Source organism: Schistocerca serialis, unplaced genomic scaffold (genome assembly GCF_023864345.2).
Source record: "Schistocerca serialis cubense isolate TAMUIC-IGC-003099 unplaced genomic scaffold, iqSchSeri2.2 HiC_scaffold_1351, whole genome shotgun sequence".
Lineage (NCBI taxonomy): Eukaryota > Metazoa > Arthropoda > Insecta > Orthoptera > Acrididae > Schistocerca > Schistocerca serialis.
Genome location: NW_026047571.1, coordinates 5,654,316 through 5,798,494, shown reverse-complemented (window position 1 = coordinate 5,798,494; position 144,179 = coordinate 5,654,316).

Below are 144,179 nucleotides of genomic sequence, written 5' to 3'. Positions count from 1 at the left end.
AAACGTTTCCGAGAGAAATGCGTCCGTTGTGAAGATGTTCAGTTACGTCATTTCGAAAACAAATGTAGAAAACGTTAGGTTTTCTGCGGTTTTTACTACACATTTCCACTTCTAGCCTTTTCTATTGAAATGTGGCTGAAAGATTTCGGTTCATGTAAAATCTTATGGTCCTAGGTCAAATACAAGGCAGCAAAAGCGGCCAAAAACTGAATTTTCAAAAACTAAAACATGAATTGCTGTGCTCCTTTCTTGTTGACTGCAACAACTTAGAAGCTTCTACTTCGTACATAGTGGTGCTACCGCAAACCTCATCACGCGGCATTAGTTGCCAAACGATAAATGTCAACGTTTCCGAGAGAAATGCGTCCACTGAGAAGATTTTCAGTTACGTCATTTCGATAACAAATGTAGAAACTATTAGGTTTTCTGTGGTTTTTACAACGCATTACCCTTTCTCGCTTTCTCTCGTGTAATGTGGCTGCCAGGGTTCGGTTCATGTAAAATCTTAAAAGCCTAGGTCAAGTACAAGGCCGCAAAAGCGGCCAGAAACTGAATTTCCAAATACTAAAACTTTAATTTCTGTGGCCCTTCCTATGTGACTGCAACAACTTAGAAGCTTCTACTTTGTACAGAGTGGTGCGACCGCAAACCTCATCACGCGGCATTAGTTGCCAGACGATAAATGTAAACGTTTCTGAGAGAAATGCGGCCATTGTGAAGCTTTTCAGTTACGTCATTTCGAAAACTAATGTAGAAAACGTTAGGTTTACTGCGGATTTATTAAGCATTACCAATTCTCGCTTTTTCTCGTGCAACGTGGCTGCCAGAGTTTGGTTCATGCAAAATCTTAATGTCCTTGGTCAACTACAAGGCTGCAAAAGTGACCAAAAATTGAATTTTCAAAAACTAAAACTTGAATTTCTGTGCTCCTTTCTTGGTCACTGCAACAACTTAGAAGCTTCTACTTCGTACGGAGTTGTGCGACCGCCGACCTCGTCACGCGGCATTTGTTGCCAGACCTCAAATGTAAACGTTTCTGAGAGCAATGCGTCCAATGTGACGATTTTCAGTTACGTCATATCGAAAACTAATGTAGAAAACGTTAGGTTTTCTGCGGTTATTACTACGCTTTACCACTTCTCGCTTTTTCTCGTGTAATGTGGCTGCCAGGGTTTGGTTCATGCAAAATCTTAAGGTCCTAGGTCAACTACATGGCAGCAATACCGACCAAAAATTGAAATTTCAAAAACTAAAACTTGAATTTCTGTGCCCCTTTCTTGGTGACTGCAACAACTTAGAAGCTTCTACTTCATACAGAGGGGTGCGACCGCAAATCTCATCACTCGGCTTTAGTTGCCAGACGAAAAATGTAAACGTTTCCGAGATAAATGCGGCCATTGTGAAGCTTTTCAGTTACGACATTTCGAAAACAAATGTAGTAAACGTTAGGTTTTCTGCGTATTTTACTACGCATTACCACTTCTCGCTTTTTCTCGTGTAATGTGGCTGCCAGGGTTTCGTTCATGCAAAATCTTAGGGTCCTAGCTCAAGTACAAAGCAGCAAAACCGGCCAAAAATTGAATTTTCAACAACTAAAACTTGAATTTCTGTGCCCCTTTCGTGGTGACTGTAACAACTTAGAAGCTTCTACTTCGTACAGAGTGGTGCGACAGCAAACCTCGTCACGCGGCATTAGTTGCCAGACAATAAATGTAAACGTTTCCGAGAGAAATGCGTATACTGAGAAGATTTTCAGTTACGTCATTTCGAAAACAAATGTAGGAAATGTTAGGTTTTCTGCGGTTTTTACTACACATTTACACTTATCGCTTTTTCTCGTGTAATGTGGCTGCCAGGGTTCCGTTCATGAAAATCTTAAGGTCCTAGGTCAACCACAAGGCAGCAAAACCGGCCAAAAATTAAATTTTCAAAAACAAAAACTTGAATATCTGTACTCCTTTCTTGGTAACTGCAACAACTTAGAAGCTTCTACTTTCTAGACAGTGGTGCGACCGCAAACCTCAATACGCGGCATTAGTTGCCAAACGATAAATGTAAACGTTTTCGATAGAAATGCGTCCAATGTGAAGATTTCCAGTTACGTCATTTCGAAAAGAAATGTAGAAAACGTTAGGTTGTCTGCGGTTTCTACTACGCATTACCACTTCGCGCTTTTTCTCGTGTGATGTGGCTGTCAGGGTTCGGTTCATGCAAAATCTTAAGGTCCTAGGTCAACTACAAGGCAGCAAAGGCGGCCAAAAACTGAATTTTCAAAATCTAAAGCTTGAATTTCTGTGCCCTTTTTCTCGGTGACTGCAACAACTTCGAAGTTTCTACTTGGTACAGAGTGTTGTGACCGCAAACCTCGTCACGCGGCATTAGTTGCCAGACGATAAATGTAAACGTTTCCGAGAGAAAGGCGTCCAATGTGACGATTTTTAGTTACGTCATTTCGAAAACAAATGTAGAAAACGTTAGGTTTTCTGCGGTTTTTACTACACATTAACACTTCTCGCTTTTTCTCGTGTAATGTGGCTGCCAGGGTTCCGTTCATGAAAATCTTAAGGTCCTAGGTCAACCACAAGGCAGCAAAACCGGCCAAAAATTGAATTTTCAAAAACTAAAACTTGAATATCTGTACTCCTTTCTTGGTAACTCCATCAACTTAGAAGCTTCTACTTCGTACAGAGTTGTGCGACCGCAAACCTCATCAAGCGGCATTAGTTTCCGGACGCTAAATGTAAATGTTTCCAAGAGAAATGCGTCCATTGTGAAGATATTCAGTTACGTCATTTTGAAAACAAATGTAGAAAACGCTAGGTTTTCTGCGGTTTTTACTAAGCACTACAACTTCTTGTTTTTTCTCGTGTAACGTGGCTGCCAGGGTTCAGTTCATGCAAAATCGTAAGGTCCGAAGTCAACTACAAGGCAGCAGAAGCGGCCAAAAACCAAATTTTCAAAACGTAATACTTGAATTTCTGTGCCCCTTTCTTGGTGACTGCAACAACTTAGAAGCTTCTACTTCGTACAGAGGGGTGCGACCGCAAACCTCATCACTCGGCTTTAGTTGCCAGACGATAAATGTAAACGTTTCCGAGAGAAATGCGTCCATTGTGAAGATTTTGAGTTGCGTCATTTCGAAAACAAATGTAGAAAACGTTAGGTTTTCTGCGGTATTTACTACCCATTACCACTTCTCGTTTTTCTCGTGTAATGTGGCTGCCAGGGTTCGGTTCATGCAAAATCTTAAGGTACTAGGTCAACTACAAGGCAGCAAAAACAGCCAAAAACTGAATTTTCAAAAACTAAAAGTTGAATTTCTGTGCCCCTATCTTGGTGACTGCAACAACTTAGAGGCTTCTACTTCGTACAGAGAGGTGCGACCGCAAACTTCTTCGCACGGCATTAGTTGCCAGACATAAATGTAAACGTTTCCGAGAGAAATGCGCTAAACTTGACGATTTTCTGTTAAGTCATTTCGAAAACAAATGTAGAAAACATTAGATTTTCTGCGGTTTCTACTACGCATTACCAGTTCTTGCTTTTTCTTGTGTAATGTGGCTGCCAGGGTTCGGTTCATGCAAAATCTTAAGGTCCTAGGTCAACTACAAGGCTGCAAAACCGGCCAAAAATTGAATTTTCAAAAACTAAAACTTAAATTTCTGTGCTCTTTCTTGGTGACTGCAACAACTTAGAAGCTTCTACTTCGTACAGAGTGGTGCTACCGCAAACCACGTCAAACGGCATAAGTTGCCAGACGATAAATGTAAACGTTTCCGTGAGAATTGCGTCCAATGTGACGATTTTCAGTTACGTCATTTCGAAAACAAATGTAGGAAACGTTAGGTTTTCTGCTGTTTTTACTACACATTACCACTTCTCGCTTTTTCTCGTGTACAGTGGCTGTCAGAGTTCGTTTCATGCAAAATCTTATGGTTCTAGGTCAACTACAAAGCAGCAATCCCGGCAAAAAACTGAATTTTCAAAAACAAAAACTTGAATTTATGTGCCCCTACCTTGGTGACTGCAACAACTTAGAAGCTTCTACTTCGTACAGAGTGGTGCGATCGCAAACCCCATCACGCGGCATTAGTTGCCAGACGATAAATGTAAACGTTTCCGAGAGAAATGCTGCCATTGTGAAGATTTTCAGTTACGTCATTTCGAAAACAAATTTAGAAAACGTTAGGTTTTCTGCGGTTTTTACTACGCATTACCACTTCTCACTTTTTCTCGTGTAATGTGGCGGCCAGAGTTCGGTTCATGCAAAATCTTAGGGTCCTAGGTCAATTACAAGGCAGCAAAAGCTGCCAAAAACTGAATTTTCAAAAACTAAAACTTGAATTTCTGTGCTCGTTTCTTGGTGACTGCAACTACTTAGAAGCTTCTGTTTCGTACAGAGTGGTGCGACCGCAATCCTCATCACGCGGCATTAGTTGCCAGACGATAAATGTAAACGTTTCTGAGAGAAATGCGTGAATTGTGAAGATTTTCAGTTACGTCATCTCGAAAACAAATGTAGAAAACGTTAGGTTTTCTGCCGTATTGACTACGCATTACCACTTCTCGCTTTTTCTCGTTTAATGTGGCTGCCTGAGTTCGATTCATGCAAAATCTTAAGGTCCTAGGTCAACTACAAGGCAGATTAAGCGGACAATATCGAATTTTCAAAAAATAAACTTGAATTTGTGTGCTCCTTCCTTCGTGACTGCAACAACTTAGAAGCTTCTACTTAGTACAAAGCGGTGCGATCGCAAAAGCCATCACGCAGCATTAGTTGCCAGACGATAAATGTAAACGTTTCCGAGAGAAATGCTTCCATTGCGAAGATTTTCAGTTACGTCATTTCGAAAACAAATTTAGAAAACGTTAGGTATTCTGCGGTTTTTCTACGCATTACCACTTCTCACTTTTTCTCGTGAAATGTGGCTACCAGAGATCGGTTCATGCAAAATCTTAAGGTCCTAGGTCAACTACAAAGCAGCAATACCGGCCAAAAACTGAATTATCAAAAACTAAAACGTGAATTTCTGTGCCCCTTTCTTGGTGACTGCAACAACTTAGAAGCTTCTACTTGGTACAGAGTGGTGCGACCGCAAACCTCGTCACGCGGCATTAGTTGCCAGACGATAAATGTAAACGTTTCCGAGAGAAATGCGTAAATTGTGAAGACTTTCAGTTATGTCATTTCGGAAACAAATGTAGAAAACGTTGGGCTGTCTGCGGTTTTTACTACGCATTACCACTTCGCGCATTTTCTCGTGTTATGTGGCTGCCAGGGCGTGGTTCATACAAAACCTTAAGATCCTAGGTCAAATACAAGGCTGTAAAAGTGGCCAAAAATTGTATTTTCAAAAACTAAAACTTGAATTTCTGTGCTACGGTCTTGGTAACTGCAACAACTTAGAAGCCTCTACTTTGTACAGAGTGGTGCGACCGCAAACCTCGTCATGCGGCATTAGTTGCCAGACGATAAATATAAACGTTTCCGAGAGAAAAGCGTCAAATGTGACGATTTTCAGTTACGTCATTTCGAAAACAAATGTAGAAAACGTTAGGTTTTCTGCGGTTTTTACTACGCATTACCACTTCTCGCTTTTTCTCGTTTAATGTGGGTGCCAGGGTTCGGTTCATGCATAATCTTATGGTCCTAGGTCAACTACAAAGCTGCAATCCCGGCTAAAAACTGAATTTTCAAAAACTAAAACGTTAATTTCTGTGCCCCTTTCTTGGTGACTGCAACAACTTAGAAGCTTCTACTTCGTACAGAGTGGTGCGACCGCCGACCTCGTCACGCGGCATTTGTTGCCAGACGATAAATGTAAACGTTTCTGAGAGCAATGCGTCCAATGTGACGATTTTCAGTTACGTCATTTCGAAAACAAATGTAGAAAACGTTAGGTTTTCTGCGGTATTTACTACCCGTTACCACTATTCGTTTTTCTCGTGTAATGTGGCTGCCAGGGTTCGATTCATGCAAAATCGTAATGTCCTAGGTCAACTACAAGGCAGCAAAAGCGGCCAGAAACTGAATTTTCAAAAACTAAAACTTTAATTTCTGTGCCCCTTCCCATGTGACTGCAACAACTTAGAAGCTTCTACTTTCTACAGAGTGGTGCGACCGCAAACCTCATCACGCGGCATTAGTTGCCAGACGATAAATGTAAACGTCTCCGATAGAAATGCGACCATTGTGAAGATTTTCAGTTATGTCATGTCGAAAACAAATGTAGAAAACTTTAGGTTTTCTGCGGTTTTTACTACGCATTACCACTTCTCGCTTTTTCTCGTGGAATGTGGCTGCTAGGGTTCGGTTAATGCTAAATCTTAAGGTCCTAGGACAACTACAAGGCAGCAAAAACAGCCAAAAACTGAATTTTCAAAAACTAAAAGTTGAATTTCTGTGCCCCTATCTTGGGGACTGCAACAACTTGGAAGCTTCTACTGCGTACAGAGTGGTGCGATCGCAAACGCCATCACGCAGCATTAGTTGCCAGACGATAAATGTAAACGTTTCCGAGAGAAATGCGTCCATTGTGAAGATTTTCAGATACGTCATTTCGAAAACAAATTTAGAAAACGTTAGGTTTTCTGCGGTTTTTACTACGCATTACCACTTCTAACTTTTTCTTCTTTATTGTGGCTGCCTTAGTTCGATTCATGCAAAATCTTAAGGTCCTAGGTCAACTACAAGGCAGAATAAGCGGACAAAATCGAATTTTCAAAAAATAAACTTGAATTTCTGTGCTCCTTTCTTCGTGACTGCAACAACTTAGAGGTTTCTACTGCGTACAGAGTGGTGCGATCGCAAACGCCATCACGCAGCATTAGTTGCCAGACGATAAAGGTAAACGTTTCCGAGAGAAATGCGTCCATTGTGACGAATTTCAGTTACGTCATTTCGAAAACAAATTAGAAAACGTTAGGTTTTCTGCGGTGTTTACTACGCATTACGACTTCTCGCTTTTTCTCGTGTAATGTGGCTGCCATAGTTCGGTACATGCAAAATCCTAGGGTCTAGGTCAACCACAAGGAAGGAAAACCGGCCAATAATTGAATTTCCAAAAAAAAAAAAAACTTGAACTTCTGTGCCCCTTATTTGGGGACAGCAACAACATAGAAGCTTCAGCTTCGTACAGAGTGGTGCGACCTCAAAACCTCATCACGCGGCATTAATTGCCAGACGATAAATGTAAACGTTTCCAAGAGAAATGCGTCCAATGTGACGATTTCCAGATACGTCATTTCGAAAACAAATGTAGAAAACACTAGGTTTTCTGCGGTTTTTACCACGCATTACCACTTCTCGCTTTCCTCGTGTAATGTGGCTGCCATAGTTCGGTACATGCAAAATCCTAGGGTCTAGGTCAACCACAAGGAAGCAAAACCGGCCAATAATTGAATTTCCAAAAAAAAAAAAAACTTGAACTTCTGTGCCCCTTTCTTGGGGACTGCAACAACATAGAAGCTTCAGCTTCGTACAGAGTGGTGCGACCTCAAAACCTCATCACGCGGCTTTAGTTGCCAGACGATAAATGTAAACGTTTCCGAGAGAAATGCGTCCATTGTGAAGATTTTCAGTTACGTAATTTCGAAAACAAATGTAGAAAATGTTACGTTTTCTGCGGTTTTTAATACGCATTACCACTTCTCGCTTATTCTCGTGTATTGCGGCTGCCAGTGTTCGGTTCATGCAAAATATTAAGGTCCTAGGTCAACCACAAGGCAGCAAATGCAGTCAAAAATTGAATTTTCAAAAACCAAAACTTGAATTTCTGTGCTCCATTCTTGGTGACTGCAACAACTTAGAAGCTTCTACTTCGTACAGAGTGGTGCGACCGCAAACCTCATCACGCGGCATTAGTTGCCAGACGATAAATGTAAAGGTTTTTAAGAGAAATGCGTCCAATGTGACGATTTCCAGTTACGTCATTTCGAGAACAAATGTAGAAAATGTTAGTTTTTCTGCGGTTTTTACTACGCATTACCACTTATCCCTTTTTCTCGAGTAATGTTTCTGCCAGAGTTCGGTTAATGCAAAATCTTAAGGTCCTAGGTCAACTACAAGGCAGCATAAGCGACCAAAAACTGAATTTTCAAACACTAAATCTTCAATTTCGGTGCTCCTTACTTGGTGACTGCAACAACTTAGAAGCTTCTACTTCGTACAGAGTGGTGCGACCGCAAACCTCGTCACGCGGAATTAGTTTCCAGACGATGAATGTAAACGTTTCCGAGAGAAATGCGGCCAATGTGACCATTTCCAGTTACGTCATTTCGAAAACAAATGTAGAAAACCTTAGGTTTTCTGCGGTTTTTATTACGCATTACAGCTTCTCGCTTTTTCTCGTGTAATGTGGCTGCCTGAGTTCGGTTCATGCAAAATGTTAAGGTCCTAGGTCAACTACAAGGCAGCAAAAGCGGCCAAAACTGAGTATTCAAAATCTAAAACTTGAATTTCTGTGCCCCTTTCTTGTTGACTGCAACAACTTAGAAGCTTCTACTTCGTACAGTGTGGTGCGACCTCAAACCACACCACGCGACATTACTTGCCAGACGATAAATGTAAACGTTTCCGAGAGAAATGCGTCCATTGTGAAGATTTTCAGTTACGTCAATTCGAAAACAACTGTAGGAATTGTTAGGTTTTCTGCGGTTTTTACTATGCATTACCACTTCTCGCTTCTTCTGGTGTAATGTGGCTGCCAGGGTTCGGTTCATGCAAAATCTTAAGGACCTAGGGCAACAAGAAGGCAGCAAAACCAGCCAAAAATGGAATTTTCAAAAACTAAAACTTGAATTTCTGTGCTCCTTTCTTGGTGACTGCAACAAGTTTGAAGCTTCTACTACGTACAGAGTGGTGCTACCGCAAACCTCGTCAGGCGGCATTTGTGGCCAGATGATAAATGTAAACGTTTCCGAGAGAAATGCGTCCAATGTGACGATTTCCAGTTACGTCATTTCGAAAACAAAAGTAGAAAACGTTAGGTTTTCTGCTGTTTTTACTATGCGTTACAGCTTCTCGCTTTTTCTCGAGTAATGTTTCTGCCAGAGTTCGGTGCATGCAAAATCTTAAGGTCCTAGGTCAACTACAAGGCAGCATAAGCGGCAAAATTCGAAATTTCAAAGATTAAAACTTAAATTTCTGTGCTCCTTTCTTGGTTACTGCAACAACTTAGAAGCTTCTGCTTCGTACAGAGTTGTGCGACCGCAAACCTCATCACGCGGCATTAGTTGCCAGACGATAAATATCATCGTTTCCGAGAGAAATGCTTCCATTGTGAAGATTTTCAGTTACGTCATTTCGAAAACAAATGTAGAAAATGTTAGGTTTTCTGCGGTTTTTTCTACGCATTACCGCCTCTCGCTTTTTCACGTGTAATGTGTCTGCCAGAGTTCAGTTTATGCAAAATCGTAATGTCCTAGGTCAACTACAAGGCAACAAAAGCGACCAATAACTGAATTTTCAAAAACTAAAACTTGAATTTCGTTTCTCCTTACTTGGTGACTGCTACAACTTAGAAGCTTCTACTTCGTACAGAGTGGTGCGACCGCAAACCTCGTCACGCGGCATTAGTTGCCAGACGATAAATGTATGTTTCCTAGAGAAATGCGTCCATTGTGCAGATTCTCAGTTACGTCATTTCGAAAACAAACGTAGAAAACGTTAGGTTCTCTGCGGTTTTTACTACGCATTACCTCTTCTCGCTTTTTCTCGTGTAATGTGGCTGCCAGGGTTTGTTCATACAAAATCTTAAGGTCCTAGGTTAACTACAAGGTAGCAAAGCCGGCCAAAAATTGAATTTTCAACAACTAAAACTTGAATTTCTGAGCTCCTTTCTTGGTGACTGCAACAACTCAGAAGCTTCTACTTCGTACAGTGTGGTGCGACTGCAAACCTCATCACGCGGCATTAGTTGCCATACGATAAATGTAAACGTTTCCGAGAGAGATGCGTCCTTTGTGAAGATTTTCAGTTACGTCATTTCGAAAACAAATGTTGAAACCGGCAGGTGTTTTGCGGTTTTTAATACGCATTACCACTTCTCGCTTTTTCTCGTGAAATGTGGCTGCCTGAGTTCGGTTCATGCAAAATCTTAAGGTCCTAGGTCAAATACAAGGCAACAAATCCGGCCAAAAATTGAATTTTGAAAAACTAAAACTTGAATCTCTGTGCCGCTTTCTTGGTGACTGCAACAACTTAGAAGCTTCTACTTCGTACAGACTGGTGCGACTGCAAACCTCATCGCGCGGCATTAGTTGTCAGACGACAAATGTAAACGTTTCCGAGAGAAATGCGTTCATTGTGAAGATTTTCAGTTACGTAATTTCGAAAACAAATGTAGAAAACGTTAGGTTCTCTGCAGTTTTTACTACGCATTACAACTTCTCGCTTTTTCTCGTGTAATGTGGCTGCCAGAGTTCAGTTCATGCAAAATGTTAAGGTCCTAGGTCAACTACAAGGCAGCAAAAGCGGCCAAAAACTGAATTTTCAAAATCTAAAACTTGAAATTCTGTGCCCCTTTCTTGTTGACTGCAACAACATAGAAGCTTCTACTTCGTACATATTGGTGCGACCGCAAACCTCATCAAGCGGCGTTAGTTGCCAGAAGATAAATGTAAACGTTTCCGAGAGAAATGCGACCATTGTGAAGATTTTCAGTTACGTCATTTCGAAAACAAATGTAGAAAACACTAGGTTTTCTGCGTTTTTTATTACGCATTACCACTTCTCGCTTTTCTCGTGTAATGTGGCTGCCAGAGTTCGGTTCGTGCAAAATCTTAAGGTCCTAGGTCAACCATAAAGAAGCAAAACCAGCCAAAAATTGAATTTCAAAAAAAAAAAACTTGAACTTCTGTGCCCCTTTCTTGGGGATTGCAACAACTTAGAAGCTTCTACTTCGTACAGAGTGGTGCGACCGCAAAGCTCATCACGCGGCATTAGTTGCCAGACGATAAATGTAAACGTTTCCGAGAGAAATGCGTCCAATGTGAAGATTTTCAGTTACGTCATTTCGAAAACAGATGTTGAAAACGTTATGTTTTCTGCGGTTTTTACTACGAATTACCACTTCTCGCTTTTTCTCGTGTAATGTGGCTGCCAGAGGTCGGTTCATGCAAAATCTTAAGGTTCTAGGTCAACGACGAGGCAGCAAAAGCAGCCAAAAACTGAATTTTCAAAAACTAAAACTTGAATTTCTGTGCCTCTTTCTTAATGACTGCACAACTTAGAAGCTTCTACTTCGTACAGAGTGGTGCGACCGCAAACGTCATCACGCTGCATTAGTTGCCAGACGATAAATGTAAACGTTTCCGAGAGAAATGCGTCCAATGTGAAGATATTCAGTTACGTCATTTCGAAAACAAATGTTGAAAACGTTATGTTTTCTGCGGTTTTTACTACGAATTACCACTTCTCGCTTTTTCTCGTGTAATGTGGCTGCCAGAGTTCGGTTCATGCAAAATCTTAAGGTTCTAGGTCAACTACGAGGCAGCAAAAGCAGCCAAAAACTGAACTTTCAAAAACTAAAACTTGAATTTCTGTGCCTCTTTCTTGGTGACTGCACAACTTAGAAGCTTCTACTTCGTACAGAGTGGTGCGACCGCAAACGTCATCACGCTGCATTAGTTGCCAGACGATAAATGTAAACGTTTCTGAGAGTAATGCCTCCAATGTGATGATTTTCAGTTACGTCGATACGAAAACAATGAAGAAAACATTAGGTTTTCTGCGGTTTTTACTATGTATTACCACTTCTCGCTTTTTCTCGTGTAATGTGGCTGCCAGAGTTCGGTTCATGCAAAATCTTAAGGGTCTAGGTCATCTACAAGGTAGCAAAAGCGGCAAAAAACTGAATTTTCTAAAACTAAAACTTGAATTTCTCTGCCCCTTTCTTGGTGACAGCAACAACTTAGAAGCTTCTACTTCGTACAGTGTGGTGCGACCGCAAAGCTCATCACGCGGCATTAGTTGCCAGACGATAAATGTAAACGTTTCCGAGAGAAATGCGTCCATTGTGAAGATTTTCAGTTACGTCATTTCGAAAACAAATGTAGAAAATGTTAGGTTTTCTGCGGTTTTTACTACGCATTACCACTTCTCGCTTTTTTCGTGTATTGCGGCTGCCAGTGTTCGGTTCATGCGAAATATTAAGGTCCTAGGTCAACCACAAGGCAGCAAAAGCAGTCAAAAATTGAATTTTCAAAAACCAAAACTTGAATTTCTGAGCTCCTTTCTTGGTGACTGCAACAACTTAGAAGCTTCTACTTCGTACAGAGTGGTGCGTCCGCAAACCTCATCACGCGCCATTAGTTGCCAGACGATAAATGTAAACGTTTCTGAGAGAAATGCGTCCAATGTGACGATTTTCAGTAACGTCATTTCGAAAACAAATGAAGAAAACGTTAGGTTTACTGCGGTTTTTACTACACATTACCACTTCTCGCTTTTTCTCGTGTAATGTGTCTGCCAGAGTTTGGTTCATGTAAAATCTTAAGGTCCTAGGTCAAATACAAGGCAGCAAAAGCGGCCAAAAACTGAATTTTCAGAAACTAAAACTTGAATTTCGGTGCTCCTTTCTTGGTGACTGCAACAACTTAGAAGCTTCTACTTCGTACAGAGTGGTGCGACCGCAAACCTCGTCACGCGGAATTAGTTGCCAGACGATGAATGTAAACGTTTCCGAGAGAAATGCGTCCAATGTGACGATTTCCAGTTACGTCATTTCGAACACAAATGTAGAAAACGTTAGGTTTTCTGCGGTTTTTACTACGCATTACAGCTTCTCGCTTTTTCTCGTGTAATGTGGCTGCCTGAGTTCGGTTCATGCAAAAACTTAAGTTCCTAGATCAACTACAAGGCAGCATAAGCGTCAAAAATCGAATTTTCAAAGATTAAAACTTGAATTTCTGTGATCCTTTCTTGGTGACTGCAACAACTAAGAAGCTTCTGCTTCGTACAGAGTTGTGCGACCGCAAACCTCATCACGCGGCATTAGTTGCCAGACGATAAATGTAAACGTTTCCGAGAGAAATGCGTCCAATGTGACGATTTCCAGTTACGTCATTTCGAAAACAAATGTAGAAAACACTAGGTTTTCTGCGGTTTTTACCACGCATTACCACTTCTCGCTTTTTCTCGTGTAATGTGGCTGCCAGAGTTTGGTTCATGCAAAATCTTAAGGTCCTAGGTCAGCCACAAAGAAGCAAAACCGGCAAAAAATTGAATTTCCAAAAAAAGAAATAAATTTGAACTTCTGTGCCCCTTTCTTGGGGACTGCAACAACTTAGAAGCTTCTACTTCGTACGGAGTGGTGCGACCGCAATGCTCATCACGCGGCATTAGTTGCCAGACGATAAATGTAAGTTTCCGAGAGAAATGCGTCCATTGTGCAGATTCTCAGTTACGTCATTTCGAAAACAAATGTAGAAAACGTTAGGTTCTCTGCGGTTTTTACTACGCATTACCTCTTCTCGCTTTTTCTCGTGTAATGTGGCTGCCAGGGTTTGTTCATGCAAAATCTTAAGGTCCTAGGTTAACTACAAGGTAGCAAAACCGGCCAAAAATTGAATTTTCAGCATCTAAAACTTGAATTTCTGTGCTCCTTTCTTGGTGACTGCAACAACTCAGAAGCTTCTACTTCGTACAGTGTGGTGCGACCGCAAACCTCATCACGCGGCATTAGTTGCCATACGATAAATGTAAACGTTTCCGAGAGAGATGCGTCCATTGCGAAGATTTTCAGTTACGTCATTTCGAAAACAAATGTAGAAACCGGCAGGTGTTTTGCGGTTTTTAATACGCATTACCACTTCTCGTTTTTTCTCGTGTAATGTGGCTGTCTGAGTTCGGTTCATGCAAAATCTTAAGGTCCTAGGTCAAATACAAGGCAACAAATCCGGCCAAAAATTGAATTTTGAAAAACTAAAACTTGAATCTCTGTGCCGCTTTCTTGGTGACTGCAACAACTTAGAAGCTTCTACTTCGTACAGATTGGTGCGACCACAAACCTCATCGCGCGGCATTAGTTTTCAGACGACAAATGTAAACGTTTCCGAGAGAAATGCGTTCATTGTGAAGATTTTCAGTTACGTAATTTCGAAAACAAATGTAGAAAACGTTAGGTTCTCTGCAGTTTTTACTACGCATTACCACTTATCGCTTTTTCTCGTGTAATGTGGCTGCCAGAGTTCGGTTCATGCAAAATGTTAAGGTCCTAGGTCAACTACAAGGCAGCAAAAGCGGCCAAAAACTGAATTTTCAAAATCTAAAACTTGAAATTCTGTGCCCCTTTCTTGTTGACTGCAACAACTTAGAAGCTTCTACTTCGTACATATTGGTGCGACCGCAAACCTCATCACGCGGCATTAGTTGCCAGAAGATAAATGTAAACGTTTCCGAGAGAAACGAGACCATTGTGAAGATTTTCAGTTACGTCATTTCGAAAATAAATGAAGAAAACATTAGGTTTTCTGCGGTTTTTACTATGCATTACCACTTCTCGCTTTTTCTCGTGTAATGTGGCTGCCAGAGTTCGGTTCATGCAAAATCTTAAGGGTCGAGGTCATCTACAAGGTAGCAAAAGCGGCAAAAAACTGAATTTTCAAAAACTAAAACTTGAATTTCTCTGCCCCTTTCTTGGTGACAGCAACAACTTAGAAGCTTCTACTTCGTACAGAGTGTTGCGACCGCAAACTTCGTCACGCGGCATTAGTTGCCAGATGATAAGTGTAAACGTTTCCGAGACAAATGCGTCGAATGTGACGATTTCCAGTTACGTCATTTCGAAAACAAATGTAGAAAACGTTAGGTTTTCAGCGGTTTTTACTACGCATTACGACTTCTCGCTTTTTCTCGTGTAATGTGGCTGCCAGAGTTCTGTTCATGCAAAATCTTAAGGTCCTAGGTAACTACAAGACTGCAAAAGCGGCCAAAAACTGAATTTTCAAAAACTAAAACTTGAACTTCTGTGCCCCTTGCTTGGTGACTGCAACAATGTATAAGCTTCTACTTCGTACAGAGTGGTGCGACCGCAAACCTCGTCACGCGGCATTAGTTGCCAGACGATAAATGTAAACGTTTCCGAGAGAAATGCGTCCAATGTGACGATTTTCGGTTAGGTCATTTCGAAAACAAATGTAGAAAACGTTAGGTTTTCTGCGGTGTTTACTACGCATTACCACTTCTCGCTATTTCTCGAGTAATGTGGCTGCCAGAGTTCGGTTCATGCAAAATGATAGGGTCTAGGTCAACCACAAGGAAGCAAAACCGGCCAAAAATTGAATTTAAAAAAAAAAAAAGACGTGGACATCTGTGCCCCTTTCTTGGTGACTGCAACAACATAGAAGCTTCAGCTTCGTACAGAGTGGTGCGACCTCAAAACATCATCACGCGGCATTAGTTGCCAGACGATATATGTCAACGTTTCCGAGAGAAATGCGTCCAATGTGACGATTTTCGGTTAGGTCATTTCGAAAACAAATGTAGAAAACGTTAGGTATTCTGCGGTGTTTCCTACGCATCACCACTTCTCGCTTTTCTCGTGTAATGTGGCTGTCAGAGTTCGGTTCATGCAAAATCTTAAGGGTCTAGGTCAACCACAAGGAAGCAAAACCGGCCAAAAATTGAATTTTCAGAAACAAAAACTTGAATTTCTGTGCTCCTTTCTTGGTGACTGCAACAACTTAGAAGCTTCTACTTCGTACAGAGTGGTGCGACCGCAAACCTGGTCATGCGGCATTAGTTGCCAGACGATAAATGTAAACGTTTCCGAGAGAAATGCGTCCAAACGTGACGATTTGCTGTTACTTCATTTCGAAAACAAATGTAGAAAACTTTAGGTTTCCTGCGGTGTTTACTACGCATTACCACTTCTCGCTTTTTCTCGTGTAATGTGGCTGCCAGGGTTTGTTCATGCAAAATCTTAAGGTCCTAGGTTAACTACAAGGTAGCAAAACCGGCCAAAAATTGAATCTTCAACAACTATAACTTGAATTTCTGTGCTCCTTTCTTGGTGACTGCAACAACTCAGAAGCTTCTACTTCGTACAGAGTAGTGCGACTGCAAACCTCATCACGCGGCATTAGTTGCCATACGATAAATGTAAACGTTTCCGAGCGAAATGCGTCCATTGTGAAGATTTTCAGCTACGTCATTTCGAAAACAAATGTAGAAACCGGCAGGTGTTTTGAGGTTTTTAATACGCATTACCACTTCTCGCTTTTTCTCGTGTAATGTGGCTGCCTGAGTTCGGTTCATGCAAAATCTTAAGGTTCTAGGTAAAATACAAGGCAATAAATCCGGCCAAAAATTGAATTTTGAAAAGCTAAAACTTGAATATCTGTTCCGCTTTCTTGGTGACTGCAACAACTTAGAAGCTTCTACTTCGTACAGATTGGTGCGACCGCAAACCTCATCGCGCGGCATTAGTTGTCAGACGATAAATGTAAATGTTTCCGAGAGAAATGCGTTCATTGTGAGGATTTTCAGTTACGTCATTTCGAAAACAAATGAAGAAACCGTTTGGTTTTATTCGGTTTTTACTACGCATTACCTCTTCTCGCTTTCTCTCGTGTAATGTGGCTGCCAGGGTTCGGTTCATGCAAAATGTTAAGGTCCTAGGTCAACTACAAGGCAGCAAAAGCGGCCAAAAACTGAATTTTCAAAATCTAAAACTTGAAATTCTGTGCCCCTTTCTTGTTGACTGCAACAACTTAGAAGCTTCTACTTCGTACATGTTGGCGCGACCGCAAACCTCATCACGCGGCATTAGTTGCCAGAAGATAAATGTAAACGTTTCCGAGAGAAATGCGTCCATTGTGAAGATTTTCAGTTACGCCAATTCGAAAACAAATGTAGGAAATGTTAGGTTTTCTGCGGTTTTTACTATGCATTACCACTTCTCGCTTCTTCTCGAGTAATGTGGCTGCCAGGGTTCGGTTCACGAAAAATCTTAAGGACCTTGGGCAACAAGAAGGCAGCAAAACCAGCCAAAAATGGAATTTTCAAAAACTAAATCTTGAATTTCTGTGCACCTTTCTTGGTGACTGCAACAACTTTGAAGCTTCTACTTCGTACAGAGTGGTGCTACCGCAGACCTCGTCAGGCGGCATTAGTGGCCAGATGATAAATGTAAACGTTTCCGAGGAAATGCGTCCAATGTGACGATTTTCGGTTGGGTCATTTCGAAATCAAATGTAGAAAACGTTAGGTTTTCTGCGGTGTTTATTACGCATTACCACTTCTCGCTTTTTCTCGTGTAATGTGGCTGCCAGAGTTCGGTACATGCAAAATCCTAGGGTCTAGGTCAACCACAAGGAAGCAAAATCGGCCAATAACTGAATTTTCAAAAAAAAAAACTTGAACATCTGTGCCCCTTTCTTGGTGACTGCACCAACATAGAAGCTTCAGCTTCGTACAGAGTGGTGCGACCTCAAAACCTCATCACGCGGCATTAGTTGCCAGACGATAAATGTAAACGTTTCCAAGAGAAATGCGTCCAATGTGACGATTTCCAGTTACGTCATTTCGAGAACAAATGTGGAAAACGTTAGTTTATCTGCGGTTTTTACTACGCATTACCACTTATCGCTTTTTCTCGAGTAATGTTTCTGCCAGAGTTCGGTTCATGCAAAATCTTAAGGTTCTAGGTCAACTACAAGGCAGCAAAAGCGGCCAAAAACTGAATTTTCCAAAACTAAAAATTAAATTTCTGTGACCCTTTCTTGGCGACTGCAACAACTTAGAAGCTTCTATGTCGTACAGAGTGATGCGACTGCAAACCTCGTCACGCGGCATTAGTTGCCAGACGATAAATGTAAACGTTTCCTTAAGAAATGCGTCCAATGTGACGAATTTCAGTAATGACATTTCGAATAGAAATGTAGGAAACGTTAGGTTTTCTGCAGTTTTTACTACACATGACCACTCGCTTTTTCCCGTGTAATGTGGCTGCCAGGGTTCAGATTATGAAAATGTTAAGGTCCTAGGACAACTACAAGGCAGCAAAAGCGGCCAAAAACTGAATTTTCTAAAACTAAATCTTGAATTTCTGTGCCCCATTCTTGGTGACTGCAACAACTTAGAAGCCTCTACTTCGTACAGAGTCGTGCGACAGCAAACCTCGTCACGCGGCATTAGCTGCTAGACGATAAATGTAAACGTTTCCGAGAGCAATGCGTCCAATGTGACGATTTTCAGTTACGTCATTTCGAAAACGATGTAGATAACGATCGGTTTCCTGCGGTTTTTACTTCGCATTACATTTTCTCGAATTTTCTCGTGTGATATGGCTGCAAGAGTTCGGTTCATTAACAATCTTAAGGTCCGAGGTCAACTAAAATGCTGCAAAATCGGCCGCAAATTGAATTTTCAAAAACCAAAACTTGAATTTCTGTGCCCGTTTCTTGGTGACTGCAACAACTTAGAAGCTACTACTTCCGACATGGTGGTGCGACCGCAAACCTCGTCACGCGGCATTAGTTGCCAGACGATAAATGTAAACGTTTCCGAGAGAAATGCGTCCAATGTGACGATTTTCAGTTTCGTCATTTCGAAAAGAAATGTAGAAAACGTTAGATTTTCTGTTGTTTTTACTACACATTACCACTTCTCGCTTTTTCTAGTGTAATGTGGCTGCCAGAGTTCGGTTCATGCAAAATCTTAAGGTCCTAGTTCAACTACAAAGCAGCAAAAGCGGCCAAAAACTGAATTTTGAAAGACTAAATCTTGAATTTCTGTGCCCCTTTCTTGGTGACTGCAAAAACTTAGAAGCTTCTACTTCGTACAGAGTGGTGCGACCGCAAACCTCGTCACGCGGCATTAGTTGCCAGACGATAAATTTAAACATTCCAAGTGAAAGGCGTCCATTGTGAGGATTCTCAGTTACGTCATTTCGAAAACAAATGTAGAAAAAGTTAGGTTTTCTGCGGTTTTTACTACGCATTACCACTTCTAACTTTTTCTTGTGTAATGTGGCTGCCACAGTTAGGTTCATGCAAAATCTTAAGGTCCTAGGTCAACTACAAGGCAGAAAAACCGGACAAAATTGAATTTTCAAAAACTAAAATTTGAATTTCTGTGCTCCTTTCTTGGTGACTGCAACAACTTACAAGCTTTTACTTCGTACAGAGTGGTGCGACCGCAATCCTCATCACGCGGCATTAGTTGCCAGACGATAAATGTAAGGGTTTCTGAGAGTAATGCGTCCAATGTGACGATTTTCAGTTACGTCATTTTGAAAAAAAATGTAGAAAATGTTAGGTTTTCTGCGGTTTTTCTACGCATTACCACTTCTCGCTTTTTCTCGTGTAATATGGCTGCCAGGGTTCGGTTCATGTAAAATCTTAAGGTCCTAGGTCATCTACAAGACAGCAAAAGCGACCAAAAATTGAAATTTCAAAAACTAAAAGTTGAATTTCTGTGCCCCTTTCTTGCTGACTGCAACAACTTAGAAGCTTCTACTTCGTACAGAGTGCTGCGACCGTAAACCTCATCATGCGGCATTAGTTGCCAGACGACAAATGTAAACGTTTCAGAGAGAAATGCGACCATTGTGAAGATTTTTAGTTACGTCATTTCGAAAACAAATGTAGAAAACGTTAGGTTTTCTGCAGTTTTTCCTACGCATTACCACTTCTTGCTTTTTTTCGTGTAATGCGGCTGCCAGAGTTCGGATCATGCAAAATCTTAAGGTCCTAGGTCAAGTACAATGCAGCAAAACCGGCCAAAAATTGAATTTTCATAAACTAATACTTGAAATTCTGTGCCCCTTTCTTGGTGACTGCAACGACTTAGATGCTTCTACTTCGTACAGAGTGGTGCGACCGCAAACCTCATCACGCGGCATTAGTTGCCTGACGATAAATGTAAACGTTTCCGAGAGAAATGCGTCCATTGTGAAGAGTTTCAGGTACGTCATTTCAAAAACAAATGTAGATAACGTTAGGTTTTCTGCGGTTTTTACTGCGCATGACCACTTCTCGCTCTTTCTCGTGTAATGTGGCTGCCAGAGTTCAGTTCATGAGAAATCTTAAGGTCCGTGGTCACGACAAGACTGTAAAATCGACCAAAAACTGTATTTTCAAAAACTAAAACTTGAATTTCTGTGCCCCTTTCTTGGTGACTTCAACAACTTATAAGGTTCTACTTCGTACAGAGTGGTGCGTCCGCAAACCTCATCACGCGGGATTAGTTGCCAGACGATAAATGTAAACGTTTCAGAGGGTAATACGTCCAATGTGACGATTTTCAGTTACGTCATTTCGAAAACAAATGTAGAAAACCTTTGGTTTTCTGCGGTTTTTGCTTCGCATTACCACTTCTCGCGTTTTCTCGTGTAATGTGGCTGCCAGAGTTCGGTTCATGCAAAATCTCAAGATCCTAGGTCAACTACAAGGCAGCAAAAGCGGCCAAAAACTGAATTTTCAAAAACTAAAACTTTTACTTCTGTGTTCCTTTCTTGGTGACTGCAACGACTTAGAAGCTACTACTTCGTACAGAGTGGTGCGACCGCAAACCTCGTCACGCGGCATTAGTTGCCAGACGATAAATGCAAACATTTCCGACAGAAATGCGTCCATTGGGAAGTTTTCTGTTACGTCATTTCGAAAACCAATGTAGAAAACTTTAGGTTTTCTGCGTTTTCTACTACGCATTACCACTTCTCGCTTTTTCTCGTGAAATGTGGCTGTCAGGGTTCGGTTCATGCAAAATCTTAAGATCCTAGGTCATTTACAAGGCAGCAAAAGCGGCCAAAAACTGAATTTTCAAAAACTAAAACTTTTACTTCTGTGTTCCTTTCTTGGTGACTGCAACGACTTAGAAGCTACTACTTCGTACAGAGTGGTGCGACCGCAAACCTTATCTCGTGGCATTAGTTGCCAGACTATAAATGTAAACGTTTCCGAGAGAAATGCGTCCAATGTGACGATTTTCAGTTACGTCATTTTGAAAACAATTGTAGAAAACGTTAGGTTTTCTGCAGTTTTCCCTACGCATTACCACTTGTTGCTTTTTCTCGTGTAATGTGGCTGCCAGAGTTCAGTTCATGCAAAATCTTAAGGTCTAGGTCAACTACAAGGCAGCAAAAGCGGCCAAAAACTGAATTCTCAAAAACTAAAACTTGAACTTGAATATCTGTGCCACTTTCTTGGTGACTGCAACAACTTAGAAGCTTCTACTTCGTACAGAGTGGTGCCACCGCAAACCTCATCATGCGGCATTAGTTGCCAGACGACAAATGTAAACGTTTCCGAGAGAAATGCGACCATTGTGAAGATTTTTAGTTACGTCATTTCGAAAACAAATGTAGGAAACGTTAGGTTTTCTGCAGTTTTCCCTACGCATTACCACTTCTTGCTTTGTCTCGTGTAATGTGGCTGCCAGAGTTCGGTTCATGCAAAATCTTAAGGTCCTAGGTCAACTACATGGCAGCAATACCGGCCAAAAATTGAATTTTCAAAAACTAAAACTTGAATTTCTGCGCTACTTTCTTGGTGACGGCAACAACTTAGAAGCTTCAACTTCGTACAGAGTGGTGTGCCCGCAAATCTCGTCACGCGGCATTAGTTGCCAAACGATAAATGTAAACGTTTACGAGATAAATGCCGCCATTCTGAAGATTTTCAGTTTCGTCATTTCGAAAAGAAATGTAGAAAATCTTAGGTTTCCTACGGTTTTTATTACACATTACCACTTCTCGCTTTTTCTCGTGTAATGCGGCTGCCAGGGTTCGGTTCATGGAAAATCTTATGGTCCTAGGTCAACTACAAGACAGCAAAACCGGCCAAAAATTGAATTTTCAAAAACTAAAACTTGAATTTCTGTGCCCCTTTCTTGGTGACTGCAACAACTTAGATGCTTCTCCTTCGTACAGAGTGGTGCGACCGCAAACCTCATCACGCGGCATTAGTTGCCAGACGATAAATGTAAACGTTTCCGAGAGAAATGGGTCCATTGTGAAGAGTTTCAGTTACGTCATTTCGAAAACAAATGTAGAAAACTTTAGGTTTTCTGCGGTTTTTACTACGCATGACAACTTCTCGCTTTTTCTCGTGTAATGTGGCTGATAGAGTTCAGTTCATGAGAAATATTAAGGTCCGAGGTCAACTACAAGGCTGTAAAATCGACCAAAAACTGAATTTTCAAAAATTAAACTTGAATTTCTGTGCCCCTTTCTTGGTGACTTCAATACTTAGAAGGTTCTACTGCGTAAAGAGTGGAGCGTCCGCAAACCTCATCACGCGGCATTAGTTGCCAGACGATAAATGTAAAAGTTTCAGAGAGTAATACGTCCAATGTGACGATTTTCAATTACGTCATTTCGAAAACAAATGTAGAAAACCTTTGGTTTTCAGCGGATTTTTGCTACGCATTACCACTTCTCGCGTTTTCTCGTGTAATGTGGCTGCCAGAGTTCGGTTCATGCAAAATGTTAAGATCCTAGGTCAACTACAAGGCAGCAAAAGTTGCCAAAAACTGAATTTTCAAAAACTAGAACTTGAACTTCTGTGATCCTTTCTTGGTGACTGCAACAACTTAGAAGCTTCTACCTCGTACAGAGTGGTGCGACAGCAAAACTCATCTCGTGCCATTAGTTGCCAGACGATAAATGTAAACGTTTCCGAGAGAAATACGTCCAATGTGACGATTTTCAGTTACGTCATTTCGAAAACAAATGTAGAAAACCTTTGGTTTTCTGCGGTTTTTGCTACGCATTACCACTTCTCGCGTTTTCTCGTGTAATGTGGCTGCCAGAGTTCGGTTCATGCAAAATCTCAAGATCCTAGGTCAACTACAAGGCAGCAAAAGCGGCCAAAAACTGAATTTTCAAAAACTAAAACTTTTACTTCTGTGTTCCTTTCTTGGTGACTGCAACGACTTAGAAGCTACTACTTCGTACAGAGTGGTGCGACCGCAAACCTCGTCACGCGGCATTAGTTGCCAGACGATAAATGCAAACATTTCCGACAGAAATGCGTCCATTGGGAAGTTTTCTGTTACGTCATTTCGAAAACCAATGTAGAAAACTTTAGGTTTTCTGCGTTTTTTACTACGCATTACCACTTCTCGCTTTTTCTCGTGAAATGTGGCTGTCAGGGTTCGGTTCATGCAAAATCCTAAGATCCTAGGTCATTTACAAGGCAGCAAAAGCGGCCAAAAACTGAATTTTCAAAAACTAAAACTTTTACTTCTGTGTTCCTTTCTTGGTGACTGCAACGACTTAGAAGCTACTACTTCGTACAGAGTGGTGCGACCGCAAACCTCATCACGCGGCATTAGTTGCCAGACGATAAACGTAAACGTTTCCGAGAGAAATGGGTCCATTGTGAAGAGTTTCAGTTACGTCATTTCGAAAACAAATGTAGAAAACTTTAGGTTTTCTGCGGTTTTTACTACGCATGACAACTTCTCGCTTTTTCTCGTGTAATGTGGGTGATAGAGTTCAGTTCTTAAGAAATATTAAGGTCCGAGGTCAACTACAAGGCTGTAAAATCGACCAAAAACTGAATTTTCAAAAACTAAAACTTGAATTGCTGTGCCCCTTTCTTGGTGACTTCAATACTTAGAAGGTTCTACTGCGTAAAGAGTGGAGCGTCCGCAAACCTCATCACGCGGCATTAGTTGCCAGACGATAAATGTAAAAGTTTCAGAGAGTAATACGTCCAATGTGACGATTTTCAATTACGTCATTTAGAAAACAAATGTAGAAAACCTTTGGTTTTCCGCGGATTTTTGCTACGCATTACCACTTCTCGCGTTTTCTCGTGTAATGTGGCTGCCAGAGTTCGGTTCATGCAAAATGTTAAGATCCTAGGTCAACTACAAGGCAGCAAAAGCGGCCAAAAACTGAATTTTCAAAAACTAGAACTTGAACTTCTGTGATCCTTTCTTGGTGACTGCAACAACTTAGAAGCTTCTACCTCGTACAGAGTGGTGCGACAGCAAAACTCATCTCGTGCCATTAGTTGCCAGACGATAAATGTAAACGTTTCCGAGAGAAATGCGTCCAATGTGACGATTTTCAGTTACGTCTTTTCGAAAACAAATGTAGAAAACGTTCGGTTTTCTGCAGTTTTTCCTACGCATTACCACTTCTTGCTTTTTCTCGTATAATGTGGCTGCCAGAGTTCGGTTCATGCAAAATCTTAAGGTCCTAGGTCAACTACATGGCGGCAAAAGCGGCCAAAAACTGAATTTTCAAAATCTAAAACTTGAAATTCTGTGCCCCTTTCTTGTTGACTGCAACAACTTAGAAGCTTCTACTTCGTACATGTAGGTGCGACCGCAAACCCCATCACGCGGCATTAGTTGCCAGAAGATAAATGTAAACGTTTCCGAGAGAAATGCGTCCATTGTGAAGATTTTCAGTTACGCCAATTCGAAAACAAATGTAGGAAATGTTAGGTTTTCTGCGGTTTTTACTACGCATGACAACTTCTCGCTTTTTCTCGTGTAATGTGGCTGATAGAGTTCAGTTCATGAGAAATATTAGGGTCCGAGGTCAACTACAAGGCTGTAAAATCGACCAAAAACTGAATTTTCAAAAACTAAAACTTGAATTTCTGTGCCCCTTTCTTGGTGACTTCAATACTTAGAAGGTTCTACTGCGTAAAGAGTGGAGCGTCCGCAAACCTCATCACGCGGCATTAGTTGCCAGACGATAAATGTAAAAGTTTCAGAGAGTAATACGTCCAATGTGACGATTTTCAATTACGTCATTTCGAAAACAAATGTAGAAAATCTTTGGTTTTCCGCGGATTTTTGCTACGCATTACCACTTCTCGCGTTTTCTCGTGTAATGTGGCTGCCAGAGTTCGGTTCATGCAAAATGTTAAGATCCTAGGTCAACTACAAGGCAGCAAACGCGGCCAAAAACTGAATTTTCAAAAACTAAAACTTGAACTTCTGTGATCCTTTCTTGGTGACTGCAACAACTTAGAAGCTTCTACCTCGTACAGAGTGGTGCGACAGCAAACCTCATCTCGTGCCATTAGTTGCCAGACGATAAATCTAAACGTTTCCGAGAGAAATGCGTCCAATGTGACGATTTTCAGTTACGTCTTTTCGAAAACAAATGTAGAAAACGTTTGGTTTTCTGCAGTTTTTCCTACGCATTACCACTTCTTGCTTTTTCTCGTATAATTTGGCTGCCAGAGTTCGGTTCATGCAAAATCTTAAGGTCCTAGGTCAACTACATGGCGGCAAAAGCGGCCAAAAACTGAATTTTCAAAATCTAAAACTTGAAATTCTGTGCCCCTTTCTTGTTGACTGCAACAACTTAGAAGCTTCTACTTCGTACATGTTGGTGCGACCGCAAACCTCATCACGCGGCATTAGTTGCCAGAAGATAAATGTAAACGTTTCCGAGAGAAATGCGTCCATTGTGAAGATTTTCAGTTACGCCAATTCGAAAACAAATGTAGGAAATGTTAGGTTTTCTGCGGTTTTTACTATGCATTACCACTTCTCGCTTCTTCTCGAGTAATGTGGCTGCCAGGGTTCGGTTCACGAAAAATCTTAAGGACCTAGGGCAACAAGAAGGCAGCAAAACCAGCCAAAAATGGAATTTTCAAAAACTAAATCTTGAATTTCTGTGCACCTTTCTTGGTGACTGCAACAACTTTGAAGCTTCTACTTCGTACAGAGTGGTGCTACCGCAAACCTCGTCAGGCGGCATTAGTGGCCAGATGATAAATGTAAACGTTTCCGAGGAAATGCGTCCAATGTGACGATTTTCGGTTGGGTCATTTCGAAATCAAATGTAGAAAACGTTAGGTTTTCTGCGGTGTTTACTACGCATTACGACTTCTCGCTTTTTCTCGTGTAATGTGGCTGCCAGAGTTCGGTACATGAAAAATCCTAGGGTCTAGGTCAACCACAAGGAAGCAAAATCGGCCAATAATTGAATTTTAAAAAAAAAAAAAACTTGAACATCTGTGCCCCTTTCTTGGTGACTGCACCAACATACAAGCTTCATCTTCGTACAGAGTGGTGCGACCTCAAAACCTCATCACGCGGCATTAGTTGCCAGACGATAAATGTAAACGTTTCCAAGAGAAATGCGTCCAATGTGACGATTTCCAGTTACGTCATTTCGAGAACAAATGTAGAAAACGTTAGTTTATCTGCGGTTTTTATTACGCATTACCACTTATCGCTTTTTCTCGAGTAATGTTTCTGCCAGAGTTCGGTTCATGCAAAATCTTAAGGTCCTAGGTCAACTACAAGGCAGCAAAAGCGGCCAAAAACTGAATTTTCAAAGACTAAAACTTGAATTTCGGTGCTCCTTTCTTGGTGACTGCAACAACTTAGAAGCTTCTACTTCGTACAGAGTGGTGTGACCGCAAACCTCGTCACGCGGAATTAGTTGCCGGACGAGGAATGTAAACGTTTCCGAGAGAAATGCGTCCTATGTGACGATTTCCAGTTACGTCATTTCGAAAACAAATGTAGAAAACGTTAGGTTTTCTGCGGTTTTTACTACGCATTACAGCTTCTCGCTTTTTCTCGAGTAATGTTTCTGCCAGAGTTCGGTGCATGCAAAATCTTAAGGTCCTAGGTCAACTACAAGGCAGCATAAACGGCAAAAATCGAAGTTTCAAAGATTAAAACTTGAATTTCTGTGCTCCTTTCTTGGTGACTGCAACAACTTAGAAGCTTATGCTTCGTACAGAGTTGTGCGACCGCAAACCTCATCACGCGGCATTAGTTGCCAGACGATAAATGTCAACGTTTCCGAGAGAAATGCTTCCATTGTGAAGATTTTCAGTTACGTCATTTTGAAAACAAATGTAGAAAACGTTAGCTTTTCTGCGGTTTTTACTACGCATTACCACTTCTCCATTTTTCTCGTGTAATGTGGCTGACAGGGTTCGGTTCATGCAAAATCGTAAGATCCTAGGTCCACTACAAGGCGACAAATGCGGTCAAAAACTGAATTTTCAAAAACTAAAACTTGAATTTCTGTGCCCCTTACTTGGTGACTGCAACAACTTAGAAGCTTCTACTTCGTACAGAGTGGTGCGACCGCAAACCTCGTCACGCGGCATTAGTTGCCAGACGATAAATGTAAACGTTTCCAAGAGAAATGCGTCCATTGTGAAGATTTTCGGTTTAGTCATTTCGAAAACAAATGTAGAAAAAGTTCGGTTTTCTGCGATTTTTACTACGCATTACCACTTCTCGCTTTTTCTCGTGTAATGTGGCTGCCAGGGTTCGGTTCATGCAAGATCATAAGGCGCTAGGTCAACTACAAGACAGCATAACCGGCCAAAATTTGAATTTTCAAAAACTAAAATTTGAATTTCTGTGCCCCTTTTTGGTGACTGGAACAACTTAGAAGCTTCTACTCCGTACAGAGTGGTGCGACCGCAATCCTCATCACGCGGCATTAGTTGCCAGAGAATAAATGTAAACGTTTCCGAGAGAAATGCGTCCATTGTGAAGATTTTCTTTTACGTCATTTCGAAAACAAATGTAGAAAACGTTAGGTTTTCAGCGGTTATAACTACCCATTACCACTACTCGCTTTTTCTCGTGTAATGTGGCTGCCAGAGTACGGTTCATGCAAAATATTAAAGTCATAGGTCAACTGCAAGGCAGCAAAACCGGCCAAAAACTGAATTTTCAAAAACTAAAACTTGAATTTCTGTGCCACTTTCTTGGTGACTGGAACATCTTAGAAGCTTCTACTTCGTACATGTTGGTGCGACCGCAAACCTCATCACGCGGCATTAGTTGCCAGAAGATAAATGTAAACGTTTCCGAGAGAAATGCGTCCATTGTGAAGATTTTCAGTTACGCCAATTCGAAAACAAATGTAGGAAATGTTAGGTTTTCTGCGGTTTTTACTATGCATTACCACTTCTCGCTTCTTCTCGAGTAATGTGGCTGCCAGGGTTCGGTTCACGAAAAATCTTAAGGACCTAGGGCAACAAGAAGGCAGCAAAACCAGCCAAAAATGGAATTTTCAAAAACTAAATCTTGAATTTCTGTGCACCTTTCTTGGTGACTGCAACAACTTTGAAGCTTCTACTTCGTACAGAGTGGTGCTACCGCAAACCTCGTCAGGCGGCATTAGTGGCCAGATGATAAATGTAAACGTTTCCGAGGAAATGCGTCCAATGTGACGATTTTCGGTTGGGTCATTTCGAAATCAAATGTAGAAAACGTTAGGTTTTCTGCGGTGTTTACTACGCATTACGACTTCTCGCTTTTTCTCGTGTAATGTGGCTGCCAGAGTTCGGTACATGAAAAATCCTAGGGTCTAGGTCAACCACAAGGAAGCAAAATCGGCCAATAATTGAATTTTCAAAAAAAAAAAAACTTGAACATCTGTGCCCCTTTCTTGGTGACTGCACCAACATAGAAGCTTCAGCTTCGTACAGAGTGGTGCGACCTCAAAACCTCATCACGCGGCATTAGTTGCCAGACGATAAATGTAAACGTTTCCAAGAGAAATGCGTCCAATGTGACGATTTCCAGTTACGTCATTTCGAGAACAAATGTAGAAAACGTTAGTTTATCTGCGGTTTTTATTACGCATTACCACTTATCGCTTTTTCTCGAGTAATGTTTCTGCCAGAGTTCGGTTCATGCAAAATCTTAAGGTCCTAGGTCAACTACAAGGCAGCAAAAGCGGCCAAAAACTGAATTTTCAAAGACTAAAACTTGAATTTCGGTGCTCCTTTCTTGGTGACTGCAACAACTTAGAAGCTTCTACTTCGTACAGAGTGGTGTGACCGCAAACCTCGTCACGCGGAATTAGTTGCCGGACGAGGAATGTAAACGTTTCCGAGAGAAATGCGTCCTATGTGACGATTTCCAGTTACGTCATTTCGAAAACAAATGTAGAAAACGTTAGGTTTTCTGCGGTCTTTACTACGCATTACAGCTTCTCGCTTTTTCTCGAGTAATGTTTCTGCCAGAGTTCGGTGCATGCAAAATCTTAAGGTCCTAGGTCAACTACAAGGCAGCATAAACGGCAAAAATCGAATTTTCAAAGATTAAAACTTGAATTTCTGTGCTCCTTTCTTGGTGACTGCAACAACTTAGAAGCTTATGCTTCGTACAGAGTTGTGCGACCGCAAACCTCATCACGCGGCATTAGTTGCCAGACGATAAATGTCAACGTTTCCGAGAGAAATGCTTCCATTGTGAAGATTTTCAGTTACGTCATTTTGAAAACAAATGTAGAAAACGTTAGCTTTTCTGCGGTTTTTACTACGCATTACCACTTCTCCATTTTTCTCGTGTAATGTGGCTGACAGGGTTCGGTTCATGCAAAATCGTAAGGTCCTAGGTCCACTACAAGGCGGCAAATGCGGTCAAAAACTGAATTTTCAAAAACTAAAACTTGAATTTCTGTGCCCCTTACTTGGTGACTGCAACAACTTAGAAGCTTCTACTTCGTACAGAGTGGTGCGACCGCAAACCTCGTCACGCGGCATTAGTTGCCAGACGATAAATGTAAACGCTTCCAAGAGAAATGCGTCCATTGTGAAGATTTTCAGTTTAGTCATTTCGAAAACAAATGTAGAAAAAGTTCGGTTTTCTGCGATTTTTACTAGGCATTACCACTTCTCGCTTTTTCTCGTGTAATGTGGCTGCCAGGGTTCGGTTCATGCAAGATCATAAGGCGCTAGGTCAACTACAAGACAGCATAACCGGCCAAAATTTGAATTTTCAAAAACTAAAACTTGAATTTCTGTGCCCCTTTCTTGGTGACTGGAACAACTTAGAAGCTTCTACTCCGTACAGAGTGGTGCGACCGCAATCCTCATCACGCGGCATTAGTTGCCAGAGAATAAATGTAAACGTTTCCGAGAGAAATGGGTCCATTGTGAAGAGTTTCAGCTACGTCATTTCGAAAACAAATGTAGAAAACGTTAGGTTTTCTGCGGTTTTTACTACGCATGACAACTTCTCGCTTTTTCTCGTCAAATGTGGCTGATAGAGTTCAGTTCATGAGAAATATTAAGGTCCGAGGTCAACTACAAGGCTGTAAAATCGACCAAAAACTGAATTTTCAAAAACTAAAACTTGAATTTCTGTGCCCCTTTCTTGGTGACTTCAATACTTAGAAGGTTCTACTGCGTAAAGAGTGGAGCGTCCGCAAACCTCATCACGCGGCATTAGTTGCCAGACGATAAATGTAAAAGTTTGAGAGAGTAATACGTCCAATGTGACGATTTTCAATTACGTCATTTCGAAAACAAATCTAGAAAACCTTTAGTTTTCCGCGGATTTTTGCTACGCATTACCACTTCTCGCGTTTTCTCGTGTAATGTGGCTGCCATAGTTCGGTACATGCAAAATGTTAAGATCCTAGGTCAACTACAAGGCAGCAAAAGCGGCCAAAAACTGAATTTTCAAAAACTAAAACTTGAACTTCTGTGATCCTTTCTTGGTGACTGCAACAACTTAAAAGCTTCTACCTCGAACAGAGTGGTGCGACAGCAAACCTCATCTCGTGCCATTAGTTGCCAGACGATAAATGTAAACGTTTCCGAGAGAAATGCGTCCAATGTGACGATTTTCAGTTACGTCTTTTCGAAAACAAATGTAGAAAACGTTCGGTTTTCTGCAGTTTTTCCTACGCATTACCACTTCTTGCTTTTTCTCGTATAATGTGGCTGCAAGAGTTCGGTTCATGCAAAATCTTAAGGTCCTACTTCAACTACATGGCGGCAAAAGCGGCCAAAAACTGAATTTTCAAAATCTAAAACTTGAAATTCTGTGCCCCTTTCTTGTTGACTGCAACAACTTAGAAGCTTCTACTTCGTACATGTTGGTGCGACCGCAAACCTCATCACGCGGCATTAGTTGCCAGAAGATAAATGTAAACGTTTCCGAGAGAAATGCGTCCATTGTGAAGATTTTCAGTTACGCCAATTCGAAAACAAATGTAGGAAATGTTAGGTTTTCAGCGGTTTTTACTATGCATTACCACTTCTCGCTTCTTCTCGAGTAATGTGGCTGCCAGGGTTCGGTTCACGAAAAATCTTAAGGACCTAGGGCAACAAGAAGGCAGCAAAACCAGCCAAAAATGGAATTTTCAAAAACTAAATCTTGAATTTCTGTGCACCTTTCTTGGTGACTGCAACAACTTTGAAGCTTCTACTTCGTACAGAGTGGTGCTACCGCAAACCTCGTCAGGCGGCATTAGTGGCCAGATGATAAATGTAAACGTTTCCGAGGAAATGCGTCCAATGTGACGATTTTCGGTTGGGTCATTTCGAAATCAAATGTAGAAAACGTTAGGTTTTCTGCGGTGTTTACTACGCATTACGACTTCTCGCTTTTTCTCGTGTAATGTGGCTGCCAGAGTTCGGTACATGCAAAATCCTAGGGTCTAGGTCAACCACAAGGAAGCAAAATCGGCCAATAATTGAATTTTCAAAAAAAAAAACTTGAACATCTGTGCCCCTTTCTTGGTGACTGCACCAACATAGAAGCTTCAGCTTCGTACAGAGTGGTGCGACCTCAGAACCTCATCACGCGGCATTAGTTGCCAGACGACAAATGTAAACGTTTCCAAGAGAAATGCGTCCAATGTGACGATTTCCAGTTACGTCATTTCGAGAACAAATGTAGAAAACGTTAGTTTATCTGCGGTTTTTATTACGCATTACCACTTATCGCTTTTTCTCGAGTAATGGTTCTGCCAGAGTTCGGTTCATGCAAAATCTTAAGGTCCTAGGTCAACTACAAGGCAGCAAAAGCGGCCAAAAACTGAATTTTCAAAGACTAAAACTTGAATTTCGGTGCTCCTTTCTTGGTGACTGCAACAACTTAGAAGCTTATACTTCGTACAGAGTGGTGTGACCGCAAACCTCGTCACGCGGAATTAGTTGCCAGACGATGAATGTAAACGTTTCCGAGAGAAATGCGTCCAATGTGACGATTTCCAGTTACGTCATTTCGAAAACAAATGTAGAAAACGTTAGGTTTTCTGCGGTTTTTACTACGCATTACAGCTTCTCGCTTTTTCTCGAGTAATGTTTCTGCCAGAGTTCGGTGCATGCAAAATCTTAAGGTCCTAGGTCAACTACAAGGCAGCATAAGCGGCAAAAATCAGATTTCCAAAGTTTAAAACTTGAATTTCTGTGCTCCTTTCTTGGTGACTGCAACAATTTAGAAGCTTATGCTTCGTACAGAGTTGTGCGACCGCAAACCTCATCACGCGGCATTAGTTGCCAGACGATAAATGTCAACGTTTCCGAGAGAAATGCTTCCATTGTGAAGATTTTCAGTTACGTCATTTTGAAAACAAATGTAGAAAACGTTAGCTTTTCTGCGGTTTTTACTACGCATTACCACTTCTCCATTTTTCTCGTGTAATGTGGCTGACAGGGTTCGGTTCATGCAAAATCGTAAGGTCCTAGGTCCACTACAAGGCGGCAAATGCGGTCAAAAACTGAATTTTCAAAAACTAAAACTTGAATTTCTGTGCCCTTACTTGGTGACTGCAACAACTTAGAAGCTTCTACTTCGTACAGAGTGGTGCGACCGCAAACTTCGTCACGCGGCATTAGTTGCCAGACGATAAATGTAAACGTTTCCAAGAGATATGCGTCCACTGTGAAGATTTTCAGTTTCGTCATTTCGAAAACAAGTGTAGAAAAAGTTCGGTTTTCTGCGGTTTTTACTACGCATTTCCACTTCTCGCTTTTTCTCGTGTAATGTGGCTGCCAGGGTTCGGTTCATGCAAGATCATAAGGCGCTAGGTCAACTACAAGACAGCAATACCGGCCAAAATTTGAATTTTCAAAAACTAAAACTTGAATTTCTGTGCCCCTTTCTTGGTGACTGGAACAACGTAGAAGCTTCTACTCCGTACAGAGTGGTGCGACCGCAATCCTCATCACGCGGCATTAGTTGCCAGAGAATAAATGTAAACGTTTCCGAGAGAAATGCGTCCATTGTGAAGATTTTCTTTTACGTCATTTCGAAAACAAATGTAGAAAACGTTAGGTTTTCAGCGGTTATAACTACCCATTACCACTTCTCGCTTTTTCTCGTGTAATGTGGCTGCCAGAGTACGGTTCATGCAAAATATTAAAGTCATAGGTCAACTGCAAGGCAGCAAAACCGGCCAAAAACTGAATTTTCAAAAACTAAAACTTGAATTTCTGTGCCACTTTCTTGGTGACTGGAACATCTTAGAAGCTTCTACTTCGTACAGATTGGTGCGACCGCAAACCTCATCACGCCACATTAGTTGCCAGACGATAGATGTAAACGTTTCCGAGAGAAATGCGTCCATTGTGAAGATTTTCGGTTACGTCATTTCGAAAACAAATGTAGAAAACGTTAGGTTTTCTGCGATTTTTACTAGGCATTACCACTTCTCGCTTTTTCACGTGTAATGTGGCTGCCAGAGTTCGGTTCATGCAAAATCTTAAGGTCCTAGTCAACTACAAAGCAGCAAAAGCGGCCAAAAACTGAATTTTCTAAAACTAAAATTTAAATTTCTGTGACCCTTTCTTGGTGACTGCAACAACTTAGAAGCTACTATGTCGTACAGAGTGATGCGACTGCAAACCTCGTCACGCGGCATTAGTTGCCAGACGATAAATGTAAACGTTTCCTTAAGAAATGCGTCCAATGTGACGAATTTCAGTAATGACATTTCGAATACAAATGTAGGAAACGTTAGGTTTTCTGTAGTTTTTACTACACATGACCACTCGCTTTTTCCCGTGTAATGTGGCTGCCAGGGTTCAGTTTATGAAAATGTTAAGGTCCTAGGACAACTACAAGGCAGCATAAGCGGCCAAAAACTGAATTTTCAAAAACTAAAACTTGAATTTCTGTGCTCCTTTCTTGGTGACTGCAACAACTTAGAAGCTTCTAATGCGTACAGAGTGGTTCGACCGCAAACCTCGTCTCGCGGCATTAGTTGCCAGACGATAAATTTAAACGTTTCCAAGTGAAACGCGTCCATTGTGAGGATTTTCGGTTACGTCATTTCGAAAACAAATGTAGAAAAAGTTTGGTTTTCTGCGGTTTTTACTACGCATTACCACTTCAAGCTGTTTCTCGTGTAATGTGGCTGCCACAGTTCGGTTCATGCAAAATCTTAAGGTCCTAGGTCAACTACAAGGCTGCAAAAGCGGCCAAAAACTGAATTTTCAAAAACTAAATTTGAATTTCTGTGCCCCTTTCTTGGTGACTGCTATAACTTAGAAGCTTCTACTTCGTATAGAGTGGTGCGACCGCAAACCACGTCACGCGGCATTAGTTGCCAGACGATTAATGTAACCGTTTCCGTGACAAATGCGTCCAATGTGACGGTTTCCAGTTACGTCATTTCGAAATCAAATGTTGAAAACGTTAGGTTTTCTGCTGTTTTTGCTACGCATTACCACTTATCGCTTTTTCTAGTATAATGTGGCTGAAAGAGTTCGGATCATGCAAAATCTTAAGGTCCTAGGTCAACTACAAGTCTGCAAAAGCGGCCACAAACTGAATTTTCAAAAACTAAATCTTGAATTTCTGTGCCCCATTCTTGGTGACTGCAACAACTTAGAAGCCTCTACTTCGTACAGAGTCGTGCGACAGCAAACCTTGTCACGCGGCATTAGCTGCTAGACGATAAATGTAAACGTTTCCGAGAGAAATGCGTCCAATGTGACGATTTTCAGTTACGTCATTTCGAAAACGATGTAGATAACGATCGGTTTCCTGCGGTTTTTACTTCGCATTACATTTTCTCGAATTTTCTCGTGTAATATGGCTGCAAGAGTTCGGTTCATTAACAATCTTAAGGTCCGAGGTCAACTAAAATGCTGCAAAATCGGCCGCAAATTGAATTTTCAAAAACCAAAACTTGAATTTCTGTGCCCGTTTCTTGGTGACTGCAACAACTTAGAAGCTACTACTTCCGACATGGTGGTGCGACCGCAAACCTCGTCACGCGGCATTAGTTGCCAGACGATAAATGTAAACGTTTCCGAGAGAAATGCGTCCAATGTGACGATTTTCAGTTTCGTCATTTCGAAAAGAAATGTAGAAAACGTTAGGTTTTCCGTTGTTTTTACTACACATTACCACTTCTCGCTTTTTCTAGTGTAATGTGGCTGAAAGAGTTCGGTTCATGCAAAATCTTAAAGTCTTAGGTCAACTACAAGTCTGCAAAGGCGGCCAAAAACTGAATTTTGAAAAACTAAATCTTGAATTTCTGTGCCCCTTTCTTGGTGACTGCAAAAACTTAGAAGCTTATACTTCGTACAGAGTGGTGCGACCGCAAACCTCGTCACGCGGCATTAGTTGCCAGACGATAAATGTAAACGTTTCCAAGAGAAATGCGTCCATTGTGAAGATTTTCAGTTACGTCATTTCGAAAACAAGTGTAGAAAAAGTTAGGTTTTCTGCGGTTTTTACTACGCATTACTACTTCTCGCTTTTTCTCGTGTAATGTGACTGCCAGGGTTCGGTTCATGCAAGATCATAAGGCCCTAGGTCAACTACAAGACAGCAAAACCGGCCAAAATTTGAATTTTCAAAAACTAAAACTTGAATTTCTGTGCTCCTTTCTTGGTGACTGCAACGACTTAGAAGCCTCTAATTCGTACAGAGTGGTGCGACCGCAAACCTCGTCACGCGGCATTAGTTGCCAGACGATAAATTTAAACGTTCCAAGTGAAAGGCGTCCATTGTGAGGATTCTCAGTTACGTCATTTCGAAAACAAATGTTGAAAAAGTTAGGTTTTCTGCGGTTTTTACTACGCATTACCACTTCTAACTTTTTCTTGTGTAATGTGGCTGCCACAGTTAGGTTCATGCAAAATCTTAAGGTCCTAGGTCAACTACAAGGCTGCAAAAGCGGCCAAAAACTGAATTTTCAAAAACTAAATTTGAATTTCTGTTCCCCTTCCTTGGTGACTGTTATAACTTAGAAGCTTCTACTTCGTATAGAATGGTGCGACCGCAAACCACGTCACGCGGCATTAGCTACCAGACAATAAATGTAACCGTTTCCGTGACAAATGCGTCCAATTTGACGATTTCCAGTTACGTCATTTCGAAATCAAATGTTGAAGACGTTAGCTTTTTTGTTGTTTTTACTACGCATTACCACTTCTCGCTTTTTCTAGTGTAATGTGGCTGAAAGAGTTCGGTTCATGCAAAATCTTAAGGTCCTAGTACAACTACAAGTCTGCAAAAGCTGCCAAAAACTGAATTTTCAAAAACTATATCTTGAATTTCTGTGCACCTTTCGTGGTGACTGCAAAGACTTAGAAGCTTCTACATCGTACAGAGTGGTGCGACCGCAATCCTCATCACGCGGCATTAGTTGCCAGACGAAAAATGAAAACGTTTCAGAGAGAAATGCGTCCATTGTGAAGATTTTCTTTTTCGTCATTTCGAAAACAAATGTAGAAAACGTTAGGTTTTCTTCGGTTTTTACTACGCATTAACACTTCTCGCTTTTTCTCGTGTAATGTGGCTGTCAGGGTTCGGTTCATGCAAGATCATAAGGCCCTAGGTCAACTACAAGACAGCAAAACGGGCCAAAATTTGAATTTTAAGAAACTAAAACTTGAATTTCTGTGCGCCTTTCTTGGTGACTGCAATAGCTTAGAAGCTTCTACTTCGTACTGAGTGGTGCGACCGCAATCCTCATCACGCGGCATTAGTTGCCAGACGATAAATGTAAACGTTTCCGTGAGAAATGCGTCCATTGTGAAGATTTTCTTTTACGTCATTTCGGAAACAAATGTAGAAAACGTTAGGTTTTCAGCGGTTTTTACTACGCATCACAACTTCTCGCTTTTTCTCGTGTAATGTGGCTGCCAGAGTTCGGTTCATGCAAAACCTTAAGGTCCTAGGTCAACTACAAGGCAGCAAAACCGGACAAAATTGAATTTTCAAAAACTAAAATTTGAATTTCTGTGCTCCTTTCTTGGTGACTGCAACAACTTACAAGCTTCTACTTCGTACAGAGTGGTGCGACCGCAATCCTCATCACACGGCATTAGTTGCCAGACGATAAATTAAAGGTTTCTGAGAGTAATGCGTCCAATGTGACGATTTTCAGTTACGTCATTTTGAAAAAAAAATGTAGAAAATGTTGGGTTTTCTGCGGATTTTCTACGCATTACCACTTCTCGCTTTTTCTCGTGTAATATGGCTGCCAGGGTTCAGTTCATGTAAAATCTTAAGGTCCTAGGTCATCTACAAGACAGCAAAAGCGACCAAAAATTGAAATTTCAAAAACTAAAACTTGAATTTCTGTGCCCCTTTCTTGCTGACTGCAACAACTTAGAGGCTTCAACTTCGTACAGAGTGGTGAGCCCGCAAATCTCGTCACGCGGCATTAGTTGCCAGACGATAAATGTAAACGTTTACGAGATAAATGCCACCATTCTGAAGATTTTCAGTTTCGTCATTTCGAAAAGAAATGTAGAAAATCTTTGGTTTCCTACGGTTTTTATTACACATTACAAACTTCTCGCTTTTTCTCGTGTAATGTGGCTGTCTGAGTTCGGTTCATGCAAAATCTTAAGGTCCCAGGTCAACTACAAGGCAGCAAAAGCAGCCAAAAACTGAATTTTCAAAAACAAAACTTGAATTTCCGTGCCTGTTTCTTGGTGTACTGCAACAACTTAGAAGCTTCTGCTTCGTACAGAGTGGTGCGACCGCAAACCTCAGCACGCGGCATTAGTTGCCAGACAATAAATGTAAACGTTTCCGAGAGAAATGCATCCATTGTGAAGATTTTCAGTTACGTCATTTCGAAAACAAATGTTGAAAACGTTATGTTTTCTGCGGTTTTTACTACGAATTACCACTTCTCGCTTTTTCTCGTGTAATTTGGCTGCCAGAGTTCGGTTCATGCAAAATCTTAAGGTCCTAGGTCAACTACAAGGCAGCAAAAGCAGCCAAAAACTGAATTTTCAAAAACAAAACTTGAATTTCTGTGCCTGTTTCTTGGTGTACTGCAACAACTTAGAAGCTTCTGCTTCGTACAGAGTGGTGCGACCGCAAACCTCAGCACGCGGCATTAGTTGCCAGACAATAAATGTAAACGTTTCCGAGAAAAATGCATCCATTGTGAAGATTTTCAGTTACGTCATTTCGAAAACTAATGTTGAAAACGTTATGTTTTCTGCGGTTTTTACTACGAATTACCACTTCTCGCTTTTTCTCGTGTAATGTGGCTGCCAGAGTTCGGTTCATGCAAAATCTTAAGGTCCCAGGTCAACTACAAGGCAGCAAAAGCAGCCAAAAACTGAATTTTCAAAAACAAAACTTGAATTTCTGTGCCTCTTTCTTGGTGACTGCAACAACTTAGAAGGTTCTACTTCGTACAGAGTGGTGCAACCGCAAACCTCAGCACGCGGCATTAGTTGCCAGAGAATAAATGTAAACGTTTCCGAGAGAAATGCATCCATTGTGAAGATTTTCAGTTACGTCATTTCGAAAACAAATGTAGAAAACGTTATGTTTTCTGCGGTTTTTACTACGAATTACCACTTCTAGCTTTTTCTCGTGTAATGTGGCTGCCAGAGTTCGGTTCATGCAAAATCGTAAGGTCCCAGGTCAACTACAAGGCAGCAAAAGCAGCCAAAAACTGAAATTTCAAAAACAAAACTTGAATTTCTGTGCCTCTTTCTTGGTATACTGCAACAACTTAGAAGCTACTACTTCGTACAGAGTGGTGCAACCGCAAACCTCAGCACGCGGCATTAGTTGCCAGATAATAAATGTAAACGTTTCCGAGAGAAATGCATCCATTGTGAAGATTTTCAGTTACGTCATTCCGAAAACAAATGTAGAAAACGTTATGTTTTCTGCGGTTTTTACTACGAATTACCACTTCTAGCTTTTTCTCGTGTAATGTGGCTGCCAGAGTTCGGTTCATGCAAAATCGTAAGGTCCTAGGTCAACTACAAGGCAGCAAAAGCAGCCAAAAACTGAATTTTCAAAAACAAAAACTTGAATTTCTGTGCCTGTTTCTTGGTGACTGCAACAACTTAGAAGGTTCTACTTCGTACAGAGTGGTGCGAATGCAAACCTCAGCACGCGGCATTAGTTGCCAGACAATAAATGTAAACGTTTCCGAGAGAAATGCATCCATTGTGAAGATTTTCAGTTACGTCATTTCGAAAACTAATGTTGAAAACGTTATGTTTTCTGCGGTTTTTACTACGAATTACCACTTCTCGCTTTTTCTCGTGTAATGTGGCTGCCAGAGTTCGGTTCATGCAAAATCTTAAGGTCCCAGGTCAACTACAAGGCAGCAAAAGCAGCCAAAAACTGAATTTTCAAAAACAAAACTTGAATTTCTGTGCCTCTTTCTTGGTATACTGCAACAACTTAGAAGCTACTACTTCGTACAGAGTGGTGCAACCGCAAACCTCAGCACGCGGCATTAGTTGCCAGACAATAAATGTAAACGTTTCCGAGAGAAATGCATCCATTGTGAAGATTTTCAGTTACGTCATTTCGAAAACAAATGTAGAAAACGTTATGTTTTCTGCGGTTTTTACTACGAATTACCACTTCTCGCTTTTTCTCGTGTAATGTGGCTGCCAGAGTTCGGTTCATGCAAAATCTTAAGGTCCCAGGTCAACTACAAGGCAGCAAAAGCAGCCAAAAACTGAATTTTCAAAAACAAAACTTGAATTTCTATGCCTCTTTCTTGGTATACTGCAACAACTTAGAAGCTACTACTTCGTACAGAGTGGTGCAACCGCAAACCTCAGCACGCGGCATTAGTTGCCAGAGAATAAATGTAAACGTTTCCGAGAGAAATGCATCCATTGTGAAGATTTTCAGTTACGTCATTTCGAAAAAAATTTAGAAAACGTTATGTTTTCTGCGGTTTTTACTACGAATTACCACTTCTAGCTTTTTCTCGTGTAATGTGGCTGCCAGAGTTCGGTTCATGCAAAATCGTAAGGTCCTAGGTCAACTACAAGGCAGCAAAAGCAGCCAAAAACTGAATTTTCAAAAACAAAAACTTGAATTTCTGTGCCTGTTTCTTGGTGACTGCAACAACTTAGAAGGTTCTACTTCGTACAGAGTGGTGCGAATGCAAACCTCAGCACGCGGCATTAGTTGCCAGACAATAAATGTAAACGTTTCCGAGAGAAATGCATCCATTGTGAAGATTTTCAGTTACGTCATTTCGAAAACAAATGTAGAAAACGTTATGTTTTCTGCGGTTTTTACTACGAATTACCACTTCTAGCTTTTTCTCGTGTAATGTGGCTGCCAGAGTTCGGTTCATGCAAAATCGTAAGGTCCTAGGTCAACTACAAGGCAGCAAAAGCAGCCAAAAACTGAATTTTCAAAAACAAAAACTTGAATTTCTGTGCCTGTTTCTTGGTGACTGCAACAACTTAGAAGGTTCTACTTCGTACAGAGTGGTGCGAATGCAAACCTCAGCACGCGGCATTAGTTGCCAGACAATAAATGTAAACGTTTCCGAGAGAAATGCATCCATTGTGAAGATTTTCAGTTACGTCATTTCGAAAACTAATGTTGAAAACGTTATGTTTTCTGCGGTTTTTACTACGAATTACCACTTCTCGCTTTTTCTCGTGTAATGTGGCTGCCAGAGTTCGGTTCATGCAAAATCTTAAGGTCCCAGGTCAACTACAAGGCAGCAAAAGCAGCCAAAAAATGAATTTTCAAAAACAAAACTTGAATTTCTGTGCCTCTTTCTTGGTATACTGCAACAACTTAGAAGCTACTACTTCGTACAGAGTGGTGCAACCGCAAACCTCAGCACGCGGCATTAGTTGCCAGAGAATAAATGTAAACGTTTCCGAGAGAAATGCATCCATTGTGAAGATTTTCAGTTACGTCATTTCGAAAACAAATGTTGAAAACGTTATGTTTTCTGCGGTTTTTACTACGAATTACCACTTCTCGCTTTTTCTCGTGTAATGTGGCTGCCAGAGTTCGGTTCATGCAAAATCTTAAGGTCCCAGGTCAACTACAAGGCAGCAAAAGCAGCCAAAAACTGAATTTTCAAAAACAAAACTTGAATTTCTGTGCCTGTTTCTTGGTGTACTGCAACAACTTAGAAGCTTCTGCTTCGTACAGAGTGGTGCAACCGCAAACCTCAGCACGCGGCATTAGTTGCCAGAGAATAAATGTAAACGTTTCCGAGAGAAATGCATCCATTGTGAAGATTTCCAGTTACGTCATTTCGAAAACAAATGTAGAAAACGTTATGTTTTCTGCGGTTTTTACTACGAATTACCACTTCTAGCTTTTTCTCGTGTAATGTGGCTGCCAGAGTTCGGTTCATGCAAAATCTTAAGGTCCCAGGTCAACTACAAGGCAGCAAAAGCAGCCAAAAACTGAATTTTCAAAAACAAAACTTGAATTTCTGTGCCTCTTTCTTGGTATACTGCAACAACTTAGAAGCTACTACTTCGTACAGAGTGGTGCAACCGCAAACCTCAGCACGCGGCATTAGTTGCCAGAGAATAAATGTAAACGTTTCCGAGAGAAATGCATCCATTGTGAAGATTTTCAGTTACGTCATTTCGAAAACAAATGTAGAAAACGTTATGTTTTCTGCGGTTTTTACTACGAATTACCACTTCTAGCTTTTTCTCGTGTAATGTGGCTGCCAGAGTTCGGTTCATGCAAAATCGTAAGGTCCTAGGTCAACTACAAGGCAGCAAAAGCAGCCAAAAACTGAATTTTCAAAAACAAAAACTTGAATTTCTGTGCCTGTTTCTTGGTGACTGCAACAACTTAGAAGGTTCTACTTCGTACAGAGTGGTGCGAATGCAAACCTCAGCACGCGGCATTAGTTGCCAGACAATAAATGTAAACGTTTCCGAGAGAAATGCATCCATTGTGAAGATTTTCAGTTACGTCATTTCGAAAACAAATGTAGAAAACGTTATGTTTTCTGCGGTTTTTACTACGAATTACCACTTCTCGCTTTTTCTCGTGTAATGTGGCTGCCAGAGTTCGGTTCATGCAAAATCTTAAGGTCCCAGGTCAACTACAAGGCAGCAAAAGCAGCCAAAAACTGAATTTTCAAAAACAAAACTTGAATTTCTGTGCCTCTTTCTTGGTATACTGCAACAACTTAGAAGCTACTACTTCGTACAGAGTGGTGCAACCGCAAACCTCAGCACGCGGCATTAGTTGCCAGAGAATAAATGTAAACGTTTCCGAGAGAAATGCATCCATTGTGAAGATTTTCAGTTACGTCATTTCGAAAACTAATGTTGAAAACGTTATGTTTTCTGCGGTTTTTACTACGAATTACCACTTCTCGCTGTTTCTCGTGTAATGTGGCTGCCAGAGTTCGGTTCATGCAAAATCTTAAGGTCCCAGGTCAACTACAAGGCAGCAAAAGCAGCCAAAAACTGAATTTTCAAAAACAAAACTTGAATTTCTGTGCCTCTTTCTTGGTATACTGCAACAACTTAGAAGCTACTACTTCGTACAGAGTGGTGCAACCGCAAAACTCAGCACGCGGCATTAGTTGCCAGAGAATAAATGTAAACGTTTCCGTGAGAAATGCATCCATTGTGAAGATTTTCAGTTACGTCAATTCGAAAAAATTTAGAAAACGTTATGTTTTCTGCGGTTTTTACTACGAATTACCACTTCTAGCTTTTTCTCGTGTAATGTGGCTGCCAGAGTTCGGTTCATGCAAAATCGTAAGGTCCTAGGTCAACTACAAGGCAGCAAAAGCAGCCAAAAACTGAATTTTCAAAAACAAAAACTTGAATTTCTGTGCCTGTTTCTTGGTGACTGCAACAACTTAGAAGGTTCTACTTCGTACAGAGTGGTGCGAATGCAAACCTCAGCACGCGGCATTAGTTGCCAGACAATAAATGTAAACGTTTCCGAGAGAAATGCATCCATTGTGAAGATTTTCAGTTACGTCATTTCGAAAACAAATGTAGAAAACGTTATGTTTTCTGCGGTTTTTACTACGAATTACCACTTCTAGCTTTCTCTCGTGTAATGTGGCTGCCAGAGTTCGGTTCATGCAAAATCGTAAGGTCCTTGGTCAACTACAAGGCAGCAAAAGCAGCCAAAAACTGAATTTTCAAAAACAAAAACTTGAATTTCTGTGCCTGTTTCTTGGTGACTGCAACAACTTAGAAGGTTCTACTTCGTACAGAGTGGTGCGAATGCAAACCTCAGCACGCGGCATTAGTTGCCAGACAATAAATGTAAACGTTTCCGAGAGAAATGCATCCATTGTGAAGATTTTCAGTTACGTCATTTCGAAAACAAATGTAGAAAACGTTATGTTTTCTGCGGTTTTTACTACGAATTACCACTTCTCGCTTTTTCTCGTGTAATGTGGCTGCCAGAGTTCGGTTCATGCAAAATCTTAAGGTCCCAGGTCAACTACAAGGCAGCAAAAGCAGCCAAAAACTGAATTTTCAAAAACAAAACTTGAATTTCTGTGCCTCTTTCTTGGTATACTGCAACAACTTAGAAGCTACTACTTCGTACAGAGTGGTGCAACCGCAAACCTCAGCACGCGGCATTAGTTGCCAGAGAATAAATGTAAACGTTTCCGAGAGAAATGCATCCATTGTGAAGATTTTCAGTTACGTCATTTCGAAAACAAATGTTGAAAACGTTATGTTTTCTGCGGTTTGTACTACGAATTACCACTTCTCGCTTTTTCTCGTGTAATGTGGCAGTCAGAGTTCGGTTCATGCAAAATCTTAAGGTCCCAGGTCAACTACAAGGCAGCAAAAGCAGCCACAAACTGAATTTTCAAAAACAAAACTTGAATTTCTGTGCCTGTTTCTTGGTGTACTGCAACAACTTAGAAGCTTCTGCTTCGTACAGAGTGGTGCGACCGCAAACCTCAGCACGCGGCATTAGTTGCCAGACAATAAATGTAAACGTTTCCGAGAGAAATGCATCCATTGTGAAGATTTTCAGTTACGTCATTTCGAAAACAAATGTTGAAAACGTTATGTTTTCTGCGGTTTTTACTACGAATTACCACTTCTAGCTTTTTCTCGTGTAATGTGGCTGCCAGAGTTCGGTTCATGCAAAATCGTAAGGTCCTAAGTCAACTACAAGGCAGCAAAAGCAGCCTAAAACTGAATTTTCAAAAACAAAAACTTGAATTTCTGTGCCTGTTTCTTGGTGACTGCAACAACTTAGAAGGTTCTACTTCGTACAGAGTGGTGCGAATGCAAACCTCAGCACGCGGCATTAGTTGCCAGACAATAAATGTAAACGTTTCCGAGAGAAATGCATCCATTGTGAAGATTTTCAGTTACGTCATTTCGAAAACAAATGTTGAAAACGTTATGTTTTCTGCGGTTTTTACTACGAATTACCACTTCTCGCTTTTTCTCGTGTAATGTGGCTGCCAGAGTTCGGTTCATGCAAAATCTTAAGGTCCTAGGTCAACTACAAGGCAGCAAAAGCAGCCAGAAACTGAATTTTCAAAAACAAAAACTTGAATTTCTGTGCCTCTTTCTTGGTGTACTGCAACAACTTAGAAGCTTCTGCTTCGTACAGAGTGGTGCGACCGCAAACCTCAGCACGCGGCATTAGTTGCCAGACAATAAATGTAAACGTTTCCGAGAGAAATGCATCCATTGTGAAGATTTTCAGTTGCGTCATTTCGAAAACAAATGTAGAAAACGTTATGTTTTCTGCGGTTTTTACTACGAATTACCACTTCTAGCTTTTTCTCGTGTAATGTGGCTGCCAGAGTTCGGTTCATGCAAAATCGTAAGGTCCTAGGTCAACTACAAGGCAGCAAAAGCAGCCAAAAACTGAATTTTCAAAAACAAAAACTTGAATTTCTGTGCCTGTTTCTTGGTGACTGCAACAACTTAGAAGGTTCTACTTCGTACAGAGTGGTGCGAATGCAAACCTCAGCACGCGGCATTAGTTGCCAGACAATAAATGTAAACGTTTCCGAGAGAAATGCATCCATTGTGAAGATTTTCAGTTACGTCATTTCGAAAACTAATGTTGAAAACGTTATGTTTTCTGCGGTTTTTACTACGAATTACCACTTCTCGCTTTTTCTCGTGTAATGTGGCTGCCAGAGTTCGGTTCATGCAAAATCTTAAGGTCCCAGGTCAACTACAAGGCAGCAAAAGCAGCCAAAAAATGAATTTTCAAAAACAAAACTTGAATTTCTGTGCCTCTTTCTTGGTATACTGCAACAACTTAGAAGCTACTACTTCGTACAGAGTGGTGCAACCGCAAACCTCAGCACGCGGCATTAGTTGCCAGAGAATAAATGTAAACGTTTCCGAGAGAAATGCATCCATTGTGAAGATTTTCAGTTACGTCATTTCGAAAACAAATGTTGAAAACGTTATGTTTTCTGCGGTTTTTACTACGAATTACCACTTCTCGCTTTTTCTCGTGTAATGTGGCTGCCAGAGTTCGGTTCATGCAAAATCTTAAGGTCCCAGGTCAACTACAAGGCAGCAAAAGCAGCCAAAAACTGAATTTTCAAAAACAAAACTTGAATTTCTGTGCCTGTTTCTTGGTGTACTGCAACAACTTAGAAGCTTCTGCTTCGTACAGAGTGGTGCAACCGCAAACCTCAGCACGCGGCATTAGTTGCCAGAGAATAAATGTAAACGTTTCCGAGAGAAATGCATCCATTGTGAAGATTTCCAGTTACGTCATTTCGAAAACAAATGTAGAAAACGTTATGTTTTCTGCGGTTTTTACTACGAATTACCACTTCTAGCTTTTTCTCGTGTAATGTGGCTGCCAGAGTTCGGTTCATGCAAAATCTTAAGGTCCCAGGTCAACTACAAGGCAGCAAAAGCAGCCAAAAACTGAATTTTCAAAAACAAAACTTGAATTTCTGTGCCTCTTTCTTGGTATACTGCAACAACTTAGAAGCTACTACTTCGTACAGAGTGGTGCAACCGCAAACCTCAGCACGCGGCATTAGTTGCCAGAGAATAAATGTAAACGTTTCCGAGAGAAATGCATCCATTGTGAAGATTTTCAGTTACGTCATTTCGAAAACAAATGTAGAAAACGTTATGTTTTCTGCGGTTTTTACTACGAATTACCACTTCTAGCTTTTTCTCGTGTAATGTGGCTGCCAGAGTTCGGTTCATGCAAAATCGTAAGGTCCTAGGTCAACTACAAGGCAGCAAAAGCAGCCAAAAACTGAATTTTCAAAAACAAAAACTTGAATTTCTGTGCCTGTTTCTTGGTGACTGCAACAACTTAGAAGGTTCTACTTCGTACAGAGTGGTGCGAATGCAAACCTCAGCACGCGGCATTAGTTGCCAGACAATAAATGTAAACGTTTCCGAGAGAAATGCATCCATTGTGAAGATTTTCAGTTACGTCATTTCGAAAACAAATGTAGAAAACGTTATGTTTTCTGCGGTTTTTACTACGAATTACCACTTCTCGCTTTTTCTCGTGTAATGTGGCTGCCAGAGTTCGGTTCATGCAAAATCTTAAGGTCCCAGGTCAACTACAAGGCAGCAAAAGCAGCCAAAAACTGAATTTTCAAAAACAAAACTTGAATTTCTGTGCCTCTTTCTTGGTATACTGCAACAACTTAGAAGCTACTACTTCGTACAGAGTGGTGCAACCGCAAACCTCAGCACGCGGCATTAGTTGCCAGAGAATAAATGTAAACGTTTCCGAGAGAAATGCATCCATTGTGAAGATTTTCAGTTACGTCATTTCGAAAACTAATGTTGAAAACGTTATGTTTTCTGCGGTTTTTACTACGAATTACCACTTCTCGCTGTTTCTCGTGTAATGTGGCTGCCAGAGTTCGGTTCATGCAAAATCTTAAGGTCCCAGGTCAACTACAAGGCAGCAAAAGCAGCCAAAAACTGAATTTTCAAAAACAAAACTTGAATTTCTGTGCCTCTTTCTTGGTATACTGCAACAACTTAGAAGCTACTACTTCGTACAGAGTGGTGCAACCGCAAAACTCAGCACGCGGCATTAGTTGCCAGAGAATAAATGTAAACGTTTCCGTGAGAAATGCATCCATTGTGAAGATTTTCAGTTACGTCAATTCGAAAAAATTTAGAAAACGTTATGTTTTCTGCGGTTTTTACTACGAATTACCACTTCTAGCTTTTTCTCGTGTAATGTGGCTGCCAGAGTTCGGTTCATGCAAAATCGTAAGGTCCTAGGTCAACTACAAGGCAGCAAAAGCAACCAAAAACTGAATTTTCAAAAACAAAAACTTGAATTTCTGTGCCTGTTTCTTGGTGACTGCAACAACTTAGAAGGTTCTACTTCGTACAGAGTGGTGCGAATGCAAACCTCAGCACGCGGCATTAGTTGCCAGACAATAAATGTAAACGTTTCCGAGAGAAATGCATCCATTGTGAAGATTTTCAGTTACGTCATTTCGAAAACAAATGTAGAAAACGTTATGTTTTCTGCGGTTTTTACTACGAATTACCACTTCTAGCTTTCTCTCGTGTAATGTGGCTGCCAGAGTTCGGTTCATGCAAAATCGTAAGGTCCTTGGTCAACTACAAGGCAGCAAAAGCAGCCAAAAACTGAATTTTCAAAAACAAAAACTTGAATTTCTGTGCCTGTTTCTTGGTGACTGCAACAACTTAGAAGGTTCTACTTCGTACAGAGTGGTGCGAATGCAAACCTCAGCACGCGGCATTAGTTGCCAGACAATAAATGTAAACGTTTCCGAGAGAAATGCATCCATTGTGAAGATTTTCAGTTACGTCATTTCGAAAACAAATGTAGAAAACGTTATGTTTTCTGCGGTTTTTACTACGAATTACCACTTCTCGCTTTTTCTCGTGTAATGTGGCTGCCAGAGTTCGGTTCATGCAAAATCTTAAGGTCCCAGGTCAACTACAAGGCAGCAAAAGCAGCCAAAAACTGAATTTTCAAAAACAAAACTTGAATTTCTGTGCCTCTTTCTTGGTATACTGCAACAACTTAGAAGCTACTACTTCGTACAGAGTGGTGCAACCGCAAACCTCAGCACGCGGCATTAGTTGCCAGAGAATAAATGTAAACGTTTCCGAGAGAAATGCATCCATTGTGAAGATTTTCAGTTACGTCATTTCGAAAACAAATGTTGAAAACGTTATGTTTTCTGCGGTTTGTACTACGAATTACCACTTCTCGCTTTTTCTCGTGTAATGTGGCAGTCAGAGTTCGGTTCATGCAAAATCTTAAGGTCCCAGGTCAACTACAAGGCAGCAAAAGCAGCCACAAACTGAATTTTCAAAAACAAAACTTGAATTTCTGTGCCTGTTTCTTGGTGTACTGCAACAACTTAGAAGCTTCTGCTTCGTACAGAGTGGTGCGACCGCAAACCTCAGCACGCGGCATTAGTTGCCAGACAATAAATGTAAACGTTTCCGAGAGAAATGCATCCATTGTGAAGATTTTCAGTTACGTCATTTCGAAAACAAATGTTGAAAACGTTATGTTTTCTGCGGTTTTTACTACGAATTACCACTTCTAGCTTTTTCTCGTGTAATGTGGCTGCCAGAGTTCGGTTCATGCAAAATCGTAAGGTCCTAAGTCAACTACAAGGCAGCAAAAGCAGCCTAAAACTGAATTTTCAAAAACAAAAACTTGAATTTCTGTGCCTGTTTCTTGGTGACTGCAACAACTTAGAAGGTTCTACTTCGTACAGAGTGGTGCGAATGCAAACCTCAGCACGCGGCATTAGTTGCCAGACAATAAATGTAAACGTTTCCGAGAGAAATGCATCCATTGTGAAGATTTTCAGTTACGTCATTTCGAAAACAAATGTTGAAAACGTTATGTTTTCTGCGGTTTTTACTACGAATTACCACTTCTCGCTTTTTCTCGTGTAATGTGGCTGCCAGAGTTCGGTTCATGCAAAATCTTAAGGTCCTAGGTCAACTACAAGGCAGCAAAAGCAGCCAGAAACTGAATTTTCAAAAACAAAAACTTGAATTTCTGTGCCTCTTTCTTGGTGTACTGCAACAACTTAGAAGCTTCTGCTTCGTACAGAGTGGTGCGACCGCAAACCTCAGCACGCGGCATTAGTTGCCAGACAATAAATGTAAACGTTTCCGAGAGAAATGCATCCATTGTGAAGATTTTCAGTTGCGTCATTTCGAAAACAAATGTAGAAAACGTTATGTTTTCTGCGGTTTTTACTACGAATTACCACTTCTAGCTTTTTCTCGTGTAATGTGGCTGCCAGAGTTCGGTTCATGCAAAAGCTTAAGGTCCTAGGTCAACTACAAGGCAGCAAAAGCAGCCAAAAACTGCATTCTCAAAAACAAAAACTTGAATTTCTGTGCCTGTTTTTTGGTGACTGCAACAACTTAGAAGGTTCTACTTCGTACAGAGTGGTGCGAATGCAAACCTCAGCACGCGGCATTAGTTGCCAGACAATAAATGTAAACGTTTCCGAGAGAAATGCATCCATTGTGAAGATTTTCAGTTACGTCATTTCGAAAACAAATGTTGAAAACGTTATGTTTTCTGCGGTTTTTACTACGAATTACCACTTCTCGCTTTTTCTCGTGTAATGTGGCTGCCAGAGTTCGGTTCATGCAAAATCTTAAGGTCCCAGGTCAACTACAAGGCAGCAAAAGCAGCCAAAAACTGAATTTTCAAAAACCAAACTTGAATTCCTGTGCCTGTTTCTTGGTGTACTGCAACAACTTAGAAGCTTCTGCTTCGTACAGAGTGGTGCGACCGCAAACCTCAGCACGCGGCATTAGTTGCCAGACAATAAATGTAAACATTTCCGAGAGAAATGCATCCATTGTGAAGATTTTCAGTTACGTCATTTCGAAATCAAATGTAGAAAACGTTATGTTTTCTGCGGTTTTTACTACGAATTACCACTTCTAGCTTTTTCTCGTGTAATGTGGCTGCCAGAGTTCGGTTCATGCAAAATCTTAAGGTCCTAGGTCAACTACAAGGCAGCAAATGCAGCCAAAAACTGAATTTTCAAAAACAAAAACTTGAATTTCTGTGCCTGTTTTTTGGTGACTGCAACAACTTAGAAGGTTCTACTTCGTACAGAGTGGTGCGAATGCAAACCTCAGCACGCGGCATTAGTTGCCAGACAATAAATGTAAACGTTTCCGAGAGAAATGCATCCATTGTGAAGATTTTCAGTTACGTCATTTCGAAAACAAATGTTGAAAACGTTATGTTTTCTGCGGTTTTTACTACGAATTACCACTTCTCGCTTTTTCTCGTGTAATGTGGCTGCCAGAGTTCGGTTCATGCAAAATCTTAAGGTCCCAGGTCAACTACAAGGCAGCAAAAGCAGCCAAAAACTGAATTTTCAAAAACCAAACTTGAATTTCTGTGCCTGTTTCTTGGTGTACTGCAACAACTTAGAAGCTTCTGCTTCGTACAGAGTGGTGCGACCGCAAACCTCAACACGCGGCATTAGTTGCCAGACAATAAATGTAAACATTTCCGAGAGAAATGCATCCATTGTGAAGATTTTCAGTTACGTCATTTCGAAAACAAATGTAGAAAACGTTATGTTTTCTGCGGTTTTTACTACGAATTACCACTTCTAGCTTTTTCTCGTGTAATGTGGCTGCCAGGGTTCGGTTCATGCAAAATCTTAAGGTCCTAGGTCAACTACAAGGCAGCAAAAGCAGCCAAAAACTGAATTTTCAAAAACAAAAACTTGAATTTCTGTGCCTGTTTTTTGGTGACTGCAACAACTTAGAAGGTTCTACTTCGTACAGAGTGGTGCGAATGCAAACCTCAGCACGCGGCATTAGTTGCCAGACAATAAATGTAAACCTTTCCGAGAGAAATGCATCCATTGTGAAGATTTTCAGTTACGTCATTTCGAAAACAAATGTTGAAAACGTTATGTTTTCTGCGGTTTTTACTACGAATTACCACTTCTCGCTTTTTCTCGTGTAATGTGGCTGCCAGAGTTCGGTTCATGAAAATTCTTAAGGTCCCAGGTCAACTACAAGGCAGCAAAAGCAGCCAAAAACTGAATTTTCAAAAACAAAACTTGAATTTCTGTGCCTGTTTCTTGGTGTACTGCAACAACTTAGAAGCTTCTGCTTCGTACAGAGTGGTGCGACCGCAAACCTCAGCACGCGGCATTAGTTGCCAGACAATAAATGTAAACATTTCCGAGAGAAATGCATCCATTGTGAAGATTTTCAGTTACGTCATTTCGAAAACAAATGTAGAAAACGTTATGTTTTCTGCGGTTTTTACTACGAATTACCACTTCTAGCTTTTTCTCGTGTAATGTGGCTGCCAGAGTTCGGTTCATGCAAAATCTTAAGGTCCTAGGTCAACTACAAGGCAGCAAAAGCAGCCAAAAACTGAATTTTCAAAAACAAAAACTTGAATTTCTGTGCCTGTTTCTTGGTGACTGCAACAACTTAGAAGGTTCTACTTCGTACAGAGTGGTGCGAATGCAAACCTCAGCACGCGGCATTAGTTGCCAGACAATAAATGTAAACGTTTCCGAGAGAAATGCATCCATTGTGAAGATTTTCAGTTACGTCATTTCGAAAACAAATGTTGAAAACGTTATGTTTTCTGCGGTTTTTACTACGAATTACCACTTCTCGCTTTTTCTCGTGTAATGTGGCTGCCAGAGTTTGGTTCATGCAAAATCTTAAGGTCCCAGGTCAACTAAAAGGCAGCAAAAGCAGCCAAAAACTGAATTTTCAAAAACAAAACTTGAATTTCTGTGCCTGTTTCTTGGTGTACTGCAACAACTTAGAAGCTTCTGCTTCGTACAGAGTGGTGCGACCGCAAACCTCAGCACGCGGCATTAGTTGCCAGACAATAAATGTAAACGTTTCCGAGAAAAATGCATCCATTGTGAAGATTTTCGGTTACGTCATTTCGAAAACAAATGTTGAAAACGTTATGTTCTCTGCGGTTTTTACTACGAATTACCACTTCTCGCTTTTTCTCGTGTAATGTGGCTGCCAGAGTTCGGTTCATGCAAAATCTTAAGGTCCTAGGTCAACTACAAGGCAGCAAAAGCAGCCAAAAACTCAATTTTCAAAAACAAAAACTTGAATTTCTGTGCCTGTTTCTTGGTGACTGCAACAACTTAGAAGGTTCTACTTCGTACAGAGTGGTGCGAATGCAAACCTCAGCACGCGGCATTAGTTGCCAGACAATAAATGTAAACGTTTCCGAGAGAAATGCATCCATTGTGAAGATTTTCAGTTACGTCATTTCGAAAACAAATGTTGAAAACGTTATGTTTTCTGCGGTTTTTACTACGAATTACCACTTCTAGCTTTTTCTCGTGTAATGTGGCTGCCAGAGTTCGGTTCATGCAAAATCTGAAGGTCCTAGGTCAACTACAAGGCAGCAAAAGCAGCCTAAAACTGAATTTTCAAAAACAAAAACTTGAATTTCTGTGCCTGTTTCTTGGTGACTGCAACAACTTAGAAGGTTCTACTTCGTAAAGAGTGGTGCGAATGCAAACCTCAGCACGCGGCATTAGTTGCCAGACAATAAATGTAAACATTTCCGAGAGAAATGCATCCATTGTGAGAGATTTTCAGTTACGTCATTTCGAAAACAAATGTAGAAAACGTTATGTTTTCTGCGGTTTTTACTACGAATTACCACTTCTAGCTTTTTCTCGTGTAATGTGGCTGCCAGAGTTCGGTTCATGCAAAATCTTAAGGTCCTAGGTCAACTACAAGGCAGCAAAAGCAGCCAAAAACTGAATTTTCAAAAACAAAAACTTGAATTTCTGTGCCTGTTTCTTGGTGACTGCAACAACTTAGAAGGTTCTACTTCGTACAGAGTGGTGCGAATGCAAACCTCAGCACGCGGCATTAGTTGCCAGACAATAAATGTAAACATTTCCGAGAGAAATGCATCCATTGTGAAGATTTTCAGTTACGTCATTTCGAAAACAAATGTTGAAAACGTTATGTTTTCTGCGGTTTTTACTACGAATTACCACTTCTCGCTTTTTCTCGTGTAATGTGGCTGCCAGAGTTCGGTTCATGCAAAATCTTAAGGTCCCAGGTCAACTACAAGGCAGCAAAAGCAGCCAAAAACTGAATTTTCAAAAACAAAACTTGAATTTCTGTGCCTGTTTCTTGGTGTACTGCAACAACTTAGAAGCTTCTGCTTCGTACAGAGTTGTGCGACCGCAAACCTCAGCACGCGGCATTAGTTGCCAGACAATAAATGTAAACGTTTCCGAGAAAAATGCATCCATTGTGAAGATTTTCAGTTACGTCATTTCGAAAACAAATGTTGAAAACGTTATGTTTTCTGCGGTTTTTACTACGAATTACCACTTCTCGCTTTTTCTCGTGTAATGTGGCTGCCAGAGTTCGGTTCATGCAAAATCTTAAGGTCCTAGGTCAACTACAAGGCAGCAAAAGCAGCCAAAAACTGAATTTTCAAAAACAAAAACTTGAATTTCTGTGCCTCTTTCTTGGTGTACTGCAACAACTTAGAAGTTTCTACTTCGTACACAGTGGTGCGAATGAAAACCTCAGCACGCGGCATTAGTTGCCAGACAATAAATGTAAACATTTCCGAGAGAAATGCATCCATTGTGAAGATTTTCAGTTACGTCATTTCGAAAACAAATGTAGAAAACGTTATGTTTTCTGCGGTTTTTACTACGAATTACCACTTCTAGCTTTTTCTCGTGTAATGTGGCTGCCAGAGTTCGGTTCATGCAAAATCTTAAGGTCCTAGGTCAACTACAAGGCAGCAAAAGCAGCCAAAAACTGAATTTTCAAAAACAAAAACTTGAATTTCTGTGCCTGTTTCTTGGTGACTGCAACAACTTAGAAGGTTCTACTTCGTACAGAGTGGTGCGAATGCAAACCTCAGCACGCGGCATTAGTTGCCAGACAATAAATGTAAACGTTTCCGAGAGAAATGCATCCATTGTGAAGATTTTCAGTTACGTCATTTCGAAAACAAATGTTGAAAACGTTATGTTTTCTGCGGTTTTTACTACGAATTACCACTTCTCGCTTTTTCTCGTGTAATGTGGCTGCCAGAGTTTGGTTCATGCAAAATCTTAAGGTCCCAGGTCAACTACAAGGCAGCAAAAGCAGCCAAAAACTGAATTTTCAAAAACAAAACTTGAATTTCTGTGCCTGTTTCTTGGTGTACTGCAACAACTTAGAAGCTTCTGCTTCGTACAGAGTGGTGCGACCGCAAACCTCAGCACGCGGCATTAGTTGCCAGACAATAAATGTAAACGTTTCCGAGAAAAATGCATCCATTGTGAAGATTTTCGGTTACGTCATTTCGAAAACAAATGTTGAAAACGTTATGTTTTCTGCGGTTTTTACTACGAATTACCACTTCTCGCTTTTTCTCGTGTAATGTGGCTGCCAGAGTACGGTTCATGCAAAATCTTAAGGTCCTAGATCAACTACAAGGCAGCAAAAGCAGTCAAAAACTGAATTTTCAAAAACAAAAACTTGAATTTCTGTGCCTGTTTCTTGGTGACTGCAACAACTTAGAATTTTCTACTTCGTACAGAGTGGTGCGAATGCAAACCTCAGCACGCGGCATTAGTTGCCAGACAATAAATGTAAACGTTTCCGAGAGAAATGCATCCATTGTGAAGATTTTCAGTTACGTCATTTCGAAAACAAATGTTGAAAACGTTATGTTTTCTGCGGTTTTTACTACGAATTACCACTTCTAGCTTTTTCTCGTGTAATGTGGCTGCCAGAGTTCGGTTCATGCAAAATCTGAAGGTCCTAGGTCAACTACAAGGCAGCAAAAGCAGCCAAAAACTGAATTTTCAAAAACAAAAACTTGAATTTCTGTGCCTGTTTCTTGGTGACTGCAACAACTTAGAAGGTTCTACTTCGTACAGAGTGGTGCGAATGCAAACCTCAGCACGCGGCATTAGTTGCCAGACAATAAATGTAAACATTTCCGAGAGAAATGCATCCATTGTGAAGATTTTCAGTTACGTCATTTCGAAAACAAATGTAGAAAACGTTATGTTTTCTGCGGTTTTTACTACGAATTACCACTTCTAGCTTTTTCTCGTGTAATGTGGCTGCCAGAGTTCGGTTCATGCAAAATCTTAAGGTCCTAGGTCAACTACAAGGCAGCAAAAGCAGCCAAAAACTGAATTTTCAAAAACAAAAACTTGAATTTCTGTGCCTGTTTCTTGGTGACTGCAACAACTTAGAAGGTTCTACTTCGTACAGAGTGGTGCGAATGCAAACCTCAGCACGCGGCATTAGTTGCCAGACAATAAATGTAAACATTTCCGAGAGAAATGCATCCATTGTGAAGATTTTCAGTTACGTCATTTCGAAAACAAATGTTGAAAACGTTATGTTTTCTGCGGTTTTTACTACGAATTACCACTTCTCGCTTTTTCTCGTGTAATGTGGCTGCCAGAGTTCGGTTCATGCAAAATCTTAAGGTCCCAGGTCAACTACAAGGCAGCAAAAGCAGCCAAAAACTGAATTTTCAAAAACAAAACTTGAATTTCTGTGCCTGTTTCTTGGTGTACTGCAACAACTTAGAAGCTTCTGCTTCGTACAGAGTGGTGCGACCGCAAACCTCAGCACGCGGCATTAGTTGCCAGACAATAAATGTAAACGTTTCCGAGAAAAATGCATCCATTGTGAAGATTTTCAGTTACGTCATTTCGAAAACAAATGTTGAAAACGTTATGTTTTCTGCGGTTTTTACTACGAATTACCACTTCTCGCTTTTTCTCGTGTAATGTGGCTGCCAGAGTTCGGTTCATGCAAAATCTTAAGGTCCTAGGTCAACTACAAGGCAGCAAAAGCAGCCAAAAACTGAATTTTCAAAAACAAAAACTTGAATTTCTGTGCCTCTTTCTTGGTGTACTGCAACAACTTAGAAGCTTCTGCTTCGTACAGAGTGGTGCGACCGCAAATCTCAGCACGCGGCATTAGTTGCCAGAGAATAAATGTAAACGTTTCCGAGAGAAATGCATCCATTGTGAAGATTTTCAGTTACGTCATTTCGAAAACAAATGTAGAAAACGTTATGTTTTCTGCGGTTTTTACTACGAATTACCACTTCTAGCTTTTTCTCGTGTAATGTGGCTGCAAGAGTTCGGTTCATGCAAAATCTTAAGGTCCTAGGTCAACTACAAGGCAGCAAAAGCAGCCAAAAACTGAATTTTCAAAAACAAAAACTTGAATTTCTGTGCCTGTTTCTTGGTGACTGCAACAACTTAGAAGTTTCTACTTCGTACACAGTGGTGCGAATGAAAACCTCAGCACGCGGCATTAGTTGCCAGACAATAAATGTAAACGTTTCCGAGAGAAATGCATCCATTGTGAAGATTTTCAGTTACGTCATTTCGAAAACAAATGTTGAAAACGTTATGTTTTCTGCGGTTTTTACTACGAATTACTACTTCTCGCTTTTTCTCGTGTAATGTGGCTGCCAGAGTTCGGTTCATGCAAAATCTTAAGGTCCCAGGTCAACTACAAGGCAGCAAAAGCAGCCAAAAACTGAATTTTCAAAAACAAAACTTGAATTTCCGTGCCTGTTTCTTGGTGTACTGCAACAACTTAGAAGCTTCTGCTTCGTACAGAGTGGTGCGACCGCAAACCTCAGCACGCGGCATTAGTTGCCAGACAATAAATGTAAACGTTTCCGAGAGAAATGCATCCATTGTGAAGATTTTCAGTTACGTCATTTCGAAAACAAATGTTGAAAACGTTATGTTTTCTGCGGTTTTTACTACGAATTACCACTTCTCGCTTTTTCTCGTGTAATTTGGCTGCCAGAGTTCGGTTCATGCAAAATCTTAAGGTCCTAGGTCAACTACAAGGCAGCAAAAGCAGCCAAAAACTGAATTTTCAAAAACAAAACTTGAATTTCTGTGCCTGTTTCTTGGTGTACTGCAACAACTTAGAAGCTTCTGCTTCGTACAGAGTGGTGCGACCGCAAACCTCAGCACGCGGCATTAGTTGCCAGACAATAAATGTAAACGTTTCCGAGAAAAATGCATCCATTGTGAAGATTTTCAGTTACGTCATTTCGAAAACAAATGTTGAAAACGTTATGTTTTCTGCGGTTTTTACTACGAATTACCACTTCTCGCTTTTTCTCGTGTAATGTGGCTGCCAGAGTTCGGTTCATGCAAAATCTTAAGGTCCTAGGTCAACTACAAGGCAGCAAAAGCAGCCAAAAACTGAATTTTCAAAAACAAAAACTTGAATTTCTGTGCCTCTTTCTTGGTGTACTGCAACAACTTAGAAGCTTCTGCTTCGTACAGAGTGGTGCGACCGCAAATCTCAGCACGCGGCATTAGTTGCCAGAGAATAAATGTAAACGTTTCCGAGAGAAATGCATCCATTGTGAAGATTTTCAGTTACGTCATTTCGAAAACAAATGTAGAAAACGTTATGTTTTCTGCGGTTTTTACTACGAATTACCACTTCTAGCTTTTTCTCGTGTAATGTGGCTGCCAGAGTTCGGTTCATGCAAAATCTTAAGGTCCTAGGTCAACTACAAGGCAGCAAAAGCAGCCAAAAACTGAATTTTCAAAAACAAAAACTTGAATTTCTGTGCCTGTTTCTTGGTGACTGCAACAACTTAGAAGTTTCTACTTCGTACACAGTGGTGCGAATGAAAACCTCAGCACGCGGCATTAGTTGCCAGACAATAAATGTAAACGTTTCCGAGAGAAATGCATCCATTGTGAAGATTTTCAGTTACGTCATTTCGAAAACAAATGTTGAAAACGTTATGTTTTCTGCGGTTTTTACTACGAATTACCACTTCTCGCTTTTTCTCGTGTAATGTGGCTGCCAGAGTTCGGTTCATGCAAAATCTTAAGGTCCCAGGTCAACTACAAGGCAGCAAAAGCAGCCAAAAACTGAATTTTCAAAAACAAAACTTGAATTTCCGTGCCTGTTTCTTGGTGTACTGCAACAACTTAGAAGCTTCTGCTTCGTACAGAGTGGTGCGACCGCAAACCTCAGCACGCGGCATTAGTTGCCAGACAATAAATGTAAACGTTTCCGAGAGAAATGCATCCATTGTGAAGATTTTCAGTTACGTCATTTCGAAAACAAATGTTGAAAACGTTATGTTTTCTGCGGTTTTTACTACGAATTACCACTTCTCGCTTTTTCTCGTGTAATTTGGCTGCCAGAGTTCGGTTCATGCAAAATCTTAAGGTCCTAGGTCAACTACAAGGCAGCAAAAGCAGCCAAAAACTGAATTTTCAAAAACAAGAACTTGAATTTCTGTGCCTGTTTCTTGGTGTACTGCAACAACTTAGAAGCTTCTGCTTCGTACAGAGTGGTGCGACCGCAAACCTCAGCACGCGGCATTAGTTGCCAGACAATAAATGTAAGCGTTTCCGAGAGAAATGCATCCATTGTGAAGATTTTCAGTTACGTCATTTCGAAAACAAATGTTGAAAACGTTATGTTTTCTGCGGTTTTTACTACGAATTACCACTTCTCGCTTTTTCTCGTGTAATGTGGCTGCCAGAGTTCGGTTCATGCAAAATCTTAAGGTCCCAGGTCAACTACAAGGCAGCAAAAGCAGCCAAAAACTGAATTTTCAAAAACAAAAACTTGAATTTCTGTGCCTGTTTCTTGGTGACTGCAACAACTTAGAAGGTTCTACTTCGTACAGAGTGGTGCGAATGCAAACCTCAGCACGCGGCATTAGTTGCCAGACAATAAATGTAAACGTTTCCGAGAGAAATGCATCCATTGTGAAGATTTTCAGTTACGTCATTTCGAAAACAAATGTTGAAAACGTTATGTTTTCTGCGGTTTTTACTACGAATTACCACTTCTCGCTTTTTCTCGTGTAATGTGGCTGCCAGAGTTCGGTTCATGCAAAATCTTAAGGTCCTAGGTCAACTACAAGGCAGCAAAAGCAGCCAAAAACTGAATTTTCAAAAACAAAAACTTGAATTTCTGTGCCTGTTTCTTGGTGACTGCAACAACTTAGAAGGTTCTACTTCGTACAGAGTGGTGCGAATGCAAACCTCAGCACGCGGCATTAGTTGCCAGACAATAAATGTAAACGTTTCCGAGAGAAATGCATCCATTGTGAAGATTTTCAGTTACGTCATTTCGAAAACTAATGTTGAAAACGTTATGTTTTCTGCGGTTTTTACTACGAATTACCACTTCTCGCTTTTTCTCGTGTAGTGTGGCTGCCAGAGTTCGGTTCATGCAAAATCTTAAGTTCCCAGGTCAACTACAAGGCAGCAAAAGCAGCCAAAAACTGAATTTTCAAAAACAAAAACTTGAATTTCTGTGCCAGTTTCTTGGTGTACTGCAACAACTTAGAAGCTTCTGCTTCGTACAGAGTGGTGCGACCGCAAACCTCAGCACGCGGCATTAGTTGCCAGACAATAAATGTAAACGTTTCCGAGAGAAATGCATCCATTGTGAAGATTTTCAGTTACGTCATTTCGAAAACAAATGTTGAAAACGTTATGTTTTCTGCGGTTTTTACTACGAATTACCACTTCTCGCTTTTTCTCGTGTAATGTGGCTGCCAGAGTTCGGTTCATGCAAAATCTTAAGGTCCCAGGTCAACTACAAGGCAGCAAAAGCAGCCAAAAACTGAATTTTCAAAAACAAAACTTGAATTTCTGTGCCTGTTTCTTGGTGTACTGCAACAACTTAGAAGCTTCTGCTTCGTACAGAGTGGTGCGACCGCAAACCTCAGCACGCGGCATTAGTTGCCAGACAATAAATGTAAACGTTTCCGAGAGAAATGCATCCATTGTGAAGATTTTCAGTTACGTCATTTCGAAAACAAATGTTGAAAACGTTATGTTTTCTGCGGTTTTTACTACGAATTACCACTTCTCGCTTTTTCTCGTGTAATGTGGCTGCCAGAGTTCGGTTCATGCAAAATCTTAAGGTCCTAGGTCAACTACAAGGCAGCAAAAGCAGCCAAAAACTGAATTTTCAAAAACAAAAACTTGAATTTCTGTGCCTCTTTCTTGGTGTACTGCAACAACTTAGAAGCTTCTGCTTCGTACAGAGTGGTGCGACCGCAAATCTCAGCACGCGGCATTAGTTGCCAGAGAATAAATGTAAACGTTTCCGAGAGAAATGCATCCATTGTGAAGATTTTCAGTTACGTCATTTCGAAAACAAATGTAGAAAACGTTATGTTTTCTGCGGTTTTTACTACGAATTACCACTTCTAGCTTTTTCTCGTGTAATGTGGCTGCAAGAGTTCGGTTCATGCAAAATCTTAAGGTCCTAGGTCAACTACAAGGCAGCAAAAGCAGCCAAAAACTGAATTTTCAAAAACAAAAACTTGAATTTCTGTGCCTGTTTCTTGGTGACTGCAACAACTTAGAAGTTTCTACTTCGTACACAGTGGTGCGAATGAAAACCTCAGCACGCGGCATTAGTTGCCAGACAATAAATGTAAACGTTTCCGAGAGAAATGCATCCATTGTGAAGATTTTCAGTTACGTCATTTCGAAAACAAATGTTGAAAACGTTATGTTTTCTGCGGTTTTTACTACGAATTACCACTTCTCGCTTTTTCTCGTGTAATGTGGCTGCCAGAGTTCGGTTCATGCAAAATCTTAAGGTCCCAGGTCAACTACAAGGCAGCAAAAGCAGCCAAAAACTGAATTTTCAAAAACAAAACTTGAATTTCCGTGCCTGTTTCTTGGTGTACTGCAACAACTTAGAAGCTTCTGCTTCGTACAGAGTGGTGCGACCGCAAACCTCAGCACGCGGCATTAGTTGCCAGACAATAAATGTAAACGTTTCCGAGAGAAATGCATCCATTGTGAAGATTTTCAGTTACGTCATTTCGAAAACAAATGTTGAAAACGTTATGTTTTCTGCGGTTTTTACTACGAATTACCACTTCTCGCTTTTTCTCGTGTAATTTGGCTGCCAGAGTTCGGTTCATGCAAAATCTTAAGGTCCTAGGTCAACTACAAGGCAGCAAAAGCAGCCAAAAACTGAATTTTCAAAAACAAAACTTGAATTTCTGTGCCTGTTTCTTGGTGTACTGCAACAACTTAGAAGCTTCTGCTTCGTACAGAGTGGTGCGACCGCAAACCTCAGCACGCGGCATTAGTTGCCAGACAATAAATGTAAACGTTTCCGAGAAAAATGCATCCATTGTGAAGATTTTCAGTTACGTCATTTCGAAAACAAATGTTGAAAACGTTATGTTTTCTGCGGTTTTTACTACGAATTACCACTTCTCGATTTTTCTCGTGTAATGTGGCTGCCAGAGTTCGGTTCTTGCAAAATCTTAAGGTCCTAGGTCAACTACAAGGCAGCAAAAGCAGCCAAAAACTGAATTTTCAAAAACAAAAACTTGAATTTCTGTGCCTCTTTCTTGGTGTACTGCAACAACTTAGAAGCTTCTGCTTCGTACAGAGTGGTGCGACCGCAAATCTCAGCACGCGGCATTAGTTGCCAGAGAATAAATGTAAACGTTTCCGAGAGAAATGCATCCATTGTGAAGATTTTCAGTTACGTCATTTCGAAAACAAATGTAGAAAACGTTATGTTTTCTGCGGTTTTTACTACGAATTACCACTTCTAGCTTTTTCTCGTGTAATGTGGCTGCCAGAGTTCGGTTCATGCAAAATCTTAAGGTCCTAGGTCAACTACAAGGCAGCAAAAGCAGCCAAAAACTGAATTTTCAAAAACAAAAACTTGAATTTCTGTGCCTGTTTCTTGGTGACTGCAACAACTTAGAAGTTTCTACTTCGTACACAGTGGTGCGAATGAAAACCTCAGCACGCGGCATTAGTTGCCAGACAATAAATGTAAACGTTTCCGAGAGAAATGCATCCATTGTGAAGATTTTCAGTTACGTCATTTCGAAAACAAATGTTGAAAACGTTATGTTTTCTGCGGTTTTTACTACGAATTACCACTTCTCGCTTTTTCTCGTGTAATGTGGCTGCCAGAGTTCGGTTCATGCAAAATCTTAAGGTCCCAGGTCAACTACAAGGCAGCAAAAGCAGCCAAAAACTGAATTTTCAAAAACAAAACTTGAATTTCCGTGCCTGTTTCTTGGTGTACTGCAACAACTTAGAAGCTTCTGCTTCGTACAGAGTGGTGCGACCGCAAACCTCAGCACGCGGCATTAGTTGCCAGACAATAAATGTAAACGTTTCCGAGAGAAATGCATCCATTGTGAAGATTTTCAGTTACGTCATTTCGAAAACAAATGTTGAAAACGTTATGTTTTCTGCGGTTTTTACTACGAATTACCACTTCTCGCTTTTTCTCGTGTAATTTGGCTGCCAGAGTTCGGTTCATGCAAAATCTTAAGGTCCTAGGTCAACTACAAGGCAGCAAAAGCAGCCAAAAACTGAATTTTCAAAAACAAGAACTTGAATTTCTGTGCCTGTTTCTTGGTGTACTGCAACAACTTAGAAGCTTCTGCTTCGTACAGAGTGGTGCGACCGCAAACCTCAGCACGCGGCATTAGTTGCCAGACAATAAATGTAAGCGTTTCCGAGAGAAATGCATCCATTGTGAAGATTTTCAGTTACGTCATTTCGAAAACAAATGTTGAAAACGTTATGTTTTCTGCGGTTTTTACTACGAATTACCACTTCTCGCTTTTTCTCGTGTAATGTGGCTGCCAGAGTTCGGTTCATGCAAAATCTTAAGGTCCCAGGTCAACTACAAGGCAGCAAAAGCAGCCAAAAACTGAATTTTCAAAAACAAAAACTTGAATTTCTGTGCCTGTTTCTTGGTGACTGCAACAACTTAGAAGGTTCTACTTCGTACAGAGTGGTGCGAATGCAAACCTCAGCACGCGGCATTAGTTGCCAGACAATAAATGTAAACGTTTCCGAGAGAAATGCATCCATTGTGAAGATTTTCAGTTACGTCATTTCGAAAACAAATGTTGAAAACGTTATGTTTTCTGCGGTTTTTACTACGAATTACCACTTCTCGCTTTTTCTCGTGTAATGTGGCTGCCAGAGTTCGGTTCATGCAAAATCTTAAGGTCCTAGGTCAACTACAAGGCAGCAAAAGCAGCCAAAAACTGAATTTTCAAAAACAAAAACTTGAATTTCTGTGCCTGTTTCTTGGTGACTGCAACAACTTAGAAGGTTCTACTTCGTACAGAGTGGTGCGAATGCAAACCTCAGCACGCGGCATTAGTTGCCAGACAATAAATGTAAACGTTTCCGAGAGAAATGCATCCATTGTGAAGATTTTCAGTTACGTCATTTCGAAAACTAATGTTGAAAACGTTATGTTTTCTGCGGTTTTTACTACGAATTACCACTTCTCGCTTTTTCTCGTGTAGTGTGGCTGCCAGAGTTCGGTTCATGCAAAATCTTAAGTTCCCAGGTCAACTACAAGGCAGCAAAAGCAGCCAAAAACTGAATTTTCAAAAACAAAAACTTGAATTTCTGTGCCAGTTTCTTGGTGTACTGCAACAACTTAGAAGCTTCTGCTTCGTACAGAGTGGTGCGACCGCAAACCTCAGCACGCGGCATTAGTTGCCAGACAATAAATGTAAACGTTTCCGAGAGAAATGCATCCATTGTGAAGATTTTCAGTTACGTCATTTCGAAAACAAATGTTGAAAACGTTATGTTTTCTGCGGTTTTTACTACGAATTACCACTTCTCGCTTTTTCTCGTGTAATGTGGCTGCCAGAGTTCGGTTCATGCAAAATCTTAAGGTCCCAGGTCAACTACAAGGCAGCAAAAGCAGCCAAAAACTGAATTTTCAAAAACAAAAACTTGAATTTCTGTGCCTGTTTCTTGGTGTACTGCAACAACTTAGAAGCTTCTGCTTCGTACAGAGTGGTGCGACCGCAAACCTCAGCACGCGGCATTAGTTGCCAGACAATAAAGGTAACCGTTTCCGAGAGAAATGCATCCATTGTGAAGATTTTCAGTTACGTCATTTCGAAAACAAATGTTGAAAACGTTATGTTTTCTGCGGTTTTTACTACGAATTACCACTTCTCGCTTTTTCTCGTGTAATGTGGCTGCCAGAGTTCGGTTCATGCAAAATCTTAAGGTCCCAGGTCAACTACAAGGCAGCAAAAGCAGCCAAAAACTGAATTTTCAAAAACAAAAACTTGAATTTCTGTGCCTGTTTCTTGGTGACTGCAACAACTTAGAAGGTTCTACTTCGTACAGAGTGGTGCGAATGCAAACCTCAGCACGCGGCATTAGTTGCCAGACAATAAATGTAAACGTTTCCGAGAGAAATGCATCCATTGTGAAGATTTTCAGTTACGTCATTTCGAAAACAAATGTTGAAAACGTTATGTTTTCTGCGGTTTTTACTACGAATTACCACTTCTCGCTTTTTCTCGTGTAATGTGGCTGCCAGAGTTCGGTTCATGCAAAATCTTAAGGTCCTAGGTCAACTACAAGGCAGCAAAAGCAGCCAAAAACTGAATTTTCAAAAACAAACACTTGAATTTCTGTGCCTGTTTCTTGGTGTACTGCAACAACTTAGAAGCTTCTGCTTCGTACAGAGTGGTGCGACCGCAAACCTCAGCACGCGGCATTAGTTGCCAGACAATAAATGTAAACGTTTCCGAGAGAAATGCATCCATTGTGAAGATTTTCAGTTACGTCATTTCGAAAACAAATGTTGAAAACGTTATGTTTTCTGCGGTTTTTACTACGAATTACCACTTCTCGCTTTTCGTCGTGTAATGTGGCTGCCAGAGTTCGGTTCATGCAAAATCTTAAGGTCCTAGGTCAACTACAAAGCAGCAAAAGCAGCCAAGAACTGAATTTTAAAAAACAAAAACTTGAATTTCTGTGCCTCTTTCTTGGTGACTGCAACAACTTAGAAGCTTCTACTTCGTACAGAGTGGTGCGACCGCAAACCTCAGCACGCGGCATTAGTTGCCAGACAATAAATGTAAACGTTTCCGAGAGAAATGCATCCATTGTGAAGATTTTCAGTTACGTCATTTCGAAAACAAATGTAGAAAACGTTATGTTTTCTGCAGTTTTTTCTATGCATTACCACTTCTCGCTTTTTCTCGTGTAATGTGGCTGCCAGAGTTCGGTTCATGCAAAATCTTAAGGTCCTAGGTCAACTACAAGGCAGCAAAAGCAGCCAAAAACTGAATTTTCAAAAACTAAAACTTGAATTTCTGTGCCTCTTTCTTGGTGACTGCATCAACTTAGATGCTTCTACTTCGTACAGAGTGGTTCGACCGCAAACCTCAGCACGCGGCATTAGTTGCCAGACAATAAATGTAAACGTTTCCGAGAGAAATGCATCCAATGTGAAGATTTTCAGTTACGTCATTTCGAAAACAAATGTAGAAAACGTTATGTTTTCTGCAGTTTTTTCTACGCATTACCACTTCTCGCTTTTCCTCGTGTAATGTGGCTGCCAGAGTTCGGTTCATGCAAAATCTTAAGGTCCTAGGTCAACTACAAGGCAGCAAAAGCAGCCAAAAACTGAATTTTCAAAAACTAAAACTTGGATTTCTGTGCCTCTTTCTTGGTGACTGCATCAACTTAGAAGCTTCTACTTCGTACAGAGTGGTGCGACCGCAAACCTCAGCACGCGGCATTAGTTGCCAGACAATAAATGTAAACGTTTCCGAGAGAAATGCATCCATTGTGAAGATTTTCAGTTACGTCATTTCGAAAACAAATGTAGAAAACGTTATGTTTTCTGCGGTTTTTACTACGAATTACCACTTCTCGCTTTTTCTCGTGTAATGTGGCTGCCAGAGTTCGGTTCATGCAAAATCTTAAGGTCCTAGGTCAACTACAAGGCAGCAAAAGCAGCCAAAAACTGAATTTTCAAAAACAAAAACTTGAATTTCTGTGCCTCTTTCTTGGTGTACTGCAACAACTTAGAAGCTTCTGCTTCGTACAGAGTGGTGCGACCGCAAACCTCAGCACGCGGCATTAGTTGCCAGACAATAAATGTAAACGTTTCCGAGAGAAATGCATCCATTGTGAAGATTTTCAGTTACGTCATTTCGAAAACAAATGTAGAAAACGTTATGTTTTCTGCAGTTTTTTCTATGCATTACCACTTCTCGCTTTTTGTCGTGTAATGTGGCTGCCAGAGTTCGGTTCATGCAAAATCTTAAGGTCCTAGGTCAACTACAAGGCAGCAAAAGCAGCCAAAAACTGAATTTTCAAAAACAAAAACTTGAATTTCTGTGCCTGTTTCTTGGTGTACTGCAACAACTTAGAAGCTTCTGCTTCGTACAGAGTGGTGCGACCGCAAACCTCAGCACGCGGCATTAGTTGCCAGACAATAAATGTAAACATTTCCGAGAGAAATGCATCCATTGTGAAGATTTTCAGTTACGTCATTTCGAAAACAAATGTTGAAAACGTTATGTTTTCTGCGGTTTTTACTACGAATTACCACTTCTCGCTTTTTCTCGTGTAATGTGGCTGCCAGAGTTCGGTTCATGCAAAATCTTAAGGTCCTAGGTCAACTACAAGGCAGCAAAAGCAGCCAAAAACTGAATTTTCAAAAACAAAAACTTGAATTTCTGTGCCTCTTTCTTGGTGTACTGCAACAACTTAGAAGCTTCTGCTTCGTACAGAGTGGTGCGACCGCAAACCTCAGCACGCGGCATTAGTTGCCAGAGAATAAATGTAAACGTTTCCGAGAGAAATGCATCCATTGTGAAGATTTTCAGTTACGTCATTTCGAAAACAAATGTAGAAAACGTTATGTTTTCTGCGGTTTTTACTACGAATTACCACTTCTAGCTTTTTCTCGTGTAATGTGGCTGCCAGAGCTCGGTTCATGCAAAATCTTAAGGTCCTAGGTCAACTACAAGGCAGCAAAAGCAGCCAAAAACTGAATTTTCAAAAACAAAAACTTTAATTTCTGTGCCTGTTTCTTGGTGACTGCAACAACTTAGAAGCTTCTGCTTCGTACAGAGTGGTGCGACCGCAAACCTCAGCACGCGGCATTAGTTGCCAGACAATAAATGTTAACGTTTCCGAGAAAAATGCATCCATTGTGAAGATTTTCAGTTACGTCATTTCGAAAACAAATGTTGAAAACGTTATGTTTTTTGCGGTTTTTACTACGAATTACCACTTCTCGCTTTTTCTCGTGTAATGTGGCTGCCAGAGTTCGGTTCATGCAAAATCTTAAGGTCCTAGGTCAACTACAAGGCAGCAAAAGCAGCCAAAAACTGAATTTTCAAAAACAAAAACTTGAATTTCTGTGCCTCTTTCTTGGTGTACTGCAACAACTTAGAAGCTTCTACTTCGTACAGAGTGGTGCGACCGCAAACCTCAGCACGCGGCATTAGTTGCCAGACAATAAATGTAAACGTTTCCGAGAGAAATGCATCCATTGCGAAGATTTTCAGTTACGTCATTTCGAAAACAAATGTTGAAAACGTTATGTTTTCTGCGGTTTTTACTACGAATTACCACTTCTCGCTTTTTCTCGTGTAATGTGGCTGCCAGAGTTCGGTTCATGCAAAATCTTAAGGTCCCAGGTCAACTACAAGGCAGCAAAAGCAGCCAAAAACTGAATTTTCAAAAACAAAAACTTGAATTTCTGTGCCTGTTTCTTGGTGACTGCAACAACTTAGAAGGTTCTACTTCGTACAGAGTGGTGCGAATGCAAACCTCAGCACGCGGCATTAGTTGCCAGACAATAAATGTAAACGTTTCCGAGAGAAATGCATCCATTGTGAAGATTTTCAGTTACGTCATTTCGAAAACTAATGTTGAAAACGTTATGTTTTCTGCGGTTTTTACTACGAATTACCACTTCTCGCTTTTTCTCGTGTAGTGTGGCTGCCAGAGTTCGGTTCATGCAAAATCTTAAGGTCCCAGGTCAACTACAAGGCAGCAAAAGCAGCCAAAAACTGAATTTTCAAAAACAAAAACTTGAATTTCTGTGCCTGTTTCTTGGTGTACTGCAACAACTTAGAAGCTTCTGCTTCGTACAGAGTGGTGCGACCGCAAACCTCAGCACGCGGCATTAGTTGCCAGACAATAAATGTAAACGTTTCCGAGAGAAATGCATCCATTGTGAAGATTTTCAGTTACGTCATTTCGAAAACAAATGTTGAAAACGTTATGTTTTCTGCGGTTTTTACTACGAATTACCACTTCTCGCTTTTTCTCGTGTAATGTGGCTGCCAGAGTTCGGTTCATGCAAAATCTTAAGGTCCCAGGTCAACTACAAGGCAGCAAAAGCAGCCAAAAACTGAATTTTCAAAAACAAAAACTTGAATTTCTGTGCCTGTTTCTTGGTGTACTGCAACAACTTAGAAGCTTCTGCTTCGTACAGAGTGGTGCGACCGCAAACCTCAGCACGCGGCATTAGTTGCCAGACAATAAATGTAAACGTTTCCGAGAGAAATGCATCCATTGTGAAGATTTTCAGTTACGTCATTTCGAAAACAAATGTTGAAAACGTTATGTTTTCTGCGGTTTTTACTACGAATTACCACTTCTCGCTTTTTCTCGTGTAATGTGGCTGCCAGAGTTCGGTTCATGCAAAATCTTAAGGTCCCAGGTCAACTACAAGGCAGCAAAAGCAGCCAAAAACTGAATTTTCAAAAACAAAAACTTGAATTTCTGTGCCTGTTTCTTGGTGACTGCAACAACTTAGAAGGTTCTACTTCGTACAGAGTGGTGCGAATGCAAACCTCAGCACGCGGCATTAGTTGCCAGACAATAAATGTAAACGTTTCCGAGAGAAATGCATCCATTGTGAAGATTTTCAGTTACGTCATTTCGAAAACAAATGTTGAAAACGTTATGTTTTCTGCGGTTTTTACTACGAATTACCACTTCTCGCTTTTTCTCGTGTAATGTGGCTGCCAGAGTTCGGTTCATGCAAAATCTTAAGGTCCTAGGTCAACTACAAGGCAGCAAAAGCAGCCAAAAACTGAATTTTCAAAAACAAAAACTTGAATTTCTGTGCCTGTTTCTTGGTGTACTGCAACAACTTAGAAGCTTCTGCTTCGTACAGAGTGGTGCGACCGCAAACCTCAGCACGCGGCATTAGTTGCCAGACAATAAATGTAAACGTTTCCGAGAGAAATGCATCCATTGTGAAGATTTTCAGTTACGTCATTTCGAAAACAAATGTTGAAAACGTTATGTTTTCTGCGGTTTTTACTACGAATTACCACTTCTCGCTTTTCGTCGTGTAATGTGGCTGCCAGAGTTCGGTTCATGCAAAATCTTAAGGTCCTAGGTCAACTACAAAGCAGCAAAAGCAGCCAAGAACTGAATTTTAAAAAACAAAAACTTGAATTTCTGTGCCTCTTTCTTGGTGACTGCAACAACTTAGAAGCTTCTACTTCGTACAGAGTGGTGCGACCGCAAACCTCAGCACGCGGCATTAGTTGCCAGACAATAAATGTAAACGTTTCCGAGAGAAATGCATCCATTGTGAAGATTTTCAGTTACGTCATTTCGAAAACAAATGTAGAAAACGTTATGTTTTCTGCAGTTTTTTCTACGCATTACCACTTCTCGCTTTTTCTCGTGTAATGTGGCTGCCAGAGTTCGGTTCATGCAAAATCTTAAGGTCCTAGGTCAACTACAAGGCAGCAAAAGCAGCCAAAAACTGAATTTTCAAAAACTAAAACTTGAATTTCTGTGCCTCTTTCTTGGTGACTGCATCAACTTAGATGCTTCTACTTCGTACAGAGTGGTTCGACCGCAAACCTCAGCAAGCGGCATTAGTTGCCAGACAATAAATGTAAACGTTTCCGAGAGAAATGCATCCAATGTGAAGATTTTCAGTTACGTCATTTCGAAAATAAATGTAGAAAACGTTATGTTTTCTGCAGTTTTTTCTACGCATTACCACTTCTCGCTTTTCCTCGTGTAATGTGGCTGCCAGAGTTCGGTTCATGCAAAATCTTAAGGTCCTAGGTCAACTACAAGGCAGCAAAAGCAGCCAAAAACTGAATTTTCAAAAACTAAAACTTGAATTTCTGTGCCTCTTTCTTGGTGACTGCATCAACTTAGAAGCTTCTACTTCGTACAGAGTGGTGCGACCGCAAACCTCAGCACGCGGCATTAGTTGCCAGACAATAAATGTAAACGTTTCCGAGAGAAATGCATCCATTGTGAAGATTTTCAGTTACGTCATTTCGAAAACAAATGTAGAAAACGTTATGTTTTCTGCAGTTTTTACTACGCATTACCACTTCTCGCTTTTTGTCGTGTAATGTGGCTGCCAGAGTTCGGTTCATGCAAAATCTTAAGGTCCTAGGTCAACTACAAGGCAGCAAAAGCAGCCAAAAACTGAATTTTCAAAAACAAAAACTTGAATTTCTGTGCCTGTTTCTTGGTGTACTGCAACAACTTAGAAGCTTCTGCTTCGTACAGAGTGGTGCGACCGCAAACCTCAGCACGCGGCATTAGTTGCCAGACAATAAATGTAAACATTTCCGAGAGAAATGCATCCATTGTGAAGATTTTCAGTTACGTCATTTCGAAAACAAATGTTGAAAACGTTATGTTTTCTGCGGTTTTTACTACGAATTACCACTTCTCGCTTTTTCTCGTGTAATGTGGCTGCCAGAGTTCGGTTCATGCAAAATCTTAAGGTCCTAGGTCAACTACAAGGCAGCAAAAGCAGCCAAAAACTGAATTTTCAAAAACAAAAACTTGAATTTCTGTGCCTCTTTCTTGGTGTACTGCAACAACTTAGAAGCTTCTGCTTCGTACAGAGTGGTGCGACCGCAAACCTCAGCACGCGGCATTAGTTGCCAGACAATAAATGTAAACGTTTCCGAGAAAAATGCATCCATTGTGAAGATTTTCAGTTACGTCATTTCGAAAACAAATGTTGAAAACGTTATGTTTTTTGCGGTTTTTACTACGAATTACCACTTCTCGCTTTTTCTCGTGTAATGTGGCTGCCAGAGTTCGGTTCATGCAAAATCTTAAGGTCCTAGGTCAACTACAAGGCAGCAAAAGCAGCCAAAAACTGAATTTTCAAAAACAAAAACTTGAATTTCTGTGCCTCTTTCTTGGTGTACTGCAACAACTTAGAAGCTTCTACTTCGTACAGAGTGGTGCGACAGCAAACCTCAGCACGCGGCATTAGTTGCCAGACAATAAATGTAAACGTTTCCGAGAGAAATGCATCCATTGCGAAGATTTTCAGTTACGTCATTTCGAAAACAAATGTTGAAAACGTTATGTTTTCTGCGGTTTTTACTACGAATTACCACTTCTCGCTTTTTCTCGTGTAATGTGGCTGCCAGAGTTCGGTTCATGCAAAATCTTAAGCTCATAGGTTAACTACAAGGCAGCAAAAGCAGCCAAAAACTGAATTTTCAAAAACAAAAACTTGAATTTCTGTGCCTCTTTCTTGGTGACTGCAACAACTTAGAAGCTTCTACTTCGTACAGAGTGGTGCGACCGCAAACCTCAGCACGCGGCATTAGTTGCCAGACAATAAATGTAAACGTTTCCGAGAGAAATGCATCCATTGTGAAGATTTTCAGTTACGTCATTTCGAAAACAAATGTTGAAAACGTTATGTTTTCTGCGGTTTTTACTACGAATTACCACTTCTCGCTTTTTCTCGTGTAATGTGGCTGCCAGAGTTCGGTTCATGCAAAATCTTAAGGTCCTAGGTCAACTACAAGGCAGCAAATGCAGCCAAAAACTGAATTTTCAAAAACAAAAACTTGAATTTCTGTGCCTCTTTCTTGGTGACTGCATCAACTTAGAAGCCTCTACTGCGTACAGAGTGGTGCGACCGCAAACCTCAGCACGCGGCATTAGTTGCCAGACAATAAATGTAAACGTTTCCGAGAGAAATGCATCCATTGTGAAGATTTTCAGTTACGTCATTTCGAAAACAAATATTGAAAACGTTATGTTTTCTGCTGTTTTTACTACGAATTACCACTTCTCGCTTTTCCTCGTGTAATGTGGCTGCCAGAGTTCGGTTCATGCAAAATCTTAAGGTCCTAGGTCAACTACAAAGCAGCAAAAGCAGCCAAGAACTGAATTTTCAAAAACAAAAACTTGAATTTCTGTGCCTCTTTCTTGGTGACTGCAACAACTTAGAAGCTTCTACTTCGTACAGAGTGGTGCGACCGCAAACCTCAGCACGCGGCATTAGTTGCCAGACAATAAATGTAAACGTTTCCGAGAGAAATGCATCCATTGTGAAGATTTTCAGTTACGTCATTTCGAAAACAAATGTAGAAAACGTTATGTTTTCTGCAGTTTTTTCTACGCATTACCACTTCTCGCTTTTTCTCGTGTAATGTGGCTGCCAGAGTTCGGTTCATGCAAAATCTTAAGGTCCTAGGTCAACTACAAGGCAGCAAAAGCAGCCAAAAACTGAATTTTCAAAAACTAAAACTTGAATTTCTGTGCCTCTTTCTTGGTGACTGCATCAACTTAGATGCTTCTACTTCGTACAGAGTGGTTCGACCGCAAACCTCAGCAAGCGGCATTAGTTGCCAGACAATAAATGTAAACGTTTCCGAGAGAAATGCATCCAATGTGAAGATTTTCAGTTACGTCATTTCGAAAACAAATGTAGAAAACGTTATGTTTTCTGCAGTTTTTTCTACGCATTACCACTTCTCGCTTTTCCTCGTGTAATGTGGCTGCCAGAGTTCGGTTCATGCAAAATCTTAAGGTCCTAGGTCAACTACAAGGCAGCAAAAGCAGCCAAAAACTGAATTTTCAAAAACTAAAACTTGAATTTCTGTGCCTCTTTCTTGGTGACTGCATCAACTTAGAAGCTTCTACTTCGTACAGAGTGGTGCGACCGCAAACCTCAGCACGCGGCATTAGTTGCCAGACAATAAATGTAAACGTTTCCGAGAGAAATGCATCCATTGTGAAGATTTTCAGTTACGTCATTTCGAAAACAAATGTAGAAAACGTTATGTTTTCTGCAGTTTTTACTACGCATTACCACTTCTCGCTTTTTGTCGTGTAATGTGGCTGCCAGAGTTCGGTTCATGCAAAATCTTAAGGTCCTAGGTCAACTACAAGGCAGCAAAAGCAGCCAAAAACTGAATTTTCAAAAACTAAAACTTGAATTTCTGTGCCTCTTTCTTGGTGACTGCATCTACTTAGAAGCTTCTACTTCGTACAGAGTGGTGCGACCGCAAACCTCAGCACGCGGCATTAGTTGCCAGACAATAAATGTAAACGTTTCCGAGAGAAATGCATCCATTGTGAAGATTTTCAGTTACGTCATTTCGAAAACAAATGTAGAAAACGTTATGTTTTCTGCAGTTTTTTCTATGCATTACCACTTCTCGCTTTTTCTCGTGTAATGTGGCTGCCAGAGTTCGGTTCATGCAAAATCTTAAGGTCCTAGGTCAACTACAAGGCAGCAAAAGCGGTCAAAAATTGAATTCTCAAAAACTAAAACTTGAATTTCTGTGCCTCTTTCTTGGTGACTGCATCAACTTAGAAGCTTCTACTTCGTACAGAGTGGTGCGACCGCAAACCTCAGCACGCGGCATTAGTTGCCAGACAATAAATGTAAACGTTTCCGAGAGAAATGCATCCATTGTGAAGATTTTCAGTTACGTCATTTCGAAAACAAATGTAGAAAACGTTATGTTTTCTGCAGTTTTTTCTACGCATTACCACTTCTCGCTTTTCCTCGTGTAATGTGGCTGCCAGAGTTCGGTTCATGCGAAATCTTAAGGTCCTAGGTCAACTACAAGGCAGCAAAAGCAGCCAAAAACTGAATTTTCAAAAACTAAAACTTGAATTTCTGTGCCTCTTTCTTGGTGACTGCATCAACTTAGAAGCTTCTACTTCGTACAGAGTGGTGCGACCGCAAACCTCAGCAAGCGGCATTAGTTGCCAGACAATAAATGTAAACGTTTCCGAGAGAAATGCATCCATTGTGAAGATTTTCAGTTACGTCATTTCGAAAACAAATGTAGAAAACGTTATGTTTTCTGCAGTTTTTTCTACGCATTACCACTTCTCGCTTTTTCTCGTGTAATGTGGCTGCCAGAGTTCGGTTCATGCAAAATCTTAAAGTCCTACGTCAGCCACAAGGCAGCAAAAGCGGTCAAAAACTGAATTCTAAAAAACTAAAACTTGAATTTCTGTGCCTCTTTCTTGGTGACTGCAACAACTTAGAAGCTTCTACTTCGTACAGAGTGGTGCGACCGCAAACCTCAGCACGCGGCATTAGTTGCCAGACAATAAATGTAAACGTTTCCGAGAGAAATGCATCCATTGTGGAGATTTTCAGTTACGTCATTTCGAAAACAAATGTAGAAAACGTTATGTTTTCTGCAGTTTTTTCTATGCATTACCACTTCTCGCTTTTCCTCGTGTAATGTGGCTGCCAGAGTTCGGTTCATGCAAAATCTTAAGGTCCTAGGTCAACTACAAGGCAGCAAAAGCAGCCAAAAACTGAATTTTCAAAAACTAAAACTTGAATTTCTGTGCCTCTTTCTTGGTGACTGCATCAACTTAGATGCTTCTACTTCGTACAGAGTGGTTCGACCGCAAACCTCAGCAAGCGGCATTAGTTGCCAGACAATAAATGTAAACGTTTCCGAGGGAAATGCATCCATTGTGAAGATTTTCAGTTACGTCATTTCGAAAACAAATGTTGAAAACGTTATGTTTTCTGCGGTTTTTACTACGCACTACCACTTCTCGCTTTTTCTCGTGTAATGTGGCTGCCAGAGTTCGGTTCATGCAAAATCTTAAAGTCCTACGTCAGCTACAAGGCAGCAAAAGCGGCCAAAAACTGAATTCTCAAAAACTAAAACTTGAATTTCTGTGCCACTTTCTTGGTGACTACAACAACTTACAAGCTTCTACTTCGTACAGAGTGGTTCGACCGCAAACCTCAGCAAGCGGCATTAGTTGCCAGACAATAAATGTAAACGTTTCCGAGAGAAATGCATCCATTGTGAAGATTTTCAGTTACGTCATTTCGAAAACAAATGTAGAAAACGTTATGTTTTCTGCGGTTTTTACTACGCATTACCACTTCTCGCTTTTTCTCGTGTAATGTGGCTGCCAGAGTTCGGTTCATGCAAAATCTTAAGGTCCTAGGTCAACTACAGGGCAGCAAAAGCAGCCAAAAACTGAATTTTCAAAAACAAAAACTTGAATTTCTGTGCCTGTTTCTTGGTGACTGCAACAACTTAGAAGCTTCTACTTCGTACAGAGTGGTGCGACCGCAAACCTCAGCACGCGGCATTAGTTGCCAGACAATAAATGTAAACGTTTCCGAGAGAAATGCATCCATTGTGAAGATTTTCAGTTACGTCATTTCGAAAACAAATGTAGAAAACGTTATGTTTTCTGCGGTTTTTACTACGCATTACCACTTCTCGCTTTTTCTCGTGTAATGTGGCTGCCAGAGTTCGGTTCATGCAAAATCTTAAAGTCCTACGTCAGCTACAAGGCAGCAAAAGCGGCCAAAAACTGAATGCTCAAAAACTAAAACTTGAATTTCTGTGCCACTTTCTTGGTGACTACAACAACTTACAAGCTTCTACTTCGTACAGAGTGGTTCGACCGCAAACCTCAGCACGCGGCATTAGTTGCCAGACAATAAATGTAAACGTTTCCGAGAGAAATGCATCCATTGTGAAGATTTTCAGTCACGTCATTTCGAAAACAAATGTAGAAAACGTTATGTTTTCTGCGGTTTTTACTACGCATTACCACTTCTCGCTTTTTCTCGTGTAATGTGGCTGCCAGAGTTCGATTCATGCAAAATCTTAAGGTCCTAGGTCAACTACAGGGCAGCAAAAGCAGCCAAAAACTGAATTTTCAAAAACAAAAACTTGAATTTCTGTGCCTGTTTCTTGGTGACTGCAACAACTTAGAAGCTTCTACTTCGTACAGAGTGGTGCGACCGCAAACCTCAGCACGCGGCATTAGTTGCCAGACAATAAATGTAAACATTTCCGAGAGAAATGCATCCATTGTGAAGATTTTCAGTTACGTCATTTCGAAAACAAATGTAGAAAACGTTATGTTTTCTGCGGTTTTTACTACGCATTACCAGTTCTCGCTTTTTCTCGTGTAATGTGGCTGCCAGAGTTCGGTTCATGCAAAATCTTAAGGTCCTAGGTCAACTACAGGGCAGCAAAAGCAGCCAAAAACTGAATTTTCAAAAACAAAAACTTGAATTTCTGTGCCTGTTTCTTGGTGACTGCAACAACTTAGAAGCTTCTACTTCGTACAGAGTGGTGCGACCGCAAACCTCAGCACGCGGCATTAGTTGCCAGACAATAAATGTAAACGTTTCCGAGAGAAATGCGTCCATTGTGAAGATTTTCAGTTACGTCATTTCGAAAACAAATGTAGAAAACGTTATGTTTTCTGCAGTTTTTACTACGAATTACCACTTCTCGCTTTTTCTCGTGTAATGTGGCTGCCAGAATTCGGTTCATGCAAAATCTTAAGGTCCTAGGTCAACTACAAAGCAGCAAAAGCAGCCAAAAACTGAATTTTCAAAAACAAAAACTTGAATTTCTGTGCCTCTTTCTTGGTGACTGCATCAACTTAGAAGCTTCTACTTCGTACAGAGTGGTGCGACCGCAAACCTCAGCACGCGGCATTAGTTGCCAGACAATAAATGTACGTTTCCGAGAGAAATGCATGCATTGTGAAGATTTTCAGTTACGTCATTTCGAAAACAAATGTAGAAAACGTTATGTTTTCTGCGGTTTTTACTACGAATTACCACTTCTCGCTTTTTCTCGTGTAATGTGGCTGCCAGCGTTCGGTTCATGCAAAATCCTAAGGTCCTAGGTCAACTACAAGGCAGCAAAAGCAGCCAAAAACCGAATTTTCAAAAACAAAAACTTGAATTTCTGTGCCTGTTTCTTGGTGACTGCAACAACTTAGAAGCTTCTACTTCGTACAGAGTGGTGCGACCGCAAACCTCAGCACGCGGCATTAGTTGCCAGACAATAAATGTAAACGTTTCCGAGAGAAATGCATCCATTGTGAAGATTTTCAGTTACGTCATTTCGAAAACAAATGTTGAAGACGTTATGTTTTCTGCGGTTTTTACTACGAATTACCACTTCTCGCTTTTTCTCGTGTAATGTGGCTGCCAGAGTTCGGTTCATGCAAAATCTTAAGGTCCTAGGTCAACTACAAGGCAGGAAAAGCAGCCAAAAACTGAATTTTCTAAAACTAAAACTTGAATTTCTGTGCCTCTTTCTTGGTGACTGCAACAACTTAGAAGCTTCTACTTCGTACAGAGTGGTGCGACCGCAAACCACAGCACGCGGCATTAGTTGGCAGACAATAAATGTAAACGTTTCCGAGAGAAATGCATCCATTGTGAAGATTTTCAGTTACGTCATTTCGAAAACAAATGTAGAAAACGTTATGTTTTCTGCGGTTTTTACTACGAATTACCACTTCTCGCTTATTCTCGTGTAATGTGGCTGCCAGAGTTCGGTTCATGCAAAATCTTAAGGTCCTAGGTCAACTACAAGGCAGGAAAAGCAGCCAAAAACTGAATTTTCTAAAACTAAAACTTGAATTTCTGTGCCTCTTTCTTGGTGACTGCAACAACTTAGAAGCTTCTACTTCGTACAGAGTGGTGCGACCGCAAACCTCAGCACGCGTCATTAGTTGCCAGACAATAGATGTAAACGTTTCCGAGAGAAATGCATCCATTGTGAAGATTTTCAGTTACGTCATTTCGAAAACAAATGTAGAAAACGTTATGTTTTCTGCGGTTTTTACTACGAATTACCACTTCTCGCTTTTTCTCGTGTAATGTGGCTGCCAGAGTTCGGTTCATGCAAAATCTTAAGGTCCTAGGTCAACTACAAGGCAGGAAAAGCAGCCAAAAACTGAATTTTCAAAAACAAAAACTTGAATTTCTGTGCCTCTTTCTTGGTGACTGCAACAACTTAGAAGCTTCTACTTCGTACAGAGTGGTGCGACCGCAAACCTCAGCACGCGGCATTAGTTGCCAGACAATAAATGTAAACGTTTCCGAGAGAAATGCATCCATTGTGAAGATTTTCAGTTACGTCATTTCGAAAACAAATGTTGAAAACGTTATGTTTTCTGCGGTTTTTTCTACGCATTACCACTTCTCGCTTTTTCTCGTGTAATGTGGCTGCCAGAGTTCGGTTCATGCAAAATCTTAAGGTCCTAGGTCAACTACAAGGCAGCAAAAGCAGCCAAAAACTGAATTTTCAAAAACAAAAACTTGAATTTCTGTGCCTCTTTCTTGGTGACTGCAACAACTTAGAAGCTTCTACTTCGTACAGAGTGGTGCGACCGCAAACCACAGCACGCGGCATTAGTTGCCAGACGATAAATGTAAACGTTTCCGACAGAAATGCATCCATTGTGAAGATTTTCAGTTACGTCATTTCGAAAACAAATGTAGAAAACGTTATGTTTTCTGCGGTTTTTACTACGAATTACCACTTCTCGCTTTTTCCCGTGTAATGTGGCTGCTAGAGTTCGGTTCATGCAAAATCTTAAGGTCCTAGGTCAACTACAAGGCAGCAAAAGCAGCCAAAAACTGAATTTTCTAAAACTAAAACTTGAATTTCTGTGCCTCTTTCTTGGTGACTGCATCAACTTAGATGCTTCTACTTCGTACAGAGTGGTGCGACAGCAAACCTCAGCACGCGGCATTAGTTGCCAGACAATAAATGTAAACGTTTCCGAGAGAAATGCATCCATTGTGAAGATTTTCAGTTACGTCATTTCGAAAACAAATGTAGAAAACGTTATGTTTTCTGCGGTTTTTACTACGAATTACCACTTCTCGCTTTTTCCCGTGTAATGTGGCTGCCAGAGTTCGGTTCATGCAAAATCTTAAGGTCCTAGGTCAACTAGAAGGCAGCAAAAGCAGCCAAAATCTGAATTTTCTAAAACTAAAACTTGAATTTCTGTGCCTCTTTCTTGGTGACTGCATCAACTTAGATGCTTCTACTTCGTACAGAGTGGTGCGACAGCAAACCTCAGCACGCGGCATTAGTTGCCAGACAATAAATGTAAACGTTTCCGAGAGAAATGCATCCATTGTGAAGATTTTCAGTTACGTCATTTCGAAAACAAATGTTGAAAACGTTATGTTTTCTGCGGTTTTTACTACGAATTACCACTTCTCGCTTTTTCCCGTGTAATGTGGCTGCCAGAGTTCGGTTCATGCAAAATCTTAAGGTCCTAGGTCAACTACAAGGCAGCAAAAGCAGCCAAAAACTGAATTTTCTAAAACTAAAACTTGAATTTCTGTGCCTCTTTCTTGGTGACTGCATCAACTTAGATGCTTCTACTTCGTACAGAGTGGTGAGACAGCAAACCCCAGCACGCGGCATTAGTTGCCAGACAATAAATGTAAACGTTTCCGAGAGAAATGCATCCATTGTGAAGATTTTCAGTTACGTCATTTCGAAAACAAATGTTGAAAACGTTATGTTTTCTGCGGTTTTTACTACGAATTACCACTTCTCGCTTTTTCCCGTGTAATGTGGCTGCCAGAGTTCGGTTCATGCAAAATCTTAAGGTCCTAGGTCAACTACAAGGCAGCAAAAGCGGCCAAAAACTGAATTTTCTAAAACTAAAACTTGAATTTCTGTGCCTCTTTCTTGGTGACTGCATCAACTTAGATGCTTCTACTTCGTACAGAGTGGTGCGACAGCAAACCTCAGCACGCGGCATTAGTTGCCAGACAATAAATGTAAACGTTTCCGAGAGAAATGCATCCATTGTGAAGATTTTCAGTTACGTCATTTCGAAAACAAATGTTGAAAACTTTATGTTTTCTGCGGTTTTTACTACGAATTACCACTTCTCGCTTTTTCCCGTGTAATGTGGCTGCCAGAGTTCGGTTCATGCAAAATCTTAAGGTCCTAGGTCAACTACAAGGCAGCAAAAGCAGCCAAAAACTGAATTTTCAAAAACAAAAACTTGAATTTCTGTGCCTCTTTCTTGGTGACTGCATCAACTTAGATGCTTCTACTTCTTACAGAGTGGTTCGACCGCAAACCTCAGCAAGCGGCATTAGTTGCCAGACAGTAAATGTAAACGTTTCCGAGAGAAATGCATCCATTGTGAAGATTTTCAGTTACGTCATTTCGAAAACAAATGTTGAAAACGTTATGTTTTCTGCGGTTTTTACTACGAATTACCACTTCTCGCTTTTTCCCGTGTAATGTGGCTGCCAGAGTTCGGTTCATGCAAAATCTTAAGGTCCTAGGTCAACTACAAGGCAGCAAAAGCAGCCAAAAACTGAATTTTCTAAAACTAAAACTTGAATTTCTGTGCCTCTTTCTTGGTGACTGCATCAACTTAGATGCTTCTACTTCGTACAGAGTGGTTCGACCGCAAACCTCAGCAAGCGGCATTAGTTGCCAGACAATAAATGTAAACGTTTCCGAGAGAAATGCATCCATTGTGAAGATTTTCAGTTACGTCATTTCGAAAACAAATGTTGAAAACGTTATGTTTTCTGCGGTTTTTACTACGAATTACCACTTCTCGCTTTTTCCCGTGTAATGTGGCTGCCAGAGTTCGGTTCATGCAAAATCTTAAGGTCCTAGGTCAACTACAAGGCAGCAAAAGCAGCCAAAAACTGAATTTTCAAAAACTAAAACTTGAATTTCTGTGCCTCTTTCTTGGTGACTGCATCAACTTAGATGCTTCTACTTCGTACAGAGTGGTGCGACAGCAAACCTCAGCACGCGGCATTAGTTGCCAGACAATAAATGTAAACGTTTCCGAGAGAAATGCATCCATTGTGAAGATTTTCAGTTACGTCATTTCGAAAACAAATGTAGAAAACGTTATGTTTTCTGCGGTTTTTACTACGAATTACCACTTCTCGCTTTTTCCCGTGTAATGTGGCTGCCAGAGTTCGGTTCATGCAAAATCTTAAGGTCCTAGGTCAACTACAAGGCAGCAAAAGCAGCCAAAAACTGAATTTTCTAAAACTAAAACTTGAATTTCTGTGCCTCTTTCTTGGTGACTGCATCAACTTAGATGCTTCTACTTCGTACAGAGTGGTGCGACAGCAAACCTCAGCACGCGGCATTAGTTGCCAGACAATAAATGTAAACGTTTCCGAGAGAAATGCATCCATTGTGAAGATTTTCAGTTACGTCATTTCGAAAACAAATGTTGAAAACGTTATGTTTTCTGCGGTTTTTACTACGAATTACCACTTCTCGCTTTTTCCCGTGTAATGTGGCTGCCAGAGTTCGGTTCATGCAAAATCTTAAGGTCCTAGGTCAACTACAAGGCAGCAAAAGCAGCCAAAAACTGAATTTTCCAAAACTAAAACTTGAATTTCTGTGCCTCTTTCTTGGTGACTGCATCAACTTAGATGCTTCTACTTTGTACAGAGTGGTGCGACAGCAAACCTCAGCACGCGGCATTAGTTGCCAGACAATAAATGTAAACGTTTCCGAGAGAAATGCATCCATTGTGAAGATTTTCAGTTACGTCATTTCGAAAACAAATGTTGAAAACGTTATGTTTTCTGCGGTTTTTACTACGAATTACCACTTCTCGCTTTTTCCCGTGTAATGTGGCTGCCAGAGTTCGGTTCATGCAAAATCTTAAGGTCCTAGGTCAACTACAAGGCAGCAAAAGCAGCCAAAATCTGAATTTTCTAAAACTAAAACTTGAATTTCTGTGCCCCTTTCTTGGTGACTGCATCAACGTAGATGCTTCTACTTCGTACAGAGTGGTGCGACAGCAAACCTCAGCACGCGGCATTAGTTGCCAGACAATAAATGTTAACGTTTCCGAGAGAAATGCATCCATTGTGAAGATTTTCAGTTACGTCATTTCGAAAACAAATGTTGAAAACGTTATGTTTTCTGCGGTTTTTACTACGAATTACCACTTCTCGCTTTTTCCCGTGTAATGTGGCTGCCAGAGGTCGGTTCATGCAAAATCTTAAGGTCCTCGGTCAACTACAAGGCAGCAAAGGCAGCCAAAAACTGAATTTTCTAAAACTAAAACTTGAATTTCTGTGCCTCTTTCTTGGTGACTGCATCAACTTAGATGCTTCTACTTCGTACAGAGTGGTGCGACAGCAAACCTCAGCACGCGGCATTAGTTGCCAGACAATAAATGTAAACGTTTCCGAGAGAAATGCATCCATTGTGAAGATTTTCAGTTACGTCATTTCGAAAACAAATGTTGAAAACGTTATGTTTTCTGCGGTTTTTACTACGAATTACCACTTCTCGCTTTTTCCCGTGTAATGTGGCTGCCAGAGTTCGGTTCATGCAAAATCTTAAGGTCCTAGGTCAACTACAAGGCAGCAAAAGCAGCCAAAAACTGAATTTTCAAAAACAAAAACTTGAATTTCTGTGCCTCTTTCTTGGTGACTGCATCAACTTAGATGCTTCTACTTCTTACAGAGTGGTTCGACCGCAAACCTCAGCAAGCGGCATTAGTTGCCAGACAATAAATGTAAACGTTTCCGAGAGAAATGCATCCATTGTGAAGATTTTCAGTTACGTCATTTCGAAAACAAATGTTGAAAACGTTATGTTTCCTGCGGTTTTTACTACGAATTACCACTTCTCGCTTTTTCCCGTGTAATGTGGCTGCCAGAGTTCGGTTCATGCAAAATCTTAGGGTCCTAGGTCAACTACAAGGCAGCAAAAGCAGCCAAAAACTGAATTTTCTAAAACTAAAACTTGAATTTCTGTGCCTCTTTCTTGGTGACTGCATCAACTTAGATGCTTCTACTTCGTACAGAGTGGTTCGACCGCAAACCTCAGCAAGCGGCATTAGTTGCCAGACAATAAATGTAAACGTTTCCGAGACAAATGCATCCATTGTGAAGATTTTCAGTTACGTCATTTCGAAAACAAATGTTGAAAACGTTATGTTTTCTGCGGTTTTTACTACGAATTACCACTTCTCGCTTTTTCCCGTGTAATGTGGCTGCCAGAGTTCGGTTCATGCAAAATCTTAAGGTCCTAGGTCAACTACAAGGCAGCAAAAGCAGCCAAAAACTGAATTTTCTAAAACTAAAACTTGAATTTCTGTGCCTCTTTCTTGGTGACTGCATCAACTTAGATGCTTCTACTTCGTACAGAGTGGTGCGACCGCAAACCTCAGCAAGCGGCATTAGTTGCCAGACAATAAATGTAAACGTTTCCGAGAGAAATGCATCCATTGTGAAGATTTTCAGTTACGTCATTTCGAAAACAAATGTTGAAAACGTTATGTTTTCTGCGGTTTTTACTACGAATTACCACTTCTCGCTTTTTCCCGTGTAATGTGGCTGCCAGAGTTCGGTTCATGCAAAATCTTAAGGTCCTAGGTCAACTACAAGGCAGCAAAAGCAGCCAAAAACTGAATTTTCTAAAACTAAAACTTGAATTTCTGTGCCTCTTTCTTGGTGACTGCATCAACTTAGATGCTTCTACTTCGTACAGAGTGGTGCGACCGCAAACCTCAGCAAGCGGCATTAGTTGCCAGACAATAAATGTAAACGTTTCCGAGAGAAATGCATCCATTGTGAAGATTTTCAGTTACGTCATTTCGAAAACAAATGTTGAAAACGTTATGTTTTCTGCGGTTTTTACTACGAATTACCACTTCTCGCTTTTTCCCGTGTAATGTGGCTGCCAGAGTTCGGTTCATGCAAAATCTTAAGGTCCTAGGTCAACTACAAGGCAGCAAAAGCAGCCAAAAACTGAATTTTCAAAAACAAAAACTTGAATTTCTGTGCCACTTTCTTGGTGACTACAACAACTTACAAGCTTCTACTTCGTACAGAGTGGTTCGACCGCAAACCTCAGCAAGCGGCATTAGTTGCCAGACAATAAATGTAAACGTTTCCGAGAGAAATGCATCCATTGTGAAGATTTTCAGTTACGTCATTTCGAAAACAAATGTTGAAAACGTTATGTTTTCTGCGGTTTTTACTACGAATTACCACTTCTCGCTTTTTCCCGTGTAATGTGTCTGCCAGAGTTCGGTTCATGCAAAATCTTAAGGTCCTAGGTCAACTACAAGGCAGCAAAAGCAGCCAAAAACTGAATTTTCTAAAACTAAAACTTGAATTTCTGTGCCTCTTTCTTGGTGACTGCATCAACTTAGATGCTTCTACTTCGTACAGAGTGGTGCGACCGCAAACCTCAGCACGCGGCATTAGTTGCCAGACAATAAATGTAAACGTTTCCGACAGAAATGCATCCATTGTGAAGATTTTCAGTTACGTCATTTCGAAAAGAAATGTTGAAAACGTTATGTTTTCTGCGGTTTTTACTACGAATTACCACTTCTCGCTTTTTCCCGTGTAATGTGGCTGCCAGAGTTCGGTTCATGCAAAATCTTAAGGTCCTAGGTCAACTACAAGGCAGCAAAAGCAGCCAAAAACTGAATTTTCAAAAACAAAAACTTGAATTTCTGTGCCACTTTCTTGGTGACTACAACACAAGCTTCTACTTCGTACAGAGTGGTTCGACCGCAAACCTCAGCAAGCGGCATTAGTTGCCAGACAATAAATGTAAACGTTTCCGAGAGAAATGCATCCATTGTGAAGATTTTCAGTTACGTCATTTCGAAAACAAATGTTGAAAACGTTATGTTTTCTGCGGTTTTTACTACGAATTACCACTTCTCGCTTTTTCCCGTGTAATGTGGCTGCCAGAGTTCGGTTCATGCAAAATCTTAAGGTCCTAGGTCAACTACAAGGCAGCAAAAGCAGCCAAAAACTGAATTTTCAAAAACTAAAACTTGAATTTCTGTGCCTCTTTCTTGGTGGCTGCATCAACTTAGATGCTTCTACTTGGTACAGAGTGGTTCGACCGCAAACCTCAGCAAGCGGCATTAGTTGCCAGACAATAAATGTAAACGTTTCCGACAGAAATGCATCCATTGTGAAGATTTTCAGTTACGTCATTTCGAAAACAAATGTTGAAAACGTTATGTTTTCTGCGGTTTTTACTACGAATTACCACTTCTCGCTTTTTTCCGTGTAATGTGGCTGCCAGAGTTCGGTTCATGCAAAATCTTAAGGTCCTAGGTCAACTACAAGGCAGCAAAAGCAGCCAAAAACTGAATTTTCTAAAACTAAAACTTGAATTTCTGTGCCTCTTTCTTGGTGACTGCATCAACTTAGATGCTTCTACTTCGTACAGAGTGGTTCGACCGCAAACCTCAGCAAGCGGCATTAGTTGCCAGACAATAAATGTAAACGTTTCCGAGAGAAATGCATCCATTGTGAAGATTTTCAGTTACGTCATTTCGAAAACAAATGTTGAAAACGTTATGTTTTCTGCGGTTTTTACTACGAATTACCACTTCTCGCTTTTTCCCGTGTAATGTGGCTGCCAGAGTTCGGTTCATGCAAAATCTTAAGGTCCTAGGTCAACTACAAGGCAGCAAAAGCAGCCAAAAACTGAATTTTCAAAAACAAAAACTTGAATTTCTGTGCCACTTTCTTGGTGACTACAACAACTTACAAGCTTCTACTTCGTACAGAGTGGTTCGACCGCAAACCTCAGCAAGCGGCATTAGTTGCCAGACAATAAATGTAAACGTTTCCGAGAGAAATGCATCCATTGTGAAGATTTTCAGTTACGTCATTTCGAAAACAAATGTTGAAAACGTTATGTTTTCTGCGGTTTTTACTACGAATTACCACTTCTCGCTTTTTCCCGTGTAATGTGGCTGCCAGAGTTCGGTTCATGCAAAATCTTAAGGTCCTAGGTCAACTACAAGGCAGCAAAAGCAGCCAAAAACTGAATTTTCTAAAACTAAAACTTGAATTTCTGTGCCTCTTTCTTGGTGACTGCATCAACTTAGATGCTTCTACTTCGTACAGAGTGGTTCGACCGCAAACCTCAGCAAGCGGCATTAGTTGCCAGACAATAAATGTAAACGTTTCCGACAGAAATGCATCCATTGTGAAGATTTTCAGTTACGTCATTTCGAAAACAAATGTTGAAAACGTTATGTTTTCTGCGGTTTTTACTACGAATTACCACTTCTCGCTTTTTCCCGTGTAATGTGGCTGCCAGAGTTCGGTTCATGCAAAATCTTAAGGTCCTAGGTCAACTACAAGGCAGCAAAAGCAGCCAAAAACTGAATTTTCTAAAACTAAAACTTGAATTTCTGTGCCTCTTTCTTGGTGACTGCATCAACTTAGATGCTTCTACTTCGTACAGAGTGGTTCGACCGCAAACCTCAGCAAGCGGCATTAGTTGCCAGACAATAAATGTAAACGTTTCCGACAGAAATGCATCCATTGTGAAGATTTTCAGTTACGTCATTTCGAAAACAAATGTTGAAAACGTTATGTTTTCTGCGGTTTTTACTACGAATTACCACTTCTCGCTTTTTCCCGTGTAATGTGGCTGCCAGAGTTCGGTTCATGCAAAATCTTAAGGTCCTAGGTCAACTACAAGGCAGCAAAAGCAGCCAAAAACTGAATTTTCTAAAACTAAAACTTGAATTTCTGTGCCTCTTTCTTGGTGACTGCATCAACTTAGATGCTTCTACTTCGTACAGAGTGGTTCGACCGCAAACCTCAGCAAGCGGCATTAGTTGCCAGACAATAAATGTAAACGTTTCCGAGAGAAATGCATCCATTGTGAAGATTTTCAGTTACGTCATTTCGAAAACAAATGTTGAAAACGTTATGTTTTCTGCGGTTTTTACTACGAATTACCAATTCTCGCTTTTTCCCGTGTAATGTGGCTGCCAGAGTTCGGTTCATGCAAAATCTTAAGGTCCTAGGTCAACTACAAGGCAGCAAAAGCAGCCAAAAACTGAATTTTCTAAAACTAAAACTTGAATTTCTGTGCCACTTTCTTGGTGACTACAACAACTTACAAGCTTCTACCTCGTACAGAGTGGTTCGACCGCAAACCTCAGCAAGCGGCATTAGTTGCCAGACAATAAATGTAAACGTTTCCTACAGAAATGCATCCATTGTGAAGATTTTCAGTTACGTCATTTCGAAAACAAATGTTGAAAACGTTATGTTTTCTGCGGTTTTTACTACGAATTACCACTTCTCGCTTTTTCCCGTGTAATGTGGCTGCCAGAGTTCGATTCATGCAAAATCTTAAGGTCCTAGGTCAACTACAAGGCAGCAAAAGCAGCCAAAAACTGAATTTTCTAAAACTAAAACTTGAATTTCTGTGCCACTTTCTTGGTGACTACAACAACTTACAAGCTTCTACTTCGTACAGAGTGGTTCGACCGCAAACCTCAGCAAGCGGCATTAGTTGCCAGACAATAAATGTAAACGTTTCCGAGAGAAATGCATCCATTGTGAAGATTTTCAGTTACGTCATTTCGAAAACAAATGTTGAAAACGTTATGTTTTCTGCGGTTTTTACTACGAATTACCACTTCTCGCTTTTTCCCGTGTAATGTGGCTGCCAGAGTTCGGTTCATGCAAAATCTTAAGGTCCTAGGTCAACTACAAGGCAGCAAAAGCAGCCAAAAACTGAATTTTCTAAAACTAAAACTTGAATTTCTGTGCCTCTTTCTTGGTGACTGCATCAACTTAGATGCTTCTACTTCGTACAGAGTGGTTCGACCGCAAACCTCAGCAAGCGGCATTAGTTGCCAGACAATAAATGTAAACGTTTCCGACAGAAATGCATCCATTGTGAAGATTTTCAGTTACGTCATTTCGAAAACAAATGTTGAAAACGTTATGTTTTCTGCGGTTTTTACTACGAATTACCACTTCTCGCTTTTTCCCGTGTAATGTGGCTGCCAGAGTTCGGTTCATGCAAAATCTTAAGGTCCTAGGTCAACTACAAGGCAGCAAAAGCAGCCAAAAACTGAATTTTCTAAAACTAAAACTTGAATTTCTGTGCCACTTTCTTGGTGACTACAACAACTTACAAGCTTCTACTTCGTACAGAGTGGTTCGACCGCAAACCTCAGCAAGCGGCATTAGTTGCCAGACAATAAATGTAAACGTTTCCGAGAGAAATGCATCCATTGTGAAGATTTTCAGTTACGTCATTTCGAAAACAAATGTTGAAAACGTTATGTTTTATGCGGTTTTTACTACGAATTACCACTTCTCGCTTTTTCCCGTGTAATGTGGCTGCCAGAGTTCGGTTCATGCAAAATCTTAAGGTCCTAGGTCAACTACAAGGCAGCAAAAGCAGCCAAAAACTGAATTTTCTAAAACTAAAACTTGAATTTCTGTGCCACTTTCTTGGTGACTACAACAACTTACAAGCTTCTACTTCGTACAGAGTGGTTCGACCGCAAACCTCAGCAAGCGGCATTAGTTGCCAGACAATAAATGTAAACGTTTCCGACAGAAATGCATCCATTGTGAAGATTTTCAGTTACGTCATTTCGAAAACAAATGTTGAAAACGTTATGTTTTCTGCGGTTTTTACTACGAATTACCACTTCTCGCTTTTTCCCGTGTAATGTGGCTGCCAGAGTTCGGTTCATGCAAAATCTTAAGGTCCTAGGTCAACTACAAGGCAGCAAAAGCAGCCAAAAACTGAATTTTCTAAAACTAAAACTTGAATTTCTGTGCCACTTTCTTGGTGACTACAACAACTTACAAGCTTCTACTTCGTACAGAGTGGTTCGACCGCAAACCTCAGCAAGCGGCATTAGTTGCCAGACAATAAATGTAAACGTTTCCGAGAGAAATGCATCCATTGTGAAGATTTTCAGTTACGTCATTTCGAAAACAAATGTTGAAAACGTTATGTTTTATGCGGTTTTTACTACGAATTACCACTTCTCGCTTTTTCCCGTGTAATGTGGCTGCCAGAGTTCGGTTCATGCAAAATCTTAAGGTCCTAGGTCAACTACAAGGCAGCAAAAGCAGCCAAAAACTGAATGTTCTAAAACTAAAACTTGAATTTCTGTGCCTCTTTCTTGGTGACTGCATCAACTTAGATGCTTCTACTTCGTACAGAGTGGTTCGACCGCAAACCTCAGCAAGCGGCATTAGTTGCCAGACAATAAATGTAAACGTTTCCGACAGAAATGCATCCATTGTGAAGATTTTCAGTTACGTCATTTCGAAAACAAATGTTGAAAACGTTATGTTTTCTGCGGTTTTTACTACGAATTACCACTTCTCGCTTTTTCCCGTGTAATGTGGCTGCCAGAGTTCGGTACATGCAAAGTCTTAAGGTCCTAGGTCAACTACAAGGCAGCAAAAGCAGCCAAAAACTGAATTTTCTAAAACTAAAACTTGAATTTCTGTGCCACTTTCTTGGTGACTACAACAACATACAAGCTTCTACTTCGTACAGAGTGGTTCGACCGCAAACCTCAGCAAGCGGCATTAGTTGCCAGACAATACATGTAAACGTTTCCGACAGAAATGCATCCATTGTGAAGATTTTCAGTTACGTCATTTCGAAAACAAATGTTGAAAACGTTATGTTTTCTGCGGTTTTTACTACGAATTACCACTTCTCGCTTTTTCCCGTGTAATGTGGCTGCCAGAGTTCGGTTCATGCAAAATCTTAAGGTCCTAGGTCAACTACAAGGCAGCAAAAGCAGCCAAAAACTGAATTTTCTAAAACTAAAACTTGAATTTCTGTGCCACTTTCTTGGTGACTACAACAACTTACAAGCTTCTACTTCGTACAGAGTGGTTCGACCGCAAACCTCAGCAAGCGGCATTAGTTGCCAGACAATAAATGTAAACGTTTCCGAGAGAAATGCATCCATTGTGAAGATTTTCAGTTACGTCATTTCGAAAACAAATGTTGAAAACGTTATGTTTTCTGCGGTTTTTACTACGAATTACCACTTCTCGCTTTTTCCCGTGTAATGTGGCTGCCAGAGTTCGGTTCATGCAAAATCTTAAGGTCCTAGGTCAACTACAAGGCAGCAAAAGCAGCCAAAAACTGAATTTTCAAAAACAAAAACTTGAATTTCTGTGCCACTTTCTTGGTGACTACAACAACTTACAAGCTTCTACTTCGTACAGAGTGGTTCGACCGCAAACCTCAGCAAGCGGCATTAGTTGCCAGACAATAAATGTAAACGTTTCCGAGAGAAATGCATCCATTGTGAAGATTTTCAGTTACGTCGATACGAAAACAAATGTTGAAAACGTTATGTTTTCTGCGGTTTTTACTACGAATTACCACTTCTCGCTTTTTCCCGTGTAATGTGGCTGCCAGAGTTCGGTTCATGCAATATCTTAAGGTCCTAGGTCAACTACAAGGCAGCAAAAGCAGCCAAAAACTGAATTTTCTAAAACTAAAACTTGAATTTCTGTGCCACTTTCTTGGTGACTACAACAACTTACAAGCTTCTACTTCGTACAGAGTGGTTCGACCGCAAACCTCAGCAAGCGGCATTAGTTGCCAGACAATAAATGTAAACGTTTCCGAGAGAAATGCATCCATTGTGAAGATTTTCAGTTACGTCATTTCGAAAACAAATGTTGAAAACGTTATGTTTTCTGCGGTTTTTACTACGAATTACCACTTCTCGCTTTTTCCCGTGTAATGTGGCTGCCAGAGTTCGGTTCATGCAAAATCTTAAGGTCCTAGGTCAACTACAAGGCAGCAAAAGCAGCCAAAAACTGAATTTTCAAAAACAGAAACTTGAATTTCTGTGCCACTTTCTTGGTGACTACAACAACTTACAAGCTTCTACTTCGTACAGAGTGGTTCGACCGCAAACCTCAGCAAGCGGCATTAGTTGCCAGACAATAAATGTAAACGTTTCCGAGAGAAATGCATCCATTGTGAAGATTTTCAGTTATGTCATTTCGAAAACAAATGTTGAAAACGTTATGTTTTCTGCGGTTTTTACTACGAATTACCACTTCTCGCTTTTTCCCGTGTAATGTGGCTGCCAGAGTTCGGTTCATGCAAAATCTTAAGGTCCTAGGTCAACTACAAGGCAGAAAAAGCAGCCAAAAACTGAATTTTCTAAAACTAAAACTTGAATTTCTGTGCCACTTTCTTGGTGACTACAACAACTTACAAGCTTCTACTTCGTACAGAGTGGTTCGACCGCAAACCTCAGCAAGCGGCATTAGTTGCCAGACAATAAATGTAAACGTTTCCGACAGAAATGCATCCATTGTGAAGATTTTCAGTTACGTCATTTCGAAAACAAATGTTGAAAACGTTATGTTTTCTGCGGTTTTTACTACGAATTACCACTTCTCGCTTTTTCCCGTGTAATGTGGCTGCCAGAGTTCGGTTCATGCAAAATCTTAAGGTCCTAGGTCAACTACAAGGCAGCAAAAGCAGCCAAAAACTGAATTTTCTAAAACTAAAACTTGAATTTCTGTGCCACTTTCTTGGTGACTACAACAACTTACAAGCTTCTACTTCGTACAGAGTGGTTCGACCGCAAACCTCAGCAAGCGGCATTAGTTGCCAGACAATAAATGTAAACGTTTCCGACAGAAATGCATCCATTGTGAAGATTTTCAGTTACGTCATTTCGAAAACAAATGTTGAAAACGTTATGTTTTCTGCGGTTTTTACTACGAATTACCACTTCTCGCTTTTTCCCGTGTAATGTGGCTGCCAGAGTTCGGTTCATGCAAAATCTTAAGGTCCTAGGTCAACTACAAGGCAGCAAAAGCAGCCAAAAACTGAATTTTCTAAAACTAAAACTTGAATTTCTGTACCTCTTTCTTGGTGACTGCATCAACTTAGTTGCTTCTTCTTCGTACAGAGTGGTGCGACCGCAAACCTCAGCACGCGGCCTTAGTTGCCAGACAATAAATGTAAACGTTTCCGACAGAAATGCATCCATTGTGAAGATTTTCAGTTACGTCATTTCGAAAACAAATGTTGAAAACGTTATGTTTTCTGCGGTTTTTACTACGAATTACCACTTCTCGCTTTTTCCCGTGTAATGTGGCTGCCAGAGTTCGGTTCATGCAAAATCTTAAGGTCCTAGGTCAGCTACAAGGCAGCAAAAGCAGCCAAAAACTGAATTTTCTAAAACTAAAACTTGAATTTCTGTGCCACTTTCTTGGTGACTACAACAACTTACAAGCTTCTACTTCGTACAGAGTGGTTCGACCGCAAACCTCAGCAAGCGGCATTAGTTGCCAGACAATAAATGTAAACGTTTCCGAGAGAAATGCATCCATTGTGAAGATTTTCAGTTACGTCATTTCGAAAACAAATGTTGAAAACGTTATGTTTTCTGCGGTTTTTACTACGAATTACCACTTCTCGCTTTTTCCCGTGTAATGTGGCTGCCAGAGTTCGGTTCATGCAAAATCTTAAGGTCCTAGGTCAACTACAAGGCAGCAAAAGCAGCCAAAAACTGAATTTTCAAAAACAAAAACTTGAATTTCTGTGCCACTTTCTTGGTGACTACAACAACTTACAAGCTTCTACTTCGTACAGAGTGGTTCGACCGCAAACCTCAGCAAGCGGCATTAGTTGCCAGACAATAAATGTAAACGTTTCCGAGAGAAATGCATCCATTGTGAAGATTTTCAGTTACGTCATTTCGAAAACAAATGTTGAAAACGTTATGTTTTCTGCGGTTTTTACTACGAATTACCACTTCTCGCTTTTTCCCGTGTAATGTGGCTGCCAGAGTTCGGTTCATGCAAAATCTTAAGGTCCTAGGTCAACTACAAGGCAGCAAAAGCAGCCAAAAACTGAATTTTCTAAAAGTAAAACTTGAATTTCTGTACCTCTTTCTTGGTGACTGCATCAACTTAGATGCTTCTACTTCGTACAGAGTGGTGCGACCGCAAACCTCAGCACGCGGCCTTAGTTGCCAGACAATAAATGTAAACGTTTCCGACAGAAATGCATCCATTGTGAAGATTTTCAGTTACGTCATTTCGAAAACAAATGTTGAAAACGTTATGTTTTCTGCGATTTTTACTACGAATTACCACTTCTCGCTTTTTCTCGTGTAATGTGGCTGCCAGAGTTCGGTTCATGCAAAATCTTAAGGTCCTAGGTCAACTACAAGGCAGCAAAAGCAGCCAAAAACTGAATTTTCAAAAACTAAAACTTGAATTTCTGTGCCTCTTTCTTGGTGACTGCAACAACTTAGAAGCTTCTATTTCGTACAGAGTGGTGCGACCGCAAACGTCATCACGCGGCATTAGTTGCCAGACAATAAATGTAAACGTTTCCGAGAGAAATGCATCCATTGTGAAGATTTTCAGTTACGTCATTTCGAAAAAAATGTTGAAAACGTTATGTTTTCTGCGGTTTTTACTACGAATTACCACTTCTCGCTTTTTCCCGTGTAATGTGGCTGCCAGAGTTCGGTTCATGCAAAATCTTAAGGTCCTAGGTCAACTACAAGGCAGCAAAAGCAGCCAAAAACTGAATTTTCAAAAACAAAAACTTGTAATTCTGTGCCACTTTCTTGGTGACTACAACAACTTACAAGCTTCTACTTCGTACAGAGTGGTTCGACCGCAAACCTCAGCAAGCGGCATTAGTTGCCAGACAATAAATGTAAACGTTTCCGAGAGAAATGCATCCATTGTGAAGATTTTCAGTTACGTCATTTCGAAAACAAATGTTGAAAACGTTATGTTTTCTGCGGTTTTTACTACGAATTACCACTTCTCGCTTTTTCCCATGTAATGTGGCTGCCAGAGTTCGGTTCATGCAAAATCTTAAGGTCCTAGGTCAACTACAAGGCAGCAAAAGCAGCCAAAAACTGAATTTTCTAAAACTAAAACTTGAATTTCTGTACCTCTTTCTTGGTGACTGCATCAACTTAGATGCTTCTACTTCGTACAGAGTGGTGCGACCGCAAACCTCAGCACGCGGCCTTAGTTGCCAGACAATAAATGTAAACGTTTCCGACAGAAATGCATCCATTGTGAAGATTTTCAGTTACGTCATTTCGAAAACAAATGTTGAAAACGTTATGTTTTCTGCGGTTTTTACTACGAATTACCACTTCTCGCTTTTTCTCGTGTAATGTGGCTGCCAGAGTTCGGTTCATGCAAAATCGTAAGGTCCTAGGTCAACTACAAGGCAGCAAAAGCAGCCAAAAACTGAATTTTCAAAAACTAAAACTTGAATTTCTGTGCCTCTTTCTTGGTGACTGCAACAACTTAGATGCTTCTACTTCGTACAGAGTGGTGCGACCGCAAACCTCAGCACGCGGCATTAGTTGCCAGACAATAAATGTAAACGTTTCCGAGAGAAATGCATCCATTGTGAAGATTTTCAGTTACGTCATTTCGAAAACAAATGTTGAAAACGCTATGTTTTCTGCGGTTTTTACTACGAATTACCACTTCTCGCTTTTTCTCGTGTAATGTGGCTGCCAGAGTTCGGTTCATGCAAAATCTTAAGGTCCTAGGTCAACTACAAGGCAGCAAAAGCAGCCAAAAACTGAATTTTCAAAAACTAAAACTTGAATTTCTGTGCCACTTTCTTGGTGACTGCATCAACTTAGATGCTTCTACTTCGTACAGAGTGGTGCGACCGCAAACCTCAGCACGCGGCCTTAGTTGCCAGACAATAAATGTAAACGTTTCCGACAGAAATGCATCCATTGTGAAGATTTTCAGTTACGTCATTTCGAAAACAAATGTTGAAAACGTTATGTTTTCTGCGGTTTTTACTACGAATTACCACTTCTCGCTTTTTCCCGTGTAATGTGGCTGCCAGAGTTCGGTTCATGCAAAATCTTAAGGTCCTAGGTCAACTACAAGGCAGCAAAAGCAGCCAAAAATTGAATTTTCTAAAACTAAAACTTGAATTTCTGTACCTCTTTCTTGGTGACTGCATCAACTTAGATGCTTCTACTTCGTACAGAGTGGTGCGACCGCAAACCTCAGCAAGCGGCATTAGTTGCCAGACAATAAATGTAAACGTTTCCGAGAGAAATGCATCCATTGTGAAGATTTTCAGTTACGTCATTTCGAAAACAAATGTTGAAAACGTTATGTTTTCTGCGGTTTTTACTACGAATTACCACTTCTCGCTTTTTCCCGTGTAATGTGGCTGCCAGAGTTCGGTTCATGCAAAATCTTAAGGTCCTAGGTCAACTACAAGGCAGCAAAAGCAGCCCAAAACTGAATTTTCAAAAACAAAAACTTGAATTTCTGTGCCACTTTCTTGGTGACTACAACAACTTACAAGCTTCTACTTCGTACAGAGTGGTTCGACCGCAAACCTCAGCAAGCGGCATTAGTTGCCAGACAATAGATGTAAACGTTTCCGAGAGAAATGCATCCATTGTGAAGATTTTCAGTTACGTCATTTCGAAAACAAATGTTGAAAACGTTATGTTTTCTGCGGTTTTTACTACGAATTACCACTTCTCGCTTTTTCCCGTGTAATGTGGCTGCCAGAGTTCGGTTCATGCAAAATCTTAAGGTCCAAGGTCAACTACAAGGCAGCAAAAGCAGCCAAAAACTGAATTTTCTAAAACTAAAACTTGAATTTCTGTACCTCTTTCTTGGTGACTGCATCAACTTAGATGCGTCTACTTCGTACAGAGTGGTGCGACCGCAAACCTCAGCAAGCGGCATTAGTTGCCAGACAATAAATGTAAACGTTTCCGAGAGAAATGCATCCATTGTGAAGATTTTCAGTTACGTCATTTCGAAAACAAATGTTGAAAACGTTATGTTTTCTGCGGTTTTTACTACGAATTACCACTTCTCACGTTTTCTCGTGGAATGTGGCTGCCAGAGTTCGCTTCATGCAAAATCTTAAGGTCCTAGGTCAACTACAAGGCAGCAAAAGCAGCCAAAAACTGAATTTTCAAAAACAAAAACTTGAATTTCTGTGCCTCTTTCTTGGTGACTGCAACAACTTAGAAGCTTCAACTTCGTACAGAGTGGTGCGGCCGCAAACCTCTGCACGCGGCATTAGTTGCCAGACAATAAATGTAGACGTTTCCGAGAGAAATGCATCCAATGTGAAGATTTTCAGTTACGTCATTTCGAAAACAAATGTTGAAAACGTTATGTTTTCTGCGGTTTTTACTACGAATTACCACTTCTCGCTTTTTCTCGTGTAATGTGGCTGCCAGAGTTCGGTTCATGCAAAATCTTAAGGTCCTAGGTCAACTACAAGGCAGCAAAAGCAGCCAAAAACTGAATTTTCAAAAACAAAAACTTGAATTTCTGTGCCTCTTTCTTGGTGACTGCAACAACTTAGAAGCTTCTACTTCGTACAGAGTGGTGCGACCGCAAACCTCAGCCCGCGGCATTAGTTGCCAGACAATAAATGTAAACGTTTCCGAGAGAAATGCATCCATTGTGAAGATTTTCAGTTACGTCATTTCGAAAACAAATGTTGAAAACGTTATGTTTTCTGCGGTTTTTACTACGAATTACCACTTCTCGCTTTTTCTCGTGTAATGTGGCTGCCAGAGTTCGGTTCATGCAAAATCATAAGGTCCTAGGTCAACTACAAGGCAGCAAAAGCAGCTAAAAACTGAATTTTCAAAAACAAAAACTTGAATTTCTGTGCCTCTTTCTTGGTGACTGCAACAACTTAGAAGCTTCTACTTCGTACAGAGTGGTGCGACCGCAAACCTCAGCACGCGGCCTTAGTTGCCAGACAATAAATGTAAACGTTTCCGAGAGAAATGCATCCATTGTGAAGATTTTCAGTTACGTCATTTCGAAAACAAATGTTGAAAACGTTATGTTTTCTGCGAATTTTACTACGAATTACCACTTCTCGCTTTTTCTCGTGTAATGTGGCTGCCAGAGTTCGGTTCATGCAAAATCTTAAGGTCCCAGGTCAACTACAAGGCAGCAAAATCACCCAAAAACTGAATTTTCTAAAACTAAAACTTGAATTTCTGTGCCTGTTTCTTGGTGACTGCAACAACTTAGAAGCTTCTACTTCGTACAGAGTGGTGCGACCGTAAACGTCATCACGCGGCATTAGTTGCCAGACGATAAATGTAAACGTTTCTGAGAGTAATGCGTCCAATGTGAAGATTTTCAGTTACGTCGATTCGAAAACAATGTAGAAAACGTTATGTTTTCTGCGGTTTTTTCTACGCATTACCACTTCTCGCTTTTTCTCGTGTAATGTGGCAGCCAGAGTTCGGTTCATGCAAAATCTTAAGGTCCTGAGTCAACTACAAGGCAGCAAAAGCAGCCAAAAACTGAATTTTCAAAAACTAAAACTTGAATTTCTGTGCCTCTTTCTTGGTGACTGCAACAACTTAGAAGCTTCTATTTCGTACAGAGTGGTGCGACCGCAAACCTCAGCACGCGGCATTAGTTGCCAGACAATAAATGTAAACGTTTCCGAGAGAAATGCATCCATTGTGAAGATTTTCAGTTACGTCATTTCGAAAACAAATGTTGAAAACGTTATGTTTTCTGCGGTTTTTACTACGAATTACCACTTCTCGCTTTTTCTCGTGTAATGTGGCTGCCAGAGTTCGGTTCATGCAAAATCTTAAGGTCCTAGGTGCCTCTTTCTTGGTGACTGCAACAACTTAGAAGCTTCTACTTCGTACAGAGTGGTGCGACCGCAAACGTCATCACGCGGCATTAGTTGCCAGACGATAAATGTAAACGTTTCTGAGAGTAATGCGTCCAATGTGAAGATTTTCAGTTACGTCGATACGAAAACAATGTAGAAAACGTTATGTTTTCTGCCGTTTTTACTACGAATTATCACTTCTCGCTTTTTCTCGTGTAATGTGGCTGCCAGAGTTCGGTTCATGCAAAATCGTAAGGCTCTAGGTCAACGACAAGGCAGCAAAAGCAGCCAAAAACTGAATTTTCAAAAACTAAAACTTGAATTTCTGTGCCTCTTTCTTGGTGACTGCAACAAGTTAGAAGCTTCTACTTCGTACAGAGTGGTGCGACCGCAAACGTCATCACGCGGCATTAGTTGCCAGACGATAAATGTAAACGTTTCTGAGAGTAATGCGTCCAATGTGAAGATTTTCAGTTACGTCGATACGAAAACAATGTAGAAAACATCTACATCTACATCTACATTGATGCTCCGCAAGCCACCCAACGGTGTGTGGCGGAGGGCACTTTACGTGCCACTGTCATTACCTCCCTTTCCTGTTCCAGTCGCGTATGGTTCGCGGGAAGAACGACTGTCTGAAAGCCTCCGTGCGCGCTCTAATCTCTCTAATTTTACATTCGTGATCTCCTCGGGAGGTATAAGTAGGGGGAAGCAATATATTCGATACCTTATCCAGAAACGCACCCTCTCGAAACCTGGCGAGCAAGCTACACCGCGATGCAGAGCGCCTCTCTTGCAAAGTCTGCCACTTGAGTTTATTAAACATCTCCGTAACGCTAACACGGTTACCAAATAACGCGGTGACAAAACGCGCCGCTCTTCTTTGGATCTTCTCTATCTCCTCCGTCAACCCGACCTGGTACGGATCCCACACTGATGAGCAATACTCAAGTATAGGTCGAACGAGTGTTTTGTAAGCCACCTACTTTGTTGATGGACTACATTTTCTAAGCACTCTCCCAATGAATCTCAACCTGGTACCCGCCTTACCAACAATTAATTTTATATGATCATTCCACTTCAAATCGTTCCGTACGCACACTCCCAGATATTTTACAGAAGTAACTGCTACCAGTGTTTGTCCCGCTATCATATAATCATACAATAAAGGATTCTTCTTTCTATGTATTCGCAATACATTACATTTGTCTATGTTAAGGGTCAGTTGCCACTTCCTGCACCAAGTGCCTATCCGCTGCAGATCTTCCTGTATTTCGCTACAATTTTCTAATGCAGCAACTTCTCTGTATACTACAGCATCATCCGCGAAAAGCCGCATGGAACTTCCGACACTATCTACTAGGTCATTTATATATATTGTGAAAAGCAATGGTCCCATAACACTCCCCTGTGGCACGCCAGAGGTTACTTTAACGTCTGTAGACGTCTCTCCATTGATAACAACATGCTGTGTTCTGTTTGCTAAAAACTCTTCAATCCAGCCACACAGCTGGTCTGATATTCCGTAGGCTCTTACTTTGTTTATCAGGCGACAGTGCGGAACTGTATCGAACGCCTTCCGGAAGTCAAGAAAAATAGCATCTACCTGGGAGCCTGTATCTAATATTTTCTGGGTCTCATGAACAAATAAGGCGAGTTGGGTCTCACACGATCGCTGTTTCCGGAATCTATGTTGATTCCTACATAGTAGATTCTGGGTTTCCAGAAATGACATGATACGCGAGCAAAAAACATGTTCTAAAATTCTACAAGAGATCGACGTAAGAGATATAGGTCTATAGTTTTGCGCATCTGCTCGACGACCCTTCTTGAAGACTGGGACTATCTGTGCTCTTTTCCAATCATTTGGAACCCTCCGTTCCTCTAGAGACTTGCGGTACACGGCTGTTAGAAGGGGGGCAAGTTCTTTCGCGTACTCAGTGTAGAATCGAATTGGTATCCCGTCAGGTCCAGTGGACTTTCCTCCATTGAGTGATTCCAGTTGCTTTTCTATTCCTTGGACACTTATTTCGATGTCAGCCATTTTTTCGTTTGTGCGAGGATTTAGAGACGGAACTGCAGTGCGGTCTTCCTCTGTGAAACAGCTTTGGAAAAAGGTGTTTAGTATTTCAGCTTTACGCGTGTCATCCTCTGTTTCAATGCCATCATCATCCCGTAGTGTCTGGATATGCTGTTTCGAGCCACTTACTGATTTAACGTAAGACCAGAACTTCCTAGGATTTTCTGTAAAGTCGGTACATAGAATTTTACTTTCGAATTCAATGAACGCTTCACGCATAGCCCTCCTTACGCTAACTGTGACATCGTTTAGCTTCTGTTTGTCTGAGAGGTTTTGGCTGCGTTTAAACTTGGAGTGGAGCTCTCTTTGTTATCGCAGTAGTTTCCTAACTTTGTTGTTGTACCACGGTGGATTTTTCCCGTCCCTCACAGTTTTACTCGGCACGTACCTGTCTAAAACGCATTTTACGATTGCCTTGAACTTTTTCCATAAACACTCAACATTGTCAGTGTCGGAACAGAAATTTTCGTTTTGATCTGTTAGGTAGTCTGAAATCTGCCTTCTATTACTCTTGCTAAACAGATAAACCTTACTCCCTTTTTTTATATTCCTATTAACTTCCATATTCAGGGATGCTGCAACGGCCTTATGATCACTGATTCCCTATTCTGTACATACAGAGTCGAAAAGTTCGGGTCTGTTTGTTATCAGTAGGTCCAAGATGTTATCTCCACGAGTCGGTTCTCTGTTTAATTGCTCGAGGTAATTTTCGGATAGTGCACTCAGTATAATGTCACTCGATGCTCTGTCCCTACCACCCGTCCTAAACATCTGAGTGTCCCAGTCTATATCTGGTAAATTGAAATCTCCACCTAAGACTATAACATGCTGAGAAAATTTATGTGAAATGTATTCCAAATTTTCTCTCAGTTGTTCTGCCACTAATGCTGCTAAGTCGTTATGTTTTCTGCGGTTTTTACTACGAATTACCACTTCTCGCTTTTTCTCGTGTAATGTGGCTGCCAGAGTTCGGTTCATGCCAAATCTTAAGGTCCTAGGTCAACTACAAGGCAGCAAAAGCAGCCAAAAACTGAATTTTCAAAAACTAAAACTTGAATTTCTGTGCCTCTTTCTTGGTGACTGCAGCAACTTAGAAGCTTCTACTTCGTACAGAGTGGTGCGACCGCAAACGTCATCACGCGGCATTAGTTGCCAGACGGTAAATGTAAACGTTTCTGAGAGTAATGCGTCCAATGTGAAGATTTTCAGTTACGCCGATACGAAAACAATGTAGCAAACGTTATGTTTTCTGCGGTTTTTACTACGAATTACCACTTCTCGCTTTTTCTCGTGTAATGTGGCTGCCAGAGTTCGGTTCATGCAAAATCTTAAGGTCCTAGGTCAACTACAAGGCAGCAAAAGCAGCCAAAAACTGAATTTTCAAAAACTAAAACTTGAATTTCTGTGCCTCTTTCTTGGTGACTGCAACAACTTAGAAGCTTCTACTTCGTACAGAGTGGTGCGACCGCAAACGTCATCACGCGGCATTAGTTGCCAGACGATAAATGTAAACGTTTCTGAGAGTAATGCGTCCAATGTGAAGATTTTCAGTTACGTCGACACGAAAACAATGTAGAAAACGTTATGTTTTCTGCGGTTTTTACTACGAATTACCACTTTTCGCTTTTTCTCGTGTAATGTGGCTGCCAGAGTTCGGTTCATGCAAAATCTTAAGGTCCTAGGTCAACTACAAGGCAGCAAAAGCAGCCAAAAACTGAATTTTCAAAAACTAAAACTTGAATTTCTGTGCCACTTTCTTGGTGATCGCAACAACTTAGAAGCTTCTACTTCGTACAGAGTGGTGCGACCGCAAACGTCATCACGCGGCATTAGTTGCCAGACGATAAATGTAAACGTTTCTGAGAGTAATGCGTCCAATGTGAAGATTTTCAGTTACGTCGATACGAAAACAATGTAGAAAACGTTATGTTTTCTGCGGTTTTTACTACGAATTACCACTTCTCGCTTTTTCTCGTGTAATGTGGCTGCCAGAGTTCGGTTCATGCAGAATCTTAAGGTCCTAGGTCAACTACAAGGCAGCAAAAGCAGCCAAAAACTGAATTTTCAAAAACTAATACTTGAATTTCTGTGCCTCTTTCTTGGTAACTGCAACAACTTAGAAGCTTCTACTTCGTACAGAGTGGTGCGACCGCAAACCTCATCACGCGGCATTAGTTGCCAGACGATAAATGTAAACGTTTCTGAGAGTAATGCGTCCAGTGTGAAGATTTTCAGTTACGTCGATACGAAAACAATGTAGAAAACGTTATGTTTTCTGCGGTTTTTACTACGAATTACCACTTCTCGCTTTTTCTCGTGTAATGTGGCTGCTCGAATTCGGTTCATGCAAAATCTTAAGGTCCTAGGTCAACTACAAGGCAGCAAAAGCAGCCAAAAACTGAATTTTCAAAAACTGAAACTTGAATTTCTGTGCCTCTTGCTTGGTGACTGCAACAACTTAGAAGCTTCTACTTCGTACAGAGTGGTGCGACCGCAAACGTCATCACGCGGCATTAGTTGCCAGACGATAAATGTAAACGTTTCTGAGAGTAATGCGTCCAATGTGAAGATTTTCAGTTACGTCGATACGAAAACAATGTAGAAAACGTTATGTTTTCTGCGGTTTTTACTACGAATTACCACTTCTCGCTTTTTCTCGTGTAATGTGGCTGCCAGAGTTCGGTTCATGCAGAATCTTAAGGTCCTAGGTCAACTACAAGGCAGCAAAAGCAGTCAAAAACTGAAACTTGAATTTCTGTGCCTCTTTCTTGGTGACTGCAACAACTTAGAAGCTTCTACTTCGTACGGAGTGGTGCGACCGCAAACGTCATCACGCGGCATTAGTCGCCAGACGATAAATGTAAACGTTTCTGAGAGTAATGCGTCCAATGTGAAGATTTTCAGTTACGTCGATACGAAAACAATGTAGAAAACGTTATGGTTTCTGCGGTTTTTACTACGAATTACCACTTCTCGCTTTTTCTCGTGTAATGTGGCTGCCAGAGTTCGGTTCATGCAAAATCTTAAGGTCCTAGGTCAACTACAAGGCAGCAAAAGCAGCCAAAAACTGAATTTTCAAAAACTAAAACTTGAATTTCTGTGCCTCTTTCTTGCCGACTGCAACAACTTAGAAGCTTCTACTTCGTACAGAGTTGTGCGACCGCAAACCTCATCACGCGGCATTAGTTGCCAGACGATAAAGGTAAACGTTACTGAGAGTAATGCGTCCAATGTGAAGATTTTCAGTTACGTCGATACGAAAACAATGTAGAAAACGTTATGTTTTCTGCGGTTTTTATTACGAATTACCACTTCTCGCTTTTTCTCGTGTAATGTGGCTGCCAGAGTTCGGTTCATGCAAAATCGTAAGGTCCTAGGTCAACTACAAGGCAGCAAAAGCATCCAAAAACTGAATTTCCAAAAACTAAAACTTGAATTTCTGTGCCTCTTTCTTGGTGACTGCAACAACTTAGAAACTTCTACTTCGTACAGAGTGGTGCGACCGCAAACGTCATCACGCGGCATTAGTTGCCAGACGATAAATGTAAACGTTTCTGAGAGTAATGCGTCCAATGTGAAGATTTTCAGTTACGTCGATACCAAAACAATGTAGAAAACGTTATGTTTTCTGCGGTTTTTACTACGAATTACCACTTCTCGCTTTTTCTCGTGTAATGTGGCTGCCAGAGTTCGGTTCATGCAAAATCTTGAGGTCCTAGGTCAACTACAAGGCAGCAAAAGCAGCCAAAAACTGAATTTTCGAAAACTAAAACTTGAATTTCTGTGCTTCTTTCTTGGTGACTGCAACAACTTAGAAGCTTCTACTTCGTACAGAGTGGTGCGACCGCAAACGTCATCACGCGGCATTAGTTGCCAGACGATAAATGTAAACGTTTCTGAGAGTAATGCGTCCAATGTGAAGATTTTCAGTTACGTCGATACGAAAACAATGTAGAAAACGTTATGTTTTCTGCGGTTTTTACTACGAATTACCACTACTCGCTTTTTCTCGTGTAATGTGGCTGCCAGAGTTCGGTTCATGCAAAATCTTAAGGTCCTAGGGCAACTACAATGCAGCAAAAGCAGCCAAAAACTGAATTTTCAAAAACTTAAACTTGAATTTCTGTGCCTCTTTCTTGGTGACTGCAACAACTTAGAAGCTTCTACTTCGTACAGAGTGGTGCGACCGCAAACGTCATCACGCGGCGTTAGTTGCCAGACGATAAATGTAAACGTTTCTGAGAGTAATGCGTCCAATGTGAAGATTTTCAGTCACGTCGATACGAAAACAATGTAGAAAACGTTATGTTTTCTGCGGTTTTTACTACGAATTACCACTTCTCGCTTTTTCTCGTGTAATGTGGCTGCCAGAGTTCGGTTCATGCAAAATCTTAAGGTCCTAGGTCAACTACAAGGCAGCAAAAGCAGCCAAAAACTGAATTTTCAAAAACTAAAACTTGAATTTCTGTGCCTCTTTCTTGGTGACTGCAACAACTTAGAAGCTTCTACTTCGTACAGAGTGGTGCGACCGCAAACGTCATCACGCGGCATTAGTTGCCAGACGATAAATGTAAACGTTTCTGTGAGTAATTCGTCCAATGTGAAGATTTTCAGTTACGTCGATACGAAAACAATGTAGAATACGTTATGTTTTCTGTGGTTTTTACTACGAATTACCACTTCTCGCTTTTTCTCGTGTAATGTGGCTGCCAGAGTTCGGTTCATGCAAAATCTTAAGGTCCTAGGTCAACTACAAGGCAGCAAAAGCAGCCAAAAACTGAATTTTCAAAAACTAAAACTTGAATTTCTGTGCCTTTTTCTTGGTGACTGCAACAACTTAGAAGCTTCTACTTCGTACAGAGTGGTGCGACCGCAAACGTCATCACGCGGCATTAGTTGCCAGACGATAAATGTAAACGTTTCTGAGAGTAATGCGTCCAATGTGAAGATTTTCAGTTACGTCGATACGAAAAAAATGTAGAAAACGTTATGTTTTCTGCGGTTTTTACTACGAATTACCACTTCTCGCTTTTTCTCGTGTAATGTGGCTGCCAGAGTTCAGTTCATGCAGAATCGTAAGGTCCTAGGTCAACTACAAGGCAGCAAAAGCAATCAAAAACTGAATTTTCAAAAACTAAAACTTGAATTTCTGTGCCTCTTTCTTGGTGACTGCAACAACTTAGAAGCTTCTACTTCGTACAGAGTGGTGCGACCGCAAACGTCATCACGCGGCATTAGTTGCCAGACGATAAATGTAAACGTTTCTGAGAGTAATGCGTCCAATGTGAAGATTTTCAGTTACGTCGATACGAAAACAATGTAGAAAACGTTATGTTTTCTGCGGTTTTTACTACGAATTACCACTTCTCGCTTTTTCTCGTGTAATGTGGCTGCCAGAGTTCGGTTCATGCAAAATCTTGAGGTCCTAGGTCAACTACAAGGCAGCAAAAGCAGCCAAAAACTGAATTTTCGAAAACTAAAACTTGAATTTCTGTGCTTCTTTTTTGTTGACTGCAACAACTTAGAAGCTTCTACTTCGTACAGAGTGGTGCGACCGCAAACGTCATCACGCGGCATTAGTTGCCAGACGATAAATGTAAACGTTTCTGAGAGTAATGCGTCCAATGTGAAGATTTTCAGTTACGTCGATACGAAAACAATGAAGAAAACGTTATGTTTTTGCGGTTTTTACTACGAATTACCACTTCTCGCTTTTTCTCGTGTAATGTGGCTGCCAGAGTTCGGTTCATGCAAAATCGTAAGGTCCTAGGTCAACTACAATGCAGCAAAAGCAGCCAAAAACTGAATTTTCAAAAACTAAAACTTTAATTTCTGTGCCTCTTTCTTGATGACTGCAACAACTTAGAAGCTTCTACTTCGTACAGAGTGGTGCGACCGCAAACGTCATCACGCGGCGTTAGTTGCCAGACGATAAATGTAAACGTTTCTGAGAGTAATGCGTCCAATGTGAAGATTTTCAGTTACGTCGATACGAAAACAATGTAGAAAACGTTATGTTTTCTGCGGTTTTACTACGAATTACCACTTCTCGCTTTTTCTCGTGTAATGTGGCTGCCAGAGTTCGGTTCGTGCAAAATCTTAAGGTCCTAGGTCAACTACAAGGCAGCAAAAGCAGCCAAAAACTGAATTTTCAAAAACTAAAACTTGAATTTCTGTGCCTCTTTCTTGGTGACTGCAACAACTTAGAAGCTTCTACTTCGTACAGAGTGGTGCGACCGCAAACGTCATCACGCGGCATTAGTTGCCAGACGATAAATGTAAACGTTTCTGAGAGTAATGCGTCCAATGTGAAGATTTTCAGTTACGTCGATACGAAAACAATGTAGAATACGTTATGTTTTCTGCGGTTTTTACTACGAATTACCACTTCTCGCTTTTTCTCGTGTAATGTGGCTGCCAGAGTTCGGTTCATGCAAAATCTTAAGGTCCTAGGTCAACTACAAGGCAGCAAAAGCAGCCAAAAACTGAATTTTCAAAAACTAAAACTTGAATTTCTGTGCCTCTTTCTTGGTGACTGCAACAACTTAGAAGCTTCTACTTCGTACAGAGTGGTGCGACCGCAAACGTCATCACGCGGCATTAGTTGCCAGACGATAAATGTAAACGTTTCTGAGAGTAATGCGTCCAATGTGAAGATTTTCAGTTACGTCGAACCCAAAACAATGTAGAAAACGTTATGTTTTCTGCGGTTTTTACTACGAATTACCACTTCTCACTTTTTCTCGTGTAATGTGGCTGCCAGAGTTCGGTTCATGCAAAATCTTAAGGTCCTAGGTCAACTACAAGGCAGCAAAAGCAGCCAAAAACTGAATTTTCAAAAACTGAAACTTGAATTTCTGTGCCTCTTTCTTGGTGACTGCAACAACTTAGAAGCTTCTACTTCGTACAGAGTGGTGCGACCGCAAACGTCATCACGCGGCATTAGTTGCCAGACGATAAATGTAAACGTTTCTGAGAGTAATGCGTCCAATGTGAAGATTTTCAGTTACGTCGATACGAAAACAATGTAGAAAACGTTATGTTTTCTGCGGTTTTTTATACGCATTACCACTTCTCGCTTTTTCTCGTGTAATGTGGCTGCCAGAGTTCGGTTCATGCAAAATCTTGAGGTCCTAGGTCAACTACAAGGCAGCAAAAGCAGCCAAAAACTGAATTTTCAAAAACTAAAACTTGAATTTCTGTGCCTCTTTCTTGGTGACTGCAACAACTTAGAAGCTTCTACTTCGTACAGAGTGGTGCGACCGCAAACGTCATCACGCGGCATTAGTTGCCAGACGATAAATGTAAACGTTTCTGAGAGTAATGCGTCCAATGTGAAGATTTTCAGTTAAGTCGATACGAAAACAATGTAGAAAACGTTATGTTTTCTGCGGTTTTTACAACGAATTACCACTTCTCGCTTCTTCTCGTGTAATGTGGCTGCCAGAGTTCGGTTCATGCAAAATCTTAAGGTCCTAGGTCAACTACAAGGCAGCAAAAGCAGCCAAAAACTGAATTTTCAAAAACTGAAACTTGAATTTCTGTGCCTCTTTCTTGGTGACTGCAACAACTTAGAAGCTTCTACTTCGTACAGAGTGGTGCGACCGCAAACGTCATCACGCGGCATTAGTTTGCCAGACGATAAATGTAAACGTTTCTGAGAGTAATGCGTCCAATGTGAAGATTTTCAGTTACGTCGATACGAAAACAATGTAGAAAACGTTATGTTTTCTGCGGTTTTTACTACGAATTACCACTTCTCGCTTTTTCTCGTGTAATGTGGCTGCCCGAGTTCGGTTCATGCAGAATATTAAGGTCCTAGGTCAACTACAAGGCAGCAAAAGCAATCAAAAACTGAATTTTCAAAAACTAAAACTTGAAATTCTGTGCCTCTTTCTTGGTGACTGCAACAACTTAGAAGCTTCTACTTCGTACAGAGTGGTGCGACCGAAAACGTCATCACGCGGCATTAGTTGCCAGACGATAAATGTAAACGTTTCTGAGAGTAATGCGTCCAATGTGAAGATTTTCAGTTACGTCGATACGAAAACAATGTAGTAAACGTTATGTTTTCTGCGGTTTTTACTACGAATTACCACTTCTCGCTTTTTCTCGTGTAATGTGGCTGCCAGAGTTCGGTTCATGCAAAATCTTAAGGTCCTAGGTCAACTACAAGGCAGCAAAAGCAGCCAAAAACTGAATTTTCGAAAACTAAAACTTGAATTTCTGTGCCTCTTTCTTGGTGACTGCAACAACTTAGAAGCTTCTACTTCGTACAGAGTGGTGCGACCGTAAACGTCATCACGCTGCATTAGTTGCCAGACGATAAATGTAAACGTTTCTGAGAGTAATGCGTCCAATGTGAAGATATTCAGTTACGTCGATACGAAAACAATGTAGAAAACGTTATGGTTTCTGCGGTTTTTACTACGAATTACCACTTCTCGCTTTTTCTCGTGTAATGTGGCTGCCAGAGTTCGGTTCATGCAAAATCTTAAGGTCCTAGGTCAACTACAAGGCAGCAAAAGCAGCCAAAAACTGAATTTTCGAAAACTAAAACTTGAATTTCTGTGCCTCTTTCTTGCCGACTGCAACAACGTAGACGCTTCTACTTCGTACAGAGTTGTGCGACCGCAAACGTCATCACGCGGCATTAGTTGCCAGACGATAAATGTAAACGTTTCTGAGAGTAATGCGTCCAATGTGAAGATTTTCAGTTACGTCGATACGAAAACAATGTAGAAAACGCTATGTTTTCTGCCGTTTTTATTACGAATTACCACTTCTCGCTTTTTCTCGTGTAATGTGGCTGCCAGAGTTCGGTTCATGCAAAATCTTAAAGTCCTAGCTCAACTACAAGGCAGCAAAAGCATCCAAAAACTGAATTTTCAAAAACTAAAACTTGAATTTCTGTGCCTCTTTCTTGGTGACCGCAACAACTTAGAAGCTTCTACTTCGTACAGAGTGGTGCGACCGCAAACGTCATCACGCGGCATTAGTTGTCAGACGATATATGTAAACGTTTCTGAGAGTAATGCGTCCAATGTGAAGATTTTCAGTTACGTCGATGCCAAAACAATGTAGAAAACGTTATGTTTTCTGCGGTTTTTACTACGAATTACCACATCTCGCTTTTTCTCGTACAATGTGGCTGCCAGAGTTCGGTTCATGCAAAATCTTGAGGTCCTAGGTCGACTACAAGGCAGCAAAAGCAGCCAAAAACTGAATTTTCGAAAACTAAAACTTGAATTTCTGTGCCTCTTTCTTGGTGACTGCAACAACTTAGAAGCTTCTACTTCGAACAGAGTGGTGCGACCGCAAACGTCATCACGCGGCATTAGTTGCCAGACGATAAATGTAAACGTTTCTGAGAGTAATGCGTCCAATGTGAAGATTTTCAGTTACGTCGATACGAAAACAATGTAGAAAACGTTATGTTTTCTACGGTTTTTACTACGAATTACCACTTCTCGCTTTTTCTCGTGTAATGTGGCTGCCAGAGTTCGGTTCATGCAAAATCTTAAGGTCCTAGGTCAACTACAAGGCAGCAAAAGCAGCCAAAAACTGAATTTTCAAAAACTAAAACTTGAATTTCTGTGCCTCTTTCTTGGTGACTGCAACAACTTAGAAGCTTCTACTTCGTACAGAGTGGTGCGACCGCAAACGTCATCACGCGGCATTAGTTGCCAGACGATAAATGTAAACGTTTCTGAGAGTAATGCGTCCAATGTGAAGATTTTCAGTTACGTCGATACGAAAACAATGTAGAAAACGTTATGTTTTCTGCGGTTTTTACTACGAATTACCACTTCTCGCTTTTTCTCGTGTAATGTGGCTGCCAGAGTTCGGTTCATGCAAAATCTTAAGGTCCTAGGTCAACTACAAGGCAGCAAAAGCAGCCAAAAACTGAATTTTCAAAAACTAAAACTTGAATTTCTGTGCCTCTTTCTTGGTGACTGTAACAACTTAGAAGCTTCTACTTCGTACAGAGTGGTGCGACCGCAAACATCATCACGGAGCATTAGTTGCCAGACGATAAATGTAAACGTTTCTGAGAGTAATGCGTCCAATGTGAAGATTTTCAGTTACGTCGATACGAAAACAATGTAGAAAACGTTATGTTTTCTGCGGTTTTTACTACGAATTACCACTTCTCGCTTTTTCTCGTGTAATGTGGCTGCCAGAGTTCGGTTCATGCAAAATCTTAAGGTCCTAGGTCAACTACAAGGCAGCAAAAGCATCCAAAAACTGAATTTTCAAAAACTAAAACTTGAATTTCTGTGCCTCTTTCTTGGTGACTGCAACAACTTAGAAGCTTCTACTTCGTACAGAGTGGTGCGACCGCAAATGTCATCACGCGGCATTAGTTGCCAGACGATAAATGTAAACGTTTCTGAGAGTAATGCGTCCAGTGTGAAGATTTTCAGTTACGTCGATGCCAAAACAATGTAGAAAACGTTATGTTTTCTGCGGTTTTTACTACGAATTACCACTTCTCGCTTTTTCTCGTATAATGTGGCTGCCAGAGTTCGGTTCATGCAAAATCTTGAGGTCCTAGGTCAACTACAAGGCAGCAAAAGCAGCCAAAAACTGAATTTTCGAAAACTAAAACTTGAATTTCTGTGCCTCTTTCTTGGTGACTGCAACAACTTAGAAGCTTCTACTTCGTACAGAGTGGTGCGACCGCAAACGTCATCACGCGGCATTAGTTGCCAGACGATAAATGTAAACGTTTCTGAGAGTAATGCGTCCAATGTGAAGATTTTCAGTTACGTCGATACGAACATAACGTAGAAAACGTTATGTTTTCTGCGGTTTTTACTACGAATTACCACTTCTCGCTTTTTCTCGTGTAATGTGGCTGTCAGAGTTCGGTTCATGCAAAATCTTAAGGTCCTAGGTCAACTACAAGGCAGCAAAAGCAGCCAAAAACTGAATTTTCAAAAACTAAAACTTGAATTTCTGTGCCTCTTTCTTGGTGACTGCAACAACTTAGAAGCTTCTACATCGTACAGAGTGGTGCGACCGCAAACGTCATCACGCGGCATTAGTTGCCAGACGATAAATGTAAACGTTTCTGAGAGTAATGCGTCCAATGTGAAGATTTTCAGTTACGTCGATACGAAAACAATGTAGAAAACGTTATGTTTTCTGCGGTTTTTACTACGAATTACCACTTCTCGCTTTTTCTCGTGTAATGTGGCTGCCAGAGTTCGGTTCATGCAAAATCTTAAGGTCCTAGGTCAACTACAAGGCAGCAAAAGCAGCCAAAAACTGAATTTTCAAAAACTAAAACTTGAATTTCTGTGCCTCTTTCTTGGTGACTGCAACAACTTAGAAGCTTCTACTTCGTACAGAGTGGTGCGACCGTAAACGTCATCACGCTGCATTAGTTGCCAGACGATAAATGTAAATGTTTCTGAGAGTAATGCGTCCAATGTGAAGATTTTCAGTTACGTCGATACGAAAACAATGTAGAAAACGTTATGGTTTCTGCGGTTTTTACTACGAATTACCACCTCTCGCTTTTTCTCGTGTAATGTGGCTGCCAGAGTTCAGTTCATGCAAAATCTTAAGGTCCTAGGTCAACTACAAGGCAGAAAAAGCAGCCAAAAACTGAATTTTCGAAAACTAAAACTTGAATTTCTGTGCCTCTTTCTTGCCGACTGCAACAACTTAGACGCTTCTACTTCGTACAGAGTTGTGCGACCGCAAACGTCATCACGCGACATTAGTTGCCAGACGATAAATGTAAACGTTTCTGAGAGTAATGCGTCCAATGTGAAGATTTTCAGTTACGTCGATACGAAAACAATGTAGAAAACGCTATGTTTTCTGCGGTTTTTATTACGAATTACCACTTCTCGCTTTTTCTCGTGTAATGTGGCTGCCAGAGTTCGGTTCATGCAAAATCTTAAGGTCCTAGGTCAACTACAAGGCAGCAAAAGCATCCAAAAACTGAATTTTCAAAAACTAAAACTTGAATTTCTGTGCCTCTTTCTTGGTGACTGCAACAACTTAGAAGCTTCTACTTCGTACAGAGTGGTGCGACCGCAAATGTCATCACGCGGCATTAGTTGCCAGACGATAAATGTAAACGTTTCTGAGAGTAATGCGTCCAGTGTGAAGATTTTCAGTTACGTCGATGCCAAAACAATGTAGAAAACGTTATGTTTTCTGCGGTTTTTACTACGAATTACCACTTCTCGCTTTTTCTCGTATAATGTGGCTGCCAGAGTTCGGTTCATACAAAATATTGAGGTCCTAGGTCAACTACAAGGCAGCAAAAGCAGCCAAAAACTGAATTTTCAAAAACTAAAACTTGAATTTCTGTGCCTCTTTCTTGGTGACTGCAACAACTTAGAAGCTTCTACTTCGTACAGAGTGGTGCGACCGCAAACGTCATCACGCGGCATTAGTTGCCAGACGATAAATGTAAACGTTTATGAGAGTAATGCGTCCAATGTGAAGATTTTCAGTTACGTCGATACGAAAACAATGTAGAAAACGTTATGTTTTCTGCGGTTTTTACTACGAATTACCACTTCTCGCTTTTTCTCGTGTAATGTGGCTGCCAGAGTTCGGTTCATGCAGAATCTTAAGGTCCTAGGTCAACTACAAGGCAGCAAAAGCAGCCAAAAACTGAATTTTCAAAAACTAAAACTTGAATTTCTGTGCCTCTTTCTTGGTAACTGCAACAACTTAGAAGCTTCTACTTCGTACAGAGTGGTGCGACCGCAAACCTCATCACGCGGCATTAGTTGCCAGACGATAAATGTAAACGTTTCTGAGAGTAATGCGTCCAATGTGAAGATTTTCAGTTACGTCGATACGAAAACAATGTAGAAAACGTTATGTTTTCTGCGGTTTTTACTACGAATTACCACTTCTCGCTTTTTCTCGTGTAATGTGGCTGCTCGAATTCGGTTCATGCAAAATCTTAAGGTCCTAGGACAACTACAAGGCAGCAAAAGCAGCCAAAAACTGAATTTTCAAAAACTGAAACTTGAATTTCTGTGCCTCTTGCTTGGTGACTGCAACAACTTAGAAGCTTCTACTTCGTACAGAGTGGTGCGACCGCAAACGTCATCACGCGGCATTAGTTGCCAGACGATAAATGTAAACGTTTCTGAGAGTAATGCGTCCAATGTGAAGATTTTCAGTTACGTCGATACGAAAACAATGTAGAAAACGTTATGTTTTCTGCGGTTTTTACTACGAATTACCACTTCTCGCTTTTTCTCGTGTAATGTGGCTGCCAGAGTTCGGTTCATGCAGAATCTTAAGGTCCTATGTCAACTACAAGGCAGCAAAAGCAGTCAAAAACTGAAACTTGAATTTCTGTGCCTCTTTCTTGGTGACTGCAACAACTTAGAAGCTTCTACTTCGTACGGAGTGGTGCGACCGCAAACGTCATCACGCGGCATTAGTCGCCAGACGATAAATGTAAACGTTTCTGAGAGTAATGCGTCCAATGTGAAGATTTTCAGTTACGTCGATACGAAAACAATGTAGAAAACGTTATGGTTTCTGCGGTTTTTACTACGAATTACCACTTCTCGCTTTTTCTCGTGTAATGTGGCTGCCAGAGTTCGGTTCATGCAAAATCTTAAGGTCCTAGGTCAACTACAAGGCAGCAAAAGCAGCCAAAAACTGAATTTTCAAAAACTAAAACTTGAATTTCTGTGCCTCTTTCTTGCCGACTGCAACAACTCAGAAGCTTCTACTTCGTACAGAGTTGTGCGACCGCAAACCTCATCACGCGGCATTAGTTGCCAGACGATAAAGGTAAACGTTACTGAGAGTAATGCGTCCAATGTGAAGATTTTCAGTTACGTCGATACGAAAACAATGTAGAAAACGTTATGTTTTCTGCGGTTTTTATTACGAATTACCACTTCTCGCTTTTTCTCGTGTAATGTGGCTGCCAGAGTTCGGTTCATGCAAAATCGTAAGGTCCTAGGTCAACTACAAGGCAGCAAAAGCATCCAAAAACTGAATTTCCAAAAACTAAAACTTGAATTTCTGTGCCTCTTTCTTGGTGACTGCAACAACTTAGAAGCTTCTACTTCGTACAGAGTGGTGCGACCGCAAACGTCATCACGCGGCATTAGTTGCCAGACGATAAATGTAATCGTTTCTGAGAGTAATGCGTCCAATGTGAAGATTTTCAGTTACGTCGATACCAAAACAATGTAGAAAACGTTATGTTTTCTGCGGTTTTTACTACGAATTACCACTTCTCGCTTTTTCTCGTGTAATGTGGCTGCCAGAGTTCGGTTCATGCAAAATCTTGAGGTCCTAGGTCAACTACAAGGCAGCAAAAGCAGCCAAAAACTGAATTTTCGAAAACTAAAACTTGAATTTCTGTGCTTCTTTCTTGGTGACTGCAACAACTTAGAAGCTTCTACTTCGTACAGAGTGGTGCGACCGCAAACGTCATCACGCGGCATTAGTTGCCAGACGATAAATGTAAACGTTTCTGAGAGTAATGCGTCCAATGTGAAGATTTTCAGTTACGTCGATACGAAAACAATGTAGAAAACGTTATGTTTTCTGCGGTTTTTACTACGAATTACCACTACTCGCTTTTTCTCGTGGTATGTGGCTGCCAGAGTTCGGTTCATGCAAAATCTTAAGGTCCTAGGTCAACTACAATGCAGCAAAAGCAGCCAAAAACTGAATTTTCAAAAACTTAAACTTGAATTTCTGTGCCTCTTTCTTGGTGACTGCAACAACTTAGAAGCTTCTACTTCGTACAGAGTGGTGCGACCGCAAACGTCATCACGCGGCGTTAGTTGCCAGACGATAAATGTAAACGTTTCTGAGAGTAATGCGTCCAATGTGAAGATTTTCAGTCACGTCGATACGAAAACAATGTAGAAAACGTTATGTTTTCTGCGGTTTTTACTACGAATTACCACTTCTCGCTTTTTCTCGTGTAATGTGGCTGCTAGAGTTCGGTTCATGCAAAATCTTAAGGTCCTAGGTCAACTACAAGGCAGCAAAAGCAGCCAAAAACTGAATTTTCAAAAACTAAAACTTGAATTTCTGTGCCTCTTTCTTGGTGACTGCAACAACTTAGAAGCTTCTACTTCGTACAGAGTGGTGCGACCGCAAACGTCATCACGCGGCATTAGTTGCCAGACGATAAATGTAAACGTTTCTGAGAGTAATGCGTCCAATGTGAAGATTTTCAGTTACGTCGATACGAAAACAATGTAGAATACGTTATGTTTTCTGCGGTTTTTACTACGAATTACCACTTCTCGCTTTTTCTCGTGTAATGTGGCTGCCAGAGTTCAGTTCATGCAGAATCGTAAGGTCCTAGGTCAACTACAAGGCAGCAAAAGCAATCAAAAACTGAATTTTCAAAAACTAAAACTTGAATTTCTGTGCCTCTTTCTTGGTGACTGCAACAACTTAGAAGCTTCTACTTCGTACAGAGTGGTGCGACCGCAAACGTCATCACGCGGCATTAGTTGCCAGACGATAAATGTAAACGTTTCTGAGAGTAATGCGTCCAATGTGAAGATTTTCAGTTACGTCGATACGAAAACAATGTAGAAAACGTTATGTTTTCTGCGGTTTTTACTACGAATTACCACTTCTCGCTTTTTCTCGTGTAATGTGGCTGCCAGAGTTCGGTTCATGCAAAATCTTGAGGTCCTAGGTCAACTACAAGGCAGCAAAAGCAGCCAAAAACTGAATTTTCAAAAACTAAAACTTGAATTTCTGTGCCTCTTTCTTGTTGACTGCAACAACTTAGAAGCTTCTACTTCGTACAGAGTGGTGCGACCGCAAACGTCATCACGCGGCATTAGTTGCCAGACGATAAATGTAAACGTTTCTGAGAGTAATGCGTCCAATGTGAAGATTTTCAGTTACGTCGATACGAAAACAATGAAGAAAACGTTATGTTTTCTGCGGTTTTTACTACGAATTACCACTTCTCGCTTTTTCTCGTGTAATGTGGCTGACAGAGTTCGGTTCATGCAAAATCGTAAGGTCCTAGGTCAACTACAATGCAGCAAAAGCAGCCAAAAACTGAATTTTCAAAAACTAAAACTTGAATTTCTGTGCCTCTTTCTTGATGACTGCAACAACTTAGAAGCTTCTACTTCGTACAGAGTGGTGCGACCGCAAACGTCATCACGCGGCGTTAGTTGCCAGACGATAAATGTAAACGTTTCTGAGAGTAATGCGTCCAATGTGAAGATTTTCAGTTACGTCGATACGAAAACAATGTAGAAAACGTTATGTTTTCTGCGGTTTTTACTACGAATTACCACTTCTCGCTTTTTCTCGTGTAATGTGGCTGCCAGAGTTCGGTTCGTGCAAAATCTTAAGGTCCTAGGTCAACTACAAGGCAGCAAAAGCAGCCAAAAACTGAATTTTCAAAAACTAAAACTTGAATTTCTGTGCCTCTTTCTTGGTGACTGCAACAACTTAGAAGCTTCTACTTCGTACAGAGTGGTGCGACCGCAAACGTCATCACGCGGCATTAGTTGCCAGACGATAAATGTAAACGTTTCTGAGAGTAATGCGTCCAATGTGAAGATTTTCAGTTACGTCGATACGAAAACAATGTAGAATACGTTATGTTTTCTGCGGTTTTTACTACCAATTACCACTTCTCGCTTTTTCTCGTGTAATGTGGCTGCCAGAGTTCGGTTCATGCAAAATCTTAAGGTCCTAGGTCAACTACAAGGCAGCAAAAGCAGCCAAAAACTGAATTTTCAAAAACTAAAACTTGAATTTCTGTGCCTCTTTCTTGGTGACTGATACAACTTAGAAGCTTCTACTTCGTACAGAGTGGTGCGACCGCAAACGTCATCACGCGGCATTAGTTGCCAGACGATAAATGTAAACGTTTCTGAGAGTAATGCGTCCAATGTGAAGATTTTCAGTTACGTCGATACCAAAACAATGTAGAAAACGTTATGTTTTCTGCGGTTTTTACTACGAATTACCACTTCTCGCTTTTTCTCGTGTAATGTGGCTGCCAGAGTTCGGTTCATGCAAAATCTTAAGGTCCTAGGTCAACTACAAGGCAGCAAAAGCAGCCAAAAACTGAATTTTCAAAAACTGAAACTTGAATTTCTGTGCCTCTTTCTTGGTGACTGCAACAACTTAGAAGCTTCTACTTCGTACAGAGTGGTGCGACCGCAAACGTCATCACGCGGCATTAGTTGCCAGACGATAAATGTAAACGTTTCTGAGAGTAATGCGTCCAATGTGAAGATTTTCAGTTACGTCGATACGAAAACAATGTAGAAAACGTTATGTTTTCTGCGGTTTTTTCTACGCATTACCACTTCTCGCTTTTTCTCGTGTAATGTGGCTGCCAGAGTTCGGTTCATGCAAAATCTTAAGGTCCTAGGTCAACCACAAGGCAGCAAAAGCAGCCAAAAACTGAATTTTCAAAAACTAAAACTTGAATTTCTGTGCCTCTTTCTTGGTGACTGCAACAACTTAGAAGCTTCTACTTCGTACAGAGTGGTGCGACCGCAAACGTCATCACGCGGCATTAGTTGCCAGACGATAAATGTAAACGTTTCTGAGAGTAATGCGTCCAATGTGAAGATTTTCAGTTAAGTCGATACGAAAACAATGTAGAAAACGTTATGTTTTCTGCGGTTTTTACAACGAATTACCACTTCTCGCTTTTTCTCGTGTAATGTGGCTGCCAGAGTTCGGTTCATGCAAAATCTTAAGGTCCTAGGTCAACTACAAGGCAGCAAAAGCAGCCAAAAACTGAATTTTCAAAAACTGAAACTTGAATTTCTGTGCCTCTTTCTTGGTGACTGCAACAACTTAGAAGCTTCTACTTCGTACAGAGTGGTGCGACCGCAAACCTCATCACGCGGCATTAGTTGCCAGACGATAAATGTAAACGTTTCTGAGAGTAATGCGTCCAATGTGAAGATTTTCAGTTACGTCGATACGAAAACAATGTAGAAAACGTTATGTTTTCTGCGGTTTTTACTACGAATTACCACTTCTCGCTTTTTCTCGTGTAATGTGGCTGCCAGAGTTCGGTTCATGCAGAATCTTAAGGTCCTAGGTCAACTACAAGGCAGCAAAAGCAATCAAAAACTGAATTTTCAAAAACTAAAACTTGAAATTCTGTGCCTCTTTCTTGGTGACTGCAACAACTTAGAAGCTTCTACTTCGTACAGAGTGGTGCGACCGCAAACGTCATCACGCGGCATTAGTTGCCAGACGATAAATGTAAACGTTTCTGAGAGTAATGCGTCCAATGTGAAGATTTTCAGTTACGTCGATACGAAAACAATGTAGTAAACGTTATGTTTTCTGCGGTTTTTACTACGAATTACCACTTCTCGCTTTTTCTCGTGTAATGTGGCTGCCAGAGTTCGGTTCATGCAAAATCTTAAGGTCCTAGGTCAACTACAAGGCAGCAAAAGCAGCCAAAAACTGAATTTTCGAAAACTAAAACTTGAATTTCTGTGCCTCTTTCTTGGTGACTGCAACAACTTAGAAGCTTCTACTTCGTACAGAGTGGTGCGACCGTAAACGTCATCACGCTGCATTAGTTGCCAGACGATAAATGTAAACGTTTCTGAGAGTAATGTGTCCAATGTGAAGATATTCAGTTACGTCGATACGAAAACAATGTAGAAAACGTTATGGTTTCTGCGGTTTTTACTACGAATTACCACTTCTCGCTTTTTCTCGTGTAATGTGGCTGCCAGAGTTCGGTTCATGCAAAATCTTAAGGTCCTAGGTCAACTACAAGGCAGCAAAAGCAGCCAAAAACTGAATTTTCGAAAACTAAAACTTGAATTTCTGTGCCTCTTTCTTGCCGACTGCAACAACGTAGACGCTTCTACTTCGTACAGAGTTGTGCGACCGCAAACGTCATCACGCGGCATTAGTTGCCAGACGATAAATGTAAACGTTTCTGAGAGTAATGCGTCCAATGTGAAGATTTTCAGTTACGTCGATACGAAAACAATGTAGAAAACGCTATGTTTTCTGCGGTTTTTATTACGAATTACCACTTCTCGCTTTTTCTCGTGTAATGTGGCTGCCAGAGTTCGGTTCATGCAAAATCTTAAAGTCCTAGCTCAACTACAAGGCAGCAAAAGCATCCAAAAACTGAATTTTCAAAAACTAAAACTTGAATTTCTGTGCCTCTTTCTTGGTGACCGCAACAACTTAGAAGCTTCTACTTCGTACAGAGTGGTGCGACCGCAAACGTCATCACGCGGCATTAGTTGTCAGACGATATATGTAAACGTTTCTGAGAGTAATGCGTCCAATGTGAAGATTTTCAGTTTCGTCGATGCCAAAACAATGTAGAATCGTTATGTTTTCTGCGGTTTTTACTACGAATTACCACATCTCGCTTTTTCTCGTATAATGTGGCTGCCAGAGTTCGGTTCATGCAAAATCTTGAGGTCCTAGGTCAACTACAAGGCAGCAAAAGCAGCCAAAAACTGAATTTTCGAAAACTAAAACTTGAATTTCTGTGCCTCTTTCTTGGTGACTGCAACAACTTAGAAGCTTCTACTTCGAACAGAGTGGTGCGACCGCAAACGTCATCACGCGGCATTAGTTGACAGACGATAAATGTAAACGTTTCTGAGAGTAATGCGTCCAATGTGAAGATTTTCAGTTACGTCGATACGAAAACAATGTAGAAAACGTTATGTTTTCTGCGGTTTTTACTACGAATTACCACTTTTCGCTTTTTCTCGTGTAATGTGGCTGCCAGAGTTCGGTTCATGCAAAATCTTAAGGTCCTAGGTCAACTACAAGGCAGCAAAAGCATCCAAAAACTGAATTTTCAAAAACTAAAACTTGAATTTCTGTGCCTCTTTCTTGGTGACTGCAACAACTTAGAAGCTTCTACTTCGTACAGAGTGGTGCGACCGCAAATGTCATCACGCGGCATTAGTTGCCAGACGATAAATGTAAACGTTTCTGAGAGTAATGCGTCCAGTGTGAAGATTTTCAGGTACGTCGATGCCAAAACAATGTAGAAAACGTTATGTTTTCTGCGGTTTTTACTACGAATTACCACTTCTCGCTTTTTCTCGTATAATGTGGCTGCCAGAGTTCGGTTCATGCAAAATCTTGAGGTCCTAGGTCAACTACAAGGCAGCAAAAGCAGCCAAAAACTGAATTTTCGAAAACTAAAACTTGAATTTCTGTGCCTCTTTCTTGGTGACTGCAACAACTTAGAAGCTTCTACTTCGTACAGAGTGGTGCGACCGCAAACGTCATCACGCGGCATTAGTTGCCAGACGATAAATGTAAACGTTTCTGAGAGTAATGCGTCCAATGTGAAGATTTTCAGTTACGTCGATACGAACATAATGTAGAAAACGTTATGTTTTCTGCGGTTTTTACTACGAATTACCACTTCTCGCTTTTTCTCGTGTAATGTGGCTGTCAGAGTTCGGTTCATGCAAAATCTTAAGGTCCTAGGTCAACTACAAGGCAGCAAAAGCAGCCAAAAACTGAATTTTCAAAAACTAAAACTTGAATTTCTGTGCCTCTTTCTTGGTGACTGCAACAACTTAGAAGCTTCTACATCGTACAGAGTGGTGCGACCGCAAACGTCATCACGCGGCATTAGTTGCCAGACGATAAATGTAAACGTTTCTGAGAGTAATGCGTCCAATGTGAAGATTTTCAGTTACGTCGATACGAAAACAATGTAGAAAACGTTATGTTTTCTGCGGTTTTTACTACGAATTACCACTTCTCGCTTTTTCTCGTGTAATGTGGCTGCCAGAGTTCGGTTCATGCAAAATCTTAAGGTCCTAGGTCAACTACAAGCCAGCAAAAGCAGCCAAAAACTGAATTTTCAAAAACTAAAACTTGAATTTCTGTGCCTCTTTCTTGGTGACTGCAACAACTTAGAAGCTTCTACTTCGTACAGAGTGGTGCGACCGTAAACGTCATCACGCTGCATTAGTTGCCAGACGATAAATGTAAATGTTTCTGAGAGTAATGCGTCCAATGTGAAGATTTTCAGTTACGTCGATACGAAAACAATGTAGAAAACGTTATGGTTTCTGCGGTTTTTACTACGAATTACCACTTCTCGCTTTTTCTCGTGTAATGTGGCTGCCAGAGTTCGGTTCATGCAAAATCTTAAGGTCCTAGGTCAACTACAAGGCAGAAAAAGCAGCCAAAAACTGAATTTTCGAAAACTAAAACTTGAATTTCTGTGCCTCTTTCTTGCCGACTGCAACAACTTAGACGCTTCTACTTCGTACAGAGTTGTGCGACCGCAAACGTCATCACGCGGCATTAGTTGCCAGACGATAAATGTAAACGTTTCTGAGAGTAATGCGTCCAATGTGAAGATTTTCAGTTACGTCGATACGAAAACAATGTAGAAAACGCTATGTTTTCTGCGGTTTTTACTACGAATTACCACTTCTCGCTTTTTCTCGTGTAATGTGGCTGCCAGAGTTCGGTTCATGCAAAATCTTAAGGTCCTAGGTCAACTACAAGGCAGCAAAAGCATCCAAAAACTGAATTTTCAAAAACTAAAACTTGAATTTCTGTGCCTCTTTCTTGGTGACTGCAACAACTTAGAAGCTTCTACTTCGTACAGAGTGGTGCGACCGCAAATGTCATCACGCGGCATTAGTTGCCAGACGATAAATGTAAACGTTTCTGAGAGTAATGCGTCCAGTGTGAAGATTTTCAGTTACGTCGATGCCAAAACAATGTAGAAAACGTTATGTTTTCTGCGGTTTTTACTACGAATTACCACTTCTCGCTTTTTCTCGTATAATGTGGCTGCCAGAGTTCGGTTCATACAAAATCTTAAGGTCCTAGGTCAACTACAAGGCAGCAAAAGCAGCCAAAAACTGAATTTTCAAAAACTAAAACTTGAATTTCTGTGCCTCTTACTTGGTGACTGCAACAACTTAGAAGCTTCTACTTCGTACAGAGTGGTGCGACCGCAAACGTCATCACGCGGCATTAGTTGCCAGACGATAAATGTAAACGTTTCTTAGAGTAATGCGTCCAATGTGAAGATTTTCAGTTACGTCGATACGAAAACAATGTAGAAAACGTTATGTTTTCTGCGGTTTTTACTACGAATTACCACTTCTCGCTTTTTCTCGTGTAATGTGGCTGCCAGAGTTCGGTTCATGCAAAACCTTAAGGTCCTAGGTCAACTACAAGGCAGCAAAAGCAGCCAAAAACTGAATTTTCAAAAACTAAAACTTGAATTTCTGTGCCTCTCTCTTGCCGACTGCAACAACTTAGAAGCTTCTACTTCGTACAGAGTGGTGCGACCGCAAACGTCATCACGCGGCATTAGTTGCCAGACGATAAATGTAAACGTTTCTGAGAGTAATGCGTCCAATGTGAAGATTTTCAGTTACGTCGATACGAAAACAATGTAGAAAACGTTATGTTTTCTGCGGTTTTTAGTACGAATTACCACTTCTCGCTTTTTCTCGTGTAATGTGGCTGCCAGAGTTCGGTTCATGCAAAATCTTAAGGTCCTAAGTCAGCTACAAGGCAGCAAAAGCAGCCCAAAACTGAATTTTCAAAAACTGAAACTTGAATTTCTGTGCCTCTTTCTTGGTGACTGCAACAACTTAGAAGCTTCTACTTCGTACAGAGTGGTGCGACCGCAAACGTCATCACGCGGCATTAGTCGCCAGACGATAAATGTAAACGTTTCTGAGAGTAATGCGTCCAATGTGAAGATTTTCAGTTACGTCGATACGAAAACAATGTAGAAAACGTTATGTTTTCTGCGGTTTTTACTACGAATTACCACTTCTCGCTTTTTCTCGTGTAATGTGGCTGCCAGAGTTCGGTTCATGCAAAATCTTAAGGTCCTAGGTCAACTACAAGGCAGCAAAAGCATCCAAAAACAGAATTTCAAAAACTAAAACGTGAATTTCTGTGCCCCTTTCTTGGTGACTGCAACAACTTAGAAGCTTCTACTTCGTACAGAGTGGTGCGACCGCGAACGTCATCACGCGGCATTAGTTGCCAGACGATAAATGTAAACGTTTCTGAGAGTAATGCGTCCAATGTGAAGATTTTCAGTTACGTCGATACCAAAACAATGTAGAAAACGTTATGTTTTCTGCGGTTTTTACTACGAATTACCACTTCTCGCTTTTTCTCGTATAATGTGGCTGCCAGAGTTCGGTTCATGCAAAATCGTGAGGTCCTAGGTCAACTACAAGGCAGCAAAAGCAGCCAAAAACTGAATTTTCGAAAACTAAAACTTGAATTTCTGTGCCTCTTTCTTGGTGACTGCAACAACTTAGAAGCTTCTACTTCGTACAGAGTGGTGCGACAGCAAACATCATCACGCGGCATTAGTTGCCAGACGATAAATGTAAACGTTTCTGAGAGTAACGCGTCCAATGTGAAGATTTTCAGTTACGTCGATACGAAAACAATGTAGAAAACGTTATGTTTTCTGCGGTTTTTAGTACGAATTACCACTTCTCGCTTTTTCTCGTCTAATGTGGCTGCCAGAGTTCGGTTCATGCCAAATCTTAAGGTCCTAGGTCAACTACAAGGCAGCAAAAGCAGCCAATAACTGAATTTTCAAAAACTAAAACCTGAATTTCTGTGCCTCTTTCTTGGTGACTGCAACAACTTAGAAGCTTCTACTTCGTACAGAGTGGTGCGACCGCAAACGTCATCACGCGGCATTAGTTGCCAGACGATAAATGTAAACGTTTCTGAGAGTAATGCGTCCAATGTGAAGATTTTCAGTTACGTCGATACGAAAACAATGTAGAAAACGTTATGTTTTCTGCGGTTTTTACTACGAATTACCACTTCTCGCTTTTTCTCGTGTAATGTGGCTGCCAGAGTTCGGTTCATGCAAAATCTTAAGGTCCTAGGTCAACTACAAGGCAGCAAAAGCAGCCAAAAACTGAATTTTCAAAAACCAAAACTTGAATTTCTGTGCCTCTCTCTTGTCGACTGCAACAACTTAGAAGCTTGTACTTCGTACAGAGTGGTGCGACCGCAAACGTCATCACGCGGCATTAGTTGCCAGACGATAAATGTAAACGTTTCTGAGAGTAATGCGTCCAATGTGAAGTTTTTCAGTTACGTCGATACGAAAACAATGTAGAAAACGTTATGTTTTCTGCGGTTTTTACTACGAATTACCACTTCTCGCTTTTTCTCGTGTAATGTGGCTGCCAGAGTTCGGTTCATGCAAAATCTTAAGGTCCTAGGTCAACTACAAGGCAGCAAAAGCAGCCAAAAACTGAATTTTCAAAAACTAAAACTTGAATTTCTGTGCCTCTTTCTTGGTGACTGCAACAACTTAGAAGCTTCTACTTCGTACAGAGTGGTGCGACCGCAAACGTCATCACGCGGCATTAGTTGCCAGACGATAAATGTAAACGTTTCTGAGAGTAATGCGTCTAATGTGAAGATTTTCAGTTACGTCGATACGAAAACAATGTAGAAAACGCTATGTTTTCTGCGGTTTTTACTACGAATTACCACTTCTCGCTTTTTCTCGTATAATGTGGCTGCCAGAGTTCGGTTCATGCAAAATCTTAAGGTCCTAGGTCAACTACAAGGCAGCAAAAGCAGCCAAAAACTGAATTTTCAAAAACTAAAACTTGAATTTCTGTGCCACTTTCTTGGTGACTGCAACAACTTAGAAGCTTCTACTTCGTACAGAGTGGTGCGACCGCAAACGTCATCACGCGGCATTAGTTGCCAGTCGATAAATGTAAACGTTTCTGAGAGTAATGCGTCCAATGTGAAGATTTTCAGTTACGTCGATACGAAAACAATGTAGAAAACGATATGTTTTCTGCGGTTTTTACTACGAATTACCACTTCTCGCTTTTTCTCGTGTAATGTGGCTGCCAGAGTTCGGTTCATGCAAAATCTTAAGGTCCTAGGTCAACTACAAGGCAGCAAAAGCAGCCAAAAACTGAATTTTCAAAAACTAAAACTTGAATTTCTGTGCCTCTTTCTTGGTGACTGCAACAACTTAGAAGCTTCTACTTCGTACAGAGTGGTGCGACCGCAAACGTCATCACGCGGCATTAGTTGCCAGACGATAAATGTAAACGTTTCTGAGAGTAATGCGTCCAATGTGAAGATTTTCAGTTACGTCGATACGAAAACAATGTAGAAAACGTTATGTTTTCTGCGGTTTTTACTACGAATTACCACTTCTCGCTTTTTCTCGTGTAATGTGGCTGCCAGAGTTCGGTTCATGCAAAATCTTAAGGTCCTAGGTCAACTACAAGGCAGCAAAAGCAGCAAAAAACTGAATTTTCAAAAACTAAAACTTGAATTTCTGTGCCTCTTTCTTGGTGACTGCAACAACTTAGAAGCTTCTACTTCGTACAGAGTGGTGCGACCGCGAACGTCATCACGCGGCATTAGTTGCCAGACGATAAATGTAAACGTTTCTGAGAGTAATGCGTCCAATGTGAAGATTTTCAGTTACGTCGATACGAAAACAATGTAGAAAACGTTATGTTTTCTGTGGTTTTTACTACGAATTACCACTTCTCACTTTTTCTCGTGTAATGTGGCTGCCAGAGTTCGGTTCATGCAAAATCTTGAGGTCCTAGGTCAACTACAAGGCAGCAAAAGCAGCCAAAAACTGAATTTTCAAAAACAAAAACTTGAATTTCTGTGCCTCTTTCTTGGTGACTGCAACAACCTAGAAGCTTCTACTTCGTACAGAGTGGTGCGACCGCAAACATCCTCACGCGGCATTAGTTGCCAGACGATAAATGTAAACGTTTCTGAGAGTAATGCGTCCAATGTGAAGATTTTCAGTTACGTCGATACGAAAACAATGTAGAAAACGTTATGTTTTCTGCGGTTTTTACTACGAATTACCACTTCTCGCTTTTTCTCGTGTAATGTGGCTGCCAGAGTTCGATTCATGCAAAATCTTAAGGTCCTAGGTCAACTACAAGGCAGCAAAAGCAGCCAAAAACTGAATTTTCAAAAACTAAAACTTGAATTTCTGTGTCTCTTTCTTGGTGACTGCAACAACTTAGAAGCTTCTACTTCGTACAGAGTGGTGCGACCGCAAACGTCATCACGCGGCATTAGTTGCCAGACGATAAATGTAAACGTTTCTGAGAGTAATGCGTCCAATGTGAAGATTTTCAGTTACGTCGATACGAAAACAATGTAGAAAACGTTATGTTTTCTGCGGTTTTTACTACGAATTACCACTTCTCGCTTTTTCTCGTGTAATGTGGCTGCCAGAGTTCGGTTCATGCAAAATCTTAAGGTCCTAGGTCAACTACAAGGCAGCAAAAGCAGCCAAAAACTGAAATTTCAAAAACTAAAACTTGAATTTCTGTGCCTCTTTCTTGGTGACTGCAACAACTTAGAAGCTTCTACTTCGTACAGAGTGGTGCGACCGCAAACGTCATCACACGGCATTAGTTGCCAGACGATAAATGTAAACGTTTCTGAGAGTAATGCGTCCAATGTGAAGATTTTCAGTTACATCATTTCGAAAACAAATGTTGAAAACGTTATGTTTTCTGCGGTTTTTACTACGAATTACCACATCTCGCTTTTTCTCGTGTAATGTGCCTGCCAGAGTTCGGTTCATGCAAAATCTTAAGGTCCTAGGTCAACTACAAGGAAGCAAACGCAGCCAAAAACTGAATTTTCAAAAACAAAAACTTGAATTTCTGTGCCTCTTTCTTGGTGACGGCAACAACTTAGAAGCTTCTACTTCGTACAGAGTGGTGCGACCGCAAACGTCATCACGCGGCATTAGTTGCCAGACGATAAATGTAAACGTTTCTGAGAGTAATGCGTCCAATGTGAAGATTTTCAGTTACGTCATATCGAAAACAAATGTTGAAAACGTTATGTTTTCTGCGGTTTTTACTACGAATTACCACTTCTCGCTTTTTCTCGTGTAATGTGGCTGCCAGAGTTCGGTTCATGCAAAATCTTAAGGTCCTAGGTCAACTACAAGGCAGCAAAAGCAGCCAAAAACTGAATTTTCAAAAACTAAAACTTGAATTTCTGTGCCTCTTTCTTGGTGACTGCAACAACCTAGAAGTTTCTACTTCGTACAGAGTGGTGCGACCGCAAACGTCATTACGCGGCATTAGTTGCCAGTCGATAAATGTAAACGTTTCTGAGAGTAATGCGTCCAATGTGAAGATTTTCAGTTACGTCGATACGAAAACAAATGTTGAAAACGTTATGTTTTCTGCAGTTTTTACTACGAATTACCACTTCTCGCTTTTTCTCGTGTAATGTGGCTGCCAGAGTTCGGTTCATGCAAAATCTTAAGGTCCTAGGTCAACTACAAGGCAGCAAAAGCAGCCAAAAACTGAATTTTCAAAAACTAAAACTTGAATTTCTGTGCCTCTTTCTTGGTGACTGCAACAACTTAGAAGTTTCTACTTCGTACAGAGTGGTGCGACCGCAAACGTCATTACGCGGCATTAGTTGCCAGTCGATAAATGTAAACGTTTCTGAGATTAATGCGTCCAATGTGAAGATTTTCAGTTACGTCGATACGAAAACAAATGTTGAAAACGTTATGTTTTCTGCGGTTTTTACTACGAATTACCACTTCTCGCTTTTTCTCGTGTAATGTGGCTGCCAGAGTTCGGTTCATGCAAAATCTTAAGGTCCTAGGTGAACTACAAGGCAGCAAAAGCAGCCAAAAACTGAATTTTCAAAAACTAAAACTTGAATTTCTGTGCCTCTTTCTTGGTGACTGCAACAACTTAGAAGCTTCTACTTCGTACAGAGTGGTGCGACCGCAAACGTCATCACACGGCATTAGTTGCCAGACGATAAATGTAAACGTTTCTGAGAGTAATGCGTCCAATGTGAAGATTTTCAGTTACATCATTTCGAAAACAAATGTTGAAAACGTTATGTTTTCTGCGGTTTTTACTACGAAGTACCACATCTCGCTTTTTCTCGTGTAATGTGGCTGCCAGAGTTCGGTTCATGCAAAATCTTAAGGTCCTAGGTCAACTACAAGGAAGCAAACGCAGCCAAAAACTGAATTTTCAAAAACAAAAACTTGAATTTCTGTGCCTCTTTCTTGGTGACGGCAACAACTTAGAAGCTTCTACTTCGTACAGAGTGGTGCGACCGCAAACGTCATCACGCGGCATTAGTTGCCAGACGATAAATGTAAACGTTTCTGAGAGTAATGCGTCCAATGTGAAGATTTTCAGTTACGTCATATCGAAAACAAATGTTGAAAACGTTATGTTTTCTGCGGTTTTTACTACGAATTACCACTTCTCGCTTTTTCTCGTGTAATGTGGCTGCCAGAGTTCGGTTCATGCAAAATCTTAAGGTCCTAGGTCAACTACAAGGCAGCAAAAGCAGCCAAAAACTGAATTTTCAAAAACTAAAACTTGAATTTCTGTGCCTCTTTCTTGGTGACTGCAACAACTTAGAAGTTTCTACTTCGTACAGAGTGGTGCGACCGCAAACGTCACTACGCGGCATTAGTTGCCAGTCGATAAATGTAAACGTTTCTGAGAGTAATGCGTCCAATGTGAAGATTTTCAGTTACGTCGATACGAAAACAAATGTTGAAAACGTTATGTTTTCTGCGGTTTTTAGTACGAATTACCACTTCTCGCTTTTTCTCGTGTAATGTGGCTGCCAGAGTTCGGTTGATGCAAAATCTTAAGGTCCTAGGTCAACTACAAGGCAGCAAAAGCAGCCAAAAACTGAATTTTCAAAAACTAAAACTTGAATTTCTGTGCCTCTTTCTTGGTGACTGCAACAACTTAGAAGTTTCTACTTCGTACAGAGTGGTGCGACCGCAAACGTCATTACGCGGCATTAGTTGCCAGTCGATAAATGTAAACGTTTCTGAGAGTAATGCGTCCAATGTGAAGATTTTCAGTTACGTCGATACGAAAACAAATGTTGAAAACGTTATTTTTTCTGCGGTTTTTACTACGAATTACCACTTCTCGCTTTTTCTCGTGTAATGTGGCTGCCAGAGTTCGGTTCATGCAAAATCTTAAGGTCCTAGGTGAACTACAAGGCAGCAAAAGCAGCCAAAAACTGAATTTTCAAAAACTAAAACTTGAATTTCTGTGCCTCTTTCTTGGTGACTGCAACAACTTAGAAGCTTCTACTTCGTACAGAGTGGTGCGACCGCAAACGTCATCGCGCGGCATTAGTTGCCAGACGATAAATGTAAACGTTTCTGAGAGTAATGCGTCCAATGTGAAGATTTTCAGTTACGTCGATACGAAAACAATGTAGAAAACGTTATGTTTTCTGCGGGTTTAACTACGAATTACCACTTCTCGCTTTTTCTCGTGTAATGTGGCTGCCAGAGTTCGGTTCATGCAAAATCTTAAGGTCCTAGGTCAACTACAAGGCAGCAAAAGCAGCCAAAAACTGAATTTTCAAAAACTAAAACTTGAATTTCTGTGCCTCTTTCTTGGTGACTGCAACAACTTAGAAGCTTCTACTTCGTACAGAGTGGTGCGACCGCAAACGTCATCACGCGGCATTAGTTGCCAGACGATAAATGTAAAAGTTTCTGAGAGTAATGCGTCCAATGTGAAGATTTTCAGTTACGTCGATACGAAAACAATGTAGAAAACATTATGTTTTCTGCGGTTTTTACTACGAATTACCACTTCTCGCTTTTTCTCGTGTAATGTGGCTGCCAGAGTTCGGTTCATGCAAAATCTTAAGGTCCTAGGTCAACTACAAGGCAGCAAAAGCAGCCAAAAACTGAATTTTCAAAAACTAAAACTTGAATTTCTGTGCCTCTTTCTTGGTGACTGCAACAACTTAGAATCTTCTACTTCGTACAGAGTGGTGCGACCGCAAACGTCATCACGCGGCGTTAGTTGCCAGACGATAAATGTAAACGTTTCTGCGAGTAATGCGTCCAGTGTGAAGATTTTCAGTTACGTCGATACGAAAACAATGTAGAAAACGTTATGTTTTCTGCGGTTTTTACTACGAATTACCACTTCTCGCTTTTTCTCGTGTAATGTGGCTGCCAGAGTTCGGTTCATGCAAAATCTTAAGGTCCTAGGTCAACTACAAGGCAGCAAAAGCAGCCAAAAACTGAATTTTCAAAAACAAAAACTTGAATTTCTGTGCCTCTTTCTTGGTGACTGCAACAACCTAGAAGCTTCTACTTCGTACAGAGTGGTGCGACCGCAAACATCCTCACGCGGCATTAGTTGCCAGACGATAAATGTAAACGTTTCTGAGAGTAATGCGTCCAATGTGAAGATTTTCAGTTACGTCGATACGAAAACAATGTAGAAACCGTTATGTTTTCTGCGGTTTTTACTACGAATTACCACTTCTCGCTTTTTCTCGTGTAATGTGGCTGCCAGAGTTCGATTCATGCAAAATCTTAAGGTCCTAGGTCAACTACAAGGCAGCAAAAGCAGCCAAAAACTGAATTTTCAAAAACTAAAACTTGAATTTCTGTGCCTCTTTCTTGGTGACTGCAACAACTTAGAAGCTTCTACTTCGTACAGAGTGGTGCGACCGCAAACGTCATCACGCGGCATTAGTTGCCAGACGATAAATGTAAACGTTTCTGAGAGTAATGCGTCCAATGTGAAGATTTTCAGTTACGTCGATACGAAAACAATGTAGAAAACGTTATGTTTTCTGCGGTTTTTACTACGAATTACCACTTCTCGCTTTTTCTCGTGTAATGTGGCTGCCAGAGTTCGGTTCATGCAAAATCTTAAGGTCCTAGGTCAACTACAAGGCAGCAAAAGCAGCCAAAAACTGAAATTTCAAAAACTAAAACTTGAATTTCTGTGCCTCTTTCTTGGTGACTGCAACAACTTAGAAGCTTCTACTTCGTACAGAGTGGTGCGACCGCAAACGTCATCACACGGCATTAGTTGCCAGACGATAAATGTAAACGTTTCTGATAGTAATGCGTCCAATGTGAAGATTTTCAGTTACATCATTTCGAAAACAAATGTTGAAAACGTTATGTTTTCTGCGGTTTTTACTACGAATTACCACATCTCGCTTTTTCTCGTGTAATGTGGCTGCCAGAGTTCGGTTCATGCAAAATCTTAAGGTCCTAGGTCAACTACAAGGAAGCAAACGCAGCCAAAAACTGAATTTTCAAAAACTAAAACTTGAATTTCTGTGCCTCTTTCTTGGTGACGGCAACAACTTAGAAGCTTCTACTTCGTACAGAGTGGTGCGACCGCAAACGTCATCACGCGGCATTAGTTGCCAGACGATAAATGTAAACGTTTCTGAGAGTAATGCGTCCAATGTGAAGATTTTCAGTTACGTCATATCGAAAACAAATGTTGAAAACGTTATGTTTTCTGCGGTTTTTACTACGAATTACCACTTCTCGCTTTTTCTCGTGTAATGTGGCTGCCAGAGTTCGGTTCATGCAAAATCTTAAGGTCCTAGGTCAACTACAAGGCAGCAAAAGCAGCCAAAAACTGAATTTTCAAAAACTAAAACTTGAATTTCTGTGCCTCTTTCTTGGTGACTGCAACAACTTAGAAGTTTCTACTTCGTACAGAGTGGTGCGACCGCAAACGTCATTACGCGGCATTAGTTGCCAGTCGATAAATGTAAACGTTTCTGAGAGTAATGCGTCCAATGTGAAGATTTTCAGTTACGTCGATACTTAAACAAATGTTGAAAACGTTATGTTTTCTGCGGTTTTTACTACGAATTACCACTTCTCGCTTTTTCTCGTATAATGTGGCTGCCAGAGTTCGGTTCATGCAAAATCTTAAGGTCCTAGGTCAACTACAAGGCAGCAAAAGCAGCCAAAAACTGAATTTTCAAAAACTAAAACTTGAATTTCTGTGCCTCTTTCTTGGTGACTGCAACAACTTAGAAGTTTCTACTTCGTACAGAGTGGTGCGACCGCAAACGTCATTACGCGGCATTAGTTGCCAGTCGATAAATGTAAACGTTTCTGAGAGTAATGCGTCCGATGTGAAGATTTTCAGTTACGTCGATACGAAAACAAATGTTGAAAACGTTATGTTTTCTGCGGTTTTTACTACGAATTACCACTTCTCGCTTTTTCCCGTGTAATGTGGCTGCCAGAGTTCGGTTCATGCAAAATCTTAAGGTCCTAGGTGAACTACAAGGCAGCAAAAGCAGCCAAAAACTGAATTTTCAAAAACTAAAACTTGAATTTCTGTGCCTCTTTCTTGGTGACTGCAACAACTTAGAAGCTTCTACTTCGTACAGAGTGGTGCGACCGCAAACGTCATCACACGGCATTAGTTGCCAGACGATAAATGTAAACGTTTCTGAGAGTAATGCGTCCAATGTGAAGATTTTCAGTTACATCATTTCGAAAACAAATGTTGAAAACGTTATTTTTTCTGCGGTTTTTACTACGAATTACCACATCTCGCTTTTTCTCGTGTAAGGTGGCTGCCAGAGTTCGGTTCATGCAAAATCTTAAGGTCCTAGGTCAACTACAAGGCAGCAAAAGCAGCCAAAAACTGAATTTTCAAAAACTAAAACTTGAATTTCTGTGCCTCTTTCTTGGTGACTGCAACAACTTAGAAGCTTCTACTTCGTACAGAGTGGTGCGACCGCAAACGTCATCACACGGCATTAGTTGCCAGACGATAAATGTAAACGTTTCTGAGAGTAATGCGTCCAATGTGAAGATTTTCAGTTACATCATTTCGAAAACAAATGTTGAAAACGTTATGTTTTCTGCGGTTTTTACTACGAATTACCACATCTCGCTTTTTCTCGTGTAATGTGGCTGCCAGAGTTCGGTTCATGCAAAATCTTAAGGTCCTAGGTCAACTACAAGGAAGCAAACGCAGCCAAAAACTGAATTTTCAAAAACAAAAACTTGAATTTCTGTGCCTCTTTCTTGGTGACGGCAACAACTTAGAAGCTTCTACTTCGTACAGAGTGGTGCGACCGCAAACGTCATTACGCGGCATTAGTTGCCAGTCGATAAATGTAAACGTTTCTGAGAGTAATGCGTCCAATGTGAAGATTTTCAGTTACGTCGATACGAAAACAAATGTTGAAAACGTTATGTTTTCTGCGGTTTTTACTACGAATTACCACTTCTCGCTTTTTCTCGTGTAATGTGGCTGCCAGAGTTCGGTTCATGCAAAATCTTAAGGTCCTAGGTGAACTACAAGGCAACAAAAGCAGCCAAAAACTGAATTTTCAAAAACTAAAACTTGAATTTCTGTGCCTCTTTCTTGGTGACTGCAACAACTTAGAAGCTTCTACTTCGTACAGAGTGGTGCGACCGCAAACGTCATCGCGCGGCATTAGTTGCCAGACGATAAATGTAAACGTTTCTGAGAGTAATGCGTCCAATGTGAAGATTTTCAGTTACGTCGATACGAAAACAATGTAGAAAACGTTATGTTTTCTGAGGGTTTAACTACGAATTACCACTTCTCGCTTTTTCTCGTGTAATGTGGCTGCCAGAGTTCGGTTCATGCAAAATCTTAAGGTCCTAGGTCAACTACAAGGCAGCAAAAGCAGCCAAAAACTGAATTTTCAAAAACTAAAACTTGAATTTCTGTGCCTCTTTCTTGGTGACTGCAACAACTTAGAAGCTTCTACTTCGTACAGAGTGGTGCGACCGCAAACGTCATCACGCGGCATTAGTTGCCAGACGATAAATGTAAAAGTTTCTGAGAGTAATGCGTCCAATGTGAAGATTTTCAGTTACGTCGATACGAAAACAATGTAGAAAACATTATGTTTTCTGCGGTTTTTACTACGAATTACCACTTCTCGCTTTTTCTCGTGTAATGTGGCTGCCAGAGTTCGGTTCATGCAAAATCTTAAGGTCCTAGGTCAACTACAAGGCAGCAAAAGCAGCCAAAAACTGAATTTTCAAAAACTAAAACTTGAATTTCTGTGCCTCTTTCTTGGTGACTGCAACAACTTAAAAGATTCTACTTCGTACAGAGTGGTGCGACCGCAAACGTCATCACGCGGCATTAGTTGCCAGACGATAAATGTAAACTTTTCTGTGAGTAATGCGTCCAATGTGAAGATTTTCAGTTACGTCGATACGAAAACAATGTAGAAAACGTTATGTTTTCTGCGGTTTTTACTACGAATTACCACTTCTCGCTTTTTCTCGTGTAATGTGGCTGCCAGAATTCGGTTCATGCAAAATCTTAAGGTCCTAGGTCAACTACAAGGCAGCAAAAGCAGCCAAAAACTGAATTTTTAAAAACTAAAACTTGAATTTCTGTGCCTCTTTCTTGGTGACTGCAACAACTTAGAAGCTTCTACTTCGTACAGAGTGGTGCGACCGCAAACGTCATCACGCGGCATTAGTTGCCAGACGATAAATGTAAACGTTTCTGAGAGTAATGCGTCCAATGTGAAGATTTTCAGTTACGTCATTTCGAAAACAAATGTTGAAAACGTTATGTTTTCTGCGGTTTTTACTACGAATTACCACTTCTCGCTTTTTCTCGTGTAATGTGGCTGCCAGAGTTCGGTTCATGCAAAATCTTAAGGTCCTAGGTCAACTACAAGGCAGCAAAAGCAGCCAAAAACTGAATTTTCAAAAACTAAAACTTGAATTTCTGTGCCTCTTTCTTGGTGACTGCAACAACTTAGAATCTTCTACTTCGTACAGAGTGGTGCGACCGCAAACGTCATCACGCGGCGTTAGTTGCCAGACGATAAATGTAAACGTTTCTGCGAGTAATGCGTCCAGTGTGAAGATTTTCAGTTACGTCGATACGAAAACAATGTAGAAAACGTTATGTTTTCTGCGGTTTTTACTACGAATTACCACTTCTCGCTTTTTCTCGTGTAATGTGGCTGCCAGAGTTCGGTTCATGCAAAATCTTAAGGTCCTAGGTCAACTACAAGGCAGCAAAAGCAGCCAAAAACTGAATTTTCAATAACTAAAACTTGAATTTCTGTGCCTCTTTCTTGGTGACTGCAACAACTTAGAAGCTTCTACTTCGTACAGAGTGGTGCGACCGCAAACGTCATCACGCGGCATTAGTTGCCAGACGATAAATGTAAACGTTTCTGAGAGTAATGCGTCCAATGTGAAGATTTTCAGTTACGTCGATACGAAAACAATGTAGAAAACGTTATGTTTTCTGCGGTTTTTACTACGAATTACCACTTCTCGCTTTTTCTCGTGTAATGTGGCTGCCAGAGTTCGGTTCATGCAAAATCTTAAGGTCCTAGGTCAACTACAAGGCAGCAAAAGCAGCCAAAAACTGAATTTTCAAAAACTAAAACTTGAATTTCTGTGCCTCTTTCTTGGTGACTGCAACAACTTAGAAGTTTCTACTTCGTACAGAGTGGTGCGACCGCAAACGTCATTACGCGGCATTAGTTGCCAGTCGATAAATGTAAACGTTTCTGAGAGTAATGCGTCCAATGTGAAGATTTTCAATTACGTCGATACGAAAACAAATGTTGAAAACGTTGTGTTTTCTGCGGTTTTTACTACGAATTACCACTTCTCGCTTTTTCTCGTGTAATGTGGCTGCCAGAGTTCGGTTCATGCAAAATCTTAAAGTCCTAGGTCAACTACAAGGCAGCAAAAGCAGCCAAAAACTGAATTTTCAAAAACTAAAACTTGAATTTCTGTGCCTCTTTCTTGGTGACTGCAACAACTTAGAAGCTTCTACTTCGTACAGAGTGGTGCGACCGCAAACGTCATCACGCGGCATTAGTTGCCAGACGATAAATGTAAACGTTTCTGAGAGTAATGCGTCCAATGTGAAGATTTTCAGTTACGTCGATACGAAAACAATGTAGAAAACGTTATGTTTTCTGCGGGTTTTACTACGAATTACCACTTCTCGCTTTTTCTCGTGTAATGTGGCTGCCAGAGTTCGGTTCATGCAAAATCTTAAGGTCCTAGGTCAACTACAAGGCAGCAAAAGCAGCCAAAAACTGAATTTTCAAAAACTAAAACTTGAATTTCTGTGCCTCTTTCTTGGTGACTGCAACAACTTAGAAGCTTCTACTTCGTACAGAGTGGTGCGACCGCAAACGTCATCACGCGGCATTAGTTGCCAGACGATAAATGTAAAAGTTTCTGAGAGTAATGCGTCCAATGTGAAGATTTTCAGTTACGTCGATACGAAAACATTGTAGAAAACATTATGTTTTCTGCGGTTTTTACTACGAATTACCACTTCTCGCTTTTTCTCGTGTAATGTGGCTGCCAGAGTTCGGTTCATGCTAAATCTTAAGGTCCTAGGTCAACTACAAGGCAGCAAAAGCAGCCAAAAACTGAATTTTCAAAAACTAAAACTTGAATTTCTGTGCCTCTTTCTTGGTGACTGCAGCAACTTAAAAGATTCTACTTCGTACAGAGTGGTGCGACCGCAAACGTCATCACGCGGCATTAGTTGTAGGACGATAAATGTAAACGTTTCTGAGAGTAATGCGTCCAATGTGAAGATTTTCAGTTACGTCATTTCGAAAACAAATGTTGAAAACGTTATGTTTTCTGCGGTTTTTACTACGAATTACCACTTCTCGCTTTTTCTCGTGTAATGTGGCTGCCAGAGTTCGGTTCATGCAAAATCTTAAGGTCCTAGGTCAACTACAAGGCAGCAAAAGCAGCCAAAAACTGAATTTTCAAAAACTAAAACTTGAATTTCTGTGCCTCTTTCTTGGTGACTGCAACAACTTAGAAGCTTCTACATTCGTACAGAGTGGTGCGACCGCAAACGTCATCACGCGGCATTAGTTGCCAGACGATAAATGTAAACGTTTCTGAGAGTAATGCGTCCAATGTGAAGATTTTCAGTTACGTCGATACGAAAACAATGTAGAAAACGTTATGTTTTCTGCGGTTTTTACTACGAACTACCACTTCTCGCTTTTTCTCGTATAATGTGGCTGCCAGAGTCCGGTTCATGCAAAATCTTAAGGTCCTAGGTCAACTACAAGGCAGCAAAAGCAGCCAAAAACTGAATTTTCAAAAACTAAAACTTGAATTTCTGTGCCTCTTTCTTGGTGACTGCAACAACTTAGAAGCTTCTACTTCGTACAGAGTGGTGCGACCGCAAACGTCATCACGCGGCATTAGTTGCCAGACGATAAATGTAAACGTTTCTGAGAGTAATGCGTCCAATGTGAAGATTTTCAGTTACGTCGATACGAAAAAATGTAGAAAACGTTATGTTTTCTGCGGTTTTTACTACGAATTACCACTTCTCGCTTTTTCTCGTGTAATGTGGCTGCCAGAGTTCGGTTCATGCAAAATCTTAAGGTCCTAGGTCAACTACAAGGCAGCAAAAGCAGCCAAAAACTGAATTTTCAAAAACTAAAACTTGAATTTCTGTACCTCTTTCTTGGTGACTGCAACAACTTAGAAGCTTCTACTTCGTACAGAGTGGTGCGACCGCAAACGTCATCACGCGGCATTAGTTGCCAGACGATAAATGTAAACGTTTCTGAGAGTAATGCGTCCAATGTGAAGATTTTCAGATACGTCGATACGAAAACAATGTAGAAAACGTTATGTTTTCTGCGGTTTTTAATACGAATTACAACTTCTCGCTTTTTCTCGTGTAATGTGGCTGCCAGAGTTCGGTTCATGCAAAATCTTAAGGTCCTAGGTCAACTACAAGGCAGCAAAAGCAGCCAAAAACTGAATTTTCAATAACTAAAACTTGAATTTCTGTGCCTCTTTCTTGGTGACTGCAACAACTTAGAAGCTTCTACTTCGTACAGAGTGGTGCGACCGCAAACGTCATCACGCGGCATTAGTTGCCAGACGATAAATGTAAACGTTTCTGAGAGTAATGCGTCCAATGTGAAGATTTTCAGTTACGTCGATACGAAAACAATGTAGAAAACGTTATGTTTTCTGCGGTTTTTACTACGAATTACCACTTCTCGCTTTTTCTCGTGTAATGTGGCTGCCTGAGTTCGGTTCATGCAAAATCTTAAGGTCCTAGGTCAACTACAAGGCAGCAAAAGCAGCCAAAAACTGAAATTTCAAAAACTAAAACTTGAATTTCTGTGCCTCTTTCTTGGTGACTGCAACAACTTAGAAGCTTCTACTTCGTACAGAGTGGTGCAACCGCGAACGTCATCACACGGCATTAGTTGCTAGACGATAAATGTAAACGTTTCTGGGAGTAATGCGTCCAATGTGAAGATTTTCAGTTACGTCATATCGAAAACAAATGTTGAAAACGTTATGTTTTCTGCGGTTTTTACTACGAATTACCACTTCTCGCTTTTTCTCGTGTAATGTGGCTGCCAGAGTTCGGTTCATGCAAAATCTTAAGGTCCTAGGTCAACTACAAGGCAGCAAAAGCAGCCAAAAACTGAATTTTCAAAAACTAAAACTTGAATTTCTGTGCCTCTTTCTTGGTGACTGCAACAACTTAGAAGTTTCTACTTCGTACAGAGTGGTGCGACCGCAAACGTCGTTACGCAGCATTAGTTGCCAGTCGATAAATGTAAACGTTTCTGAGAGTAATGCGTCCAATGTGAAGATTTTCAGTTACGTCGATACGAAAACAAATGTTGAAAACGTTATGTTTTCTGCGGTTTTTACTACGAATTACCACTTCTCGCTTTTTCTCGTGTAATGTGGCTGCCAGAGTTCGGTTCATGCAAAATCTTAAGGTCCTAGGTCAACTACAAGGCAGCAAAAGCAGCCAAAAACTGAATTTTCAAAAACTAAAACTTGAATTTCTGTGCTTCTTTCTTGGTGACTGCAACAACTTAGAAGTTTCTACTTCCTACAGAGTGGTGCGACCGCAAACGTCATTACGCGGCATTAGTTGCCAGTCGATAAATGTAAACGTTTCTGAGAGTAATGCGTCCAATGTGAAGATTTTCAGTTACGTCGATACGAAAACAAATGTTGAAAACGTTATGTTTTCTGCGGTTTTTACTACGAATTACCACTTCTCGCTTTTTCTCGTGTAATGTGGCTGCCAGAGTTCGGTTCATGCAAAATCTTAAGGTCCTAGGTCAACTACAAGGCAGCAAAAGCAGCCAAAAACTGAATTTTCAATAACTAAAACTTGAATTTCTGTGCCTCTTTCTTGGTGACTGCAACAACTTAGAAGCTTCTACTTCGTACAGAGTGGTGCGACCGCAAACGTCATCGCGCGGCATTAGTTGCCAGACGATAAATGTAAACGTTTCTGAGAGTAATGCGTCCAATGTGAAGATTTTCAGTTACGTCGATACGAAAACAATGTAGAAAACGTTATGTTTTCTGCGGTTTTTACTACGAATTACCACTTCTCGCTTTTTCTCGTGTAATGTGGCTGCCAGAGTTCGGTTCATGCAAAATCTTAAGGTCCTAGGTCAACTACAAGGCAGCAAAAGCAGCCAAAAACTGAATTTTCAATAACTAAAACTTGAATTTCTGTGCCTCTTTCTTGGTGACTGCAACAACTTAGAAGCTTCTACTTCGTACAGAGTGGTGCGACCGCAAACGTCATTACGCGGCATTAGTTGCCAGTCGATAAATGTAAACGTTTCTGAGAGTAATGCGTCCAATGTGAAGATTTTCAATTACGTCGATACGAAAACAAATGTTGAAAACGTTGTGTTTTCTGCGGTTTTTACTACGAATTACCACTTCTCGCTTTTTCTCGTGTAATGTGGCTGCCAGAGTTCGGTTCATGCAAAATCTTAAAGTCCTAGGTCAACTACAAGGCAGCAAAAGCAGCCAAAAACTGAATTTTCAAAAACTAAAACTTGAATTTCTGTGCCTCTTTCTTGGTGACTGCAACAACTTAGAAGCTTCTACTTCGTACAGAGTGGTGCGACCGCAAACGTCATCACGCGGCATTAGTTGCCAGACGATAAATGTAAACGTTTCTGAGAGTAATGCGTCCAATGTGAAGATTTTCAGTTACGTCGATACGAAAACAATGTAGAAAACGTTATGTTTTCTGCGGGTTTTACTACGAATTACCACTTCTCGCTTTTTCTCGTGTAATGTGGCTGCCAGAGTTCGGTTCATGCAAAATCTTAAGGTCCTAGGTCAACTACAAGGCAGCAAAAGCAGCCAAAAACTGAATTTTCAAAAACTAAAACTTGAATTTCTGTGCCTCTTTCTTGGTGACTGCAACAACTTAGAAGCTTCTACTTCGTACAGAGTGGTGCGACCGCAAACGTCATCACGCGGCATTAGTTGCCAGACGATAAATGTAAAAGTTTCTGAGAGTAATGCGTCCAATGTGAAGATTTTCAGTTACGTCGATACGAAAACATTGTAGAAAACATTATGTTTTCTGCGGTTTTTACTACGAATTACCACTTCTCGCTTTTTCTCGTGTAATGTGGCTGCCAGAGTTCGGTTCATGCAAAATCTTAAGGTCCTAGGTCAACTACAAGGCAGCAAAAGCAGCCAAAAACTGAATTTTCAAAAACTAAAACTTGAATTTCTGTGCCTCTTTCTTGGTGACTGCAGCAACTTAAAAGATTCTACTTCGTACAGAGTGGTGCGACCGCAAACGTCATCACGCGGCATTAGTTGTAGGACGATAAATGTAAACGTTTCTGAGAGTAATGCGTCCAATGTGAAGATTTTCAGTTACGTCATTTCGAAAACAAATGTTGAAAACGTTATGTTTTCTGCGGTTTTTACTACGAATTACCACTTCTCGCTTTTTCTCGTGTAATGTGGCTGCCAGAGTTCGGTTCATGCAAAATCTTAAGGTCCTAGGTCAACTACAAGGCAGCAAAAGCAGCCAAAAACTGAATTTTCAAAAACTAAAACTTGAATTTCTGTGCCTCTTTCTTGGTGACTGCAACAACTTAGAAGCTTCTACATTCGTACAGAGTGGTGCGACCGCAAACGTCATCACGCGGCATTAGTTGCCAGACGATAAATGTAAACGTTTCTGCGAGTAATGCGTCCAGTGTGAAGATTTTCAGTTACGTCGATACGAAAACAATGTAGAAAACGTTATGTTTTCTGCGGTTTTTACTACGAATTACCACTTCTCGCTTTTTCTCGTGTAATGTGGCTGCCAGAGTTCGGTTCGTGCAAAATCTTAAGGTCCTAGGTCAACTACAAGGCAGCAAAAGCAGCCAAAAACTGAATTTTCAAAAACTAAAACTTGAATTTCTGTGCCTCTTTCTTGGTGACTGCAACAACTTAGAAGCTTCTACTTCGTACAGAGTGGTGCGACCGCAAACGTCATCACGCGGCATTAGTTGCCAGACGATAAATGTAAACGTTTCTGAGAGTAATGCGTCCAATGTGAAGATTTTCAGTTACGTCGATACGAAAACAATGTAGAAAACGTTATGTTTTCTGCGGTTTTTACTACGAACTACCACTTCTCGCTTTTTCTCGTATAATGTGGCTGCCAGAGTCCGGTTCATGCAAAATCTTAAGGTCCTAGGTCAACTACAAGGCAGCAAAAGCAGCCAAAAACTGAATTTTCAAAAACTAAAACTTGAATTTCTGTGCCTCTTTCTTGGTGACTGCAACAACTTAGAAGCTTCTACTTCGTACAGAGTGGTGCGACCGCAAACGTCATCACGCGGCATTAGTTGCCAGACGATAAATGTAAACGTTTCTGAGAGTAATGCGTCCAATGTGAAGATTTTCAGTTACGTCGATACGAAAAAATGTAGAAAACGTTATGTTTTCTGCGGTTTTTACTACGAATTACCACTTCTCGCTTTTTCTCGTGTAATGTGGCTGCCAGAGTTCGGTTCATGCAAAATCTTAAGGTCCTAGGTCAACTACAAGGCAGCAAAAGCAGCCAAAAACTGAATTTTCAAAAACTAAAACTTGAATTTCTGTACCTCTTTCTTGGTGACTGCAACAACTTAGAAGCTTCTACTTCGTACAGAGTGGTGCGACCGCAAACGTCATCACGCGGCATTAGTTGCCAGACGATAAATGTAAACGTTTCTGAGAGTAATGCGTCCAATGTGAAGATTTTCAGATACGTCGATACGAAAACAATGTAGAAAACGTTATGTTTTCTGCGGTTTTTAATACGAATTACCACTTCTCGCTTTTTCTCGTGTAATGTGGCTGCCAGAGTTCGGTTCATGCAAAATCTTAAGGTCCTAGGTCAACTACAAGGCAGCAAAAGCAGCCAAAAACTGAATTTTCAATAACTAAAACTTGAATTTCTGTGCCTCTTTCTTGGTGACTGCAACAACTTAGAAGCTTCTACTTCGTACAGAGTGGTGCGACCGCAAACGTCATCACGCGGCATTAGTTGCCAGACGATAAATGTAAACGTTTCTGAGAGTAATGCGTCCAATGTGAAGATTTTCAGTTACGTCGATACGAAAACAATGTAGAAAACGTTATGTTTTCTGCGGTTTTTACTACGAATTACCACTTCTCGCTTTTTCTCGTGTAATGTGGCTGCCTGAGTTCGGTTCATGCAAAATCTTAAGGTCCTAGGTCAACTACAAGGCAGCAAAAGCAGCCAAAAACTGAAATTTCAAAAACTAAAACTTGAATTTCTGTGCCTCTTTCTTGGTGACTGCAACAACTTAGAAGCTTCTACTTCGTACAGAGTGGTGCAACCGCGAACGTCATCACACGGCATTAGTTGCTAGACGATAAATGTAAACGTTTCTGGGAGTAATGCGTCCAATGTGAAGATTTTCAGTTACGTCATATCGAAAACAAATGTTGAAAACGTTATGTTTTCTGCGGTTTTTACTACGAATTACCACTTCTCGCTTTTTCTCGTGTAATGTGGCTGCCAGAGTTCGGTTCATGCAAAATCTTAAGGTCCTAGGTCAACTACAAGGCAGCAAAAGCAGCCAAAAACTGAATTTTCAAAAACTAAAACTTGAATTTCTGTGCCTCTTTCTTGGTGACTGCAACAACTTAGAAGTTTCTACTTCGTACAGAGTGGTGCGACCGCAAACGTCGTTACGCAGCATTAGTTGCCAGTCGATAAATGTAAACGTTTCTGAGAGTAATGCGTCCAATGTGAAGATTTTCAGTTACGTCGATACGAAAACAAATGTTGAAAACGTTATGTTTTCTGCGGTTTTTACTACGAATTACCACTTCTCGCTTTTTCTCGTGTAATGTGGCTGCCAGAGTTCGGTTCATGCAAAATCTTAAGGTCCTAGGTCAACTACAAGGCAGCAAAAGCAGCCAAAAACTGAATTTTCAAAAACTAAAACTTGAATTTCTGTGCTTCTTTCTTGGTGACTGCAACAACTTAGAAGTTTCTACTTCCTACAGAGTGGTGCGACCGCAAACGTCATTACGCGGCATTAGTTGCCAGTCGATAAATGTAAACGTTTCTGAGAGTAATGCGTCCAATGTGAAGATTTTCAGTTACGTCGATACGAAAACAAATGTTGAAAACGTTATGTTTTCTGCGGTTTTTACTACGAATTACCACTTCTCGCTTTTTCTCGTGTAATGTGGCTGCCAGAGTTCGGTTCATGCAAAATCTTAAGGTCCTAGGTCAACTACAAGGCAGCAAAAGCAGCCAAAAACTGAATTTTCAATAACTAAAACTTGAATTTCTGTGCCTCTTTCTTGGTGACTGCAACAACTTAGAAGCTTCTACTTCGTACAGAGTGGTGCGACCGCAAACGTCATCGCGCGGCATTAGTTGCCAGACGATAAATGTAAACGTTTCTGAGAGTAATGCGTCCAATGTGAAGATTTTCAGTTACGTCGATACGAAAACAATGTAGAAAACGTTATGTTTTCTGCGGGTTTAACTACGAATTACCACTTCTCGCTTTTTCTCGTGTAATGTGGCTGCCAGAGTTCGGTTCATGCAAAATCTTAAGGTCCTAGGTCAACTACAAGGCAGCAAAAGCAGCCAAAAACTGAATTTTCAAAAACTAAAACTTGAATTTCTGTGCCTCTTTCTTGGTGACTGCAACAACTTAGAAGCTTCTACTTCGTACAGAGTGGTGCGACCGCAAACGTCATCACGCGGCATTAGTTGCCAGACGATAAATGTAAAAGTTTCTGAGAGTAATGCGTCCAATGTGAAGATTTTCAGTTACGTCGATACGAAAAAATGTAGAAAACGTTATGTTTTCTGCGGTTTTTACTACGAATTACCACTTCTCGCTTTTTCTCGTGTAATGTGGCTGCCAGAGTTCGGTTCATGCAAAATCTTAAGGTCCTAGGTCAACTACAAGGCAGCAAAAGCAGCCAAAAACTGAATTTTCAAAAACTAAAACTTGAATTTCTGTACCTCTTTCTTGGTGACTGCAACAACTTAGAAGCTTCTACTTCGTACAGAGTGGTGCGACCGCAAACGTCATCACGCGGCATTAGTTGCCAGACGATAAATGTAAACGTTTCTGAGAGTAATGCGTCCAATGTGAAGATTTTCAGTTACGTCGATACGAAAACAATGTAGAAAACGTTATGTTTTCTGCGGTTTTTACTACGAATTACCACTTCTCGCTTTTTCTCGTGTAATGTGGCTGCCAGAGTTCGGTTCATGCAAAATCTTAAGGTCCTAGGTCAACTACAAGGCAGCAAAAGCAGCCAAAAACTGAATTTTCAATAACTAAAACTTGAATTTCTGTGCCTCTTTCTTGGTGACTGCAACAACTTAGAAGCTTCTACTTCGTACAGAGTGGTGCGACCGCAAACGTCATCACGCGGCATTAGTTGCCAGACGATAAATGTAAACGTTTCTGAGAGTAATGCGACCAATGTGAAGATTTTCAGTTACGTCGATACGAAAACAATGTAGAAAACGTTATGTTTTCTGCGGTTTTTACTACGAATTACCACTTCTCGCTTTTTCTCGTGTAATGTGGCTGCCTGAGTTCGGTTCATGCAAAATCTTAAGGTCCTAGGTCAACTACAAGGCAGCAAAAGCAGCCAAAAACTGAAATTTCAAAAACTAAAACTTGAATTTCTGTGCCTCTTTCTTGGTGACTGCAACAACTTAGAAGCTTCTA